The following is a 144,179-nucleotide window of genomic DNA, read 5'->3' on the forward strand; positions in this document are numbered from 1 at the left end:
TGAAAACTCTCCAGCTAATCCAGAATGCGGTGGCACCTGGGCTGACAGGGACTCAGAAACGAGATTACATTTCTCCTGTTTTAGCTTCTCTGCACTGGCTCCCTGTAAAATCCAGAATTGGATTTAAAATCCTTCTCCTAACTTACAAAGCTCTAAATGGTCAGGCTCCGTCATATCTTAGAGAGCTCATAGTGCCATATTATCCCACCAGAACACTGCGCTCTGAGAACGCAGGGTTACTTGTGGTCCCTAAAGTCTCCAAAAGTAGATCAGGAGCCAGAGCCTTCAGCTATCAGGCTCCTCTCCTGTGGAATCATCTTCCTGTTGCGGTCCAGGAGGCAGACACCGTTTCCACATTTAAGACTAGACTTAAGACTTTCCTCTTTGATAAAGCTTATAGTTAGGGCTTGCCTTGTACCAGCCCCTAGTTAGGCTGACTTAGGCCTAGTCTGCCGGGGGACCTCCTGTAATACACCGAACACCTTCTCTCCTTCTCTCTCTCTCCTTTGCTAACATTCATGTCCTGTTACTGCATCTTGCTAACTCGGCTGTCCTGCATGTCACTAACTTGGCTTCTTCTCCGGAGCCTTTGTGCTCCACTGTCTCGCAGGTTAACTCATATCGCAGCGGTGCCTGGATAGTGTGACGTGTGTGTGGTTGTGCTGCTGCCGTGGTCCTGCCAGATGCCTCCTGCTGCTGCTGTTATCATTAGTCATACTTCTACTGTTATTATACACATATGATTATTGTCACATACATATACTATCATATATTAATATATACCTACAACATATTGTACCACAATAGCCATAATTATTATAATATTATTACTTGAATTAATGTGGTTGTAAGCTACTGTCATTACCGTCTGTCCTGCATTTCTCTCTGTCTCTGTCTCTCTCTGTCTCATTTTGTCATATGGATTACCATAAATTTATTATGTTGATCTGTTCTGTACGATATCTATTGCACGTCTGTCCGTCCTGGAAGAGGGATCCCTCCTCAGTTGCTCTTCCTGAGGTTTCTACCGTTTTTTTTCCCCGTTAAAGGGGTTTTTTTGGGGAGTTTTTCCTCATCCACAGTGAGGGTCCAAAGGACAGAGTGATGTTGTATGCTGTAAAGCCCTGTGAGGCAAATTGTGATTTGTGATATTGGGCTTTATAAATAAAATTGAATTGAATTGATAATGTCCTTGGCTTCTCAGTCAGATCCACCCCTCACTCCTCCACACCAACAGACTCTCATCTACATATGGACACTTCTGGCTCTGAAAAGCCAAGATTGTGACGGCCGAAATGCCGAACTCAAGCCTTCAAGACAGTCCATAAACCAATGGGCGATGTCACAGTACGGCCATTCTTTTTACAGTCCATGGCTGAGCCATAGTGAGTGGTGCCCCCACAGTATCAGGAGGCATTATTGTCACTTTAAATTTTGGACACACCTCTCAGCTTAAGCTAAACACAACACATTATGTCCTTGGGCTATTCAGGATTCCCCACTGTGCAGTACAGAGCTGTCTCTGTGAAGTAAATGTCAGGCTGACATGAATTAATTCTCTGGTCCACCAAAGCTCAAGGAATAATTTCCATCCAGTCTCATGACCACCAGTATTAATTTATCTTGTCCATCACAGTGAATGAATCAGTTAGCGGCTAAAAAAACCCCACATATTACTTATGTGTCAAATGCTGTTAAATGCATGTAAGTATGTAAGCTGTCCCATTTCTCATGTCATTATCAATTGACAAATTGGTCAACGTACATAATAATTACAGCACTCTCTTTTAAGTAAAAGCATTATGAAAGCAATTGAAGCCGTCATTTATAGCATGTGTTAAATTGCCTTTCTAGAGGCGCGGCTTCACCTACATGTAATATATGAAATTATAGAGTGTGACCTCTTTCACTGTCGTAGTTTTTTGAAGCTTCTACGGAGGAAATTACTTCTGGATCTGAGTAAATTATCATGAGTAGTCCATCTGTCTTTTTTTATTATTATTCTAATCTCCTTGGGACACAATAAGCAAAAAAGCGTTTATATTAAATTGACATGACGGCTTGAATAAAGTTTTTAGATCAGGGCTACTTTGTAGGTGATTGATTCTAATTGTGGTGCTGCCATTACAGCGGTGACAAGTCACAGTGTCTGCTGCTGCTGGTGACAGTGAAAGCAGCAAAGGCTGTTGGTTTTCTAAATTATCTCAGTTTATTAGTGTCAAACTTTGGCATAAACTGTAGACATTATTGTGTGATTGTCTGGTTATTGTTGTGACTTTTAGACGAATACGTGCATGGTTTCTTTCTTTCTAGTAACTAAAGTAAGTAAAACTTAAGGCTGCTACAAGGACAGCTACATGTTCTGTTCGCGTTTTCAACACCTGCCTCTGTTACAAGCAAACATGACGCATTCTGCTGAGTCACCAGTGAGTTAGTACTTTACTCATTAAACAGATCAGACAACATTGTGCATGTTATGTTTGTGGTCCCGGCCAAATGTGTTTATTTTGTGGTCGTTGGAGCAACTAATGTATTTCTGAATTAGTTCATTTATCATGTGGGACCACTGCAGCCCCCAGACCAGCAATCCAGGTGTGCCGTGGGACTTTGTGATAACCACACTTTATTATTGCAAATTCAACTGGGTCTATAAAAGTTATGAATGCATTTTTAATTGACTGTATGTTGTGCACACCCAAATTCTAACAAAGTGACAAACTCTAGCTAAAAAATTTTTTTTAATTTAATTTAATTTAATTCCATTTAAAAAAAACTGTCAGGGTTTGAAGTTCTGTTTCCTGTTTTATTCTGACAGTCTGTTGCTTGCCTCCCCATGTCCTGTCAAGTTTCCCGCCACCGTGATAGTCTGATTGCTGTCACCTGTGTCTCATTATCTCCCCTGTCAGGGTGTATAAGTCTGTGTCTTCCCTTTGTTCTCTGCTAGATTGTCTTGCCCGTCTTCTTGTGAGCTTTACGGTGTTCTTCCTAGTGTGTATTCCTCGTGACATTGACCTTTTTTCGTATTCAGACCAGTGAGTTTTTGCCTGTTGATTTGGTTACCTCTTCCTGTGCTGACTGCCTTTTGTGCATGTCTGCATTTGTCAATCAACCATTGTGTCTGGTTGATTCACAAATGCAAATGCAAAACCTTCACCTGGCTTTGTCCAAAGGTATAAAAACCTGCTCAGAAGCACCTCTAAGGCTCACAAGTAAAAACACTGTTTCTCATTTATTTAATCTATAAAAAAATCTTTAAGGAACATTTGAACTGCTGTTTCTACTGTGGGATATCAGCAATGGCCTTTTATTCCCTTGGCTATTTTGAGCCACACTGCTGAGCACAGAACGATAACGTGCACTGAGAGCTCCTCTTTTAATCTTCCTCTGAGAGAGGCTTTTGGTTATCAAACTCCCACCCGGGCCTGTGAATTTACCCGCAGCCACGTCAGTCACTCTGCCTCAGTGCTTCCGCTCCAACCACCACACTGTCTGAGATATTGGATTTATTCAACTTATTCTGTGTTTGATGGCGATAATCTGATTGCACATTTAGTTGATTTAATTTGCCTGAGACCAGGCCATGCAGGGCTGTTGACAGACTATTAGGCCATGGCGAGGGGGATCTCTCAGATGAGGCTGTGTGTGTGTGTGGTGAGCGTGTGTGCGTAAACTGAGAGGGTCTTCTTCATATTACATGGGGATGTAGTAGCTTTGGTAGATTGGGTTGCTTTGACCCAGAGTGTGTGTACCCAGGGGACTCTGCTCTGCTTGAGAGGGACGATAACGCGGCCTCTCAAACACAGCTAATGAGCTCTAACAACCTGACTGATGACGCTTGTGCATTAACCAAACCAATGAATCTGGTGTCTCTCTGCTTGCCTCTTGCCTTTCCTCCTCTCCTCTGTCTTCTGTGAAACAGAGTACATTATGCTAATTAAGCCAGGGAAATGTTTTTGTGGAGCTTAGCTACGCTTTTGTATCAGTCGCTTTTATCAGGGGAGACAAAAATTATGGGACTAAATGTTTGCAATTTTGAATTTTGAAGGGGAGAATAGTTGAATTTATCTACATGTGCTTGCTGGGTTGCAGGGTTTCTGACTTTGAATTTGCAAATCGGCACAGTCTGGATCACAATACATTTAAAAAAGTCAGGTATTTTTAATTTCCATTGTCAAATCACAGCCTGTATAGAATTCTGGATGTAGCCACCGTGATGTCACCCATTGGTGCCCAGAAGTGACCATATTTGGACAGGAGGGTGGAGATACTGTAACCCTAATGGTAGCTGCTAACTTGGTTAGCACGGTGCATGTGCAGCTATGAATAACTATAATACTACCATTATTAGATGACATGGTGGTGCAGTGAGTTTTTCATGTTCTCTCCATGTCAGTGTGGGTTTACTCTGGGTACTCCGGTTTCCTCCCACAGTCCATAGACATGCAGGTTAATTGGTGACTCTAAATTGCCCGTAGGTGTGAATGGTTGTCTGTGTCTATGTGTCAGCCCTGTGATAGTCTGGCAACCTTTCCTGGGTATACCCTGACCCTCGGCCAACCCTTAACAGGATAAGCTGTTATGGAAAATGAGTGAATACTAATGCCGACATGATCCTGGGTTTTGGTTTCATATTCTGTTATCTTGTGGACTTTGTCTTGAGTTTTCTGTTTGTGTTCCTTGTTTCATATTTAATCTGCTTCTTGTTTTATTTTGTAGGTTCTCTCTGGTTTTACTTCCTGTCTTTGTGTGTTTTCCCACCTGTTTTCTGTCACACCTGTCTTGTTAGTCCTTCCCTGTTCCCTGAGTCTTCCCTTCACACCTGTTTTGTATTAGTCTTGTATGCTCCACCCTTGTTGTCAGCCATTTTCCCTCCTTTTGCCCATGTCTTCCTTCTCCAGCTGTGCCTCGTCCTTGTGATTAGTCTTCTGTGTATATATACCTGTGGGTTTCCCTTTGTCCTTCGTCAGTCTGTCTGTGTACCTTCTATGATTGTCATCCTGCTTTCATCGTTCACCCATCCCTGGGCATCATGTCTTTTGTAGCGACTTGTCAAAGGTCAGCACCCACCTGTTACTCAAAACAGCCACAGCCTTAATTATAAATTTAAGCCTTAATAAAATGAGTTATGTGAAAATTCACCCCTCGTGCAGTTGTCTTAAAGGGGGAAATTAGCTGTAAAGGCCAAAACCGTTTTTATCACCATGCTGTAAACATGTTTATTTCTGCTGTTAAGTTGGGCAGTTTAATATGGGGGTCTATGGGGACTGACTCGCCCTTGCAGCCATCCTCAAGAAGCCATTCAGGGAACTGCAGTTTTTGGCACTTCTGTGTTGACTTCATTGTCAGCCCCAGAGGTTGCCACTTGCTTCAAGTAGTCAAACATCTATTCCTTTTGAGATTAATTAACCTGCAGATTGCGTGTACTGGCTTAATTGAAGTGTTTGTGCGTTGGTCTTGGGGTCATTTCTAACAAGCTTAACGAGCCAAAGGGATAAATTAAGGGCACATATTTTATTTCAGGGAAACTACACACATTACTGCTCTTAGCATACCCAAGGACATGTTAACTCTAAGAACAGCAAAATATACAAGTGGTTCTTAACTTTGGATCTTTGGTTATAATATTTGATGTTCCTATTTTTTCCCACGAGAACTTAAATGGGTCAAAAGATAAGGTATATGTCGTGATGTATCCACTGGCTAACCTTACAAAGGATGAAGTGGTTAATGCAGAAAAGTCAGTCCAGTTTTTTGCCTTATTTTGTTTGCATGAGCTGCTCCTGAGTGTGGGTGGAGTGGCGTGATGTATCGAAGCTGCTAAAGGCTGCCTGGTAAGGTGGATTTATATGCCAGTGAGAGAGGCTGGTAATTGATGACTCTGTGAAGTTTTACAGTGATCAATAGCTCAACCAAGTTAGCAATGAGCAGTTTAGATAAGCACCCACAGTATTTAATAGTTTTCCGTGAACTGTTACCAAACAGCAGAAAGAAACATTTACTTTAAGAAACTTTTTTTGTCATTCTTCACTTTATCTTCTCTTGGAAACACAGATCACACTGAGAAGTACTTTTTACCCATTTAGATACCAAGGAGAATGTGACAACACTGACATCACAGCCATGAATCAGCCCAGCCACCAGAAGAAAATGCTGGCAATGTACATTTCTGCAAACTATGAAATGCATTCGTACATATGCATATCAATGTTTCTAAAGTGATGTAGTATAAGCTGACTTTGTCACCCAGAGGTGTAGTGGATGGTATAACACCTAGATGTGACGCTGACCACTGTCTGAGACAAACAAAACCAGTTGTTTGTATGGGATCTTTCGCTGTTTGTCCCACGGCTTCTTAGTCCCCAAACATGGGTGTTTTTTTTAAGCAACCCGTTGCTGCTTTTCCAGCTGGGATTGGATATTTTAAACCAAAACATGATCTTTTCCTGACCACAATCAAGAAGCTCTGCGCCGAAATCTAACCACATGTTGACAGCATTGATGAAACATAACGTTTTATTGTATCCAGTACAAAATAACTTCCTAATGTAACACATCTGTGGTTTAGAGAATGCCAACATTTTTTCTAGCAATTGAGTTACATGCATATAGCTGATGATATACTGTATGTCACTTAGTTCAAACTAAAACGCTGATGTAATCCCTTCTGATGTAATATGGCCCAAAGCATGTCACAGATCACTCACACTGTTATATAGGCTTTTAAAGGCTTGCTGACATGGTGAGATATGTGGATGTTATATATTAATTTGCAAACATAAGCACTGTGCCCCTCCAGCTGTGCCACGCTAAAGATCCTGGGAACTGATGACAGCACTGAAGCCACCGTGCAGCTGCCCTGAAAGCCTGTCAGGGAGAGCCGAGGGTGGGGGATAACACACAGGCTTTACAGCCCAATTGCAGGACACAAGACCAGTTCACAGGCCTCAGGGAGAAAACATGAACACAACATCCACTGACCTTTGCTCCATATATTTACTCCATGTGCAGTATGGAGTGCAGAAAAGATGCTGTTTCAAACCACTTCCCATCTTCTCATACTCCAGGGCATGTGGTAATTGTTCCATGCTGAACTAAGCCCCTGTGGTCTTTCTTATAGGAAGGCAACCCAACAACACAAGATTCTGAACATAATTAGTTTTTAAGGCACAACATGTTGTAAGTGGGTTGCCACTTCCAGAGCTGAAAAATGTAGGCAAAAGTGCTAAAAACTGCAGTTTCTTGAACGTCAATTTGACGCAGGTTTCACCCCTCACTCCTCCACAGCTCCACCCTCTCCTCCAAATATGGTCACTTATGTCTTTTCAGAAATTCAATATAATGATGACCAAAATGCCAAACTCAAGGCTTTGAAATCCAACACATTCTCTCTCTGACCTCATCACATATTGTCATTTGGTCATGGATCTTCCAAGTCCAGATACAACGTGAAAGGTACCCTGGGTGCGTTGGTGGTTGACGTTCTGGGATGCCCTGTCAAGTTCTGCCTGTTACATCTATTGTCTTCTTTCAAAATTCACAGGAATTATACTGGTCACATACAGTCTCTTTCAAAATAAACAACTAACGCACGTAGTTGGCTTTGGGCGACAAAAACACATGGTTAGGTTTAGGAAAAAAGAACAGGATTTGACTTTAGAATCTTACAGGACACAAACACCACTCTCCTGGGTGAAAGTTGGTGTTTGTTGGATCATCCACCAATCCTTATGCCCACCCCACTCGGACTTTTGCTGCCATAACTTTTGTTCCTGTCCTGCCGCATTTCCCCCTGATACTGCCAAGTGCCATTAATTTATAACGCCAACTGGGTGTGTATCATGGTGACGCTAAAGGACAGCTTTTTTTAGTCAGTGTCTGACACTGCAGTCACTGCCCAAGTGCCGGGTTTCGATGACCTCAGAGTGAGACCGGGTCCGAATAGCTATGTCCATTTTTTCATTTAATCTAGAAGCTGGTTTAAAAATTTTGCAGCTAACAACTATTTTCTATGTAAAGATATGATGGAGCATTGGTGTCCTGAGTAGAGAATGAAGTCACCCTATCTCTGTGTGTGTTGTAATCCAGCGCATCCCGCTGGCTAGTTCATTGCGGCCGCTTTGCACTGCTCTCATACTGTGGTTACCGCTGATATCAGGACAGTGTTATTCATAAACATCATCGGCTCTGTCGGCACAAGTGCATTGTTAAGCGCTGCTACTGGAGTTAGCACTGTTATAGTTCCATGTTGAGAACTGTGTCCAGACAACTCACAGGCTTTGAACTTCACATGGAACCTCTTTAAATATTGATGCACAAATGAGCAACAACTGAAAACTTTATTACAGAGTTACAGAAATGGTCAGACACAGCCCTCTAAATTCTGACATAACTCTTTCTGAAGTTTTTCAACCATCTGGTAAGCAGCTCTTAGGGATACTGTTAAGTTGAAATTGGGTGGTTTCAATATGTCAGTGTGAGTTGACCAAACCAGTGACTCTTGGCCAAAAGTGAAACCACATGTGCTGTGAAACAACAGACCTCAGAGTTGAATCAATACTCACCCCTCTTGTAAACCAGCCTGCAGGACCAGCTAACCATCACAACTTGGATCACCAAAAAGCCACGAAAGTTGATCTCTACATTATGAATATTCACCAGTACAGAAGACACAGCAACTTAAAATCCTCTTTCACTTACATTGTAATTTATTCTTTCACCATTTCAACAATGTTTGATAAGCGGACACAATATATGATGAACTGTATACACCTGAACACAGCCAGTTATAACTGAACTGTTCCTCACAGCAAATATACTGTACATAACCATTTGTAATAAAAAGGAACATACTGATTTGGGCCCTTTATAGAATACATTCAGACAGAACCACTCTGGTCCAGAAAGGGGAGTGACCCAAGCTGCTGGCTTCAAAGACATACATAGTTATGGTCACAGCTTAAAATACATATATTAGCTTGAAATAAATTTAGAAATATATTTTGACCATACTTATATACTCTACTGAATACGATTTTACTCAAGGTGCACAACATACCTGTGTTACTGTTTCAGTATCCAAACATTTCTCCTGCTCTGGAAAACATGAAAAACACTGCAAACGCACCTCAGGGCACCAGCAGCGCCAGCATGTGTGTCATGCTCCCAGCTCAATTCTCAGTATTTGGTATCTGCCTGCACTATTACAATCCTCAGCAGACGCTGATGAAAAATAGCCTCAGCCTGCAATTTTTTATTTATTTTTTTTAAGCAACTCAACACCAGCACCTGGCTGAAGCGTAAATGCACAGAGCTATTATCTGAATGACAAACATGCTGCTGTTGTGCTCTAATTTAGCTCTGAAAATGACAGAGGAAACACTGAGAGTCGCTTCTATAATAAAACACAGAGCCGTGGCTTCCTGATGCCGCATATAGGTACAGCTTCATGTGTCATGCGTCACTGTCAGAGTTGGGTATAACGCGTTACTTTTTGCAGTAACGAGTAACCTAACGTGTTAGTTTGCTGTTTGAGTAATCAAATACTTAAGTACATTTTCAAACAAGACATCAGTTACTTCCGTTACTTTTAGAACGCTGGTCCTTCAGCTCCGTTAAACCTATCAGACTCAGGACTTGCATTATACCTGGTACACGCTACATGCTGGTATTCACCAATTATCCCCGGTCGTCTTTCACGGCGTGTGTGATGTCATCGGGTTATTCTTGTCCTATTTTTATTACTTTCACGATTATTTGAGTCACTGTGTCTGTTCACGTGCCAGCCGACATGTTGTTGTAGTCACCTAAAAGCATCGCCAGCCGACATGTTGTTGTAGTCACCTAAAAGCATCAGCAGATGGAAAGAGCTACATTACAGCTACAGGAAGTTCTGAAAAATGTTTCAGAATAAAAGCCTATTTAGAAAATGGAGGGATTCTCTCAGCCGAGGTTATAAGGGGCTGAGTGTGTTGAGTTTGAAATGACGGTGCGATATGTTAACTTTACAAAGACAACGGAGTGGATAAAAAGTAAATATATAAACACACAGAGGGATTAATAAATAATGGACCGTCTATAATGTAGTTTGTTTCAAATGAAGCTGGGAGCCTCTGCAGTTGTGGTGAGTAAAAGCCCCGCCGCTATTTGTTAATGTTATTACTTTATGTCCGACCGTGAGGATGTACCATTGTTTGCTAGCTTGATGCTAATGACAGTAACGTTAACTCAGCGGGTTGACAAAGTGCCTCTGCTGTTTCACACCATCATTTCCCCCTTTTACTCTGTGTGGTAACATCCCTAGAGGAAATATTAAAAACGCTGGGGTGTTGTTGTCATACAGTTGTCTACGGCAGCAGATCGTTCTGTGTTTCTACTGGTCAAAGTGACGGCTGTGATGGGAGAATTGGATCTCAGTGAAGGGCAAGTGGTCCATAACTTTAATTTTGGAGACAAAAAAATGTAGGCTTAGCGCCCTGTGGTCCATTGCCCAATAGGAAATGTAGAATACTCAAAAGTACTTTAAAAGTGCTTGAGTTACTTTTCTCAGGGAGTAACGTTGGAAGTACTTTTAAAGTAATTTAGTTACTTTACTCAGGGAGTAACGCAGTAAAGTAGCTGGTTACGTTTTTAAAAAAAAGTAATGCTGTAACGTACTTTGATTACTTTTAAAAGTAACCCTTACCCAACACTGGTCACTGTGTATTCTAGAGTGGGACTGACAGTGACCTCTGACCTCTGTGTGCAGGCAGTTGTGGTTTATATCAACTCATTGCTTATTTGGCTGCACCCTGCGATTCATCCAACTGTAACACCTCCACAAATCTGGAATACTGAAACTACACACAATCATACTCACCTGAGAGTACACACACACACACACACACACACACACACACACACACACACACAGACATGCTAAGACATATATTGACAGCAATCAAATAAATCACCTGTATAAACACATATGTACACACAACATTTATCAATTATAAATTAACATTGTGCAAATAGTCATACATACAAAGTCATGATGAGTTAGCTCCTGCAAAAGATTTAGCAACTCAATGTTTAATCAATGCTCTGCGGGAGGCTTGCCTTCTTTAAAGGTCCAGTGTGTAGGATTTGGTGGCATCTAGTGGTGAGGTTGCAGAACTGAAACTTCTCCCATGTGCCAAGCGTGTAGGAGAACTAGCCAGTGTTTGATTTGTCCGTTCTGGGCTACTGTAGAACACCATATAAAGCTCCATGAAAGAGAACCTACTCCATGGGTGTTTCTCAAAGTCAAGGATCTTTTCTTGGGAGGACCCGTCCCCGCACTCTGTAATGTTGTTGTACAATTTTAAACAAATGTATCAGTATTGTCAGAATCACGTGACTTTTAGAGAGAATATATTTCTGGATGGTATTTAAGAGTAAGTGGAGAGTAAGTTCTAAATTGTAATTAACAGTATATACTCAGACTCACAGACACACAGAATCACTCTGTCATTTCAAAGTGATCCATATTTTCTGTGTGTATCACCACGCACACTCCGCCACACTAATACGAATAGCAGATCTGATCTGATGAGCCGTGCTGCTCTGAAATAGCTGACCCACTGCCTGCACATGATACCGCCAGGTAATCCTCTGAAATAAGTTCACCTCAAAACAAATGAGTGATGCTTTATCCTGCAGGATATTCTAATGTGTCTACTCTGGCCGTCCTCACCGCGATTCCCCCCCAAAAATATACCTATTGAAACTGACAGAATGAGAGTGGTTATCATGTGAATAGTCGGGGGAGGAGGGGAGGGGGACACTTAGCGCTCCATCTCTGCTGTGAATTATTCATTTAAAAACTTTTATGTTTTATCTAAATCACATTATTTCAAACAATCTCATTTGGCAGTGAACGCATTGGAAAGTGTAAATTATGAGGTTTCTGTCAATATATTTTTCACACTTGTATGATGAAAACTCCTGGAGACATTAATCCAAATAAATGACATCTATCAGTCCATCGTGAAACTCGGAAGGATCCTTGACATTGGAGCAGTCCCTCAGCGGGGGTCTATGACATAGCGTCCTTCAAATTCAGCCGTTTGAGGATCCCTCCTTGACTTTGAGAAACAGCTCATTTAAAGATAACGAAAACACAATGATTCTTACTTTAAGGTGATTAGAAACTAATGAAAACATAGTTAAGAGTATTATATACCATTATTGTCAGTAAATGCCCCTAAATCCTACACTCCTTTAAACCTTTAAAAAGCAAATGCAGTGTATTCAGAGGCAAATGTACCACTGCTAATTTGGCTTTCTTTGTCACTAGAATGCTGTTTGTTCTACTTTTAGGGTGCAGAGTTTTGTTCTAAGTGTCCACAGCGCCTGCAGACCCAGGATAAGGCTGAATATTTAAACACTGTGTATACAGAGTAACTGGGCCGGGCAATCATTAGCAAAGGCTTTCAGAGAGAGGAGATACTGATGTGATGTCACTGTGCGGCACCCATCCTCTGCGAATGACTCACACAGCTTCAAACTTGAACTCACTAAATATGCAAAAACTTGCAGAAACAGCCGTGTGCCAGAGATGTCATGTTACTCTTGAGTCACGGTGTTGAATTCATACTTAATGCATGGGCGGCTTTACAGGTCATGTCTATATGCTGTGTATTTTTATCCTTGATATGAGTGCACGGTTTCCCCTGTCAGCTTTCGTCTTGAGGGCTGAGTGGGCTCCTGTGTGGAAGTTTATATAGTTTCATGCCAAGGCGTTTGAGTCAGAAAACATCTTGATGGCACGGGGAAGAGAAATCATATTTAATGGCACAGAATTGCAACTATCCCCCCTTGGAAAAACAGCTGGCACATTTACACAGTTAACTGTAGCACTCTGCAGTATCCAAGATTGACACCTATGTAAAAAAAAAAAGACTTATTTTTATTGTAAAACACCTAGTCAAGCGATGATCGTTATTTATAATTCACTAACTCTTGACCTCTTGTAATGTTTGTATAAGCCAGGAATGACCTGGCGAGAGCAGCTGCCAATTTCCAATGTCCCCTGGATGAGGCTGTTTGAACAGCACTGTGGTCACCTTACTGTATGAAGTACAGCCAGCACAATCTTTTCTGTACATGTTCATAAAAGTCAGTATGGACAAGAAAACCATTTACAGATATCAGAGCAATGAAAAAAAAAAGGAAAACGTCTCTGTTCCCTACCATCTTGTTTTGAGTCACTTGTTTGGTCTTTTTTGTGTATGCAGTTCAATGTCCAGCTTGTCTTTAACCTCCAGTACCACAAAACACACATTTGATACACAACACGATTTAAAGCAGAGGCTCAAGCAAGGACCCTGTTTCTTTTTTTGTTTCTGTAGTTGCTATTTGAGGTTTCAGGTTTTTTTCTTATTATTTTACATGGCTTATCTGCCTTGAGATGCTGTCGTTGCACCGTTCAACATGCAGTAGTTTCTTTCGCTGTATGGCAAACGTCTACAAAAATCCATTCGCAAAGCTCACAGAACATTAGACACCTCAGTGTGAGAGTCTGCGGTAATATTCTCCCTTCTCTGGCTGCGTGCCCGCTTGTGCTCCCAGCGACACCAATCTCTGGGCAAAGACTGCTCTGACAGATGAGTCTATCAGCCCAGCTCTTCGCAGCCACGCAGGGAGGTATGTCAGAGCCAGATGAGAGCTCACGGCCGTCCAACTTTCTTCGTCGAGTTCTCGCTCCCAGTGCCTTTCACAGGTGGCTCTCCATGTTCTCTCTCTGACCCTCGCAACACTGCACCTTGTCCGTAGGGCTGATGTCCTCCAGTAGGGTGCAGTTGCTGATGGTTCCCTTGTGAACCGGGGAGGAGCCCTGGTCTGCCTCCTTACTGTGGGCCATACCGTTTTGGCATCCACCCACGAGCATGTGCGTCTCCTCGGGGCTGCAGACAGGGGAAGAGCTTTTGGCGATGTCTGGGAGATGAGGCAGTCGAGAGACGTGATTCATTAGGCTGGCTGTCTTGGTGTTGGGGGTATTGCTGTAGGTGTGGCGGTACTCCTCCTCGATGTTCCTCCCTAGCTTCCAACGCTTCCACTTCTTCAGGATCTCTGACTGCACCTGAGGAGAGACAAAAGCAGACGTTATTAATGTGATAACGGGCGAAAAGTTGGGGGTCGACAAAGGTGTTTGTGTTGTGCAAATGCAGACACTCACTTCTTTGTTGACAAAGCAGTACAAGATGGCCACCAAGAGACCCTGTGGAGACAACCAGTACTGAGTCAGTCTGATAGAAATAGAATGAGAGTAGAACAGACAAATCAACATTGCAAGATACTCAGAGCAACGGGCATTTACCGTTGCCATTGCAATTGTATAGTGGGCTAACTTCAGTGAGTATCTTCTGTCTTAAGTGTAAAGCCTCATGTCTGCACTTGTCGTCTCTGACTTCTTACTGTCCTCTCTCTGTCGCCCTCTTCATCAAGGCGATTCCCCTGGTGGTTGGCTATAACCTCGACTCACGTCATCCGTGTCCTCATAGCAAAGAGGTCACTGTCATTATGTCACAGTGTGACACAGCCAGTTAGCAGCACAGATAGCACATTATACTAATGTAATCCCTCCTGACACTTGAGTAAATACAGGTCCCGGGGGAAGGGAAACTCAGACATGCAGCGACTGGACGGATCGCTGAACAAGCTCATCTTGAACGGCACTTAGACACGATGAAAGAGTAACTTTTTACTGTTAGTTTAGTAAAGCGTGAATGCCAAGATTAGAATTTGATTCGAAGATTGATGTAATTCTTCCACTGAATCTTGTTAGATTCTTGTTAGATTGACTCAAATTTGAGAACAAAGGCAGTGATTTAAACTTGTTTTTTATCCTGTTAGGCATGTCTTACCCATTTATCTCCCTCATCGTTCATTTCACACATCTTCCTCACATGCATTATATGCTGTCTTTTTCAATTTTGTCTCAGTACGCTAACTACAGGGGAGAATTATGAACCATAAGATGTCCCACCAATTTCTCAACTCTCATCTACACCCCTGATCTAAGCTGAGTGATGCTGAGCTATTCCATAAATGATGCAGTCTTTGTTTTTGTCTGAATTACCGCCTCATGGTTATATGCCCCTGCGAACAGTACAAGTTGCAATTACAGTTACATTCATGCCTGTGCAGGCTCAAATGCTACATATTCTAAAATGTGAATGCTTCACACACATCTTCAACCCGGCTGCACAAAAGATCTGTACAAACACCAAAGTTTCAAGGTGGTCATCCAAGGTTAGTGTCACCAATACAGTAAACGACCAAATGTCTTCCCTTCTGCTCCTGAGTCTTGGCGTTCAACAATGGACAGAAAAGTGTTTTTGCAGAACACTATGATGTCACAATGCCATTTTATCCTGTTTGACATAAAATTTTGTCATAATTGTCACAATTAGTGTTTGAATTCTTTAGTTATAGCCAAGAACATGTTTATGAGGTCACAGTGACTTTTGACCACCAAAATCTAATCACTTCATCTTTGTGTCCAAGTTAACATTTGTGCCAAAATTTAGAAAATTCCCTCAAGGCCTTATTGAGAAATCACGTTCACGAGGATGAGATGGATGCAAGGTCACAGTGACCTTGACCTCTGACCACCAAAGTCTGGTCAGTTCTTTATCAAGTCCAAGTTTATGATTGTACCATATCTGAAAAAAAATTCCTAAAGGTATTCTTGAACTATCTGCTTCACAAAAATATGATGGACGCAAGGCCATAGTGACCTTGACCTTTGATCACTTAAATCTAGTTAGTTTATCCTTGAATCCAAGTGGACGTTAGTGCCTAATTTGAAGAAATTCCCATGGGGTGTTTTAAAAAAAATTAATGAGACGGAGAGACAAACAGATGTATAACCCGAAAACCAACCTGGAAGGAGGAGAAGAAGAGGTCGCTGAAGAGCTTGGTGAGACGAAGCCCGATGGTGGCTTTCGTGGACTCGTCCATCACAAAGATGAAGACCATCTGATGGATGCCCAGCAGAGGGATCAGGGTTAGAGTCGACTTAGCCAACCTGAGACGGAGGGGGATGAGAGACGAAGAGAGGGAAAGCACAGAATAAGACGAGAGAATGGTGCGATGTAAATAGCAAAACTGTTGCAACACTTGAACTCACCTGAATTTGTAATCTGTGTATCTCATTTGGTGTGCTCGAAGTTTTGACACAAGAATTTTGATGATATGGATGAAGATTAGGAAGTTGATCTGTGAAAGAAAGAGACAGCGGTGTTAATGATAATAACAGACAAACAGATCTTGAAGGTCATGCAGGTAGTTTTGGTTTTATGTGCAGGGGTTTAGAGACGATGCCAAGCTGAAACTTTGCTCAAACAAAACATACAATAAAAGGTACTTCCAATAACTTATGCAGGTAAAACCAAAACTACCAGTGCGGGCTGATTCCCATAGTGGGAAGTGCAAAACATTTTTGAATCTAATTTGAGTGAACTGGCCCTTTAACATTATTATTTACAGTAGAGGCACATCAGGGAAGCCTCTGACACGAGCTGACATTTAAAGGATCAGCAGGTGATTCACTAATGAAAATCACTTATGACGTGACATTTATATTATAATTAAGTCTTTGCTGGTCATTTGGCTTCAACAAAGGAAGAGAAAGGACTTAATTTGTACATACGGTCATGTGTGCAGGCATTTTGTGTTTATTAGAAACACAGTGCTACTCCACGTACTGTGTATGTACCCCCTCAATGTGTATCGGCATGAACACTGTATGCATGTTATTTCATGTTTGCCTAGACTTTGATCTTTGACCAGTCAGTAACAAAATCACATGCTCTTGCAGCGACACACGCACATACAAGTGTTTACTACTGAGCTTTCTGCTCTGATGTGCACCCTGTTGGGACCAGGACACAGAGGGAAACACTGAAATGGGAAGCAGCCCTCACGTCTCTGCGACAACTCAAACACAGGAATTCCTGTGAGATACAGGCCACTTAGCAAAAAGATTAATGCATGGAAAATGCCAGGATGTCTGTGTAACTGGTCTGGCATAAGAGCCATGACAAATGGGACTTATGTAAAAGCTCAGAACTGACCTTTGCAGAGCACATCTACGATAAAGGGCCTGGTCATGGCGTGAATAGAGTTTAACTGTGTTAGCAAAAATCATATTTCTTTAATCCAAACACTTTTGACTCTGAAGATGTTTCACAGATGTTCCCCCTACAGCACAGACAGCCTTTTACACTTCGTGAATAAATGAGGTGTATTTAATATTGTATACTATATGAATGGGGAAAAGCAGAAATGTAAGAGTGGTGGGTGAATATGAGAGGTTTTAGTGTGAATGCACTTTTTTGTTGATGTGAAAGGAACTTGTGTATTGGTAAATAAGCAGGAGACAGCAACAGAATAAGAGCGAGGAAGGTGAAATTACCACAACTGCCAGCAGTATCGGAGAACGGATGATCCACCAGTAATTCATGTTTATATTTTGGCCCCAGCACCTGGGAGAAAAAAAAAGTGTTGGAGGGAACATCAGTGAGACGACTAGAAACACCTTTCAAACAGGTTCACTCTGACACACAGGCTTTCCTCTCTCTGGCAGATGAAATGCCAGCGACGAACGACACCAGACATCATTGGGTTTTTAAGCTTTACATAACAACACATTGTGTCTGCGGTTTTAGAAAGCGCAGCTTTAAAATCCCTTTCACCCCCACTACGCTAGACCTTTAGAGATTGCATAATAAAGGTTGGCAACATGAAATATTAAAAACGTGCCAACACAACTCCTACTCTGACTTAGTTTTTTATTACTGGCATCCTGCAGAGGATAAAACGCGCCTGTGTGAAAAGTTTAATTACAGCAAACTCTTTGTGTACTAGTGATGGACGGAGTTTATAAGTTTATATTAATAAAGATGAAATTTTAATACATCGATGCAGCATCCTACTTTTACGTACGTAGGCTGTGTGCGCTCATTACATTGTTACAGAAATATCACTGTCCAACAATTTGTCATTTGAGGGGGGAGTAGCAAACTTCCAAGTAACCTTTACAGCCTTGTGCTGCATTTATGTGATGTCAGAATATTTCCTTTGTCTTCATAATCAATGTGTTGTTAAACGCTCTGAGCCATCAAATAAAACACATCTTCTTTCTAAAGCCTATGTTGTTTCCACATTACAATATCAGCTCATGAACAAACCAAAGTCAGAAAAACCACCATTGTAGGAGCACAGGAATACACTGCTGGCATTGTCTGACAAGGGCTCAAGTCTGATTTTATCGGTCCCAGGTTGTTCATTCAGCGCTGTTCCTGCACTACACTATGACACCTTACAGATTCATGAGCACAATATGCACAATAAGCAAAATATTTGTGTGTTCAATTTTTGCCCATCCCTGTTGCGCAGTAATTACTTGTTGAATTGCACATGAGCTGCTGAGTATCAACGGGACTCCCTGAGAAACTTTTCACCCAGATCACCCTCACTTTGTCAAGCTCTGTGACCTTTGTGCAGAACAGAGATCCTGAATTAATGAGAAGTTGGACTGTGTGGTAAAGTACGAGCTAGTTTTATTTCTACAGCTTGAAAAATTAGGCAAACTGAACAGAATAATATGCACACAGTATGAGCTCAATTTTATTTGTATATATGGTCTGAAACCTGTTTACATGGATCTGATAGTCTGCCTTGTAAGCCTGTTTGGGCTGGGCATTTTGATGAGAGGTACTACACTGATAACAGAATACAGAGACCCCTCCATCTCAGTGTTTTTTTGCCCTTGGATGTAATTTATTTAATCTAAATGTCCGTTTATTTTCACACTATTTAATTGTACATATTTTCCAGTGTAACATGATGGTCAATTTGAGAATTTATTAGCTGTCGGGTAAAAGTCAGTTAAAATTCTGCAGGGAAGTCTAACGTAAGCCACGTTTGTATCTTTATAAATCGATGAAAAAACATAACAAGATATCATCTCTGTTTGAAGTTCCTGTTAAGCGTGAGGTCTCTGGTAGGTTTAATATGGAGTTAGGGCAAAAACGAGGTTATTAAACAACATTTTAGGACATAAGGCACCGCCCCTGGGTGGAATTACAAGTTTTTAGGGAGTCCATCTGCAAGCTATTTTTCTGATAAGAGGTGTTGTTATGAGTGTGGAATTACCACAAATTAGCTTAAATGTAAAATGTTTCGCAGGGTCTGATAGCAGCTATGGATGGAAGGAGTGAGTAAATAAAAGAAGAGAGGGAGACAGAGGACTGTGGACACTTACTCTTGATTTTCGTATAAGTATTTAGCGATCACCCAGGGCACGAGGAATATTAACGGGGTACCTGTAAAGAAATGAGAGCTGTCTAAATGCAAAACAGTCATTTCGTACACCAGCGTTATAGCTGTTTACGTTTTTCTGATCTCACTGAATTTCCTTTCATGCACAAAGTGTCATACAGCACATAATTACCTTGCATCCTCTGACTTAATATTCCTTAATATACTCAGACACACCTAAATACACACTCGCAGACACTTAGCAGCAGCTCACCCCAGCCAATGCACAGGTAGATTTTGAAGTAGTTCCTCTCTGTAAACACAGTGATGACCAGGAGGTTGTGGAGGTAGATGCCTTCCACCAGCAGCCAGTAGCTGTTGGCCATGATACTGTACTGCATCATCACCATGGCGATGCGGCAGCTCACCGCCATCTGCAAGATGGCAAAGAGGTTTATTACACACATGCTGAAATATCGAGCTGTCTGATGCTGAGCGTCATTTAGTGATGTGGATGGTGAGAGCAGCGCCGCAGCAGATGGGAGCTCCTTCTGCCGCCAGGATTCAGGCTATGTGCCAGCAGCCACGAGATTTTCCAACAGCAGCAACTTTAACCTCAGCCACATCCAGCTGTGACCTCCCAAACAAACACAAGTACTCTACATATCAAATCACATGGCTGACCCTGGCCCCTTTTATGAATAATTAGCGGCTACAATTATCTCTGTGGTTACCATTACCCCTCACAATAGAGTTTCATTGTACTGTTATACAAATCATAATGGTAGCATCACATACCCTGCTACTATTCTTTGTACAATCTTTATTAGCTCTTATGCAGTTTGATGTTTTTATGTTCTATTATTATGTGCATTATTCATAAGGTATACCATAGACTGTATGGGGTGCACAAGCATAATGGCTACATCAAATAAGCAGCATTATAATGAGTACTTTGATGCAGAGCAGTTCAGCTGCAGATAATTAAATTATTAAAGACACAAAAGCAGCTTTAAGTGCTTTTTAGTTCTATTCTGTTTGGCGCTGTCCCAAATTTTTCACTTTATAACAATTGCTGCAGTGAGGAGGGAGGTTAAATGTTATATTTTGCTTTTTAAAATTTCAAAACTCTCTCTCTTTCTTCCCAAAAAAGACACATAACTCTTCCTGTAGCAAAAAGAGAAAAACAAATGACTCCCTTTGTTGTTCAGCTACAGATCACCACTGACCTCGTTGTTGACCAGCAGCTCCACTGGAGGAATGGACGCCTGGGGAAATCCCTGCTCCTGGTCTCTGCCAAGGTCCCGCAACGGTATGTTGGCCTCCAACAGAGCGTCTTTAATGAGGATGGACAGTGCTCGCAGGATGAAGGAGGCAAACAGGTTCATGTGGATGTTGTTCCTCATGCAGTGCAGTTTTCTTATGAATGAGAGGCAACAATGGTCAGTCCCTTTTCCACCGCAATAATAAACTACAATATAGCTTTCTGATTAAAGGAGTACTTTGACATTTGGGGAAATATGGTTAGTCACGTTCTTTCCATGAGGCAGATGGGGAGATTGATGCTACTCTCATCCTCAAAATTTAACACCACTGTTTTGATTTTTGAGATACAATAGCCAGATGTAAAAAGCTAACAAACAAAACTACAACATAGTCACATGATTTCAATGTCACCACCACAAGGAGGCTCTAAAGCTGCATTAGGCGTGATGACGTTCTGTAATCTAATTTCCACAGCCCTAAATTGAGGCATCTAATCAAAAAGCAATTCAAAAAACACATTGACTTCGAGATGAGGGCACCAGAAGTGAAAAAATGCTAACACATTTCTGCGTTTTAGTACAAATTCCTGCTGCAATTTATCAATTTAAATGTAAGTTTTACCTTTCCAGCTATGTCAGAATCTACTGGAATTGTTATCTTATACTTCTTAGAAAAGATTTCAACAAAAAATCATCATTACCCAAAGAATATGAGGATGCCAAGCGCCAACACCAAAGCCACCAGTGATAAGGAATAGCCCACTGTGTACATGATCCGAATGTGGCCATAGTACTGCTGCATATTAAAACACAGACAGACACGTTTAGATGTATTTCCTATATTAGATTTAACAGGAACATCTCATATGTGCTCTTTAAATGCTTCTTCGTTTCTGTGAAGAATAACAAGAGCTATTTCTTACCTGACTTGGATTATTAAAGTCACACTCGCTGGTATTCTTCGTAGTTGCCCACTGGCCGTTTGCATCACAGTCCTGATACACCATGCCATGTTTAACTTAACACACACACAGACACACACACACACACACACACGTGGTCTCTGTGATTTACAGGAGGCTTCAGTCATCACACACAGCTGTCAGCAAAATAACGGCCATACAGTGTGTATCTGCTGACCCAAGTGTCTCTTACCTTTATGGTACCATGGCAGATACCACGGACATGGCACACTGACAGTGGTGTTGGGGAGTCCATCAGGCCAACAGGCATAAATGTCAAATTCCCTCTGGCACACGAGGCCTGGAGATGAAAGAAAAAAAATTAATATGGGTTGTTTTTTCATACAACAACAGCCCTCACACACTATGTTTTTGTCTGTATCTATAGCCTGGAGTGGTCTGAGGCATTGAATACAGTAGCATGTCTTTGAAGTGATGGCTGCTGGTAGCCATTATGGCGTCTGTACGCCTCATGGTCTTTCATCTTGACTTCAGAGTCCATCGATGACTTCTTTCTGCTTACACCACACCTTTCATCTTCTCAACAGAGAGTGTAAACAGCGCTGGCTGTTAGTGTATGGACAGGATGTTCAGGTGTTAAAAGTCCCATCTCCTCTACGCCTGCTCTACACTCATGGGGGTGACAGGACAGGTGTATGAGTGCCACAGAGTGGTGTGATTTTGTGCGCATTGTGAGAAGCAGCCTTTTTTTTTTTTCAGAGTTGGAGCGTCTGTGTTCCTCACCTCTAGTCCACAAGCTAACAGACTATAATGTACCTGAAGGGCAGCATTCTCCGTGCAGTTAAACGCTGCTGATGGAGCGAACTGAATCCAGAGAGCAGAGAGTGTGGTGCAGCAAATAGAAAACTGTGAGCGGCTGCAAGCAGAGTGATTATACAATGGTTTGAGCAGGGAGCGGAAATTGCTGCCGCTCCACAGTCTGGTGACAGCGCGACCTAATCATTACCAGCTCTACTGCATTAGGTAGTTGCCACTGCACCACAAGGTGAGGGTGAATGCTGAATTTCTCTCTCATGTGAATTCAAATTATATATATGAAAAATATCTCTTGTATATCTAACGTCTAAGGAATGTTGTCAGGGCAGCGGAGATGATTTAGGATTCATAGCGTATCATAATGCTGCCCTTCAATGTTTCTCTAGATAAAAACTTTAATGCCTACAATCTTTATTAATTGCAGAGGGTACAGTCAATAACAGGTGGGATTTGAGATGGGATTTCAAGGATGTTATGCTGTCAGACTGTCGAATGTGTGGAGGTAGGGAGTTCCAGAGCCTGGGGGCAGTGCAGCTGAAAGCCCTGGCACCCATGGTGCTGAGGCGTGAAGTGGGGATGGTCAGGAGAGCAGCAGAGGAAGAGCACAAGGAGCGGGAGGGGGTGTACTCCTGGAGGAGGCCGGAGAGATAGGTGGGAGCTAGGTGGTGGAGGGCTTTGAAGGTGAGCAGAAGGTTTTTGTACTGAACAGGGAGCCAGTGTAGTTGGACGAGAATGGGCGTGATGTGGTCAGAAGATTTGGTGCAGGTGACGATCCGGGCAGCAGAGTTTTGAATGATTTGAAGCCTGTTAATGAGTTTGGTGGGAAGGCCAGAGAATACCGCGTAACAGTAATCAATACATGATGTGACAAATGTATGGACCAAGCCTTCAGCGCTGGACTGGGACAGTGATGGGCGGAGTCTGGAAATGTTGCAGAGAAAGAAAGCAGTCCAGGTAATATTGTACTCTTGGTTAAAATAACTACTTCTGTTACGTACAGGATGTAAGGATGTCACGTAACATGATGTAACTATGTAAAGACCAGTAGGAAGTCAATGGCGGACATGAACAGCGGTCTACAGAATGAAAGTGCAGTGTTTGTTGACCCATCCTAAACCCTAACCTTGGCCTCTGACTTGATAAGTGCCCTTTTTCTTTTAATTATTTTACAATTTAGTTTTTAAATTTGGCCCATGCCATCAATTCTCACTTTGAATCATGTTGTATGCACGTGCTGGACACCCATGTGAGTGTAGCCCCTTGACCTCCCTTTTCAACTTCCCTTGTTGTCACAGCTACCACAGTTCCTTCCTTTATGGACAACCTGGTAATGATAATGTTTGCAAGCGTCTGCATTGTTCTTACTAGTATGAAATTAAAACACTTTTAAAACATCTCAATACAGCCAGCCTAACATAGGCAACAACACACCATTTTGCTTAACAACAAGTAAGATAGCTTGCTGTAAAATCACACTGTCTCGCTCCAACTCTCTCGCAGATTCGAGGTCACCAACTGCCTGAAACGGGCAAAGACAGATGCCTAATTTGCTTTCCCACTTCCATATGTCTCTATAAACCAAAACTCAACTCAAAATAATGTTAACATCTCCCACACTGCAGCTCTGGTAATTCATTTAAACTAATTTGATGTGCTTGACGAACATTGCGTGCACAAAGATGCAAAGGAACAGATGAGGAGAGGAGAGCTGCAGCCGCTGCATGTGTCTGTTCTCTGCAATTCTTTTAGAATATTCAAAGCTTATTTAGAAGGTAATTTTAAGAATTAGTACGTGACTGATTACAGAAGGAGAAGAAAATGGGGAGAGGAGGAGAATGTATTGAGAAGAGGAGAGCAAAGAGAAAGGAGTGGAGAATAGAGTGATGACGAGGAGGAGAACACAATTGGCCTGATTGTTGCAGCTGAACATAGGCATTTGGAGTGTAGATTGGCTGGTTTGTTGCATTATTACTTTTTAATTTTGTTGAGACTTGTTGAGTGGTTATTGTATAGACCACTAAAGCGTTCACAGTGTGGCATTGTTCTCTGTTGTTGCCTGTTATTGATGAATGTAGAGAGGGAATGTGTAGGTGTAGCAGCTGCAAGGTACATCTAGTACAGACCTTGAGAGAGCTCATATGTAAGCCAGACAGACTCATTACTGTGCACAAATGTTCTGTCTGTACATAGTCCTCAAGAGCCTTTCAGGTGCTTATAGAAACTTCTAACACATAAAACTTTAAGCACACAGTTTTTCTTGCTCGCAAAGGTGTGCCCTTTTTATCAGCTTGAGCACCTGCCCAAAATGTCCCTGCATGTCCCCACCTAACTTCTCTCTTGAATACCTATGGGGTCATAACACTAGAAGTATGCTATACAGGATTGTCAATAACTGTTGGCTAACAAGCTCGCCAGCTAAAGTGAAAGAGAGTCGCTCTTTGTTTGGCATTTTCTGTGTCTCTTGGATGCTTGCTCTTAATGGTCTGGCACCTTTTATAAAGCCCTGTCCTCACCTAAGTGCTGTAGGGGTACAGATCTAAACACAGAAAATAAGAAAATAGAGAAAGAGGCCAGAGTCTCTGCAGAAAAATACACTGCCAAACACTGGGTCATAAGTGGTGAATGAGAGGGATTACTGCACATTGTTTTATAGGAAAATCCTGCATTAACCACCGCCCATTGCGTGACAATGTTGAACCAGGGAATTCATGTCTCCACCAGGACAAAGAATCCTAATTGACTTTCAACTGGCACTGTTTCTGTGGTGCTGACATGTTGTTTCAACACAATACATTCCACCACCGTGTCATGCTAATGGTGTTAAGATCATCGAAATTTTTAAGTATCTCTGTGAGACCAGGTCGCAAAGAACACAAATGACGAAGACTTTCTTTATGCTTTATCCATTCACAATTCTCTCTCTATCCCACTCCCACCACTTCCACCAATCAGCTGACTATGGGTGCTCCCTCCTCCGGTTAGCCAATTAAACTTTGCTACAGTCTCCTTCAGCCATTCGTGCTGCTGCCAAACTTTAAATCTGATCTCCTCTCTGCTCCTGTCAGCTGTCATTTCAGGTGGAATCGCCTCCAGTCACCTTTTCCAGGGCTCAGGACAAAAGCCCACTCCTCTTCATATCTCATCTAATCACCACCATTACCACCACCAGCATCTAAACTCCATAGGGGGAGATCCCTAATCTACCACGTCCTTACCACCCTCCTGGAATAGATGACATCACAATGGGGTCAAATCACTGAAGACTTTTCTCATTTCTCTTACTTATGTGCTCTTTTAAATAATTATTCTTTTCTCTCAGAACAAGTCTGTCCTGATTGACAGTATCAAATGTCAATATCAAATGGAGAAGATGATTAGTTACTGCACTTTTGTCCATTGAAAATGAGTTACATGTTAAGCTGCTAAGCTCACCGGTGCTTGGTGGGTCTCGGCTGATGTTGCGCTCACACTCCTCCATGTACAATTTCCAACTCTCCTTCAGCTTATCCAGAGAAGCAGCAGGAGACATCTGAGGAAACAGCGGGGCACATGCAACAAAAAACTCCAGTTACATGAGGAGGGTCTGTTATTCGTGTACTTATCGATGTAGTGTAAGCAGGTGGGCAAGAAAAATGTGTGCTTTACACAAACAATGAAGACAGAATGTGTGCAATAACTGAACTGTCATTCATTTGTTACACTTCAGTAGCTGTAAACAACTCATCCTCAGGATGGGGATATAATCCATCAGGGTGATGCTGTGTCCTGATGTGTCGTCTGTATGGGGGACTTGTACTAATGTATGGACAGGCTGATTTATTGTACACTGTAACACTCATATCATTAAAAAACAGGGACAGACAGTTTGTTTAGGCTCCCACACCACGACTCTCTGGCTTGTTTCATAAGGCAGCAGCGCTAAAAAAACAACATCCACCTCCACATTGTAAAGGTCAGTGACTAATGGAAGTTCACAGACTTACATGGAGGCTGTTTACCTATGGGAAAAAGTGTGACTATGACATGTATATGTGCCTCTTTGTGAGAGTGCAAGCTCTCTGGACTTACCTCGATGCTGCAGGAGACAATCAGCATCGCCGAAAGGAGGAACAGCCGTGACATCCCTTATTCCTGCTGGTGGTGCTGGGAGGGGATACTGCAGGACGGGGAAGGGTTTTCACCTCATAAGGGGGCTTATCTACGCTCGCCACACTGCCTGCATGACACAGAGACACACAATCCATCAAAGCTCATTGCAAACACACCACTTATTGCCTCGACTGCACTTGGCCGCACAAATCAAGAAGACCAAAACAGGAAAAGGTTGGGGCATAATAACAACACAATTTGAGTTTGCAAGGTGTACAAGCAGCAGGATGGACTACCCAGAACATCACACACGTAGCCAAAAACCTCCAGGAAATGCTGTTCGTCCCATCAATAAGACAGCTGTGGCTCAGCAGAGCTGTACCCACTCAGGGGACTCACAGTTGGCTGCTGTCCACCTTCATCTTAAAGCCTGTCAGTGTTTGATCGAGCGTGTGTCAGCGTGTGCCAGAGGTCACTCACCTGTGTATCGATCAAAGGCCGCAAACTCCCCCGAGAGATTTGGTTCGAAGCGGGAGAACGGAACGAAATCTGAAACGTTTCTGCAAAAAACACCTTGACCATGGAAACATTTTTGGCTAAAACGTTTCAAATTCCATTCTGTTCTAGTCTCGTGGCAGGGAGGAGGATGGGCTCGTGTTGACATGTTTGGATTTTCTTTTGTTTACTGAGGCTACGGTGTTTGGGCAGGAGATAAGAGCACAATGCACCATGACAGATGTGCAGTACTGTATGTAATGTATGTGCTCATGTGAGTTTTTTAGCTCACATTTTGACTGAACATGTCAGCAAGCTTCTAAAGTCTAGCCGCCACAAGGTTCCAGTCACAATGTAAACGTCCACCCTTATATTTCACAAAGCTTTACTGGAAGTCAGACTTCAGATAATATCTTAATCAAAGAGCCATACTTTCTAAATGGCCTGTTCAGTGTAATGACCACAGGATGCAGTTAGCGTTAGCTGCAGTACAGACTGACTGATTGCCCCGGGTGCCTCAGGGATCAGGTGACCTCTTGTCTGGTCTGACATCGGGTCAAGGCTGCTCCAGCTGAGATCATACCACTGACTCTTTCGCCCTTAACACCATCAGACATGTTGGAGTCACAGCTCAGTTACCACTCATATTACACGTTCTGACTTTCACAGCAACAGAAGTGGCTTGAAACACAGAAGCATCTCTGGTATGAGATGTTGGCTTTGATTCAAACACTCAAGGATCAGTTATGGCTCATTAAAAGCACACCGTTCATGCTTTACATGAATGTCACGAAACAAAAACAACAGCCAAATTGTGTCAATCACACTGCTAAATCAAACATCTGTTCTGTAAGTGCAAGTTCTTACCAGAGAAAGTTCTCAGGCATCATTCTGTGAGTGCATGATGTTTAAGCATGAATCTGGGTGCAGATGAGAGGCTGACATGCATGTGGGTGAGCACGTGCTCCTGCTTACGGCATGAGTGTTACGCCAGTGTGGGGCAGTTTTCCATGGGTTTCCCCCTTCTCTTTCTCGCTCCCGTCACACAAACACATATAGAGACTCATTTCCCAACACACCAACCGGCCTGCACCACTTTCTGCAACTTAGCAGCAAGTAGGAGCAATGATTAACCAGACCCAGCGCTCGGTGCTGCAGGAGGGTGATGAAAGAGACCCTGAGAACGCAAGACAGAAAAAGAAAGAGTTTCTCAACCCTTTCTGACCCCGTTATTACATCCCCACACACACAGAGGCCATTACATATCTGTGAAGTGTCAACAAAAATGAATAGCCCACATTAGTTTTGTTTTTTGTTTTTTTCATGTGAAAACAATATCTCTTAAAGTGAAGCATGTCCTACAGTCAGGTGACTGACCACTAACACCACACTGAAGCCCCTGCTCTGTTTACAGGAATACGTCCCCCACATAATGACCATTTGTTTCTCACACCATGTTAAGTTTAATTTGTAAAGAAAACTTTGTTTTTCTCGCAGGCCTCCACGTTGAATAGAGAATTTAAAAAAAGCGAACACTTCTCATTAATAGCCTGGGCTATTATTTGCTTAAATGACTTAACAGGTGTCTATATGGGACAGGCCTTTAATTCCTTTTACACATAACTGTTGCTCAGCAAATATGGTAAATGCAGTCAAATTGTTTATATAAACCAGTATGAATTTCTCTTGTATAAAAAATAGGCTTCAAATCATATATTCATTATGAATCATTCCTTTGATCTAGCTCTGGCAGACTGTTTCACAGCACCCGCTGGTTATGGCACCTGGCATACTGACACAACACCACTTGTTGTTTTTGTTAAAACAAAATTCACTTGGATTGATTTTAACGAAAAACAACTTTGATTCTTTTGATCGGTGAACCCTTATGGACTAAAGGAAAATAAGGTGACTACCAGGTAATTGAGGAATGGACACATATTCTGACTTGTTTACCATGGTGGTAAATCTGGATGGATTATTGTCTTCTTTGGTGGTGACGGTTATATTTGTATGCACAATCGAAGCAGCAAACTAATGTTAGTTCAAGTGGGTAGCCAACAACCCAGTTTCATACATTAACGCCTTTCACAACTATTTAACCCTTTGAACTCTGAACTAATTGGTGCAAGAAATGAACTGAAAATTAAAAATAAATAGATAAATAAATATACATATAATTATTTTTTTTTAAATATGGAAAATAAGAAAAAAGCTAGGAAAAAAATTATACTAATAATTATTATTTGCATTATATTTAAAAATTCAAGAGTTATCATAATTTTTAAGAACTTTTTCCATTTCCTTCTTTGTTTGTTTTTAATTTTATTTATTTATTTATTTTTTACTTATTTTCTTGCATTTAATTTTCTCTTTTTACTAATTTCTTGCTGATTTTTCTGGGTCGTCTTTTCCTTGCTCATTGCCTTTTTCCCACGTTTTTAAAGAAATTAAGTCAGTTCGCTCAGGTTTCAAAGGGTTAAAGAACTTGCTTGGCAATCAGATCAGGCATCTAACTGAGACGGGCGTTTAATTGTTAAAATGCGTTGTCACACCGGGCTAGTAAAAGGGCCCCGGGCCTCTAATTGGGACTGGGCTTTTAATTGAAGTTTTACGATATTGAGTCAAATGCTCAGTATCTCCCAAACACTTGCATTTTCACTAACACCCTTCTATTCAAAACTCTTGCACATTCATGTAGCATGCTTTGGCAAGTGCGTGCATCTGTACTCTGCTCAGGCTTTCAACTGGGTCGCCCAGGCACACTACTCATCCATGTGTGAGACTGTTTATGCAGAAGTGTTTGTTGATGTAGATTTGTAAATGGATGTTCTGATATAGTTTTGCTGTTGTTAACCACGGTCCCCCTTTAACTTTAATTCATCAAGAATTTTCTCTGTTTTTGTATTCCTCATTTAACGTTGAGACATGCTTTCATGAATTCAAGGTAATGCAGTGAGGGTGATATACATATGTTCCTTTAATCTTACTCCCTGACCATCACACCACCACCAGGTCCTTTCCTTACACTCCAGATTTTCACATCTCATGTCACGGATGTGTTTTCTGCTTTGTTTCATATTGCATCTGTATATTTTTAGATGTAGCATCACTAAATGCCCCAAAGCTAAACTCAAAATGAGGCTTTTCCTGGGAAAAGCACTCACTGCTTGTAATGCTCAAACAAGAAAAGCCAGAACATGAGAGGATTTTTAAAGTCACATCCTGAGGATATATGACCGTAAGTCTCTCGTGCTTTATTTGTGCAGATTTGTCACGTACGAGTGGATGCTTGGTTGCCTTTGATGCACGATGATGGGAATCACTTCGGCCATTTGGTGGGGGCTGGAGTGGAACTAATGGGCTTGAAGGTGTGAGGCTAATTAGGCTTGTATATTCTGCTGTTGTGATATCCTGCTGGACTCCCACTAAGCTGTGAATCGGTCAGTCTGCTGAGGATCCAGACCAATCGAGGTCCTCAGGAACATGTGTTGTTTTGCCCCGCTAGCTCTCTGTCTGTTCCAGGAAATAACCTGGAGCTCTGACTGCTATTGCTGAACATCTGATTTAAGAGATGAAACGACTGCGGAGAGTCAGGCAGAGCCAGAGGGATTGCTCGGATAGTTTGGGCCTGTTTCCTTTGGTGTTTTTCATCCTGAAACAAGTTACCAAAGCAAAATATTTCACCTTGGCCTGGGGGTGTGTTCAACGTGTGAAAAATGATGTAATGCTTTTTTTTCTCCCCAGACAACTAAAGGGTCGTTGCTCCCATTTATTGCAAGGACAGACAGCTATGTGTATGAATAATGCCTGGTCGTTTTATTTATGTTTGTGCGAAAAATACACCGACAATCAAATGAATGACGCAAATTCCCTGAATGTCCCAAACAACATAAAAACTGCTCTTTGTTCAAGTGCATGTTGGATGGCTCAATACAATGCCCACTAACAATTACTGTTGTTTGCTCAAGAGTACTTACCTTTCATTTGATTACACTGTCTAACAAATAAAATTAGAAAGGGGGAGTACGCATGCATGAATGCGGGCTGAGGGGAGAGCAGCAAGGATTAAAAACAAACCTCTTGGAAAACACAATAACTGTCCACTTCACGAAATGCCCCCGAGCAACAATCCATCATCCACATTTCCAGATGCAGAGGTGCAGCAGTGAGTTGAGGCCAACTATACAACTATACCTTGCAATGATGCGGCCTTTGTGCATTTATCAATACTGAAGCACTATTCACTAACCTAGCTTTCTAAAATATGTAACAGAGACATCAACCAAACAGATGCAGCACAACTCTACAGCCACTGCTTTGTATATTCTGTCCGCTCTCTGTGCTTTGACTAAATAAGCCACGGCAAAGCGCATCACGCTCATACCTTAGGGCTGCAGATGTTACTCTGAGCATGACAGTGCTGGATGAGAGCCTCACTATCTGATAATAGGGTGAGGCAGAGTTCAGAGGAGACAGAACATCGTGCTGCGACACATTCTGCAACTTGGCTGCCACAAGGAAGACGAACTATCGCTAAAATCTAGGCATTGCACGCTGCAAAACAAACCTGATCTCTGATTAGCAAGTACTCTTATCTGTCTTATTTGTTATTGTACAGTAAGTTCCATCAACTTACTTGACTTCTTGACTCTGAAACTGCTGGAGCGTGGGTTTTCTGTGCAGCAGCTGTGTGGCAGATAATGATCCGTGCAGCAAACCTCGGTTCTCATTCAGTCTCGGTCGCTCTTTCATTCAGTGAGATGTTCTGTAACCATTAACACGGCATCTTGATGGATTAACTTGTGTTCGGTGCATTTCAGCTGTTGTTCTTTTATCTGATCACCAACTACCTGTCTGCTTTAACTCCAGTGAGTGATTTTCCCAGAAACCCTCTTGAAACATGCCAAAATTTGGAAACCCATTCTGAACTAGTTATGCACGGTACATTACCAACAGCTATTCCAAGAAAGTGTCAGCGTGTTTGAGGGGGATGTTTCTTCAAAACAAACAATATTTTAATCACAAATACGAACAAGGTAAAGTTACAGCTCATATCACTGTGACTCAACAGGAAATTCATCCTGACTAAAGCTTCCTGTTGTCGCCCTACTTTACCGACAGACATATCAGCAAATTATAAATAAAAGTGTATCAGTGGTTTCATTTGCAGTTTCAGCAGCACACCGAAAATGTTACCAAAAAAAAAACAAAAGCTCCTGAGTTCTTCCAGAGAGCCTTTTGTAGCTGAAAGTCCTTCAGCTGTAAAGATTACAATTACACAAATCAAAAGGGAAGCTCTCCCTCAGCTGCTCACTGAACTCAGACTAACAACAAAAGCCTTTTTTTTTTTTTTCTGGAGTGTGCATGTGTCAGTGTCAATGTGTGTCTTGTGCATGAGCACTGAGAGCAGCCGCCCTCTGTGTCATCCAAACACGTATTGAATATTTTCTTTCTGCAATAAGTCTCTGTCTGTGTGGCTGGGATTCAATGTGAATATAGGAAAAAAAAAATTGCTGCTGCGCTTTGATTCTGAGAAACTGATTGCTAAGACACATTTTGTGGTTCAACTGTGTCAGAACTGTGCTGTAGTAATGTGAAATGCATCATCACACAAGAAAACAAAATCTTTATCTATAGAGGACAGAGCTTACAAACTTTTGGAGGAGATTTTACTGTAACTGTCAGGGCACGTCTACATGTAAACAGATGATGGATATTTTCCTCTACATTTTGGCCTCTTATCCATGTTCAATCAGAGTTTGCCAAAGTAGATCACTAAGACATATGTTTTTGAAAAGCGCCTTCTATGGTGCACAAATTTCTAGTTCTGGGGTGCCAAACTCATTTTAGTTCATGGGCCACATACAGCTCGATTTAGCCCCATTCCCATTTCTACCCCTTAAATCTTCCACTTGGTATTGAGCGCCCTTGTTTGCGAGATAACACTTGATGAGGGAAGTGAGAAATATTAGGGTAGAGATCTTTCCCTAAGAAATGGGACACCATTTCATGCAAATCAGCGTGACTGACGTGCAGGCATACGTCACGCGTAGTAGCGACGCAAGGTACCGGTAGTCATTCAGGTTTGAAAATGCCGGCTCCAGCGCTTGTGTTTGGCGTGTGCTATGTTATTCTTCTCCGTCTTCTAGTTCTGATCTATTTTGTTCGGGTAAGTGGATTTGTTTAAATATTTTGACACTGTGTTCAACCGAGTCGCTGATGACTTTACGCTAGTTCAACCATCTGTTGTTTGTATAGCCTTCATTCCGATCGTACAGTAAAAATGTTTTCCAAAACTTGCCGAAGTTGCTGACTTCGCAAGGTGTTTTGGGAAATATCATCTTCCACTTCATTGAAAGCATGGGTCGGGGCTCCCTTGGAATCTAGGGCGGATTTTAAGTGTTGGAAACCACTTCCACTACCTCAATTCTGTTTTGGGACACCACTTTGATCTCAGATTGGCCAGACGAATAAAACCATCGCACAATAACCTTTAAGTACCATCAGCTCCAATATTTTCCCTTTTTTAGTGTAAAGAATTACAAGTACATTCTGTAGACATTTATCCTTTTACAAACAAATGATCAGCGTAAGATGTCTTAAGAAAAATAAGTGCAATTTTAACAGTATGCATCAGTTTTTCTACATTCAGTCAGTCTACTTCTCACTATCATTGCATGTGCATTTATCCAGACATTTCCTGATACAGATTCTTTTGAACTCAAGCTGCTGGCTGACAATATTTTGCACAATGTTCAATATTTTTAAACCTCATCACAGTAAGTCTTGATTGTTATGTCAGAGAACTGTATTCTTGTCAGGGTGAAAAGGCCTCTAAAGCAGAATTTTACATGGTGTAGGCAACACATTGTTTAACTTGCTCCTGAAACCTGGCACCTCTTAATCTAGTCATCTTGAGGGTTGGATTGGACCCTTTGGCAGGCTGGTTCTGGCCCACAGGCTATATGTTTGACACCTATGCTCCAGTTACTGTTTATCTCTGTGGACCAAGCAACAACCTCCATGGCTGAAAATTCACCAATGGCCACTGTTGCTTAATAATAACCAAGAAACAATAACAACAATGGCAGATGACCGGTTTGTTCTGTCAGCACTGCTTGGTCTAATGACTACTTTACACTTAAACTATTTCTGGACCACTTCACGGACCAACGGAGGCATCTTCTGTGCCCAGTTTTATTTGGTCCACCTCAGCGTCTGTGGTTTTGGATCAAGCTCACTTGAAGCAGCAGATGGTAGGATAACTGTAAGAGTGGGATTGTTGTCTGTGAGGAGTGGAAGGAAAACTTTTGCATGTCCAGAGCATCAATCATATCTCTGAGTGTGCTCCTCCGGTAATATCAAAGGGAAGTCAACAGTGATGAGAGGGTGAGAATAACATAAAGTGGTGGTGCTCTGTACGCTAATAATGTTCCATACATATGACCTTTTCTCTCTCCCAACCAACACAAACATGCTTGTCTGGCTCTACAGAGTGCTGACAGATGTGCGCTAAAGGGTGCAAAGTGTACGCCGTTAGTCTATGATCTGTATACTTTACTGCCTTTTCAACAAGGAGAGTCTGCAGAAGACAGCTAATTCTTCTCGTGTGGACAGAGGTGTTTTGTAAAATGAAGGTCACGTTGATAATGGAGGGGTGAAACAGCCATCTTCATAAATATCTGTATGTAGACAGGGTCTGCAAGATCGGCACCCCTACTCTCAATCTTTACTTCTTTACACCTGCTACATAAAAGTCAGTGCATGAAGAGGAGAATCCACTCATTCCAGTGATGAGTTTGACCATATATAGTTCAAGACTTCTAACAGATGTAGCTATGTCACCTTCACCACGTCTACATAATCCAGGACGTGCCTGTGAGGGATAGCACCTCCTGTTACAACATGTATATACACAGCATATACATAAAGCTAACAACCACGTTACCATGCTCATCACGGTCGTAGCCTAATTTGGTCAGTCTGTCTTTCTGCAGGATTCAGTTGTCAGGTCTGTTAGTGGATACGTCATGGACTGCTCGGCTAATCGTTCGCTGCATGCTGGCTTTTCTCTGCGAAATGGCGTTCGGAAAATGTGTCACGTCAAAGGTTTTGCTCGCCCCTCCGCCCTTTAACACAGGCTTCTACATTTTACCTTTTCCATGCCTCGGTAAAATATGACAATTTGCTAGTGTCCTTTTTTCCTGGCCTGCTAAAATATTCCACAACTGGGCTTCAGCCGCTCTCACATGCCTGCATTTTGAGAAACGTGCTCAGAAAAGTCAACGGGACATTGTACTTCACTGAATATGCAGGTCAAATGTGTCGGCTGGAGGACTGTACGACATTTTGTTGAAGGACCGACACTTCTCACTGGAATATGCAAATGGTCACTAAAATGTGCTTTGTAGTAGTCACAGAAAAAATATCACATTTTTTCCAGGTATTTCACTCTTCTTCTACGACATCTATGAAACAATAAATGTGTACAAATACAGCGAATCTCTAAGTTTTTGATTATTCATCACCTGTCTCCTCTCCACAGCCTCCAGAGGAGTTTTTACTGGGAGGAAAACACACAGTATTTACAGCCTCCAATCAGTATGTACAAGGTTGTTTTATTGTCCAACACCCATGTCACACACTTTGTATTGTGTATTATTAAAATGAACTGGATGTTATTGTGTCATTCTCACACTACATATGACAGGAATGATAATGTGTTTGTGAGATGCATGGATGGATTATAAATTGAGATAATGTTAAGCCAAAAACAAAACCAACAAAAAAGTGGTTCAGTTTTCAGCAGCTGTGTTATATGGCTAACCTCTGAACTGCTCAAAACGTTTGTCACTGACCCGGTTACAATGCCACAGAGCAGACCGCGACTCATCTGCGTCCCATATGGGTCACGGCTCCAGCTGACCCTGCGGCTGCATGCTCCAAGCCTCCTCATTATTCACAACATTCACATTTCCTATTCAGGGGGTTACGTCTGATGAATGTGGGCGGGGAACAATGACAAACACTTGTATAACATTGGAGATGTACCTGTATTGTGTGAGGGTGAGTGTATGGGGGCTTTTCTGTGTTGTACATGGGCATGTGTGTGGGAAGTACATACACTCTTTGATGAGGTGTGTTAGACCTGTGATCTGTGCCTGCTGTGAGGCAACAACAACCCTACAGGGAGCCTTTGATTATCAGTTACCATGTTCACCAGCCTACACTGTTGCTACTGTTTCATACACTGAGCTGCCCAGTGTAAAGATTTATATGTAGCAATCATCACTACAGGGGATGAGCCCAGATTTGACTTTTTTAGATTAAAGAATATTATAAATTAATAATAATAACTGATACATATTCAATGAGAATTGTCAGAGGGAGCCTGACATCCAAGATTTGTCATTGCCAGCAACTGCTTCTTTATAATAATTATGCATGTGACATTAAAAGAACTGCATTCAGAGCATTAATATAGCAGCAAACCACTATTTTCCATGTAAAGATATGGTGGAGTAATGGTGTCCTGAGCAGAGAATGAAGTCACGCTACCTCTGCTTGTGTTGTAATCAGAGCTTCTCTGTGGTTTGTTGTGGTAAGCCGGTCTGGCTGTGTGTGCATGTGTGTATCTCACTGGCTAACTCATCACCGCCACATTGCACTTTGCTCACAAGATGGTTACTGCGGAGTCATCACAGATGTGAAGCACCCACCCTCTGCTTCACTCTGGTTAACGTTGTTAATCATTGTTGCTGTTGTTTAGTGCTGTATATGGAGTTAGCATTGCTAACTAGTAGCTGCCGGCTCAGCCACCTCCATGTGCAGAACCGGGTCAAGACAACTCCCAGACTCTCAATTTCACATGAAGCACCTTTAAAGAACTTGAAACTTGAAAACTTGACAGATATATTCCATTTTCATACACACATGCTAAACCACAGCGGACGTCTGTATCTTCATACGACAAGGCTACCCACTTGAAGGCATGCCCTTAACTGATGAATGTTGACAACGTTTTTCAATTTTTGCTCAGCACTGCACAAACGTACATCAGATGCCCATCAATGTCTCAGAAGACCTTCTCATATCTTGTTGCGCCACCTGTGTTGCATCACCCTGCAAGATATTCTTGCTCCAAACAGCAAGCAGGGCTTGTGCTTCATCCACAGACCAAGTGTTAGCCATTCTTTTTTTTCTCTTTGCTGTTTTTGAGAGACAGTTGAGGCTATTTAAACATGTCACTGAATTGTCAATTAATGTTGACACTAAATAATGATGAGAAAGCCCATCTGATGTCACCACAACCCACTTGGAGGCGATCAGGCACTCTTTGGCCCAACTCCAGTTATGGGTCATCTGGTAGGTGACTCGGCACAACTTGGCAAAGGACATGTAAATCAACATGGCATCATTACGATACGATACGATACAATACGATACAATACGATACAATACGATACAATACGATACGATGCGATGTGATGCAATGTGATGCAATACCATACAATGTGATATGATACAATATACTTTATTGTCCCTGTAGGAAAATTTGTCTTGTACTCAGGAGCTGCACAAGCATTGCTGCCTTACAATAACAGTCCAGAAAAAATTAAAAGCACACATCATAAAAAAAGACATAAAAACACATACTACACATAGCAGCAGTGCACATCAGCCACTAATGTATTGCACATAACCAAGCACACAAAAGAGCACCATACGCAAAACAGAACACAACCCCTTAACATCAAGCGACATTATTTAAAATCTGAAAATGAAAAAATTATTTGACTTGATGCGGCCAAAACTGGCAACGGAAAAGCCTTAAAGGAGGGTTCATATATCACCCAGGTCCATATACTGGCTGATATTTGCTTATATATTGTTTTCAGTGTTATGCTGGCTCATAAGTAACCAAAAAATTGCAGTACATAAATGTCAAATTAGGTCTGAGGTAATTCAGCTGGGGTGAGGTGACTGCATGACAATGAGAACACTGAAAACTCAGTGTTTCGACAGTGAAGTGTCCTGCTTAGTATGTATTTTGGTCATAAATCTGTACTGGGATCTGCATCAAGTCTGTCTGTTTTTCATATGTGTTTGCATTCTAAACAAACATCAATATCAGTCTCAGAAATCCACCATGGGTCGTATTATGGTCAGTGGCGATCCTAAACCCTGGTGAAGTTCCAGGCAAACAAGCTTATCGAGGCCCCCCAGCACCTCCTGGTGTCATTTATCCCCCTCTTCTAGTAAGGTTTGGTCATGTCATTGTGCTAATATAACGTGGCTGTTTATGTTTTCTTTAAACCAATACATAATTAAAATGTGAATAGTAAAGTCCCAAAAACATCTAATACAAACAATGACTTCATCCTCTCGCTCTTCAGTCACTGATCATGACAGAAAGCAGGGTTATGTGCTGGAAAACTGGCATTTCTGTTGGCTGTACAGTTTTTTTCCTCTTTGCGGATAACCACTATGTATTTTGGCAACTGTAATAATAAAGCACATTGCAGTGCAATTTCGGTGTCAAATATTACAGTTTTTTTTTTTTTTCATGTATCAAATCTACATGATGCCGTCATTTCTTCCATGCTGTTTTTGTGACTTCAACATACAATTTGATCTTATTGCTTATTGCTATAAGCTTTTCAACCCCTTAAATGGATGCCAAGCTGGACACGTTGATACACAACAATTCCCCAAATCAATCCATCCATGAATGAGAGGGGAATGTGTTCCTTCCCCCAAATCCAACATCATCTGCCCTCAGCTGCTTATTTCAGTTAATATATTCACGGGGTGATTCTTCGGCCCCTGCGCTAAAGCAGCACTTTCCTCCTGGGAGGACCTGTTTGTGCTCTTCATCACGAAACTGTTAAGATTTCCATTACAAGAGGTGCACTGCTTTTAAAGAAAGGATTATATTGATCATGAACCGAGCCCAGCCAGTCACGCCTCCTGATAACACAAGCCAGCGGTTTCCAACTATGCCTTAACCTCTAAACCACGAAATGAACAAAGATAACTTCTCTGAGACTAAAACCTGATTTTGAGACAACAGTGTAATTACAGTTTGAACAAAGAGCAGGACCACCATCCAGCAGATCCTGTCTGCGGTCTGAGCTTGGCAGGAATAAACCCGTTCAAGCTACAAACAAGAACACTTGGCTTATTTGTCTCTGCCTGTGTACTTGCTGATATTCACTGATTTCGCTGGCACAGAAATGCAGGGAAAAGGACATGAAGACATATCATCATTTGTATTACTTGCACTCACTGTTTCTGTGGTAACCCCACTTCAATTTACATCTCAACAGCCGTGAAGCTGGCCCACACAAGGTCCTCAGCCACTGGCATCACTTGTTACGCATGTGTCAATAGATGTGTGTCGTCTATACAATATATATAGTATGCCAAGAATCATTATCTGAGAACTTGCATTGAAAGGTACTTGAAATACTCTAATGGAGGTGGACAAAAAAAAACGCATGGATTGGATGGTTAAATTGCACCTAATTAACTGGTTACTCAGATTTGTAAGTGAGGCTGTACTGAATGTCTCTTTTTAAATTTGAAGCTTCTTTTGAGGGGTTCAAATGAAGCTTTGAATGTCTCATGATATTTTATGATGTCATCACCCTAAAAAAAAAAAAAAAAAAATCCCAAAACAAGTGATTCATACGTTAAATGAGTAAGCCTTGTTTTTTTTTTTATCAAATCAACCTTCTTTAATCAATTTAACTTATTTGTTTCGTCCACATAAACACAAGTATGCAGCGGGCTAACCCAGTGACTGTATATGAAAACGGACAACATGTCTCCACATCCTCACACTGTGCAAAACTCAAGCTAAAACATTCCAGATATACGGCCACTGCCATCTTGTGCTGGTAGCATCCTTTGGAGCCAGAGTCTGCACAGTGCGAGCTCCATGTTATCAAATTCCCTTTCTTTTCATAGCATCAAATAACTAATTAAAACCAAACTTATCAGAAAAATTAAGACTTGAACATGTATCAGCATGATAAGAGCTACCTGAAAAGACAGAAACCATTGTTGGAAAACTTATTTGATGTGTACTTCTTAGTTTTTTGTGTGGCTCATGTCCTGTCTGGGAACATGAAGGGAGCAGGATTAATGACCTTGTACTGACGCCAACCACCAGCAGGCTATCCAGATGTTTTGGATTCACGTTTGGGGAGCTGTCATGTCGTCCATGTTTATATGCAGTATTATGGGCTAATCCAGTAATGGCATCATTAAATAGTTCTTATGCCTTGTAACATTACGCTACAACAAACATTGCAATAAAACAAATAAGAACTTTTCAAATCAAAGTATTAGCGTTTTTTTTTTTTCTTAATCTGAATAGTCCAGTGCAGATGTCTGGTGTGACCAACCCTCACTCAGGGGCTGTAACCTGGGTAACAGTGTTGAAATGTTCAGATCCGGTCCAAAACAACGATATTGTAACTCTAGTTCTGTTTGCACAGGTAGAGCCCTCTACTGGACTCTATAGGAAATACTCTCCTCCAATCATGAGCACGCAATCGCCCACTGAAATTTGCATAAAGATAGCCAACAAATCAGGGCGTGCCAATCCAAATGCATGCTGACTAAACAGTTTATAAGGGAGTGCCACAACGCCATCAGACATCCTACACCTTCTTCAACGAGCATTGTATGAGTAACTGGGCCCCCAGGTAGAGGAATCCCCTTGTGCTAATAGAACTAGGTTTACAATATTGTAACTGTCATTGTTTCCACATAGGCTGCGCCCCCCACTGGACTCTATGGGTACAGTGGCTGGATTCTGATGTATAAAGGCCTTGTTGCGACATAACTTCAACCCAAACAGTGGGCAAATCACTGTTGCTGAGGAGAAAAAGGACGACGGACAACATCATGGTACTCCTTTATATTCCTTGTGGTCTACGCGTATTCTGGTAGGCATGTCCTGATTGGCCAGCTACGTTTATGCAGATGTCAGTGGAAAAATGCATGCTCATGATTAGTGGAGAGCACTAACCATAAAGTACAATAGAGGGCGGAGCATGTGTGAGATAGAACAATCCTATGCAGCCACTGGCATAAAATTTTACAATACTAATACAAGTAATATGAGTGTAGCCTGATCATTATCAGCAAATTAGCTCAAACAGAATGAATAGACATGCGAGAAAAAGACAAAGCTTGGCAGAAATTTGAATGTTGATCTAGAATTTGAATGTCAACGTGACGAATGAAGCTTGGAAGCTTTAAACTATGTGGTACAGTCCTAATAGTCGGAGTCAAAGGTCTCTGTTCATGGCAGTTTTGAGTGTTTTTGCAACTTCTGCCACACAAGACCAGGAGGGACAACATCGCATCTGCAGAGAACCTCAGTGCATGTATCCATGTATCCACCCAGGCAGTGGGTATATCATCAAGTACTGTGCCTGAGTGCAAATTTGAGGTACTGTACTGCCCGAACAACTCATAAATCCAGTTGAAAGCTGCCAAATAAATGAATCAGGGTGATATATGCAAATAAAGCGGCAATGTGCAGGGCTGAAAAATGCAGCCAACACGAAAGTGGCTAAAACTGTAGTTCCTTTAGTGGCCACTTGAGGCTGGCTCCAGAAGCCAATCAATCCCCACAGACACCCATATTAAAATGCCAGACTTTACAGCAGAAATAAACATGTTTACAGCCTGGAACAAACAATGGTTTTGGTCTATATAGCTAATTTCCCCCTTCATGACAACTGTACAGGGGTAAATTTTTATATAACTCACCTGTTTACATTTTATTAATGCTTAAATTGATATTTAAGGGCAGGATTGCTTAAGAGACAGGCTGTCTGCAAGGCATCACCACAGTCTGTGAGTCCCCCTTTTACTCATTCACACCTTCACCCTCTCATCCAAATATGGTCACTTCTGGCTCCAAAAATCCAATATAGAGACCGCCAAAATGCTAAACTCGAGGCTTCAAAATGATAGTCCACAAACCAGTGGTTGGTGCCACCTTAACTACGTCAATTATTTTATACAGTCTGTGATCCAAACCAGTGAGTTGTGACTGTATATTTCCACCAAAAGCATTATATAAAGCACACAGCTCGCTAGTAAACATTTCAGAGTTGTCTCTTGAGTATAAAAATGACTGCTCTGTCACAGCAATAAATCTCCCTGTAACGTTCAAAACGATTGCCTGAGTTTTCGTGTAAACAAGCGAGCAAGGAGCGAGGAAAACACAGCAGTTTCAAAACATTTCACCTGTCAGCACTTGCAGGTTCGCATGACAAGTCAAACACACTCAGCTGTCTAGGAATAGAAAACAGTCCTTACTGTGACATTTACTAAAAGCATTATCTTTGTCAAAAGAGTATCGTAAGGCTATAGTGTCAACAGCCTTTTATGTGTGAAAGGATGAGGTTCATTTATTCAGTGATGTTGCTTTAAGTGAATTACAATAAAAGTCAGGATTAGTAACAAGGGGGCTTTCTTACGATGCTTTGGTACTGCACAACTTGGCTTAATGAGGGTTCAAGTTCAGGGACAGGGGCCACTGTTTGACAAACAAACACTGTTATCAGAGCCACATGATAAACCTGCCTAATTAAGTCTGATGGGGTTTGGATATGTTAAGGGAATTAAATAACTAAATACAGAGTTTCATGAAAGACAGAAGAAAAAGCAATCCTTTCACTATCTCTGGACCAAGTTTCTCTCCAAGGGAAATTCTAAAAAAAAGTTTCTATAGAAGCGAAATCCCATCAGGAAGAGTAAAAGTGGACTTGGCAGGGTGACAAAGCAGATCAGGAAACTTCAAAGAGCCACAATCAGCATTTTCAGGAGATATGAGGACACTAATGAGACTCCTCTTGTTAGTTTATTTATGTCCCGTACGAAGGATTGATGGGATTCTGAGAAATACAACAGAAATGAGGCTCCACAACAAACACAGAGGCGACGTACTAGAGATGGGGAAAGACACAAAGACATATGCAAACTTGCTTGACTTGCTGTAACTCACCAAATTCAGAGATATTCCCAACATGCACTATTCTCACAGTCATTAAATGTTTGATATGTTCAGCGGAGGAACTCCCACAAGCCCTCCAACAGTGCCCTCTGTAATGTTTAATGTTTATGAGTTAACTCCAAATAGACGTCCTGAATTATGAAAAGGCCTGGGTGATCCCCACACCGTGTGTCCTCTATGTGTATCCATGCGGCACTATTGTGTGTCGAGCCCTTATGGATGCTGGCAGTCAGTGTTTATGTGCAGTAATCCCCTGAGCTGCGCCATGCTGTTCTGTCACTCCGCAATAAAGCCTGGAATTTATCAAACACTTGGAGGAAAGTGAGGTTTGTCATACACAGTGGCAAAGCTGCAAGGCACACTGGACCCCATACATAGATACACTGGCTCTCTTAAACCATATTTAGCAAAGCAGTACAGCCCCAAAGAAAAAAAAAAATAAAAATTACGAGAGAAGAGAGAAGCTGCAGAGGGAGAAGTCATACTGTGTACTCAGGGGCTGCTTAATAGCAAGGCAGACGATGAATGGAACATTTAAAAAGAGGTAATTAACCCTGGGTGTTTTTGACATTGGTGCACTTGCGATACTGCTCCGTACTCATGGCTTCACTTACAAAGATCAAGTAAACAATCAAGACAATGGGTGTTGACGACGACTTTATGCTTTCTTCTGCAGTTTCATTTTTGCATCAAGCCAGTGGTGATTTTTGCTCTCGTAAACACACTACACATCTCCTGTGCAGCAGGGAAGAACCTCCACAGAAGCTTTAAACAGTTCATGTACAAAGCATTTATAAAGTGGATGTTGGTTGAGTTGCTCCTGTTAGAGAGGATAGCCAACAATGAATTTATCCCATTAAAGGGAAATTTCGGTTTATTTCAACCTGTCTCCTATCGTCCTAAATTTGTTTCAAGTGACTAGTGACATAAAAATAATAGTTAGCATGTTAGCCGTTAGCCTAGATACAGCCGGGGCGCATAGTAGCGTCAGACCTGTTAAAACATAACTGAACGGGCAACCTTCAAGTGCAAAGTTAGTCCACTAAACAAGCTTTTTCTCCACAAAGACCGCCTCATATTGTTAGGATAAATGTCAGAGAACATATAGAAAACGACATGTAAACGTGTTGTCTTACCTTACCGGTGTGCTGCCATGTTTGTTTACCATTTACCTCTGCTTTCCAAAGCGAAGAACTTTATTGTCATGAACTTTGTTGCACTGGACAATTGCTTTGATATAACAAACATAACTGTTAAGTAATTTTTCGATCTCATGTGCTGAGAGGAATAAACAACACTTCTCACTCTGATCTCATCACATCATTGGCTACGGTTACATCATGGCTTCTCATTCAGAATGACATAAATCTGAATGAAATCATTCGGAAATAAAGTTTTTCCAGGTAGTTTACATGGGAAATATTCATTCCGAATGAGGGTTTACACGGGAGATCAGTTTAATTGCCTGTATTCGGGTCTGCGCAAGGTTTGGGGCAGGGAAGGTTTCTGATTGGATAGGGGGCGGGGCGGATGTTACGTGTTTACGTTTACCGGTAGAAAACACTGTAGTCCTCGCTCTGGATAACAAGATGCTTGATGAAGCCGTTCTTAGTGCCTTTTTCGGGCGTGTTTTGCTTATATTCTTGAAGCAGCAGTACGACATCAACCTTGTTCGGCTAATGCTTCGTCTGTTGAGAGGAGGTAGAAGGTCAAAGAAGGGAGACAGAAGACCGTGCTTTGGCAAATGGAAACCAGTGAGTGCAACGAGTCCAATTGCTCTATCTCAGCCTGTTGCTATGCGCGCTATACATCATCGCGTTTCCGCGCCAGGCAAGGAAACAAGCATGCACAGAAAGACCGGAATGAACTTAAAGAGGAATGAGTGTATACAAGTGCGAGAAATTCTTTCATTCGGGATTAGAAATGGAATATTCCAGCCCGTTAGATCGGATTGAATTTTCAATCGCACTGGCCATTTTCATTCCGAATTAGGTGTTTACAAGATCACTTTTAATAGGAATGAACTTTCATTCTGAATGAAAAGGGAATTAAACTGTCCATGTAAACGCACTCATTGACGTTTGGTCATGGACTTTCCATGTCCACATATGACGTGCAAGGTATCCTGGGTGCGTTGGTTGTTGATGTTCTAAGAGACTGTGTAAAGTTCTCTTCTTTCAAGATTCAAAATAAATGTACTATGTCAGTACAACACTGCAAATTAACATTTTTTTCCCTTCAACAATAAACACACATGGTTGGGTTTAGGCAACAAAACCACGTGGTTAGGTTCAGGAAAAAAGACCAGGGTTCGGCTTTAGAATCTTACGAAACGCGAACACCGTTCTCTCGGTCAAAGTCAGTGTTTGTTGAACCCATTCGCCCCCACTCGCACTTTCGCCGCCTAAACTTTTGTCCTTGTCCCACCGCGTTTCCCCCTGACACCATCCGGCACCATATTAGTATAACGGCAACTAGCTGCATATCATGCCGACGTTAAAAGGCGCTTTTTTTGTTGGTTTCTGACGCTGCAAGTCACTGCCCAAGCTCTGGATTTCGGCGACTTTGGAGTGAGACTGTGCTAGAAAACAACACTATATTCATTATGATGACAGACATGCTGTATATTGATGAAAAGTTATTTAATAAATAAGTACTGTAATTAAAGATCCCCCCCATCCCATATGTTTTAAAGCTTGGGAAGAGTATTTTGTGTCTGATATGTTCTTTACTTAACAAGTTTAATTACAGTTGTACCTTCTTAAGCTTGATGTCAGATTCTTAAATTAGACCCTCCCTCATCGAGAAATCTTGAATCTATAAATGGGAATATTTTTAAGTTTATTTATAAGTTTAATGACTGGACACAGATGTCTATAAACCCAGTAGTACATGAGGTAATTAAAATTAGCTGCACCTTGAAATACCGCTGGAATAATAAGGCCATATCACACATGAGGGAGAGCTGTCGTAATCCCAGCTGAGCTCATATTCACTACAACAGCCTGACCTCAAGTGCCATTTAGTAGTTACCAGTAATAAGTGGCAACAGATTATGATTTGTGGACTGGGACTGGACTGCTGCCAAGCAACACGTAAACTCTCCTGCAAACTAGCTTGCTATTTTGTGTAAGACAGGTCTACACATTACTGCAGGCCAGCTGCTTTGTATCATCCTACATTTATCTGTATGCTTCCACTTATTGTGCAACCAGAGACACAAGAGTCGCTCCGGTGGCATATGTGTGACTCAGATGAGTTAACAGGTTGAGACAGTACGCTCGGACTTTGACTGATGTCATACGAACACATCTGAAGGCTTGCAGTGAAGCACCAAGGCTTCTTTACTCCCCCTCTCCCTCTTAACGTCAACCATTCATAATTTAAAACAAATGTTATTTGTGGAAGTATGTTCAAGTGGAATGGATAAATGCATAATTTAAAGTGCAGCACTAATGGAGTGCCTCGTCGAATCACATTACTCAGCCAGAACTAACAACTGTATGATAAATCATGATCCAATCACTTGTTTATAATCATGTGACTACTGTGATGCAATGAAATTCATATGGAGGGCAGTGTGATGGTCACAGCCACACTCTTTAAACCCATTAGTTTGTTATCTACACAGGTTACTTTTATATATGGTCAACCATACCTAAACAATTCACATCACACAGTTGCACACAGTTTGCTTTTAACATTTCATTGTTGTTTATTTAAGTGGACACATTGTAGGGTTACACAGGCAGATTGAAACTCACTGGACAAAACCACGTGCTGTCATGTCATGTCTTGTCATGTTTAGTGAGTTTTGCTTTGTGTTTAGTTGTAGTTGGCGTCCATTTTGGTTACCCCTTGTGTATTATTTGGTTTGGCCAAGCCACTATATATACTTCCACGTGTGTCATTTGGACAGGTCAGTTTGTTCAGTGAACACCTTGTTTAGTTATTACATTATAGTGAGTAGAGCTATGTTATGTTATGTTGACCACTTTTATAGGCCTAGTTATTCATTCCTTTGTTTTTAATTGTGGGAGGCAGGTATTAATTAAAATTAAAAGTCATGTTGGAAATGAAAAATATATTTTTTCCCACAACTTGACTGATTTGCCCAGTGTGGACACATTTTTAAAAATGACTTGTCCTCCAGACCTCCTAATGTTACTAACATTACACAGCACGCCAATGAAAGCATACAACAGCCCAGTGCAGTGATTTTCAAACACTGTGTGTCCAAGGCACACCAAAGGGTGTGCCAAAATCTCAAGGCACACCTGTATTTATATCTGTGCACAATAGCTTCTACAGTGTCTAAGGTGTGTTATCACTCATATCATGGCATAAATGTTTGGTTTTATTTACTAATATCAAATAGTAATTGACAACTGTTACCCATGAAATATTACAAAATGATTCAAGAATTCATTTTGAGTTTGCCTCTTAATTAGGAAATGAGTGTGCATAATGTACTGATACAGTCAATAAAGAATGTATACATAACTAGGCCCAGTTTAATATTACAATAATAATGTGTGGTTATCAAAAGAATCCCACACACCTGGATTTACATCACATCACGCTGTTTGAGAACACATTTTGTATTTCAACTCTGTAATGTATCGCTGTCAGGCTAACCTTACAAGCTAATGTTAGCTAACTTTAGCTATTATTTTCCACCTATAAAGTCAACCGTTCCCAGAGGTCTGGTGAAACGCTGTTAAAAATCTGGACTGTGACTAAACATGAAGATGTCATAGGACATTGTAATTGCATCCAAGTCAGGGCATGATTAACACGCTTTAATGTTTATGTTTGAAATTAGTTAACTCCACTCCTCCAGACTGAAGACGGAGGTTTTTAATTAACATCTGCCGCTGTTTCTCAGTGCGTGGCCTTTGTTTTTTCCCCAATTTTGTTCAACCAGAACAGCCGTAAACAACGCAAATCATTGGCATTTATGCGGTGTCTGTAGTCTTTGCCTCCAGCTGCCCTCCATCTGGACAGCACACTGATGGATGAAATCATATGCAAAGAAGCTATAACAGAATAATAATGTAACCCTGATAGGGACCTTTCTGCATAATGAGTCGGACTATAATGCCATTTTGTTGCTAATGCTGCTATGCTTTTACATATGTGAAAAAATAAATGCTTGTAATGCCACTTGTACTGAGGTAAATGCTTTTACCACTGCATGTCATCCAGATGCAATGGCTATTCCATGTGTTTTTAGAATACTGGAGGTGTACCACAAAGAGGCATATCATAACCTTCAGTATTTCAGACTTTAGCGTAACACACAAAGCTTGTTAACAACTTGAATCCATTGTTGATTTTGGTCCTTTTGTGGGATTTTGTTGATAGAACCAAAAAGATAATATCACTGCAGCCTTATCTTCTCTGGGAAAAGGTTGTGATTTATTACTTTGCACACCAAGATTGTTCCCAGCTGGTTACTTTCTAACCTTCAGGCCACTAAAGTGGGAGATATTAATATGATATGTGTGTGTGTGTGCAGCTGCTCCCTAAAATAACTGGTGAGACTGAGGTTCCTTAGAGCTGTAAGCAGCGTCGTCCCAAGTGGCAAAAGAGTGAATCCTATTAAGAAACCAATCACTACAGTTTATTAATGTTTTCCAAAATATGGAGCACACTCTGGCTCAGTTGACGGTAATAGTGAATAATTACCTCCTGAACTACAACCTGGCCACAAGCAGACATCCAAGAGGTTTAAACTTGTATATCTTAATGCGTAATCTGTTGGTATAACGTGGGGATTTTCCCTCTATGAAACACAAAGTAAATCGAGGTGATTTGTCTTGATTTCACTCGACTCCCACAGGTCCCACCCCTCCTTTTCTTTATCGCTTTTATTCCTCATCTGTGTTATCTCACTCCATTTCCCCCTCTTAGCATCTGTACCATCCTTAATCTAAATGAACTCAATTCCTCACTACCACTTGGCAGAGGAAAGCAGAGCGACTTATCCGCCGCACCATCTTCTCAGTTGTACACACATTGTGCTCTGCCACTTGCTCCCGCTCACCTCTCAAGCGTACCCACACAAACACACACTTACAGTAGATGCTTAGAGCCATGATTATGTAAACTTTGCCTCAAGTGCGCTGCAATGCTCCCAAAATAATTTGGGTTTGCCGGAGGTGTCTCATTTGTGTTTTGTCATGCATAGATAAGCTGTTGTTTTGTTGTGGCTTCCAGCTGCTTGTTTGCAAAAAAACAAAGGCACCTCAGTGTATTTAATCTTGAAGAGCCATCTCTATGAAGCATGTAAGGCAGCTATACTTGTTTTTGTTTCAGGCTACAGAGATGCCTAAATAGGACTCAAGGGCCCGTTATTCTCCCATGAGGAGCTACAGGTTCAGTTGTTGCAGCTGACCCCACTTATGAATGAATTAGGCATGCCGGAGTTGCAGGAGCAGACAAGGAAACATCAGCCTGAGATATGTTGAGACAGTGAAAAGCCAAAGAGAGATCTGATCCATGAACGTGGGCTGCATGTCGCTGAGCACTTCTGTGCTGGTTTGTTTTCAGACATTTAATTAGGCAGCCAAGACCTCCAGAATGATCATTTCCCATGTCTGTACATCGGAAAATAACATATAACACGTCCTGGCTCTCATCACTGTAGAAGGAGCGACATGCGCTGCGCAGTATCAACATCCTCAGTCTTTCATGAGAAAGTGTGGTGAGAGGCAAACAAGATATTAACATGTCACGGAACAGTGAGCAGCAGAGTTCACGAGGGGGGGAAAGCAGCCCCGGTAGCTGTAGATGTGATGTAGGTCAGGAACGTTAAGAATAAATCCAGAGCTCCTGCAGTCTGTACATTTTATCTGAAAGTTTGTGTGCTGCTATCATACTGTCATGTCACCAAAATATGTGATTACAGCATATGTAGTTAGGGCAAGGACAGCAACAAACAATTCTTTTTATAATCAATTAATGTTTTAGTCTTTAAAATGTCAGGAAATAGAAAAAGATTATCCAAGGTAATGTCTTCAAATGTCTTGTTTTATCCAACGAACATATATGTATAGTTGCATTTCTTTTCAGTGAAGCAAAAACCTCAGAGTGGAAAAAACAACAGAACAAATCAAACATAAATGTGGGTACTTGATTGTTTTCTTTTTTACTAGGGACGTCACGAATACCAATACCTCCATACCAAGATGATGCTAAAATTCTGATAATGTGATGTAACTTGTTTTTCTCCAGCACTGTAGGTACCAGGGATGCAAATCTTCCGGACCTAATGGGGCAACATATATGTCTACAACTAAGCGTTCTAGTCTGCTGTGAAATGTGTGAGGAAGAAGAACACGTGGAAGATGCAAGCCCACGGGAACACTGCCTGGCTTTGAAGCCAATTTTACATAGTGGTCAAGCATGGAATTACAACATCTGTGTCACTGGGTCCAAAATAGACCTTTTTCCACGACTCGTTTCACGTTTTTATCTGATTTAATCCACTTGGTCCGATAACATTTCTAAAGTCTAGACGAGCCACATGATTTTGGTGGGTTTTTTTTGTCCCCATTCAAGTGAACACTAAATCAGAAGTTACCCACTTGGCCGCCGAAAATCTCCAGTTCGTTTGGCCCCATGATATTGAAGATCTGGGTAATTTCATCCTGCGGAACCAAGGCTTTGTTGGCTCTTTTATAGGAATGAACGGCACTGTGCCTCCAATGCTGTATCCAGCTCTTTAGACAGCCATGGGATGATGGCAACTAATGCAACTACAGCGTTCTTTGTTAATTATTTGCAATCGTCAGCTTGATGAGGTGCTGAGCGTCTATTCTGCACTTTCAGCTTTTTTTCCCCTGGTTGCCGAGAGCTGAAAAATGTTCAACTGTACTTAAAACACTGTACTCGTTACTGTCAGTTTTTACCCAGCAGTCCAGTTACAGTGGAGGAGGGGTGGGACAGATGGCCTACTACAAAGACCAACTGTCAGATCTTATATGTGCTAGTGAACAAAAACAATGGGGGAGAAATACGTTAATATACTGTAGGCTGCATGTTAACATATATAAATGATGAATCCACATAGACTTGTACTTTGCATTCGAGGCAAGTCATGCGGGAGCAAAAGTAACATTTGGATTCAATTTAACTGAAATGTTTGAAATTATGAAGGAGTATGTGTGTAAGTACATCAACTTTTTTCACCGTGGTATTTCTCTTATTGTGACATGCCTACTTTCTATTGGCATATTTTGACACCATTATCTGTGAGGAACGTAAAGAAAAACGTTCTCCTTTTAGAAATATCATGTTTTTGTTTTTTTTTACATTAAAGCTGGTTAAAAATTGAATTGATGAGCCATGGATGTTGTTGTGTCACAGCTGCAGCAGTTACTTCATCCTGCAAGATCATGCCTGTTGGAAACATTTAGGTGGCTCTGTAATGCAGGTAATGCAATCAGCAAACAGAGACTAACTAGGCAGTAAAACAGATGAGCACATAAATATACACAAGCGCACACACATGTTCTTGTACGTCTAGCCTCATGAGGACCCTTAAGTGACTTCACTCTCTCCAGATCCACTAACCCTTCACCATCAGCGCATCACATGTACACAGTTCTTATTTTACAGCTAAACTAACCCTAAAAAAGAATCACCCAGAAACACTGTCGCCATGATAACCTAACAGACTAGAGGAGGGCATACAAAGAGAAGTGGGGGATTGAATTTTAATGCATCTATCTTCCACTTGATTATATGTTTGCAGAGAAGATCTGCTGTTCCTGAGAAAAGAGCGGCTGGATGGATGTTGTGTGCGGCTGTCTTGAGCTCTTGAAAGACCTTCAGCAGTTGAACACAGGTCTGTGGAGAGCACGAATAATACTCCACAGAAGAAGTGTGTCGGTGTGCAATGAATATTTAATGTTTAGTTTACGTCAACACAGCATAGCTAATGGCAGCTCTTTGAGGGAGGGGAGGAGATGAGGGTTGACAGAAGGGAGCTGTAGAGGCAACAGGCATAAATCATCGCGCAGAGAGAGAGAAGAAGCCAGCGAGTCAGTCTGCTGCAGACAGGTGAGGAGGGCCAGGGAGGAAAATAGAAATGCCCCGCTCAGTTCTGCAAGTGTTTACACACACGCTCGGCACATGATGCCAGCACATGGTACAACCAAGAGGAAATTATCTGTGACATCTAAATCTTCACCAGAAGTGTTCCGACGCAGCAGAGACCAAATTTTAGAGGACGCCCATGACATTTAACAGGAAAGCAGCTGATTTATCATGCCTGGTTATTAAACACTGCTTCATTTATCGTAATAATATGAGGGTTTAATGACTGATAATTCATCTGATAATCTACTATGATACAAGGTGAACTTCTCCACTGCTTGTTTGTGTCACGTGTTTGCTCCCCACGCTGCTCCCATGCAGCATGTGACACACAGTACAGTTACAGAGTGTATTTTCTGTACATCTATTTTAAATGCATCTTGGCCCAACTTGACCCAAACTTCACAAACTTGCTTCTCAGACTTTTTTTTCCTGCCTGCTACGACGCTGAGGATGACAATGTCAGTCTGCAGCAAGCACTGGACAGATTACCATAAACTGCCAAGATTGATTTATGATAATCCTCAGACTTTCCCTCTACCATGAGGTTTGTATTTGTGGTTATGAGTAAAATGTCTCAATAGCTGTTGGATAGTTTGCCATGAAATTTGATACAAACATACATGTCAAGATTTCAGTTGTCCAGTACTTGGGGTTTCTGTCAGACCATTTCCATACTAAGCAAGCCAGCATTTACACACACTTCTTGACATGCCTGATATCAGACTCCATTTCCTTTTTCCATCTGAGGAACTGATTTCCATGGGAGAGGGGGATTTGATTTTCTCGAACCAATCACTAGAGACCAACGTGCCTGAATCTAAGGGGGCCTTCACACCTGCCTTTTGTGGTTCGGTTCAATTGGACTCAAGTTTGTTTGCCCCCTAAGTGCGGTTCGTTTGGGCAGATGTGAACACAGCAATTGCAATGGGGTGTGCACCAAAACAACCAGACCGAGACTTTCTTGAAGAGATGGTCTGGTTACCATTATGCATTGTTTGGGTCAAACAAGCATGAGCATGTTACAGTCCTGGAGGATTATTAATGTGCACCTCCTCCTGTACTGCCTTAATATGCACATTCGGCGCATCCAAAGCATCAAAACATTGTTTTCTAGTTGGAGCCGCACCTCGTTTTCAAACTGTATGGTTTGACTAAAATGAACAATGACAGCAATATAGTCCACGATGACCAGCGCTAAAATCAACCTGCGTAGTTGTCCCTCCATTGTGACATTAGAAAGTGTCACATTTATCTTGTAAGTGTACTCTTCTTCAACGTTTGGTTTACTTCCTGGATTTTTCCCACATGGAAATTCAGACCAATCAAGAGCAGCTTTCTCACGCAAGACATTTGATCTGGTCCACTTGTAAATGCTGCCGTGAGAACATTAACCATCTTGAGGCAATTATCCAACTTTGTAGCTGAATGAGTCCCTGATTCAGACCAAAGCAAGCGAACTCTAGGTCTGAAAGCACCCTAAAGTCATTCTTAGTCCACACTGCTGCATAGCCATGCCAACATATGGATTTTAAGAGGGGAACAGCAATGTCTGCCGATATTGAGGAGACATGTCGATTTATAACAGCGTCAATAGCAGCATATATCTTGTCCATTGCAGTCGCCGTTGTTTTTATCACGTCTCATTGGTTCCATCCTCAAGCTCGACAACCACATGAATATGGCATTAGTCCTATGGTCTGTTTGGCTATTCATTTGTCCCCCTGCTGCACTCATTGGTCGTTTTGTAGTTCAACCGCCAAACCACTGTTTCATGTCATGATGCCAGATGAATCACTCAACTTGGTGGAGTGGGCGGATTACAACGCAACGTCTCCACGTCTCTTTACACTACAATCTCTGCTGGCAGCTCTAAGTCTGCCTGTTCACACCTGACATTAGAATGTGTCTCCATATGCATCTCAAATGACAACTTAGACCCGATCTCACCTCCCCACTCTATATACTTCATGCTCTCACCTCTGCAGAGGACGCCAGCTGCGTAGACGGTCCCTCAGTGTGGCCCAGGACACTTTAGTGTACACAATGCTGAAAGAATGTGGCCATATGCAGCCAAGACCATCTGCAAAGGTGGTCTAGGTGACTGAATCTCAAGATGCATTGAGGACACATTGGGCGTTTTTCACACTTGTACTTAGAGCTGTCTACACATCACTTATCTGATCACACAGGAAGCATGTTCATGTCACAGAGTGACTAGGAGAGAATTGTTGTGTGTGGGATTTCATTGTATTTTCAGTTTGCAGTGTGTGTTTTCTCTTTTTGACTCAATTGAAATCCACCAGAGCAAATCATGCCTCCTGGGCCTAGAGGACCTCCCCCTACAATTTAGTGCACCTGCAGATAATCACTGATCAGGAGAGGCTGTTTAAAATCACCTGCACCAAGACTGCACGAGAGCCCGGCAGAGCAGAGGAACGGCTGGAGGAAGTGGACGCTACACGGTGTGTTCGGCGGAGGCAAGGCTGTTGGCTGGGTGGAGGATCCAGCATAAACAGGAGAGGCGAGTAAAATATCACAAACTATTGAATGCTTTGTGCTGTGGAACTTGTGGCACTTCACCTTTTCCTCTCCCTGAGGTGGACACCAAGCTGACTTGCCAGCTGAGCAGACTGAATCGGCATGCTGTGTACCGCCGGCCGCAGTGGAGGAGCCGGACAGCGCACAAGGCCAGGGCCGTAACCACGCCATCCATACTTCTTAGCCACCCCAGCCAACCGCCGCCCCAGCCTTCTTACCCTCCTGGACTTCACCCCTGGACCCAAGACTGCTAAGCAGGTTTCTTTATTGAGTTGGCCAACAACAAAAAGAAAAGGAACTTTATTGTGGTCCCCCCCCTCCCATCTCCATCTGAACTGTTTTAAAGAACATATGTTGCTGTAGTAATTAAACTATTTTTTTTTTAAACTGAACTTGGACTCACTCGTGTCTGTTTGTTGCCAGAGACAAAAAGAAACCTGTGACATTCACACCAGCTATAAATAGGGCCATAGATAACTTAGTAATATACGAATGAGTGGCAGGGTGACACGCCAGCAGAACATGCATAAATTATTTTGTTGTGTAAAAATTATTCTTGGCAAACGTGTTTTTTAGCAAGCCTAAAACAATATTCAAAGAGACATGTTTGTACGAATGTTTGATTAAGTCACTAAAACCAACATTAAACCTTGAGGGTGTTTCCTGTGGTTTTGTCACAGCCCTCAGTACTGAGTGTGTTTGTGTGTCGTGTGATGGAGGTCAATGTTTCCCGTTGTGTACACAGCACATGAAGGCCTAAGTCTCGTTCCTCAGGTCAAAAACACACTGACATCAGCAGTCTTTTCTGTGACGCAGGAGGGCATGGTGTTTTTTTGTTTTTTTTAACTTTCACTAACAATCACCTGCACTGAAAACTTAAGAGAAGGGTTTCATTCATCAAAGGTAACGCAGACAAAACACTCCCCTGGAAGACATTAGCCCAACAGTGTCTGCAATTCACATCCTTTAACTTGTGTCCAGCCCTCATTCCAAACTGCTGATGTCGTCTTACAGCGCTAACTACAAGCAGCAGTGTTGACTCCTGCAGTCATGTGAGGATATCTGCTTCTGTGGACGATAGCATAGGCCTTGTGTTGCACTCTTAAAAGTTCTTCCAATACACACTCACTTACAAATGCAAAAGAGGAAAAGTTAAAAAAAAAAAAATGCTATAAAAATCACAGAACAAAGACTATTTAAGGCTGAAACTTTCACGTTTTAAAGTGACAGAATTATGTACAAAATTAGCATGCTAACCAGCTAGCTCCAGCCTGTGCTGTCTTGTATCACCACTTTTCCCTTAAGTAAGTCACTGTAGCATCCAGTCTGCCCTCAGTCCAACATGAGAGGATGAAGAACAGCTGCCTCGAACCCCCGATTAGTGGCACAGTGAACTACACCACACTAACATGCTTTCATTTTAAAACACATAACTTTTAAAACGAAAAAGATACTGCCGTTCTTGGCAAGCAACCTTTATCACCAGCCCAACCACCACCTCCCAGCAAGAAACCACCTTCGCCGGCAAAGAAAACAAGTATTATACCAAAAAAGCTAAACATAAACACTGGCGTGGCTTTTCACTGCTGGAGACTCTTGGAGCTCTTGGCGAGTGAAGAGATGCGGTTTGATGCTGCGCTCAGTGTTTCTTTTAGAAACACCAATCCAGCCACGGTGTCTAGATTTCACCTTACTCATTAATTCAAGGTTCATACAGTTTAATATATTCAGCCTCATACTTGTGTTTGCTGTCTATGTTAAGTAATTATCCATTAGTCACTTATTCTACAACAGGAAATGGCACTTCAAAATAAAAGCCTTGTGCCGGCAATTGAGTGTACTAACAAACAGTGTTTTTTTTACCAACTTCACATGTTGGAGTCCATTCAGAATGGACCTGCGACCCAGACTGCAAACTGCTGTTTTAGACTGATAAGTAACATCTAAATTGGCTGTTAAACAAAATGTATCTTTAGTGAAACTAATGACGACACAAACAATACCAGAAAACAATGTTGTCATATGGTTTTGATGTGACTGTTGGCCGACACGAATGTTATTTTGACCGGCTCTCAGAGTTTAAGTCAAACAGTTGGGTCAAATTTTGCACAATCTTGCCCTGCTGTTAGTTAGTATTTGGCTTTTTTTTAATATCACTGATGACTGTAAATTAAGGCTCTATAGCCCCAGTAGTAGACCAATAAAATGCTGCCTCCATTTCTTTGCAGCATGTGGCCATGCATTATACACTGCACTTCTGATGATGTAACACATTGTGCTCTTTTCTTTTCTGTATCAATAAAACAAAAGTTTTTTCCCTCCAAATGCACTTCTATGTCATAAAAATTCTTATTCCACGTCTGTGGAGCATTATTCTGAAGTTATTTCACGGTGCTGTGAACATGAGTCTTAGAATAGTAAATATGCTTTAGTAGTGGGAATAATCTCTACTGTGCTGCAGTGGCTCACCATACATCAACATACACGCTCTATCTTGTATCAAAATTCCCATCCAGTGCACCCCTGAGACCATGCACAGCGTCTGCGTATTTTAAACACCTCTTTTCTCCAAAGCTGGAGTAAAAGTCAGCCAAGACTCCCTTGGTGGTTTCATCAGTTTTAAGGGAATACTGCCACATTTTCTGGTCGAGGTCTGTTAGCCAAATGACGACCTGAAGCTGTGCTGGAAGCAAAACCTATAATAAGTCATCTAAAGTCACGATCCATTTCATGAGCAATGGTTCAGTTGAACGGTTATTTGGCTTTACAGATTTTTTTAATGTGTTGAAAACTGAACAAGAAATACATTGTGTGTGTAATAATTCACTCGGTTTCACTTCAGCAGTTGCTTAGTCTGAGATCATGGTAGTGATCAGACCTTTGTAGTGAAAGGCCCCGAGATTATGCAGCTACACAGCTATTTTCAGACCTTTTTTTTTTTTTTTTTCAAATGTTTTCACTTTCTTCTCAAATACAATTATCACCGAAAACACTGTAATTTGAAAAGTGCTTTGCGCCTGTCTTAAAGGGCAATCACCAGCTCATTAGTGTTTGTGTTTTCCCCCCTTTTCTCTTTTATTTCTTTAACAGAATCATTTTCTGAGCTGTGTTTGTTGCATGAGGACCTAATTGTCTTGGCTTTTCTCTGTAGTGATCTTATTTTGTGTTTTATATTGATTGTTTTGGAGCTTTACATTTTTATTCTGTGTTTTTGTTCTATGGTGTCTGTCTGTAATTTATGGCCAGGACACTCTTGAAAATTGGATTTTTAACCTCAGGTTTTTCTGGTTAAATTAAGGTTAAATAAATAATAAATCAAATTTGACAGTAAACTGCAGTAATTTCATTATTTCCACTCTTTCAGATGAAAAAACACAACAAGAGAAAGATGCCCAGGGCCTTTATTTTTTATTTATGAAAATCAGTTTAACTCAATCTGCTCCTTGGGTATATTTTTTTTTTATTGAAAATGATTATAATCGTAAAGCAATGGGGCTCATTCACCAATAGTTTTGGGGGGAATTTTCTTCTTGAAACCCACTTAAGTAGGCTTCACAAAGATTTATGACATTCCCCAATGTTTCTTTATTTAGGCTTGCACACATATTTTTGCTGACGTTTGTGCAGAATAGTGTTTTACTCACTTCTACAGTTGTATTATAGGATTTAAGTTACAATAATATTTTTGCAATTAATTATTTTCTAATAATTATTTCCATTATTTTACCAAAAGCATTATTGTCTCTTGAAATTAAATCACTACACTAACTCCTCAGTTCACATCAGTTACGTTAACGGGACCCACATTATCTAATAATTAGTGATTGATGAGGCTAGAAAATATTACAGGCGGTGCGGATGGGTGGTGCAAAAAGTGACAAAGCGTTTTGAGTTATTAACAGTTTACAGAAACATTGCATGAAGTAGTCCAATTTGTCTCCTCCTCTCTTAGTTTCTCTGTAAACACACAAAAACAGGGGTGTAGCTCCAAATTTTGGGCCCTATGCATAAAGCACTCTTTGTGGGACCTTGCCCTTCCTCTCTTAAATCACGTCTCTCTCCTGCACCTTTTGAAAACATTTTTACAAAGTCAGTTGGCTTTATTTCCCTTTCTTTTCTTTCTTTCTTTTCTTCTTTAGAACCCTGGTTTCCCATTTTTGGGGAAACACATTCCAGTGTTTGTCAATGCCCCAGCACCATAACGAGCATCACTCGGCTCTGGCTGCGTTTGGAGGTTAATCCTATTTCAGGGTTGGACTAAATCATTTTGCAACTTAAGGGGTGAGAGGGGCCTCAGAGAGCTTCCACTATTTTTATATAAAGTTGAGTCCTCTTTAAACAGTTTATTCAGACAATTTAAAGTTAGATATGACACTACTTACTTAGAAATAAAAAAACACCCCTGCACTCGCACAGTTTGGATAGTGCCATGGCAATTATCCTTATCCCTGACAATTGTGCTACTATAATGTATACAATTTGCAGGTTTGGGTGGATGATTAATGCACATTTTTAACACCCTATGCATCGTTTTTTGTGTCGTTTTATATCCACTCCTGAACCCTGATGCTATGAAATATGACAGCTCGTTTGGTGTTTACTTTCTGCTGAAGTACCTCCACCTCAGAACCACTGAATGTCATTGTCTGTGCCTTTCCTTTGTTCCTCATGTGTCAGCTGTTTCCCCCCTCCCCTTTGTTTCTTGTGGTTCCTTGTCAGTCCTGCTGCCAATCTGCCTGCTCACCTGAAAGCCATCCACCAATCAACTCCAGCAGTACCCCGGCTCTGCAGTCCAGTCTCTGCCAGGTCGTTCAGTCTGCCTTGTGGTACTAACCGCGGCCTACTTGTTGCTGATTGCTTTTTTTCCCCTCGTGGATTTTTGCTTAAAACTTGTCTTTTTCTGCCTCAGATCGACACTTACTGGTTACCTGTGTGCCTGCCACTTCAGCCTGCCACCTGCTTCAGATCCACATTCGCTGCTTACCCATTTGCCTGCCGTGTTTCTCCTGAGAGCCCAGCCTCAACCCCCTCACTTTTGGGTCCAGTTCTCTCCATTTCATACAACACTGAAGGTTTTTTTTTTTATGCTTGACGTCCAGAGCTTTTGACTTTTGTTTGAGTAGTCTTTACTTAATTCTCTCAGTTTTTTTTCCCTCTTCTTCTTCATCCATTTCCATGTGTGCGCACAGCCCCTGCAGACTTGTGCCCTTTCATAATGATTTGTGGGGTGTTTGCCTATGCTACTTGGGACCAACCGGCACATGCTTTCAATTTAAAAGGACAATGGGATTCATCAGTATGAAAACGCAGATGCAAACAGTTCTGCAGTTTAAGAGCAGGTCATTAATCTGACATTGACTTTTCGAAGGACCTTTCTTAAGAACAGATAAAAGAAATTGAGTGCTTTATCTGCCATTTTAGATGTATCCATCATCATTACTTTTTTTTTTGCTTTTGCCCTTGTATATATGTTTTTAATCCCGTGAAGGCTTTGCAACTTTAGAAAAGAATGTTATTTTATATACTTGATGAAGGACTAGAGACATCGAATGCACCCGATGATCGCATCAAATTTTGAAAATGCTCTGTCTTTATACTTGTGCAATCATTTCACTCAAAAAAAAGCAAAAAATAGCAAGAGTTGAAACTGTAATTTAAAAAGAAGCATCACCTGAAAGTTCAGAATGAGCAGCGGAACAGAAATTTCAGATAATTTGTTTGTGGCTGGATTAAAGTTGTCATGCGATCCAAAGCCCATGGCAAAGGCATGGTTGCGACAGTTTCCAGTTGAGCAGTTGATGAGATAAAGCAACTGTTGTTTGTGCTCTGTACTGTGATAATAGGTCGTGTTGGGGAGCAAAAGGAGCTGCACTTGACCCTCGACCCACACATGTTGCAAAGGAGGAGGGGTTATTTTTAGTGCCTCACAGTGTGGATGTGAACAAACAGAAAATGGCTCAATAACGTTCCCTCCTCCAGGGTTTACAAAGCAGTTCAGAGAAAAGCAGAACCTTTTTGTGTTCTTTTATCTTCCTCTGCTGGTATTGATTCTCCTGCGTGAGTTTTTTTTTTTTTTGTTGCTCCAATCTCCACCGTGCATGGAATTGTTTCTGTGTGCATTGAAAAGGAATTTACTTCCCGCGGGACAGGCAGGTTAAGTGAGATGTGAGCCAGACATGAACACAACCTTTCAAACTCTCAAATCTGATCCACAACTTGACCAATGGTGACCCGTGGACAGCCACGTGCACGTGGGCTCTGTTCAGTCCACACTGGAGCGTGTAGGTTGGTCATTAGTGAGTAATCATATAAGCCACATTGAGCCTGATTGTGTGATTCATCTTAGAGCAAAGACAGCAACAGTGATGTGTTTCCATCATCACAGCCCACTGGCTGCTCTCAGGCCAACATGACTTATCTGAGTCCTTTGAGATAATTCCAGTCATGACCTCCTGAGTACGAAGTTACATATCTTATATAAGCTCTGATTGAGTTTAATGGGCAGGCTGATTGTCTGTAGAGTGCTATTTACCAGATACCCAAAGAAGTTCGTCTAAGTATTAACATATGGGAAGGAGCACTAAATTATTACTGCTCCACATCTTTTGAGCTCAAATATCAAAGACGGTTGGCTCTTCACTCTCACTCCCGTACCTTGTTCATTTTTTTTAATCACGGGTTTTGACAGTTTAATTTATGAGACTTCAAAATGCTATTAATACATCACAGAAGTTGATGTTTTTATCATGCAATCGCACCTGGCTGGTTTGTCACCAAGAAAACCAACGTCTTGTTCCATCCTAACTGACGTTTTATGCAAAAATGAGGCAACACAGACTTTGGAGTATGACATCCAGTATTGCCTGAAATAATGTTCATCAGCTCGTTGTGTTCTACACACCTGAAAACTGAGCTGTTTATTGAGTGTTAAAGTCAAACTGAAATGAAAAGTAAATTTCCGCAAATAGATCAGTATGTGGGCGTGAGTTTTTCTTTCTGACAGTGTAATTTGATAGGTTTAATGTCTGTGTAGGCAGGCACTAAAAATAGTATATAAAATTACCACAGTTCAAGCAGCCACACAGACCTGGGGTCACTACCTGCTGCTTTTTGCTGTTAGTACCATCTGTGATTAAAGTACTATGGACGTCACTCCATGTGAAAGCTTCCACCTTCTGAGTGAAATACAGTGTTAGTAGCACAAAGCAGCACGTTCTCACTCCCAACTCCTTAACACAACTCCTTAACTCCCTACACAAAGTATGCAACAAATTCTCACACATTTTGCATGCTATCTTACAAAAATGCATATATATAACAGTTTGTAGGATATCTAATGACAATGCATGACGATGACTAATGAATTCACACAGTAGCAAACCCTTTGGGGAAAGTCCTGTTTGTTTTACCCATCCACCACCACAACCTGCCTCCTTACATGGACTTTTGGTCTTTATACTACTTCCTTCTTTACTTCTAACAATGCATTGGTCACGTGATTGTAGCCTTCCTGTTTACATGGGTTATACAAATTTCGTAGTTATACATTCAAACAGTGCATGAGAACAGGCTGTAGTATGATGTGCTCTTTCGCATCAGTTTTGGATGCTCAGGGACAGCATGTCAGTTTCCGCTCATTACATGCATACTGACTTTTTCAGAATCACAAGTGTTCACAGGAAACGTAGGTTTTGTCACCAAAACTATTTTAGGTTTAGGCAACACACCTAATTGGCTAGATTTAGAAAAAGATCATTTGGGTTAAAACATGTCATTGATAATGATTTCTATTATTACTGATAATTATGTAATTAAAATCTAGTTTTAAAAAACCCACTGTTTCACATGAGACACAAACACCAGTCTCCTGGGTAAAAAGTCCTGTGTATTTTTGAACCATTCACCACTGCTCTCTCCAGAGTTCTCATCACAATATGATATTTTGGTTCTTTGGAAAATAAAACAATATTTGCTGATATCAAAACGTCTGCCACACTATAATTTCAATTTGATTCAGTTCAAGAGCCTGGGATCAATATGAGATGATATCAGTAAATATCCTCATTGTCTTTTTCTTGGCTGCTTACCATCATCTGAATGGCACTAGGCCGCCAGCACTGTCTGAATGTTTTGGACAGAGGTTACTTTAAACTATGTCATTACCACGGATGGGTTTATATTGGAGCTGGTTGAAAGTCCAGTATGTCTCATACGGACACGACACTGTACCTTGCGCATAAGGATCATTGGCTAATGGACACTGACAAAGCTGTTGTATTTGTTGCCCTAGGAATGAGAACAGACTGCACTGTGGGTCCTCCAAATGTTTGACGTTGTAGAGCAAAAGATGCCGTACATTACTTATAGTACATAACCAATGAAATGTGAGCTTGTTAAAAAAGGAGGGAAAAGTATCTTCTATCAACATTCGTGGACTATACAAGGCCATGACGTGCTCCAGTCAGTAGCGTAACATGGAAACCGATATCTCCTAACCACACCCTCAAATCTCGGTATAACACTACCATAGAATCACCTGCCCAGAGTCTTGAATCTTAGGTGCTATATCACAAATGTGTCCATAATATAGTTTTATCCTCTTTCCAAAAACTAAAATAGCTACAGTGTCATTTTTGCTCATGTTTACAAAAATTCAGGGAGTACAAATTTGAGTTCGACTTAAAAAAAATGAGCTATCTATAGGCTACAGTGTCTAAACCATCAGTGTGTTCATGTAATAATGATACTTATTCATAACTTTTTCGATTTCATAATATGAATAATCCTTTCCTCTGCAGAAACTCATTCTCTGTAACAGCTCTTCTGTAATGAATTAACAGGATTTCCTTTAAAAGGATGAGTGATTTTAAAAAGCCATTATTAATGACACCAACATTAACACTGAGCGGGTATTGATTTAAAATAATGGATAAATTAATCTCTCTGCTTCCCTGCACAGCGCCAGCTCCAAGAGTCGCCTTTGAACCGCATGCACACTGGGACGCTGTAATCCTCAAATTATTCCTTGTGGGACTTTGTTAAAATGATTCAGTAAAGATGGGATTTAGATGTTTCAATGTCTGGCTGATACCCAGAGGCAATGTGGTGAATCTGCGTGCTGTGAGGCTTAAATAGCAAACCTCTTACCGAACCAAGAATGAAATGATGCAGATTCCCCAGAGCATCGCATCACTGCTTCTGCTTTATTTACAATATTGGAATAGGTTTCTTATGATCAGTGTGTGGAGGAATGATGCGGTGTTTCCTAGCTGCGGCAAGAAAAACACTAAGACAAATACCTAGAAAACAATTTAAAAATCACATTTAGCTCCTTTTCGTTGACATCAGCTCAAGTGCTGATTCCTCTTGACTGGCGTTGCAGAAACAATTCAGCCTGTCCACCATGCTGGGACGTACGGCTCTGTCAGTTTGATTAATCTTGTTGTTTCCCAACTGCAGAGCAGGCAACACCAAAACATTGTCTGGATTTGTTCACAGGGGCAGGAGGGTGAGCTGTTGGCAGCCACCCAGACCAAAGTAAGTGATGGAATGTGTTGCACTTCATATCTGATATCTGAGAACATGGAGGAAAAGCAACAGACGCGACCCACTACTCAAAGCACAATACGCTCTGAGCTGTGGCCTTAATGACATGTTTCGCCTGATGTATCAATATTGAAGCATCCTTTAAAATCCCCAGCAATGGAGTAAGGTAGCCACTGCGCGCATCCTCCGCTTCCACCAGTGGTTTTCCGTTGCTATAGCAAATGCATGTGTTTATTGCTCCATAAAAAACAAATAAGTAATTTGATTTTCCCCTGGAGGTAAAGAGCTGGTTTCGAAGCGGTTTCATTAAAGGATCTGACAGTTGCTCTGCTACTGGCACACTGTTGGGTGCACTTGGGAAGATTTAATAAACTCTTAACTTATCCGTTTAACCCAGCATGTGCCTGAAAGTTGGGCGACAAAATCACCGATCAAGTCGTGGCTCGAAGCAATATGGGAGTCGATGTCTATTCAATAAGGAGTAGATGTTTCCTGCCACTAACAGGAAGGGATTGGTTCTGATATTTCCCGTTGAATTGTGTATACAGTAAACACTGTGTATCTGCACATACAAGTGCTGTGTCAGTTCAGAACAGGCTGACTACTCGGCCTGTGATATCGCTGCTTGCAGCTTTCTGGAAAACTGCTCATACTACACACTTTACACTGTGCTTATTTGGGTACTTAGTAATACACCTGGGTCCAAAACAGCTATAGATTTATTATGATGTTTTGAATGTGAAAAATATTGAATTTTGTTGTTTTTGTAGCCTGAAATAGCGTACAGAAAGGCCCCCAGTGCATTTAAAAAATATGCAACTTCTACTTCAGTAACATTAACACCCCATTTCCACCAAAATTAGCCTGTGTACGTGGGTTTTTAAAACACGAGTAAACCCGCTAAAAATAGGCTATAGACTCCTTTCCCATTGTCAGTAGACCAGAGCTTTGTCTACTGACAGACAAGTATGCCTTCCTGTGTGTGTGTGTGTGTGTGTGTGTGTGTGTGTTTTGTTTTTTGGTGTGTCATGTCAACGTCACAGACAGGCTGGAGAACAGGTTAACAGTAGACAGCACTATGAGACAGTCTCTCTTTCAAGATCAGTGCAGACTATTTTGGATCGATGTTTGAGCACTGCTTGGGTGAAGATGGACGGTGTTCTGTGATGCCGCATCATTACATCTCGCCAGTTAAGGGGCTAAAAGTAGCATGTTCCCATCAATGCCGATCGGAGCGGAAGGCGATAAATAGCTGTGACTGCTGCAGAGTGATTTGACCCAAGTGTGTAACCATTCCCACTGCATTAAAAAGCCACATGTTTTTGTTTGTGTTTTGTTTTTGTTTTTTTGCAGTGGCAAAAGGGTTTCCCACACATTCATGTATTTGTGGTGGTCTGCCATGATGTCAACATCTAGTGCCACATATTGATTTTCTATTTTTTGAGCTTGACCGTTCCTTAGGTGCACTGTTTGTGTTGTGTGATATTCATTGCATCACACATTCAGAGAGCAGAGTGTACTCTGGACACAGATGGAGCAGAACATTGACCTCATTCTAAAAGTTTTCTGTCACTCGCCTCTGCAGCAGCTGCTCCTCTCGTCATCAATCTGATAAGCTATAATCGGATCGACTGACAATTATCAACCCTGTGACTCAAACTCCACAACGTACTGCTGAGAAAAGATAAACTCATGAAGAGATCAAATTTGTGCTGTGTTCACAGACCTGCAAAAACCTCAGAATTTAGAGAAGGGGACAGAGAATGATGCGAAGGTACACACACAAAAACAACTGAGTGTTGCAGCTTCACATTAAAAGCATTTAACTGTCGGATCGCAAGTTGACTTTTATTGTGAAGGGGGTCACAGCAAATCCAATGTGTGTTTTCAGTGAGCTTAGAATTTGCCGCTATTGTTCATCAAAAATGTGTCTTCAAAACACTGCATTTTCTGCCAACACATCAGTTTGAAATACTGCAGGGAGCAATGGAAAAAGAAGGAGCAGCCACAGTAAGCTGTTAGATGACGAGCTGCAGGCGACAGGTTGCAAACCTCCAACTTAGCAAGGTAAACACAGACTGTATAATAAAGACAGACAACATGACAGTTCCCCAAATTGAAATCAAAACATCTCGATCATCCCCTAGTGGCTGGCTGCAGTATAGATCATAAACCCCATGTTAGCTGATAGGACATAGCCCAAACTAGGAGATTAAACACACGTCATATAATTCTCAAAGATGGTTTCTGTCATTTTAGATAGTTATTATCATGCCGATGTGTGTTCAAAGGTGTTTTTCTTTAATCAGTTACTTGATTCTATGAAAAGAGGGTTTGACATCATGACAGACAGCTGTGTGTGCTAATCGCTATCAATGGCACTGCTCAAGATTGGTCATACAGGGCAAAGTCGATACCGCTGTGCAGACTTTAAATGACCTCACCAGTATCTGCTGGCCGTATCTGCGATATTTTGGCTTAATTTTTCTACAGTGGAAAGAAGTGGAGACTGGTTATCCATCTTACAGTCACTGGAGGCAACCAACTCCTTTCACAGTGCCCAACTGTCTGCAAACTCATGCCATGTGTAGTGTAAAATCAGACCACGGTTGCTCACAGAATGATGGAGAAAGAAACTCTGTGACTACGGCTGTTGTCTGATCAACCGGGACTGAAATCTTTGGGATTACCACAGCAGAATTTTGTCTCATAGTTGCTGTTTCTGAGGTGTCTGCATCATTAAATTATTCACCTTGCCATTTTTTGTATTTGCTCATGTACCTATTAGTGTGTGCACACGTGTGTGTTCGCAGACAAGGTGTTAGGAGCTGTATGGCAAAGTGGAGCCCTGCGGTGGTATCCAGTCAGACCCTTATCGCCGTTCTGTTACAATCCGGAGTGACAGCTCTTTGTAGTGGAAGCTATTCTTAGCCCTCCTGGGTCCATTACAGGGGTCCGCTTGAACCGGAGCCTGTGGAGCAGCACAGGGCGTCCATAGCAACTTGACAGCTGCTGACACCTACAGACCTCCTCACACCTGTCCTCCGCGCCACCAAAGGCCATCAGCTGAGGATCTCCTGATCATCTCTCTCTTTTGTTCTGTTTCTTTTGTTGCTGTCTCAATCTGTCTCTTTGTCTGTCTGCGATCTGTATCTGTCTTTATGTTTCTTTCTTTCTCAGCTCTCTTTCTTTCTCGACGCTACAGCCAGAAGAAAAGAAGACACAGAGCAAGAAATAAGCAAAGCTACTGCATCTCTCTCATCTCATTCATCCATCTCTCTCTTTCGCTCTCATGTTGATAGCTGGCTCATACTCAGGAAACCACAAAGGGCAAAGAGACGTGCAGAGATATGCAGGGCTGTCCACTCTCTTACCTTGTCAAACGTTAAGTCTATCATTGTTGACCTCTCTTTCATCTCAATCTTGCAGCGTGCCAATCATGCACTACAATACGCCACCATGGACCAACCAATGCATGTCAGTGTTACATACTTAATAGTCTCACAGTGTCCATCAGCTGTGAAGATGCACAGTACGCTTGAGTTCAGAGAATCAATTGCTCCCTCTCATGCATCCTCCCCATCTCTGATTTATCGCACACTGACTGTCTTCACAGTTTATCTCCAGCAGTCACAGTTCCCACAGACACAAAGCTGAATGTTTACAGACAGGATAACTCTTGTCTCGGCAGCGTGAGTGCTTGACTCAACAAGTTAAAGATCAAAGACGTGCAGGACAAGCGCATGTTTGTGAATGAGGAAAGTCCTAAAGTGCTTTGCAGACAGCACTGTGATGTATGTCTGTTTGACCTGGATCAAAAGGTGCACTTTGGTTTGAACTAAAGTGTTCGGGGAGAGCGGGGATAGTTGGGATACTTTTCTACCATTGCAAAATAACCTTCCATTACTCATTACTACTTATGCCTGGTTCACACTACACGACATTTCTGTCCGTTCTGAAAGTCACTATGTCACACTACGCAATTGTGGAGTCATAAAATTGTGTCGTGACTTGGCCGACAGATATGACACACTACACAGTGTTCCACACCGATCATCCCCTGTCGTCTTTCACAACGTGTGTGATGTCATCGGGTTATTCTTGTCCTATTTTTATTACTTTTACTATTATTTCAGTCACTGTGTCTGTTCATGTGCCAGCCGAAATGTTGTTGTAGTAACATAAAAAGCACCACCAGATGGCAGGAGCTCCATTTGAAGTACCATACGCAAACATGCGAGTCACTGAATCCTCCACAACAAGTTCCTGCAAATGTTTCACAGTAAAAGCCTCTTTATAAAATGGAGGGATTCTCTCAGCCGAGGTTATAAGGGGCTTTTAACCTGAAACAGTACAGGAAGTGTTAAGTTTGAAATGATGGCGCAATGCATTAACTTTATAAAGACAACGGGAGCGAATAAAAAGTAAAAAAATATAAAAATACAGAGGGATTAATAAATAACAGAGCGTTTATAATGTAGTCTGTTTCAAAATTAAGCTGATAGCCTCTTCAGTAAAAGCCCCGCCACGATTTTTTAATTTTCTTACTTTATGTCCGTCTCCATTATAAAGAAGTAACATTCTTTGCTAGCTTGATGCTAATGGCAGTACTCACCAGGTTGCTAAAGTGTCTCTGCTGTTTCATACCGTCATTTTTCCTTTTTTACTCTGTGTAAATTAACTATTTTGTTAAATGCACAAGGAGTACATTTTCCCCAGGACAATTGGAACAGTGGGTGAGTCTGCTGGGACACCTTGTTCTAAATATGCTATGTAAATTTGAACACCTCATATTTATAAAGTTACCTATTCACACATTTACTTGAGAAAAAGAAAATGTGTAAAATCATTATCTCTTCATAAATGACTGAGATATGGATTTGGGCTTTCTTCCAACTTTTTAGCACCTCTCAGCTCAATGTGGTTACCATATGCTACATGTAGCCCAAAGGTTTATGCAGGCTATTGCAACACAAAAAAGTCAATAGCAACAAGAGGTTGAACTCTGAACATTCAACACACTCTAAATCTCTTCATGGACTAAACATTCACTCAGTAACATTATATAGTGGGTATTATTCAATTTGGAAACGCCTTTGTCTTTGATTTGTAACAAGGTATGAACCATAAACAAAACTGTTCCAACATGAGCAGACAAACTTTGGACTCCTGTGCTTGCTACAAACAAAAATTCAGACAGCTAACACCAGCACAAACTGATGCATCAGAAAATCAGCCTTCCAGCAATATTTGTTTTGTATGTGGCATAACTGAAACCAGTATGGTAGAAGAACAACAACAAAAAAGCCAAAATTTACACACTGTCGAATTCAAAACTGTAAATAAACTGTGAGGAATAGACAGAAGGCTTCCACTTTGAGGTTGAAACTGAAGAGGTTGTGGTTGAGTATGAGCAGGGTGAAAGGCATAGTCATATAGCTGCTTTCTCACTAAAAAGACACTGTCCTTACCTGTCCCAACTGACCCCGCTCTCCCCCATGATTTAACAAGTTGCACCAATTTAACCCTGTTTTATTATTTTCAGAAGTTGTTTAGCAATTTTTTCCCTTAGTCAAGAGAGGAGTCATAGAAAAAATAATATGCCTGGTTGGGGATTTGCTTTTTTTTACAACTGCAATAATTTTCATACAGTCCCTTATTCAATTAAAAAGTTTGTCTTCTTAAAACAGGTTAAAATATACCTGCTGGGTACGACTATGTCCCGTGACTCCAACACATCCAATTTTTGTTTCACAATGTTTATATAAATGCCTTTTTTAAAATTATTTTACTGTGATTTTTTTTTAAAGATTTTACCACGTATTTCTAGACAAAATCTTTAAAAAATTAAAAAAAAATCGTCATGAAGGCCGAATGTAAGACTCAAGACAGTTAAAGTTGAATAAATAGTTCCTTGCCCCGTAATCAGGTACAACTTGGGTGATCAGATCAAATGTTGGCCAAGTTTTTTATGTCTGTTAAACTTAAAAATAAACACGTCTAGGATGCCTTACATGTGCTCTCACTTCACGTCACATTTCCTCCAGTGTGGAATTGAAAAGTACCTGATTAGAAAAATAGTTTCCAAGTTTTTGTTATGTGGCAGTTTCCATTATAGTCCACCTTAATCTGCACAGCTTCTGATTTTGTGGTTATCTGCAGTTTATCCACTTTGGGCACAACATGTATACGACTGTGACAGGTTCATCTGCACTTGTCATCTGATGACAGCCTTACCTGCTTTCTAAACATCATTTGGATAAAAGCAAGATTTTAGAAAAGCTTCTGCCCTGCAGTGTTTTGACTTTTGAAAACTAGAGCTAATCAAAATGCATGTAAATAAACTGTAACCACCTGTTTCAACTTATCTCTGTGGCTTTCTGCTGAGATAACCGTAGAGCTTGCTATAGGAACACAATGCCTCACTCTATCAAAGCACACATCCACAACACAGCATTCATTTTAAACAACTTGAAATGACATCAGAGGTGACAAGTGAAAAAAAGCTTTTGGTATATTTTTGCAGCCAGAAATGTCCATATAGGTTTCCTACCACACAAGCACACTCACGCCTCAATGACAATTACAGCTGAGATGACACTACATGGTACTGATGCTGCTTTGCTCAAGGCACAAAATTCCACAGACAAAGAGAGGAGGGAGAGTGCAGTCATTTGAATACATCGCTTCCCATATGAAATTATTGAAAAAGACCTCAGGAGGATGGAGCTGAACACTATAGCACTGACGTACAGCACTCTAAAGGGTGCAAAAATATCAGCAAGCACTCGCTGCTTTCAGTTTCAGCCCCTTGACGCCTGATCACAGTCGCAGTCTTACAGTCATTTTAGCTGGTGAGCTTTGCAAATGCACAGTGTGTTGCATGCATATGAGATTAAAATGTTTATGTAACCTCTGAACAAATGCAACCCCTCACACCAAACTGATCATTCAGCATTTTCACACACACACATAATGGCACTCGCAGCTGGGAAAAGTTCGCCCTGCTGATTGTAGTAGCACTCAGAGAGCAGAAGATTACTTAATGCATCACAAAACTGCACTGGTGTTTATCTTATATGCACTGACGCACCTGTACCACCCGTTAATGTTTGCAAATTACCTCTACAGACAACATACAGCGAGGCAGCACTCATTCATGGAGTGCACCTGTACGCACCGAACTGATTCCTCAGCAAGAAGCACGCATCTCTCTTATTACTCCAGCAGATGTGTCGGGGGATATGAATGAATGTGTTTGTTTAGTTATGTGTAAGAGGTGTTTACCTAACAGTGCATGCAGAAGGCACTGAGACATGTTGTTCTGTCACTCGCGTGATGCTGCCCAAGTGGGTCTCATTAGGATCAAAATCACTCCTGGACAATTAGCTCGCCGAACAATTAAATGTGTATGTATTCAGTGTTAAAGTGTAAACAGAGACACACTAATGTGTTTATCCTGCCTGGTACATAATGAAACACATTTTTCGAATGTACAGCACAGGATGCCCACACTTCATTTGCCTCAGAGTCAGAGAGTCTATTGTAGAATAAATGTATAAATAAAATAATATATGAGAGAAACACACACAAATATTGACTATTTTCATTCACATAAATAAAAAATAAATACATTATGTGTAGCCCTGAGCTTGTGCACATCCTGGCCTCAATATATTTTACAATTCTGCAATTATTTGCACAAAGAGGGCAAGATAACTTATTTAGTTTTGTAAAAAAACAAAAAAAACAAAAAAAAAACTTTGTTTGGTCATGTCTCACAGTCCTAAACTTAGGGTGCCCCATTATTTTTGGTCCTCCGTGCAAATTCACGCTGACCTTAGACTTGGTTTCAGTTTGACAGATCTGGTGTTGTCTCTTAACTACAGCCCTCATTATAAACTGGTTGCATCACACAGTACACAGGATGGACACAATAACAGAAACACATTACCACAGAGCACACTGCAGCAACACCACAACTTACAACAGCACATGCCTTTAAAGTAAAATCTCACCCTTAAAAACTTGCATTGTATTTAATCACATTGCATGTGCTGTTTTATTCATCCCTATGCAGCCTGACTCCTTTACAGCTATTAATTAAGCAGTTTCATTAGGCTACTATGTAGGTTTCATGTGCATCTATGTGCTTGGACTTGTACTTAATATAAAAATGTCTGTTTTGCAGCAATGTTATAATTAAAATAATTTAGAAGTGCAGTTGTGTTTAACTGGTGTTTGAAGCCCATTCAGAGCCAGAAAACTCCTTATTTTTATGGATAACTGCATGACTGTGCTCGTAAATAGGGTCACATTACCTTGACATCCACTAAGTAAAACATAGCCTACTTGTGGGTTTGACTGTCCAAGTGCAGATCCCAGATAGTGGATGGTCCAGATAACAAGGCATTTGAACAGGAGCGATAAGTGACACCACCAGCAGTCACTTAACATTAAATTCCAGGAAATTAAACCATGACCACGAAGTTTGTAAGTCGTATAAATACCCATTTACAATCTCCCTATAAAGTCGCAGTTTTCTTCTTATAAAAGCCCGTGATTTGTTTTAAAGTAAGTGATATTTCAGTTCACTTGCAGCGCACGTGGAAATATCATCAAACTGGAGGAAATAAATAGATAAGTAATTACCGTTGACAGCACGGGATTCCGCTGATTTCCCAAATCTGTACTTCGCTGCTGCTCATCTTCTGAGCAGCATCTGGCAGACAATATTTCCTCTCAGTTCTTCAAGAGACTCCGCTGTAATCCAACTTTCAAAATAAATGACCGCCTGCGTTCAGCTTCAGAGGGAAGTCCTCAGTCCTGTCAGCGGCTGCAGAGAAGTTAACTATTTCTGGGATAACGTTTCAATAAGAGGTTTATAAAGTGAGCTCTGTGGTCACAGTTGGCAAGTGGCTGAGTGAGCGCGAGCCGCACCGCTGCAACTTGCGCTCCTTGTACCCTGTGACGTAACCGGAAGGGGGGTAGCTACTAAACCCAGGGATGTAGTGTGTGTTCCTGTATGTGTGTGTGTGTGTGTGTGTTTTAGTTCACAGATTGTCTTACCATCATGGTTTATTGAAAAAGGAACAATATTTACTGGACTTCTGTTTGTGATATTTATTGTAGCTGTTTGTTTTTGTCAATATGCACAATGTGCATGAAGGGAACTCAGTCAATGTGACGCACAGCACTCATTAAAGTAACATTTTAGGCACATCCGGCCATCAAACTCAGCACAATTCTCCTAAGCTGCATCCAAACTTAGGAACTCACTTCCCTCCTACATGTGCACACCTGGTGGTGTAATGGTGGGTCTACACGGGTATACGGGGTATAACCACATTTCTTTCTACCCCTGAAAGCCTTCGGGATATATCCTCCCAAGACCCTGTGTCCTCATATGAAGACATCACAACAAGCTAAGACACTCAGTACGTTTACATGCACGCAGTAGTCGAGTTTAGCTCATAGCTCGGCTAATCAGTCAAGTCAGACTTCTCGTCTTGTTTTGAGTATACAGAAGAGAAAATTGAATTTCTGACCAAGTACATCTGACTCCGCCTCGATAGGCGGCGCTGTGTCCTTTTTAATATAGTGCTTATTGAACTAGTTCCGGTTCTTGTTCAGAAACTTCTTAAAATGAATCCGCGTTTTGCGTTTTCCTACCATCCATAAACTTCAAAATGTTTAGCTCCTTTAGCTTCCAGAGCATGAATGTAGTTTCCTGGTCCGTCCATAATTGCGTCTTCTGCTTCTCAGCTACCATGATGTTTGTTTGTTTGTTTTTCTGGGAGTTGCTGCACTGCTTCCAGGTGAAAGCCCACGAAAGAAAAAGTGGTGCATGCACAGAACATAGTAATAGTTTGATTTTCAATCGAACTATTGAAAGTCCAGTTTCGGTCAGACGAAGCCAATAATTCAATTTTCTCAAGCTGCGTGTTAAAGTACTGACTAGAAAGTACTCATCTGAAGACATTATGGGCCCTATTTAGATGATCTAAAGCGGATGTCGGAGGGCGCATAATCCATGTCGCAAGTGTCATTGCTATTTAGATGCAGGCGCAGTTGTCATTTTCATGCCCTGCGCCCTCGTCGTCTAACTAGCAAATGAACTTGCGCTTCTCTGGGTGTGTTGGTCTAAAAATGAGGAGTGGTCAGGCACAGTCATGGCGCGTTGCTAGTTAGATGACGTAAAAAGCAAATGCGCCAGTGAACAACAAAAACCTGGTCTAAAGTCAACGGCGCAGTATTTCGCTGTTAAACAAGTTAGTAATATGCATCTCTAGGCTAGCATCTGTCATCTTTTCTAAGATGACAGATGCTGAATATATACTCCCTATCTGATGCTGTGGCTGTTTGTGGTTGGCTGAGAGGGATGTGAACTTATTACTTTGTAGCTGTGTTAATCAAATCAGGTTGGGTTTCCATTACGCGTGCCAAATGTGCCAAACGGTGCCAATCCCCTTTGATCTGACATCAGATGTGACGGGACAGTCGATACAGAGATACATTTTAGACTCTCCGCCATGGTGCACAGTCTGAAAACGCGCTGTCAAACTAGCAAGTGACTGGGACATGCCCATGCACCGCACGCCTGGCGCTTTGCGTTTTAGACCATCTAAATAGGGCCCAATGACTTTATTATCATCTTGTTTGACAACATTGGGACTTCATTATCATTGACAGTGTTTAGTTTTTTAAACTTATCAGATCCAAATGATACCAAATAGCCAAGAGAAATTAAAAATGCATACCAAACAAAAGTTCTGTCTTCAGGAGGATATGGGAGAGTATAGCCACTACCTTCTCTGTAACCTACTTATCTTTGTAGTAGTACACCCACCTCATCAAGTACCACAACACCTTCTCATCCCAGGTCGTCACATATCACCATTTTTCAGTGGACTTTCACATCTACATTTTACATGTTAGGTATCCTCCTGCATCTGCTGCTGATGTTCTAGGATGCAGCAGCCAAGGCAGGAATGTCAGCAAAAGTACATGGTTAGGCAACAAAAGGACACCTGGTTGGGTTTAGAAAAAAAAACTCATGGTTTGGCTCCACATTGGAAGCAAACACTGGGCTCCCGGGTGAAAGTCCAGGGTTGGTTGGACCCATACACCGGCCCTTATATTACGTCGCTACTGGCAGAATTTCAAACTGACGCCACCTGGCAGAAAGGCAGCTTTTGGTGTCTGTGTCTGACGCCAAACTTACTGACAAAGTGGCAGTATTTGACAACCTTGAAATGAGAACAGGTTTAGTACCACTACACCACTGTGCATACTGAACAAGGAAACTTAAAAAGAATAAAAGGTCATGGCATCAGTGACGACATTCAAATTTTGCATTGGTGCCACCTCCATTGATGTTAATGGGGCGGGCACGGCAAACAACACTATAACCCATCATATCTTTGTTATTTTATCACTGACTGAAAAATATTTTCACAAAATAAAAAAACAAACATTATGTGATGTTGACTGATGTTTTTTAATTCAACATGCACATTTGTTTTCTTTGTAATTGGCCTCCAAACAGATCATATCTCTGACCAGACAGCATTTATATCCAAATCAGTTTATTTATGGCTCTGATCATTATTCTAACTCATGTGGTAAATACCCACCAAACTAGGACTTGACTTTATGCTTATGCTTTGTCTGTTTTACATTTGTACTTACGTAAGTTATCCTATGTTAGGCTCTATCATTGTCAAGCACAACCATTAAGCTACAGAGTCTGCAACCTTTGCGACCACTCACCAACATTGCAGACCTTGAGACAGAGCCATGATCTGTTTGGAGACCAATAACAAGAAAAATGATCACACTCATTAAGATAAGAAACATCAGTCAGCATCAGGTAATGTGTGTTTTTAATTTCGTGAAAGGATTTTTCAGTCAGAGGTGAAACAACAAAGATATGATGGGTTATATTGTGTCTTGCCGTGCTCACTCCATTAACTTGAATAGAACTGGCACCAAAGTCTGGCTCCAAATTCGAACACTGTCACTGACGTCATGTCCTTTCCTTGTACTGAACTCCATTATGGAATTGCTGCTGAACTGCTACTGAGAAAACAGCATCTTTTTAAACTAGCTTACTCATTTTAACAGCATCAATTGTAGCTTATTTATACTGATTTTAAATCATTGCTGAGCTATGCTATGTTGTTCTTTGTGTGTTTATTGTCATTAATGTTTTAATACTGGTGCTTTGTTACTTATTGTATGTTTTAAGAGCACCTTAAGTGCTATTAAAGGTAACAGTAAAAAAATTAAATGTACTTTTATTGTTATTTATTCTTGCTGAGCATTAAATTAAAAATTAAAGACAACAATTTCAACTGAAAATGACACGACAGCGGCATTTTGGGTACCTGAAAACACAACGTTTTGAAAACGGGGTCCAGAGTGCAATTTTTTGGAAACGGCACCGTCTCCGTTGTCATGTAAACTTGCTATATGCAGTCCCTCTGAAAACGGAGACTTTTCGCATTGCGGTTCCAGTCACTAGGCATGCGCGAGAAAGTCGACCATGACAACAACAATGGCAGACTCCCGAGCTCTGTTTGTGCTGCTCACCCTATTGAATGTATCAACGCTTCTCCAGCAAAGTGTAGATTTACTGTAGCAACTCCACCTCGCCGTCAGTCCAGACAAATGTTTGTGCGGTTGCCATTTTCTGTTTTCAGTGGATCGTTTTTGTGTAAATATGGCTTAAGTCAAGCTCAAACGGCCAGTTCACACCCTTGCAACTTTTCTCTGCAACGTTCTAAAACGGTTTCGTCTCGCCGCGAATCTTTGGTCCCAACTGGGTTTTAGAGGTGCTGGTGGCTTATAGGTGGAGCTATCTCTCCATGTTTCACTTTGTGCTAAGCTAAGTTAGCCGGCTGTAGCTTCATATTTACAGTAGCCTACGTGCATAGAGAACAGTAGTTATCAATCCTCTCATCTAACTCTCAGCACAAAAGCAAATAATTGTATTTCCCGAAATGTCAAACTACTTCTTGAATAATGAAACATTTATTGACTGAACAGAATTGGTTTTTTGTTTGTGCATCCTCTAACTGCAACGTTTATGTAATGTTCCTAAAGGGACTGATAATGTTTGCATTCAGTGACTCCATTAAACTGTTCTATCTAAAAAGAAATTTCTTCTTGTTCCAGAGAGACCAAACTTCCCTCCATTTTCATAAATAGGTTATTGGCTGAGTGAACTTTGTCCTGCTCTCTCAAATGTCTGGTGTGCCCTCAGTTGTCATTTCGCAAAACTTTTGTGCATTTTTACCCTTGGCAAAGCCATTTCATTTTTTATACCGAGCAGAACTAATGCCTTTATCAAGGGGCTTTGCAGCAAGAGTAGTTCTTTATTGCAAATGAGGTTTGAATTTGGTGCGATCACCACTGAAATGTCAAGTTGAACTAATCAGTGCCTTCCTTTATACCTGTCTGAATCTGAGTTTATGTTTTAAGCAGAGAATCCATTACGTGAGAATGCGGTCTGTGTTGTACCATAAGGTCAGATGGATATGCTCAGAAAGGATTAGGCTACTGAAAATGCATGGAATACTGTCAGCGTTTCCAGAATTGATGGGAAAATCTTACTTTTCCCACTACAGAGCCTTACAGTATATTAACACTCACAGTCTGGGGAATTTCTTGGACCCTTAACCAACTAATCAATCACCTCGCCCTGCAGTGAATTCGGCGGAGGGTGAGTAAATCCATCCTTGGCCTACAACTGCGCCTAAATCCAAGGGAGGCATATATGGCTATATGCTGCTGCAGTAAATCCCTGAAGAAAACATTGTGTTTCTTCTTGGAAAACACACTCACACACACCCCTACAGTTTTAACATGAACTTTACCCATAAACAGGGTTCAAGGACCGACTGCATGTGTCAGTAAACTCTACAGAGCTGAAGCAAAGAGCTTCACAGAATTCTCCCTCAAATATAGTATTGATAACCACAGTATTCCTTCATTTATAATACATTTTATTTCTTATGTGATATCATTAGCAGTTCATCATGCGTATTGCATCTAGAGTGTTGCTTTCGACCTTTTAACGCTTTTGTTCTTTAATTTTCTGTCTGATTAGAAAAGCGATGGGCCGATTATAGGACATTGGGCCCCTGGGCACAGGTATGCAAAGGAACCCACCACCTCTCTGACACAGGAGCAAGACACACAGACTTTGTAGTAGTTTTGTGTCTCTTTGTAGCTGTTTGTAGTTGTTAATTTTGTATCTCATCGAGGTGATTTTGTGTCTCTTTGGGGTAATTTTGTCTTTGTTGGTTGGTTTGTGTTGCTTTGTAGTCATTTTGTGTCTCCTTGTGGTTGTTTTGAGTCTCTTTGTAGTCATTTTGTGTCACTTTGTGGTTGTTTTGAGTCTATTTGTAGTCATTTTTTGTCACTTTGTGGTTGTTTTGAGTCTCTTTGTAATCATTTTGTGTCACTTTGNGTCTCTTTGCGGTCATTTTATGTCTCCTTGTGGTTGTTTTGAGTCTCTTTGTCATCATTCTGTGTCTCTTTATGGTTGTTTCACCTGTTTTGTAATCATTTTGTGTGTGTTTGCATTTCCTTGCATCTCTTTGTTGTCTTTTTGTGTCTCTTTGTGGTCATTTTGAGTCTCTTCCTGGTTGGTACATGTTAATATGAGTGTTATTTGCAAGTGAAGGCCCTCCTAACACGTTAGCCCCTTGGACCTGTGCCCACCTGACCTGTAATCCATCCATGAGAAAAGCCACAAATTCCCAGCAGGAGTCAACACTGCCAGCAGATCAAATTTCTCCAATTACACATTTGTTTTTATCAGTCATGTGCTGTGACAGCTGTTGTTGAGGATGTCCAGCTTTGAACAGGCCAAGAGATGGCGAGCAGTCTCTGTGACTTTTGGCCTCTTGATTGGGATAGATGAGATATGCAGGAATAAGACTTGACTGAGCGGTGATGCTCGAACAGTCTCGAGCCCTCTGAGGCTACAGAGTCCCACAAAAAATGCTCAAAACACGGCAGGCATCACTGCCTTTATATTGAGATGCTTTAAATCAGTTGGAAATAATGAAAAGTTCAGCTAAGGGCCAGATGTACATCGACCCCTTCTGTCCCCTGAGACATTATAAATAACAGCATCTGAGTTAGCCTAGTGGCACTTCTATATTTGACTCTAAATAACAATAGCCTTTTGCTTTACAAGTATGTGATCACAGCACCATCTGTATCCTTTTTTTTTTCTAGAGGCAATCCATATGCTATAGAGAGAGAAATGTCTAATCATTAAATCCCAACGACTGAGACATATTCCTCGTTCTTTAAAGCAGACCTCAGGGCACAAAATGGAAAACACATTAAGACTACTCACTTATGCAAAAGTGTAATGTCTCAGACTAGCAAAAGCCATGTAGTATTAACTAGATGACAGTGAGCGTGTGTGTGTGTTGTGTGTGGGTGTGTAGGTTGATATGTATGGAGCATCAGGAGAGCAGTCCCCAGACCATCCAACAGAGGGAGCCAATACAGAGACACACAGCTGTGTTAGATTAATAATGAGACACATACCATTATGAAATATTAAAATACAGCTTCTGATGCATTGAAAGACGCACATGCACACAGACAACTCTCTCCCTCTCTCTTTCTCCAGGGTCTCTGCAGGCTGCTATCACATCACAACACACACATCTGTTGGCAAATGTATGCCAGGTTAATATTTAAAGAGAGATTAGCTGGACTGTAAAAGGTAAACACTGGATGTATAGTTAAGATGATTATGTTTTCTGCCCAGAGCAGCTTCAATGTGGCTGCAACAACAGTTTAAAAAAAATGTTTGTTTACATCAGAATAACTGGCTTATGCAAATGTCACCAGTGGGACACACTGCTGCAGAGATATGTTCAGCTAAGTTGTTCAGCACTAACTAAAAAAAAAAATCCCTGCTACTCCTGATTTACTAAGCTGTTGGGAAAAATGTTGGGAACTGTCAGCAATGAGATGAAAAAGGTCTAAAAAGGCAAGCTGGCAGTGGGAACAGACAGGTGAGAGTGCAGTAGTATGGAGCAGCATGTCGTGTGTTTGGGTCAGCTGTGGCCTGGCCTCGGAGACTAGCTTGTCTTCAGAGGCTGGTCACGCTCTTTGAGTCTGGCCATTCAACCGGCATTTGGCAGGATTGTGTTTTCCATGCCAGACAATGAGATCAGTGAGATGCAGCACAGAAATATTCTTTCATAGTTTTGAATCTGATTAGAAGCTTTTTGTTATTACGGCTTGGTTTTGTTATGATATAAAGTGATCGGCCAGAAAATGGGTTTAAATTACAGTTTATTTAAGGCAATTACCTGATGTGCAGTAGGCTACAAGTAAAGCAATAGAGGGAATAAGACAGATGCTGTGTAGAATATAGTTTTGAAGACAATATATATGTGTCTTTCAACCTAGTCACTACAAAAATGTTTTTTTACATACATTACATTTGCAATGAATTTCAATCTAAAAGTTCACTTAAGGCCATTAAAGGGGCATTTTGCCAATTTTCAACCAGCTTCGTGTCAAAACAGTGTGGGCAGTATGTGTAAATTGTTTCATATTCAAATGTTTTCAGGAACATTTTTTAGCTTACTTTTGTAGGGGCCCTACACATGCTGCGTTTTGTGCTCCCTCAAATCCATTGTTTTCAATGAAGACGTGCTGCAGGCACACTCAAACGCCAGAGCGACGCCGTCACAAAGAGCCTATAGAGCCTACAAGTTCAAATTTTAGAATGCAGCAGCGCGCACTGCATGTCATGTGACACGGCTCAACCTGTCACAGCCAACAGATATCTTCCCTTCTTCCGTAAATATCAGTCTGGAAAAGTCGATCATTTTGGTGCAGGGCTACCCAGAGCTTTACATCTCTTCCATGGATGACAGGCCTACAAAAACAGCGCCTGGAAGAAGATCAGCTCTGCACTCAGGATTTTGGGTAAATAGGCTATGATACAGTGCTTGTTAAGGTTGCTTAGCAACCTCGGACATAACCTACCACTGCACTCTTGAAAGCTGGCTCAAAAAATTGTAGATCATTTCTTGCCAGCCAGCCGCCATCGCTTCAAAAGGATACGCTTGCATTGCATCACCGACCAGTGGGAGCGTTTATTAGTCTGGTGCGACGCAGTGCATTCTGGTAGTTGTAGGTTTTCCCCCTCTTGAGCAAAAGCGGCGTCTTCTCTGTTTTCTCTGGTTGTGTAGTACCAATTTTAAAGGCTGCATAGACATCCTAGTTTTATTAAAAGGCCATCTTTCCAGCAGTGAAATACGTCTTTCATTTTTCAGCTCTTACAGCTCAAGCTCTGACTTCTTCTTGTTTCATATATATTAACCTCTTTCACTTTTTAACAGTCTTGCTGGGTCAGAGGATAAACTGAATAGGAGAAAATAACAAATTAATTAACTGTGATCATGTCTAACGTTAAAAACAAAGAGAGTCCATAGTGAGAATACTTGAGCAACTATGATGGCACGGGCTAATTGACAGCTGGAGCAACATGTACTAGAACAACACGCATTCCAAAACTAGGTAACATGCAAACAACCAGCCTGTGCATGTTTCCATTCAAGCCTTAACATGTGATGCTCTGAGTGTTCTTATGCCAGATCTCCATCAGCAGTAATGGCAGGGTGCTCAGAGTGGAGCTGATGGATGTACAATCATGCTGAAAGTATATCAGCTCCGTTCTCACCCTGCTACCTCTGACAGCCAGCTGGCCAGAGCATAATCCCCCCTCGCGGGAGACCAGGGTGGGCGGCACTTCTTATCGGACGTCAGCTCTCCTTCCATAGGGGCAAAATTAAACTAGTGAACCCTCTCTGAATGTCCATGGCACCCACGAGAGCTTTTATAAATGATAGAGAAACTTAGATGGGTTATTATTATTTGATATCATCCCTTAGATTTGCACTCACTCATTATGTAGATGTGCATATGTGCATTACTATGCTTGTATACTTTAGTTTAACCCCATATTTGTCATTTATTTGCAACATATAATTTGTTTATAAGGCATTACAATGTAGTTGTAAGCAGACATGAGGACATTTAGTAATTTTATCAGTTATAACTTTTCCTATAAAGGAAGGAAAGAAGGAAGGAATGTTGTCACATTAATATGCCCTTAAAATGACCTACAGTCATCTTACTACTGCTTCTAATGTGTAAGCCAGAGGTGGGAGTACGTTACACAAGTACAAGTCACAAGCAAGTCTTAGGTTTCAACCTTTCAAGCAAGTCCCAAGTTACAGTGGTGAGAATCAAGCCAGTAAAATTGAGTCCCTGCCATAAGTCGAACAAGATCGGACATTGCTCACATCAAACGAGTCACAAGTCAAGTCATATGTAATTCTAATGATCTTGTCAAATGTTAGTATTCATGTACCTTTCTCTGTGGGTTTTGTAGTGATTGATGAAGTTGGGTGTTGTGGTGATCATGTCTCTTCTCATTAACATCACTGTCATCCTTGAATCCAGATTTTGTTATTTTTGGACGAGCCCCCAAGCATGATAGCTGCCTTGTGGTAGCAATGGTCTCTGCTGCTCTGCCATGTCTGGAGCAGGTTGCCAAGTTTGTACACATCACACTAGAAATTACCCAATCGTGGTGCGAAAATAAAACATCTTAATATCTTGGAAAAAGCAAATATTTTATTAAAAAAGTCCCTTTGGGTCATCTGCCTCAAGTCTAAGTCCGTCTCTGGTCATGAATACCAAGTCAAAGCCAAGTCTTTTATCAGTGTTGGTTAAGCAAGTCTCAAGTCCTCAAATTTGCGACTTGTGTCTGACTCAAGTCAACTTAGTGGCTGGAGTCCCCCACCTTTGGTGTAAGCTAGTTATGATCAAACGGCAACCTCTGGAGCCCAAAAAATAAAGCCAATGCTGAAGTGCTAAAAACTGCAGTTCTTCTAATGGCCACTTGGCTGCCTCTAGAACCAGCTAATGCCAAGAGACATGCTAACATGTCCAAGTTTACAGCAGAAATGAACATCTTTCCAGCCTGGTACAAAAATGGTTTTGGTCTCTAAAGCTAATTTTCATGTTTTTTGACCACTGTAATATAATTCACCACTTACATTTTTCTAAGGCCTAAAGTTATGCATAATTAAGGGACTCTTGTCCAAATTTGGTCAATTCTGGCTGCAAAAAAAGAAGATGGCGGTAGCTATTATTTTATACTGTCTTTGGTTATTAGATGTTTATATACTGGTAAGAAATGCTAGACAGTGGTGTTAATAAGCAGTGCCACGTCCTTTAAGGAATGTTCATGTAGGGTCACATCACTGTCATCGTGGCCTTAAAGGTTTGATTTAACCCACATATCAGTGAATGTGAAAAGTTTTCACCTTTCAGTTTCCTTTTTAGGTAGTTGCTGCATTGCAGGACATCTTTCTGGGAATAACCTACACTTATACCTGATCCATGAACGCTTAAGAAGTTTAGTTTCTTGTCTGGATGGAGAGCTCTCTCCTTTTTGACAGGGCAGCTCAAACACTGTGTATAATTACTCTGAGAACAGCGGCAGGTGTTTATTCCTGTGGACTACGGAGGTACAATAGGGCCCAGCAGCTCCTGTCACAGAGTTGGACCATGTCCCTGAGTGTAAAAATAGCCTTTTGGTGGATGGTTATCTCGCTTTTCCTATCTTTCAGCCCCCTTCTTCCTCCTTTGCCTTGTAAAATTAAAGCCATGCCAGCTCTCTCTCACATCTGACATTGTTACTATTACAGAAGAAGTGAAATCTTGACTTGATTAGTGGCTAAGTGGTTTATAAGTCGCCAGTAAATAATACAAACACAGACAAAAGAGCAGCCCCTTAAATTATTCCCAAAAGCTCTTTCTGGCAGCAACATTCTTCTTTTAATACAGTGAATGAATCATAATCTCCCATTACTAAATTACTTCCAGAGCATCTCACAGTCCATTGCAGACAAGCTGCAAAGCAAGTATCTATCCTGTCAAAATATTTAGCAAAGCACTGGTCAGGATACTTTTTGAAATATTCAACAATAACAGCCACTTACAATTTGTGCAATCAGTGCTTTAATATGTGTCAAACCCTGTTAGAAATGACGGTTCCTGCTGTATTAATGGATGGTTTGTATTAGAATGTTTGTTATTGATGCTCATTCTGTTCAGACACTCTCTCAAGTTCAATTCGGTCCTTTTGTTTAGTGGTTGTGTCAGAGATATTGCCTAGTCAGCAGAGATGTGTATAAACCAAATTCTTGTAGAACTTTTCTCATTGTGCAATATTTGTTTTTATCTCACACTTGCTTTGGCTAAATAAACATATGTTTCTCATGCCAATATAGCCCTTTTGAGGTGAACTGTACGTAACCCTGCACCATCGTTCCATTTAAATAAACATTCTGCCAACTGGTTTCACACGAGACACAAACTGCAGTCTCCAGGGTGAAAGTCCAGTTTTGTTTGACCCATCAGCCTCCCCTCCCCAGCACTTTGTCAGTGGACGTTTATACGGTAGCTCCTGCGTCTGCTGTTGATGTTCCGGGACGGCGTGTCAATTTATGTGTCACAGTCTGCTTCTCTCCCTCACCTGTTCCTGGTAAATTTCCATTCACCTGCTCCCTGCAAGCCAGCCACGCCCCCCTAATCAAGACAACTCCTTTCACCTGCCTCCACAGCTGCAGCTCATCAGTCAATCAGCCTGGTATAAAAGACTTACAAAGTTGGTAAAACACTTCGTATTTACGTTTATTTCCATGTTGCAACAAAAGCATGTGGTTCGGTATGTGGTTAAGAGTTAGAGTTTGTTGGACCCATCCACCTCCCCTCCAGCCTGCCCTTTAGGGACTTCCACCTCCTTAAATTGTGTTGTTACCAGAAGTATTTCAAACTGACACAGTCTGGTAGTGTTTCAAAGTGGTGCCATCCGACAGTGTTATAACGCTACTCAGCAGTGTATCGTACTGTCACAAAAGGTGCCTTTCCATATATTACATTGTTACCAGAAGCATTTCAAACTGACACCATCCAGCGGCCTTACAAGCTGATGCAAAAAGTGCCTCATTGCGTCAGTGTCTGACGCCAAAATCACTGACAAAGCGGCAGTATTTGTTGAGTTTGGAATAAGAACAGGCTGTCCCTCCCTACACGTCCACCGTACGCTGACTTTCTCTCTCTTTATGCAACTTGAGCTGTTTTCAGCTTCAACGGAAGTGTTTACACTGGACTCGGGTCCCCTAAAGATGCTAAAGGGTGCCTTTGGCATTAGTATCACATGCTGAGAGGTATTACAGAGTGTCTGTATTTGATAACCTGGGAATGACAACAGGATATTTCCAGCAGTGAAATGGAAGCCTTATGTTCTCCACACTGCTCCAGCTGAATGCATCTCAAAGATGCGTCTAAAACATCATAAAAGCACATCAAGAGTTGATGTCCTGTGACTCTATTATGCCACTGGTGTATATTCAACATATAGAATGATAGAGTTGGACTGAGTAAACATAGACAAACAGCATCTTATTCAAAAACAGAACGGATCTAATGTCAGCATTTCCAAATGTTTCTGACTCATTCAAATTTTCTGCCTGTCTGCACAAATGGATTCATAATAGTACAGACTAATTAAAGTCTCAGGTGGATAAGCACATGTGTGTCCATGAAAGGTAACCACTCCCACTATGTTGTGCTGCTTCAACACTAAAACAATTCTGCAAACAGCTGCAAACAGCCATTGTATATCCTGTCATCACAGCAAAATGAAAACAATCAAACGCTCCATTAGCAGAGGTAATTCTTTGTCACCATGATTTGATTTTTCCCAACAGCATTCAAAATTAATTCATAACTGCTGTATTGACTCAAATCATCAACATCTACTCTGATGTTTTAAACGGCAATTGACCTTAAATTCCTCACTCACCCAAATGCAGCACTTTAATTGGGCCAGTAGTTAACCTAACAGGCCTGTGTAAATGGGATTACTGAGAATGTAATTATGTGTGGAAAAGTGGAAAGAGCAGATAAAGCCTCAAACAAATTGAAATTTAGGACACTTGATAATTAATTGCATAATGAACTGATTAACAGTGTCCTTCAACAAAAAAGTCGTGTCATATAGACATATGGAGTGAAATTAACTGTTTTTAGGATTTAGTGACATCTAGCAGTGAGGATGCATGAAAAAAGTGAAAGGCCTTTTCTTGAGCCAGTGTTTGGTTTGTCCATTCTGGGCTTCATGAGTGATGAGAAGGACTTTGAATAGGATGCGTTGTGGGACAGGAAGCCAGTGGAGGTTCTGAAGGACAGGGGTGATCCGAATGCAGGAGCGGGAATGGGTGAGCAGAAGGGCAGCAGAGTTCTGGATGTATTGGGGTTTATTAAGGACTTTGGATGGTGCGCCATAAAGAATGTTGTTAGAGTTGTCAATTCTGGATGTGACAAAGGCATGGATGAGAGTTTCAGCAGCAATGGAGGAGAGTGATGGGTGGATAGGTGGAAGAAGGCAGTACTGGTGATTTGAATGACATGTTTTTCGAAAGAAAGGTTACTGGCGGAAATAACTCAGGGGTTGCAGATGTGTGGGGGAGGAATGCAGGAGTGGAGTTGTCAATGGTGAGGCAGAAGTTGTGAGTGGTTTTGGTGACAGATGATGATGATCATGTCAGATTTTTTTACAGTTCAGTTGAAGAAGCTGACTTGCATCCAGGACTTGATTCCATTGAGGCAGATGAAAAGAGTGGAGTGAGTTTCAGTGGTGTTTAAGTGGAGATGTAGAACTGGACATCATCAGCGTAACAATGGAAGTTGAGACCACAGCTGTTGTGAATGATGTAACCAGTGGGAAGCATGTAGAGAATTAATAGGAGAGGGCCAAGCACTGAACCCTGGGGGACACCTTGGGACAGAGGAGCAAGGGAGGAAGTGCAGTTATTAATGCTAATGAACAGTTGTCGGTTTGGGAGGTATGACCTTAGCCTTAGAGGGCACTACTGGGGATTTTGAGGGAGGGAGGAGAATTGTGTGGTTGATTGTGTCAAAGGCTGCTGTAAGGTCGAGAAGAATAAGAATGGTGAGGCAACCAGAGCCTGAGGTGAGGATGAGGTTTTTAGTGACTTTAAGGAGGGTGTTTCTGTGCTGTGCTGTGCTTTGAGCAGAAGCTAGATTGAAATGGTTCAGACAGGTTGTTGGAAGACATGTGGGCTTTGAGTTGAGAGGCAACAGCACGTTCCAGTATTTTTGACAGAAAGATGACAGAGATTTGATATTTAATGATATTATATTCCATTTCTGCCAAAATTCCCCCTAAATCCTACAGCAGGGATACTCAACTTGCTTTGCCCCAGGGTCACTTTTGCAAAATGACAGACAGCCAGGGGCCAGTTCAAAATAAATTACTGATAATAATGTAGAAATAATTAGCCTGGACCTCTGTCCGATGGTCCAGGGTATTGTCCCCTTGATAAAAAAAAAGCTCTATGTTGATTCTTTTCTATGCACTCTGGCACTGTCTTACACACTGCTGCCTTCAATAAAATCGCATTTACAAAACATCTCTGACTCAAGCTGCAACTTCCAGGCTGAAAAATGAAGCCAAAGTAGAAGTGCCAAAAACTGCAGTTCCTCAAATGGCCACTCGAGGTTGGCTCCACAATGGAGTCAATCCCTTTAGACCCCACTAATTAATCAATCAATAACTAATTCCCCTGTTTATGACAACTGCATGGGATGATGAATTTTTATATTTTATATATTATATATATTTTATATATTCATCTGTTTAAATTTTATTAAGGCTTAAATTTATGCATAAGTAAGGACGTGGCCACTTTGAGTGACAGGCTGTCTACAATGCATCACCACAGCCTATGACGCAGGGCCAGCCTGTTGTTTTGTTTTTATTTTAAATTTTAATGTGTCTGAATAATTCTGCTCTCCAATAGCAATTTTAGTTTCATGTAAAACAATTGTTGTGGTCTCTTGATTCTTACTGAGTGCTACTAGCAGCACAAAGCTGCTTCAAAAAGGCCCGTCTTTCTAAAGTGCCTGTTCTTGTTTGAAATAATTTTTTTAAGAAAAAATGTGCTTGTCTGTGCTTGTATTCTTCTGAGTGGAACTGACAAACTGGATTAAGTTTTAATAATAACCCACTGCTATGAGTCAAATTTAGAGGCGTATCTGGTGTTCATGCTCTTAATGCATTTTACAAACTAAAAACATGCTTAATCACATCCTGTTGCTTGATGCCATAATCAGTTCCATGCTAAATAAAACTCTGGGTTGTTTGTTTGTTGGTTAGCCACCCCAAGACTAAAAGGGCCGTAATTATGGTGATTACTGCATATTTAGGGTGGCATAATTGTATTAATGAGTGGGAAGCTGGTGGGATGCCCTCTTTCTATTTTGGCTGCAGGCCATTCAGTCAGTTTCACTATATTTGTTCACTTCAGAATCCCATCTAAAGGAGTCGGCTCAGTAGCTGCTCTCCCACACAAATGTCTATTCATCCTCTGGAGCTCAGCAGTAATGCTGACATTCATATTAGTGTAGAAATTAGACTGCTGCACTGATACTGAGAAAATCTGTTGTAAACACATGATGATGAAACATAAACTAAAACTTTAAAGCTCTAATTGCTGCTTTGCCTTATTAGCTTCTGTAAATTAACATACATCTGCTGTCATGCATCTGGGGGCAAGGTTTTTGACTGATGACAGTTTCTCCAGGGTGTGTGCTTTTAAAAAAAGAAAAAAACCTTTCAGTCCTGTTTCTAATTCAAGCTCTCTTTCTCCCAGCTGCCATGAGTCATGTAGGTTTCTGTTATGGCCAATTTCATTTTTCACAACCATAAGGGAACCTCAGAGGAGCAACTAAAAAAAAATTCACAAGGGCTGTGTGACCTTGTTTTGCGTTTATATCTGACCATACGAGATCGGTTATCTTCACCTCTCTGTCTCTGGATTCCTTTTCATTTCCTGACATATGATTTCAATAAACACTGTACAACAGCTTCAAGGATTAGCCACCCACTGTGCAACAGCATTCTTTTGACTTTTCAGGCTGTATTTTCTGCAACACTATTGCAGAGAAAAACTATAAAAAATGAAAAGTCATAAAAACCTAGCCTACACCCTGTAGACCAAATCTGGCTTGTGATCAAGCGCCAGGTGGCCCGCCGTCCATTTTTTAATACATAATGAAAATAAATTGATTCACAGTGAGATTGTTTTGTTTTGTTTGTGTGTACTATGAATGCAAATAAGTTGCCAATGTGTATAAAAATCATCAAAATAAAGCTTGATTACCAAAAAATTGCCAGGGAAGAATCCTCTGGCTCCCATAACAAAGGTCCAGGCTAAAATCCTGGAACCCCCCCCTGCTTACATCTGATCTGTGTGGGGCTGCTACAACTGGATTTTCCTCTTGGCCAAAATTAGACTGCAAAGGCTGAAACATTGACAACAGGCAATGTATTCAAATATTATTAATGTTTGCTCATTAACTGACTCTAGGCCTCCAATCTGTTTGCAAAAGTGCCCCCCAGGCAAAGCAAGTTGAGTGTTCCTCTGCTAGCGGCTCTATGAAGCAAAATGCTCACATCATGCTAACAAGCTCATACATAATGTCAACCATGTTCTGCGGTGGTGCGTCTGTGTCACTCTGCAGTTACACCTCTAAAACAGTGGGGTTTCTGTGAAGTGCTATAAAGTTTAGTTGATTCAAAACACACCCAAACACACATTAAACACATATTAAACATGGCTTAACAGCGACAGTTTGAAACACAAGTAGGCTATACAAACCGACTTCACTGTAACTCGCAGCATTCACGGACAAAACACTTGTCTTTTGCTGGACACATTTTCCCCACCAATACAACATGCTAACCTCATTAGCACAAGCCTATGGTGTTTTACATTGTATAAATTAGCCTAGTGGCTAGCGGAATTCTCTCTACTCATATGAAACCAGGGACAACAGCAACATCTAACAAAGGTAACGTTACAAAATTTGGCTCCATAACAAGTCACAAGGTTCACCAACAGAACAACTGTCTTATCCTAAACACGTTCTCCAAACGAATATAACATGCTAACCCTATTAGCACAAGCCTATGGCATTTCACATTGTATAAATTAGCCTAGCTACTAGCAGAGATATCCTCTACTCATATTAAGCATTCTGGCATGTTAGCATGCTAAAAGAAGCTCAGTAGCACCAAACAAAGAGTGCAACCATTGTTGGGAATAATAATAATAATAATGTGCACTCAAGGACACCTTACAATAAAACTTGACTGAAATCATAATTATAAATATAAGATATAAAATCATCATAAATCAGTGAATGTAATTTTGCAGGTATTTGGTCTTGAACCAAAGTAAAAATAAAAGTAAACCTGATGGTGATGCTGGATAAAAAGTAAAATGATCACAGAGAGATAGCTTATCCTGAGGGGGACATGAATGTGTGTACCAAAACTCACGGAAATACATCCAATAGTTGTCAATAAATTTTATTCAGAACCACAAATGTCACCCTCATGTTGGTGCTAGAGGACCAGTTAGGAGATCACCCAAAACAGTATGACTCATCCTCTGGGTACCATGAACTTTTATACAAAATTCCATGCCAATCCATCCAATAGTTTTTGAGATTTTTCAGTCTGGATCAAAGTGGTGGAATGACAGGCCAGCAGTCCAACAGGCTGACATCACTTTAAAGCCATGCTACTAGCATGGCCAAAAATCTGTTTCCACTCCACTTTTATTATGTACAACAAGCACTGCAACACTTTGTACTCTTCCTTTGGGTGTTTATGTGTTTACCTGTCTGTTCGGGAGTAGGCGGTGTATTGCAGAGTGTTGCAGATTTACCTGCACCTCTTTAATGCTGGTGAGGCATAAGTCTTATGAACCTGTGCTGTGGAAAATGTGCTTAATATCTTCACACAGCAGATATTATTCACAGAGGACTTAATATGACCTAATATGCACAATCAGTTATTGAAGCACTGATACAATAACCAGAGTTTGAAACACTGACCAGAGCAGCTCGTGAGGCACATTCCAGGCATGGTTATCATTGTTGTTGTGAAATTTTAATGGCATTACAATAGACGATGTTATCATTTCATGATGTTCTGAACCAAAGATTTCACAATGTGATCCAGTGAGTGCGATCAGTTTCTGCACGTTCAGTAATGACAAATATCATTTTAGTTTGGGCATCTTGACCACCTGCAGGGAAATATATGCCTCCTGCAGCAATGCTCATTTGCTAACATTAATACATTTGAGACAGGAAATAAGAGAAAGAGGGAAAGGTTTCCTACCAGCGTAATTTTACAATGTGTTTATGTAAGATGTGACTCAACTCTTAAAATTAAATGAACCACTAGAGCAGACCAGAATACATCCTGTGTTCCAGCGCCTTTTTTTATATAAATAGATTGCTCTTGATTGAATCCTAAAAACTATCAAATTGAAGTAGATTTATCCGAGATTAGATTTCATGCGTTCTGAGTCTTTTGTCTTGTTTATTTGATTTTCTGTAAACACATTCTCCACTTGATATGCAATCATTTTACTTGTGTGTTGTATGTTTTTTCTTGCCCTGGCAACATTGACTCTGTAGCAGATGCCAGATGAATTTGTGGAGCTGAGGCAGAGATTGATACAAACACATTAAACAGAGGGAATGTGGGAAAATTCTTGGGAAAATGCACGAACTACAGAACAGAGCCTGAAATCAGAGGTAAGAAATTATGCTGTTACGCTGCTGCAGCTCATACTAAGAGTCCCACTGTACCTGTACTTCTAGGAATTAGACAAAAGATTACTTACTGGAAGGAAAGTAGACTTGACAGATGTCAAAGTGTCCTGGGGAATTTCATATAATGTTAACATCATGTCATCATGATTGTAAGACTGTGAATCCTGGACACAGGCATGTAGAAGGCCCCACCTCTTCTCCTAAATAGGCGCAAGAAACACAGACTTTGCAGGTTTTTAGCCTCTTTTTGTTGTTGTTATTATTCTCTCTGCAGCTTTCTGTCACTGTGTAGTCATTTTGCATCTTTTTGTAGTTGCACAGTGTCTCTTTGTAGTTACTTTTCATCTCTATGTAGCTGTATTGCCCCTTTTCATAGTCTGTGTGAGTCTCTTTGTGTCTCTTTGCAACTGTTTTGCATCTCTTTGTGGTCCTTTAGTGTCTCTTTGTGGTAATTTTGAGCCTCACCAAGTGACACCAAGGGGCCCTGACCTGTGGGCCACTGGGCCTGTGCCCGGTAGGTCCGTTCAGTAATCCATCCATGCATGTCATGTTTGCAAAAGCTTTAAGTTCTGTTGGTGAAACCCTGCTGTCTGCATCAAGTACCTAGTATGAAGTGAAGACCACTACTGCCCCCCTAGACCTCAATTAGGTATAGCAACAAAATGACACTATCCTCTTATTTGAGTCTCCCTCTCTCTCTCTCTCTCCCTCTCTCTCTCTCTCTCTCTCTCTCTCTCTCTCTCTCTGTCTGTCTCTCCCTGTGTCTGTCTTTCTCTCTCGGGTAATTCAAACGTCAATTAGACAATGGATCGATGTGGGCTTTGTCTTTGTGTTCACAAGGGAACAGAACATTGGGTTCTACCCACCTAGGCAGAGGCTAAAATGCAATTAACCACCCTGTAAAACCATCAATCCCAATAAAACTGTGACACATACTCACACACAGGCCTTACACGCCGTGTAAAACAGTGTCTTTGTCCACCTCCAGTTGTTAAGTGATGAACACCTCAGTGGGAGTCTTGGCTGCACTCAGACAGAGCAAGGAGGCTTTTATTTTGCGTCATGGTGATGACAACAAAACCAGCTTAGACATCATTGACATTTGCCCCGAGGCTGTTGGTTCTTGTGCACCTGCGCTCAGTGTTTCCAGTAATGGCAAGAGAGGATGAAGGACTAAGCGAGGTTATTGCTCCAGGAAACCTACAGCATCATCAGATCGGCATTATGACACTCACTGAATTCATACATCAAGCCCAGTCTGACAACACAGGAAACCAGGGAATGAATGAAAGAGTGGCAAATATATCAGTAACCGTTGGCCCAATTCGACAGTGATTGGAGGAGTACTTAGAGGCCTTAACAAACACTCCTCTACAAGTCAAAGTCCTATATTAAGAATAATATGCTTCAAAGTACTCTGGAGTATAGCTGGAGAAAGACAGTTTCTCATTCCCAACATGTCAAATGCTAATGTTTTGCATTGGGCATAGCGTGATTTAGCCAAGTAGGACATCCCAAATTGCATTCCTGGGTGCAAATTTGCAAATTCAAGGGTAGCAAGGCTATGACCTGCCTTACTCTCCTTATGATTGGCACAAACTCGTTGCCTTCCTTGGTTGGATTGGTTAGGTTTAGGTAAGAGGAGTTGGATTGGTTAGGTTTAAAGTAAAAATGTCAGGGTAGGCCAATCAGAGGCAGAGTAACACGGAGTAAGTTAGGCCATTCCTTTGCTATCCTATGATTTGTAAAATTCATTCCTGGACCAACACTGCCATCAACCAATCACAACTCTCTGACAACATCACTGTACTGCTTTTGTGCTTCTTTCAAAACTCCTCTGCCCTTCTTCAGAGCTAAGTATTCCATCTTAAGTTTGTATAACTGAAGAAAATCCTTCTGAACTACCGCAGGGTCAGTGAATTAGCTTGCTAACTAGGTCGGCTATGCTAACGAGCAAGCTTGCCAACAAGCTAGAATACTGTTTACTAACATTTAAGAGGGAAAATGATACCATTTTAAAAAAAAACTAATAATTCAGATAATTTGTTTATGTTGATCCAAGACAAATCGTATTAATCCTGAATAATTTGCTTAAGTTGATCCAGGAGTATCATTGACATGTTGATTTTTGGATTATTTGCTTATGCTGATCCAAGACCATCCGTATTTACCCTGCTTAATTTGTATATGCTGATCCAAGAGCATCATCGACATGCTGATCCTGGAAAATTTGTCTGTGTGACAACAACATAGCATTAATGGTCTTAAGTTAGCAATAGCAATTTTAGCCAGAATCAACATGTCCATGATTATACAGGGTTCAGACGGATGTGGTGGTCCTGGATCACTGCAATCATGCAAACAAAAAGTGTGTATATGTGGAGTATACATGTTTGAAAGTGTGTCTAACACAGGTCTTTGCATGATATCATCCTTTGCAAAATGGATAATATTTGCAAAATAATAATATACCCCCACTCCACTGGGTTGTATATCACTGTATATGACATATTATGTAGTTTGTAGTGATGCATGGGTGTATAAGCAGCAATTTATTGTAGCTGTATAGCCACTCCATGTACAGTTAGGCAGTTTAGTCCAGTGGCTGCAAAAACCAAAGACACGAAAAAAACCCACTGTGCTACTGAAATTTGTATTAACTTCACTTATTTTTCTCCTTGGAGCAATTAAAAACACATCAAAAATGTTCAATAATATGCCTCTGAAATGTAGCAGAGTACAAGTATAAAGTAGAAGGAAATGGAAATACTCAAGTAAAGCACATATAGTATATCTCTAAATTTGATTACCAGACCTTCAGGATCAGGTCCTCAGACATGCCCCTTTTTTGTTTTCAACACCTGGAGGCACCTGGTTTTGACTGGGAGAGCCACTGTTCCCTCATGAAATCAGAAGCTCCAGGAGATCCTCCTCTCCTGGTCAGCGTCAAAGCCATGACACATCAGAGAAGTTATAAATGAACCCCTGGATCACACACTGATGTTTGACACACACAGACACACACTGCATCACACGACACAGCAAAGAAGAATATCCTATACTGGTGAGTAAAACAATTTGAACTTTTAATGAGCTTCATGGGTCAGTTACATTTTGTATGTTGTTTTGTACCTGCTCAAAGCATCTCAGTCAATTAAGAGAGGCAGGCTAGACTGTCTGTCTAACTACTTTAAGTTACATCACCTCTATATTAATTATCAAGATTGATGCAATAAATGTATCTTATTAGGATCAATGTCAACCTAGAGAAATCTTACAAATTACTGTGGATAAAACAATGTGGTTGCATTGAGTTTAAGTGGATTTCCTGACAACTTTATGCAGGGAATAAAATACTTCGTAGTAAATTAGAACATTTAATCTGTCTTCAGTTGTTAAAAGGTTTTCCAATTTAAACCTTTGATAAGAAAATTTCTGTATTTTCATTAGAAATCTGCAAAGATAGTTAAACTTAATTTATACTTGTAGTTATTACTCAAATAGTTAAATGCAAATGCAAGAAAGAAAAACTGGAGAAAAAGCCTGTTATTAGTGTTACTAATCAGTGTACTAGTAACAGGCAATAAGTGATAAGATAAGATAAGATAAAATAACTCACTCGTAACAGCAGCTCAAGATACAAAAGCAAAGGCAAAAAGTGACGAAGTGTGTGAATGATAAAAAACACAACAAAAATTACAAATAAGATAAAAAATTGAAAATAATAATAATAGAAAAGCTATATACACTTATATTTACAGTTATATTTGTTTTTGTCTTTAATCAGTCTTAATAATAACAAAAGGTAACAGTAAAATAGGTAAATAGCTTCCAACCTTTAATGACCCATGCTTTTGATTTTGTAACAAAACAAGTCTCCTTTTCCAAGTATAACCTTACTCTTGAAAATTTCAATGAATACATGTTAAACAGGTCTTTATAGTGTAGAGTATTTAGCACCCAATTAAAGGCTCCAAAATAGCCTTCTATTTAAAATTCTGTTTTGTTAATTTTGTACGCACTAGACATGCCTGAAGAAAAAAACAATTGATTAAGTCTGCCATCTCCAGGGACGATCATCTTGGCAAAGAGCTTCACTCCTTCGTCTGTGTGATTAGCCCCATAGGAGCGTGCGTGGCCTGAAGTAGCACCGGCAGCAGTGGGAGGTGAGAAACACCATTCACTCAGGGAGGAGGGGCAAGAAAGGTCCACATTTAATCCGAATAGGCCCCTTGATGGCTGTACAAGGAACGATCACAGCCTCTGGCTCCAATGGTCCCTTCAGTGAAGGGAGCTCAGGTGTACTGCGTGTAAAGACTCATGCAAATCAGCTTGACTCTGAGTCAATATTTGTAATATAATCCCAGAGCACAGAACAAACAATCACAACATGCAAAAAAGCTTCCATTTGTGGTTCATTTGTGCTTAATAGGGCCCAAAGACAGAGACACAGAGCTCAAGGCCCAGTTCACCCGTGATGCTTTACTTCATGTCTGACTCCAGTTATGATTCCATCAATCCAGCCATTATTGCATTTATTTTCCAGGTTATTGTCCTTTTCTGGTCAGAAATTAGCTTTAGGAATAGTTTAATGTCAAAAACAGGCTTTTAAGAGCTCCAGGACAATACTAAATTTCAAATGAACCGATTAACAATAGTCTCAAGCAATCGCCTGCGTGCAGAATATGAAGCTTGCCATTTTTATTTGGGAATAGCTGCCCTTTTTATTCTGCTGTGAGAGGGTGGTGCTTTTGGTCTGAGTCCCATAAGTGAATTAGATGTCCCTGCATGCGCGGAGTCACGCCTCCCAGAGGAAGATACGTGCAGAAACAATAACACAATAACAGCCCGAGGAGAAGCCCTGACAGTGTTTGTAACGTGTTTTTATTGCTCTCTGGGGACTGTGTCGCTTTACTCTGCGGCTAGTTTAACTCTACTGAGAATAAACTTTTCAACAGATTAGAAACAAGGATTCTAATGATCAACAGTCATGACAGGCTGTATCATTTAGAAGATCACAGACTAGACTAGAAAACAATATGAAGAACGTGTCTCCTCGATAAACACCTGGCTTTAATGGGAAATCGTTTTGAGTGAGTGAATGTAGTGAGTGAGTGCTGTGCAGAAAGTGGTTAAACATGTTAAACCCGCACAGCTCAGTTGCCAGAACAAATTGTTGATATTGTATATTTCTGCAAACCACAAATAAATTACATTTTTTACATTTCACATCTATCACATTAACGTTTCTAAAGCAACATAATGTATGAGCTGACTGTCACTGGGAGGTGGAGGGGATGGTGGATAGTGTATCACCAGTGCAAGATGGCTGCCAAGACTAGCAAACAACAAAAGTGGTTGGGTTTTAGCGAGTCATTGCTGTGTTTCCATCAGCTTTAGGCTCCTAATGTGGATGTTTTGTAGCACCCTGTCAGTGTCTTTCCATTTGCATTTTAGGCTCCAAACATGGGTATTTTGTAGCAACCTGTCGCTGTATTTTCATCTGCTTATTATGCTCCAAATGTGAGTGTTTCGTAGCAACCTGTCAGTGTGCTTCAATCGCCTTTTTAGGCGACCAGTGACCAGTTGGTGCGTCAACTTTTTAGGCTAAAAACATGGGTGATTTGAAGTTACCTGTCAGTGTGTTTCCATCTGATTTATAAGTTTCAAATGCACATGTTTAGTAGCAACCTGTTGCTGTTTTCATTAATGTGCTTTTATGCTCCAAATGTAGGTGTTTCATAGCAACCTGGCGGTGTGTTTCAATCAGCTTTTTAGGCTCTAAACGTAGACTTGTTGTAGTAACCAGTTGGTGGTGTTTTCGTCAGCTTTTTGGGCTATAAACATGGGTGTTTTCTAGTTACCTGTCAGTGTCTTTCCATCTGCATTTTAGGCTCCAAACATGGGTATTTTGTAGCAACCTGTCACTGTGTTTTCATCTGCTTTTTACGCTCCAAATGTGGATTTTTTTGTAGTGACCAGTCAGTGTGTTTTTTGTCAGCTTTTTAGACTCCAAACAGAAGTGTTTTGCAGCAACTTGTCAGTGTGTTTCGTTCGGCTTTATAGGCTACAAACAGGGGCATTTTGTAGCCGCCAGTCTTCGTGTTTCCATTGGCTTTTTAGGCTCCAAATGTAGGTGTTCTGTAGTGGCCATTTAGCAGGGAAAGTGGCACGAAAAGCGATTGTTTTTCACCAAGACATCACTGCGTCTCCTGCCAGAATTGTGCCCCTAAAACATGATCTTTCACCAACTGTTTTTTGTGCCAAAACCGAACCACAGTGTTTTTGAAATTTTAAAGTTAAACGGATCCACGACACAATAACGTGCATATGTAATGTATCGATGGTTTGCAGAAACGTACAATGTCAAAATTTTGTAGTGATTGGGTTGACTCTCACAACTATTCTCATTCTTCTTCCATCAGAGTACTGGTTTTTGTGTTTGTTTTGTTTTTTGCAGTTGCAGAATAATGGAAAGAAATATATCATCAATTCTCAACTCAACCGCTCTCCCACTCAATACCACTGCCAACGCCACAGAGAAACCCTTCAGTGTGTTTGATGGATGTGAACATATGGTAGAGGGCATCCTCTTCGACCTGACCCTGCAGTGCATCAATGTAGCCGTGGGAATCCCTGCTAACTTACTTGTCATCGCCATCCTCATTCGCAATCGCAAAGAACCCACCACTTCAGACATATTCTTGGGCTGCCTGGCCTCCATGGATGCCTACTTTAGCGCCATGACCCCTGTCAGCTTCCTTAACCTTTACCACTGGCACAGCAAAGAAGTTTGGTCGGCCCTGAAGTTCTCCTATGGTGTGAAAGACATAAGCGGGCCGTTGTTTCTCTCCTGTATCTGCCTGGATCGATTTATTGCCGTGCTCTTTCCAGTTATGTTTGGGCAGCTTAAACACATCAAGTACAGGATAAGCCTCTCACTGCTGGTGTTCTGCCTCACTTTTGCCTACTCTGCAGCCAAGGTTGTGGGGGGTCTTCCCAACTTTGAGAAGGTGTTCACCGGTGAGATCTTGGCAGCATTTACTTGGATGGTCGTGTGCAATGTGTCTATCCTGTGGGCCCTGAAGAAGTCCCGCGGCACAGGTAAAGATGAGATGCACCCCATGAAGAAGAAGGCCTTCAAGATGGTGCTGTCTATCCTTTGTATCATTGTGTTTAACTACCTGCCACCTGTTGCAATGTTTCCTTTTGAAGACCACTACGCCCCTAATGTATTTCGCTGCTATGTGCAGCCTGTGGGCTTTGCTTTCCTCAACATCAGCAGCACCATCCAGCCGCTCATCTATCTGTCTCGTCTGGAGAGGATGCCTTTCCTCCCAGACAGCTGCGTCAAGAAGTACTGCACCTGTGTCTCGGCAGAGAACAATAAAACCCCACCTGCTCAAAAGCCACCTGCTTAGGTTTAGGAAGATCTTATATTCACATTGTAACTCATGGATGCTCAGTTTAACATTTTTCTCTAAAGAAGACTTGTAAGAGAAAGGAAATACTATGAATACCATATATCTGTGAATTTGTGAGTGTGACTCCTGTTTAATTTTCTAGATGTGTGTTTTCATTAAGTAGATTCTTATGTAAACTGTGAAACTGTAAAAATCTGGGGGTAAAATGTCTACAAACAGCTCGAGGTTTCTGTGTTAAAGTAGTCTCAACTGTAATGAAATCCTTCAACATATTTATTTGACTTTGGCGCCATCATGTGTACAAAAGACAGCAATAAACAGTACTGTACAGTCTAAACCCCTCATCATGAATGTGACACAGACTTGTGTTTGTGCATGTGTGTGATATTTATTCTTTAAAGTGCATAGTGCTGAATAAGTTAGAAACCTCTCCCTCATCTGAGTGCAACATAATATGGTAATCATCAATAGAAGAATCATAGAACACCCGCACAGCAGTGTCATTCATTTTGATGTAAGTCAAAGGCAATTTAAAAGAGTGAGAAAGACAGGGCTTGCCACACACCAAAACCTAGTTGTTAAACTTCTGATTTTTACCTATAACATTTTTTTTATGTAAATGTGCTTTCCCATCTTCCACCACAGACAGCAATGTATATTTATCCTCTTACATTAGCAATTTAGGAACCATTTCTGGATTTTATGGCAATTTAACACGACAGCTTGTCTTCAAAGTTAAATCATTTTATAATCCAGACACTCTCTGAGCATTGCCCTTCAAAGCAATAGTGCTACAATATGGGAAATACCCTTTTTGGTTTCTTGCCAAGAGTTAAATGTCAAGAATTCTATACAGCCCAAAACCACACATTTGCTTCAAGGGGCTTCACAGTCTGCACAGCATACAGCACACTCTGTTCTCAAAGGGGCTGCATGTAAAATTCAGAGCACAAAGTGGAAGTGGCTGAGCTGGTGGCTAGCAGCTAACCGTGCTAACTCTATAAACAGCACTACAACATTGACGGAGCTAACAGTGTTAACTAGGGGGACCCCAGAGGGTGGGCGCTTTGCTCCCAAGATGATGCCATCCCGGTATCAGTGATAACATGCTGTACAAGGGTGGTGCAAAGCGGTGGCGATGAGCTAGCCAGCAGGATACATGCACGTGCAACCAGACCGGCTTACCACAAGAAACCACAGAGAAGCTTGGATTACAGCACACAAAGTTTAAGTGACTTCATTCTCTACGAAAGAAGGCAATTCTCCTGTGTATCTGTACATAGCAAATAACAGTTTGCTGCTGTATTAATGCTCTGAATGTCACACACAGAACCTTTAAACCCTTTATGATTGATTCGAATGTCCAGTAAAGATTTAACTGGAGCTAGCTGCCAGTTATCTTAGGGGGAAACCATTTGTCACCAATCCCACTCATCCATCAAATCACGACTGGAACCATATTTTCTTGCATAAAACCTTCATCCTCTTATTGTCGCAACATGGTGACAAGTACCCTCTCTGGCATTATTCTCAGTGGATGACTGCTCTGTGTATAAAAATATGGAAGTAAAGTTTCTGTGAATGTGTCTGTGAATGCATAAATGAGTGTGTCATCAGCAGGGTTGAAGAAAGACACCGTCCCTTTGTTGTAATCCAGTTGCACTTTGACATGTTTTGGCGCTCTTTTAACTGTCAGCGGCGTGGGTGGCGAGGTCATTGCCCTGAACTCTCCGTCCCGAAAGCACAAAGTCCAGAATCCATTCTCAGGCCGAGCGGAGACCTCAGAGTCCCTAGGTACAGACAAAGAGGCCACGCCCAGGAGCCAGTCTTGATTACTTCCTGCTTCCACGACCCAGTGGTGGCTTCCTGAGCCCAGTGCGGTCATGCCTACCACTTCTGCGCTGATGTGGAAGCGCTCTGGGTTGTCAGGGCAACTGTTGTGCTGCTTTGAGTAATGGACGGAAGTGAGGTCGTCAGACAGGATGAGGCAGGGGTGTGCTGTGTTTGGGTCCAAAGTCACAGGAGCTGAAAGGCAGGATATTAGCAAAAAGATAGATATGTTAAAGCAGCACAGTCACCACGAGAAAATGTCGGCATTGTATGTTTCTGCACACCACGAATACATTACATTGGTATGTTTCGTATACATGTATAATAAAGTTGGAGGGGAGGGGATGGTGGATGGTATGTCACCTGGTCAAAATGCCTGCCAAGCTGCAGACTACTGTTTGAGACCAACAAACAACAAAGCCAGTTGTTTTTTGATGAGTCATAGCTGCATTTCTAGCAGCTTTTTAGCCACCAGACTGGGGTGTGTTTCCTGCCAGAATAGTGCTATAAAAAATGGTCTTTTTAACTGAGACATTGCCGTTTTTTCTGCTGACATAGTACCATGAAAGGTGGACATTTTTTCCCAAGACATTGCTGAAGTTTCGGCTGGGATTGAGCCACAAAAAACAGTAGTTTTTTACAGAGATGACAACAGCTTCTCCAGCAAAATGTGATCTTTCTCTAACCATAACCAAGTGGTTTTTGTGCCTAAACTTTACTACTGGTTATCCACAGCGTTGTTGAAATAGAAAGAAAAGTAAAGCTCCAACGTATCCACTACATAATAGCATACAAATGTAACATAGCCGTGATTTGCAGAAATGTAAAATGCCAACAATATTCTGGTGATTGGGTTTGTTGAACAGGATTTGGGTTGCACAGTTTTACTCTTTTGGCCTCTTAACATGAAGAAAATTGACACCTATATGTACTTACTGTAGTCAATATGGTCCAGCATTTTCTCCCAAACTTTATACTTGAGGTTGCAGAGATGCACTGTCACATCAATCAGAAACCCGGCCATGTTGTCTGAACCAAACGCTATGCTTTTCTCTCTGTGATAAAAACAAATATCTTACACTGAGAATATATCACAAAGTAGAAGGAGTGTAAATCTATAACTTTGCTGACCTACCTGTCCTGGGTATCTTTGAAATTCTGGAAAAAAGAAAAATACACAATCAATGTGAGAAGTTTTTGGGAACAGTGGTTAAAAAGTTAATGCACACCTGACTGTACCGACCTTCAACAATACCATATCCTCTTCTTTCAGCTGCTCCTGTATGACTGAGATGGTCTCTGCGATCAACAGCACTTCTGCTGAAAGCTCTTTGATCTTATCCTTCATTCCTGCCATTTTTTCTTCTTCTTCTTTCTTCACAGCTGCTATTCTGGCCGACTCTTCTTGGTGGAGGATTTCGTGAAGCTGCTCGAACTGGCTCTTGATTGATTTTTGCGTTTTCAGTGACTGAGTCTGCAAGAGATTGTTGACATTTTTATGTGACCAAATTTCTTTTTAGTTCAAAACCATTTATCTGTCAGTTCATCTCAGGTTACCTTAATGTACTTGAACATGTCCGCAGAGGTCATGTGAATTCTTTTGAGGCTGTCCACTTTCTCTTGCAGGTTCTTTAGGGATAAGGCAAGTTCATCCTAAAAATCAAACAGGCCTCGGTCAGTAGAGATCAGAGAGTTTAATAATGTGTCAGTAGTTTGAGTGCTTTGGATACTTTAGGCCTGGGTTCATCAGTGAAAGATTACAGCCTGGCTAACAATCAGGACAGACTTGTGGGACAGCATTCTACCGTTAGGTGTTACCATGAATACTTAATGTTGACTGAAACAGCTGAGCACATTTAGCAGGTTGTTTTCACAGGTGGGAAACCCATAAATTTATTTCCCTTACCTTGCAGTCGAGCACTGCCTCTTCTATAGGTGAGCAGTCGTGAGTCTTGTGCAGTTTAGAGGACTGACACACCACACAGATGGGCTGTTTGTCAACTAGACAGAAGAGCTTTAACTTCTCCCCGTGCAGACTACAGTTCATCTTCTCTTCCAGTGCTACTGAACTCCTCTTGGCCTCCACCAGAGCTTCACAGACATTTCTCAGAGCCAAATTGGTGGGAGGACTGGCCTTGGAGGCTTTCTTCCTGCATACTGCACACTCACGTATCCCTGTTTCCCAAAAGCGCTTCAAACAACTCCTGCAGAAGCTGTGGCTACATGACAGCAACACTGGGTCCGTAAAGATGTCACAGCATATTGGGCATGTGAGATCCTCCTCTGGGAGTGACATGATAAGTTGCTTCTCATGTACAATGTAGAGAATCCGAAGTTAAAAACAGCATGTGTCCCCAGGTTTCAGTCCTTAATAATTCCTCTGTCAACTATGATTTAGCGTGCCTGGTTAAACTTGTCTCCTGAAAGCCTCAGAGCACACTAACAGCCCCTGCATTGTTCTTGACACGAAGTAGCAAGTGCTCTCGGCTTTCCTGTGCATGACTTTTGTGGGAGTAACTCAAATCATGCAGCACAGTGAAACAACACTGTATGTAGCCGTGCTGGGAAACAGGAAATGAAGCCCTATTGGCTGGTCGTTGGGTCGCTTTAAGCTGGTTGGTAACTGCATGTTTGGAATGTCATCATTCAGGATAATGTGAATGTGAATGTTCCAGCGTTGACTTCCATGCTAACAACCAAAGGCAGCATGAGCAATCATTTTAACCTACTTATTAATTCACTCTGCAGTTAGCAATTGACCATTTAAACAAGTGAAGGTCATGTAAAACAATACATTGCAACTAATTTCATACATCAGTGAATTCAGTGACTGTGGCATTGTTGCCCTGCTGTGTTCAGAGGGTGGTTTCTGACTTCTAGGCATTGAGTTTTAACCCAGACTGGCTAAACCAGTTCAGAGAATTCAGCAAGACTAACCAATAAGTTGCTTATTAAAACCTCAATAAGGCAAAAAAAATACTTCAAAGTGAAGTATCAAGGATGAATCAGATGGCATATGCCAGTTTAAAAAGATGTGTTTTAAGATGGGATTTGAAGGTGGAGAGAGAGTCAGTAATGCAGATATCTTGTGGGAGAGAGTTCCAAAGTCGGGGGGCGGAGCACCTGAAGGCTCTAGCTCCCATTGTGGACAAGCGAGCAGATGGTGTGGCGAGTTGGATAGCGGAAGAGGATCTTAGAGTACGGGAAGGAGAGTGAATATGAAGGAGTTCAGAAAGATACAATAGGGCTAGGGTATCAAGGGCCTTAAAGGTGAGCAGCACAATCTTGAAGTCGATATGGTGTTTGACAGGGAGCCAGTGAAGTTGTTGAAGAAAAGGGGTGATGTGCTCAATTGAGGGAGTTCGAGTGATGATACAATTGCGATGTACAAGTGATAATAGGAGCAGTATATGATAGTATACATGTTATATGTAAATATTAATATATAATAGTATATGTATTTAACAATAATAATCATATATGTATCATGATAGTAGAAATATTAACACCCCTGTCTGATGGCTAAAAATATTAATATTAATATTTATTTTATTTATTTAATTTTTATTTAATTGGTTTTATTTATTTATTTTTTTCAGTTTTTATTTATTTATTCATTTATTTATTTATTTATTTAGTAGACAAAGGCATAAGGGAAGGAATGGCAGTAGAAAAGGGAATAAAGTAGATAGATAGATCCTTTATTGACATTGAAACTTTGGTGGAGCAATCCAGTTAGCAGCATATAATGTTTACACATGCACCATCATACACTCACATATTCACCAACACACCCTCGCTCATCACATCATTCTCACGATCATGTACAGTGAAGTAGACAGTAGTCGAAGTACTGATAGTAGTGGAGTAGTAGCCAGATCTTTGGTCCTGAGCTGAAGCCTTCTGATCCTCCTCCTATATGCCCTTGTAGGATATTTGAAAAGCTAAGTATAGAAAAAAAACCTATATAGTTAAGCGTAAAGATGGCAGGAGGCGTCTACAAGTTTTTGTCTACCAGTATTGTATATTTCTTTGCTCTTTATGTCTTAAATACTGTGCAAATAAGTTGCTGTGACAGAATAATTTCCTGAGGGAATGATAAAGTACTCTGTCTGTCTTGAGGCCAGCTGAAATTGTTTTGCCTTGAGGACATTTCACGTCACAACTTCACATCCTTAACTAAACACATAGTAGATTTAAGTATGCAATGGAAACATCCTTCATTGCAACAGACAGTTTTGTACACACAACTATACTTGTGTATGAAAAATGAACAGTGAAGGCCATTGTTACGCTGTTCGATTCAGGTCCGGTCTAGTTCCTCTGTTTTTCAACCCTTCAATCACGTCTGACCACTTTGAATTCCCAGGTGAATGCATCCATACCTTGCAGAAAATCTGGCAGAGTCTGTTTTTCTTCTTGAGCTGGGTCTCATTTGCATCAGTATCAGATGTAGCCGTAACACCTTCGTTCATACCAACATCGCTTCTCTCATCTTGAGGGTTACCGGACTGCTGTGGTCCGATGGAGTGTGAAGGAGCTTGTCCTCTTCTACATGATCAACTAACTGCAGAAAGGTGGATTTCATCTTACTGGAGCAGGCCTTGGATGTGGCTGGAGGAGAAGAGGAAAGTTTGTGTCCAGATGATAGTTTATTTGATGACAACCTGACAGACTCGACCATTTGTTCGTCTTAGAACGGGTGGACCTTTTTCTTCTGCCAGTACCTCCACCATGTTGACTTCTTGTGGACTTTGATGGTATGTGCATCCATCAATCTCATGATCGTTATTTTTTTTGTCCATCTTGACTGTCTAAATTTGCAAATTAACTTGCAGCAAGTGGCAGAATGGACATTGAAGGATCCTCCACTTAGTGAGGCTTGTAGGGAACGAGACAGAACAGAGTTGACCTCATTGGTGATCGCTGTCACAATGGGCTCCATACATTTGGGTGTTATGCCAACAGATTTGTCCGCACCAGCCACTTTACTGAAAATCTCTCCAAAGGAGCTTTTAAAACTTAGGTGAAGTTTGTCCTCAGTACTGACAGACTTTTCCCTGAGAGGCTCTAAAAGTCAATTTTGGCCAAAAGAACAACATGCCTGGGAGGAGGTGGTACTTCTCCTGGTCAAGGTACCAATTTCGGAGCAAACTGATTCATGGCTTGTGGTAGAATATCACTGATTGTCTCTATGAAGAGTGTCAGCACCACCACACACACGTTAGCCAGCTTGTCCTTCACTTCAGGAGTATAAATACATTTGCTTATTTCTCTCTGCTGCCAAAAAGGAAAAATACACAGAGAAACAAAGGTAAAGCACAAAAACAAAAATGCACACAACAAATGCCAAGTGCATTCAAGTGTAAGCAGTGAGTAAACTACTTACTCTTCAGTAAGGCTGTCAAAAAATGCATTGATTATGGTGTATAGGATGTTTTTCAGGCCAGTGAGCCAGCGAATGAATCTGTGAATGAAGACCTCTCTCCGTGATGTTCTACTAGTGGTGGATGGTTTTGGCGCAACAGTTTTCTCTATTGATGTGATGTCGTCATCCTTCACATCCATCAGTTCCAGAGGGACAGAGGTCAGGTCTGCCTGCAGAGCAGCCTTGATGTCCTCACTGGAGGCGGTTGAGGCAGTGGGAGGAGACGCACGGTCAGATGACTCGATGTTTGATCCAAGGTCTCGTGGAACATTTCCAGTCTCCGGGGTGACGTCCTCATGCTCCACATAATCAACCATCTCCAGAGGGACAGAGGTCAGGTCTGCTTCCTCAGCAGTCTTGATGTCCTAACTGGAACTGGTTGACACAGTGGGAGACATCTCTTCAGGACAAGGAGTGCCATATTTTGAGTCACTGCTTTCTGACTTGACAACCTCATCCAAATCCTGTTCTGTTGCCTGCTGGACCTTATTCCTTGATTTTAATCTGATGCAGCGTTTCCATACCGACTTCGACCTCTTAAAGATGTTGCTTTCACGTGTGCTTGTAGATTTCACGTCTGTCCTGTCAGAATCACATGACCTCTGTGTACTGACAGTCAAAAAGGATTCATATACATCTGTGTCATCCTCCTGGAAGGTTGCATCCAAGAAATTAGGATTTTTTGGTTAAAATGTTCTGTAATGACAAAAAATATGCAAATATGCCTCAACTTGTGCAGTTTTTTACCATCAAAATCTGAAAGTCTTGACAAGAAAGACACATTTATCTTATTTCATAAAGGTATATCAGCAGTGCTGCTGATGAGAATTTCATCTCATCAGCTTTATATCATTGAAATATGCATGCGTGTGACATAATTAGTCTTTTTCTTAACACACCACATTTATACCGAAGGTCATTTTTTGCTCATATATAAGGGACCAGAAAATATCTTTTCTGAAAGAAGAATCCAAGAAAGACAAAATGTGAAATACGTGGCAGCTAAAAATAGATTAAATGACACAGTGAACTTCTGTAGAGAAGTGGCATTGCATTTCCAGATGTGTGTGCAGGTTGTAATGGAAAGTGACATGTTTTTAGCATAATTAAATTTTTAGAGGTGTCCTTGATTCTGAATATAAAACTCAACATTATGCAGTATAGTGTCTGCCTTTTAAGCCCACAGGTAACGAATATTCAGGGTTCACATGCAGTGTTTTCTTTCCTGTCCTTAAACGCAGATTGTCATATTAGCATAAAAATAATAGTAATAAACTGCATTTGTAGAGCACTTTTCATACAAGAGATGTAGCTCAAATTGCTTTGCAATAAAAAATACAAATGCAACACATTAAAACAAGGCCAAACAGGCAATAAAATTAGACAATAAAAAGACCTGTAAGAATACTAACAAGGAGGGAATTATTTCAAAATAAAATAATGAAAGCCAAAGTAAATAAATAGGTTTTCCACTATCTTTTAATGATGTTCAAATCAAAACTAATGGGCTTTAAAGGAGAGGTTCACAACTGTAAAAATGTGCTTTTCCCTCAACAGTGTTTCCCTGTTGAGCTGCAGTGGAGGGCTAGTAGCAAAAACAAGGAATTTGGTACTAAATAGCCAGTAACTTTGGACAATATCCTTTTAATGTGTCTAATTCAGACAGCTGATGCCTCATATTAGTTTCAGATAAACTTTGGAATACATTTTTGCACAAAATGAGGTCTGTGGACTTTGTCCTTCATCATGTATGCCATTTTGATTGTAAAACAAAAGGGTGATATAGGTATATTTTGATGCTAGGAATTTTGTACTTTTACTTAAAGGTGCAGTGTGTAAGATTGAGGGGGATTCAGTGGATTTTGTGTTTTTTGTACACTCACCAGCCACTTTATTAGGTACACTTGTTCAACTGCCTGTTAATGCAAATACCTAATCCGCCAGTCACAAAAATCACTATCAAATATCCAGTGAGCAGCAGTTCTCTGGGGGAAAATGCCTTGTTGATGCCAGAGGTCAGAGGAGAATGGCCAGACTGGTTCAAGATGATAGAAAGGCAACAGTAACTCAAATAACCACTCGTTACAACCAAGGTCTGCAGAAGACCATCTCTGAACCAACAACATGTTGAACCTTGAAGCAGATGGGCTACAGCAGCTGAAGACCATGCCAGGTGCCACTACAGTTCACACGGGCTCACCAAAACTGGACAATAGAAGATTGGAAAAACGTTGCCTGGTCTGATGAGTCTGGATTTCTGCTGCAACATTCAGATGGTAGGGTCAGAATTTGGTGTAAACAACATGAAAGCATGGATCCATCCTGCCTTGTATCAACGGTTCAGGCTGGTGGTGGTGGTGTAATGTCGTGGGGGATATTTTCTTGGCACACTTTGGGCCCCTTAGTACCAACTGAGCAAGGTTTAAACACCACAGCCTACCTGAGTATTGTTGCTGACCATGTCCATCCCTTTATGACCACAGTGTACCCATCTTCTGATGGCTACTTCCAGCAGGATAATGCACCTTTGGGATGCAGTGAGTTTTGCATCATGGATGCGCAGCCGACAAATCTGCAACAGCTGCACGATGCTACCTTGTCAATATAGACAAAAATCTCTGAGGAATGTTTCCAGCACTTTGTTGAATCTATCTAAGGCAAATGGGTGTTGACTCCCTCTATAGAAGATTTGCCCTTGGCTGCACATCCTTTGTTTTACTCATTTTGTCCTGTGTTAACATGCAGACCTCATGGCACCAAAACACCAAAACATAATACTGTAGGATAACATGAAGTTGTAAGTCAAGAAGTCCCCTAACTCCAGTTGACACAATTTATATGTTACTGTCCATGTCCTTTCAAATCATGGCTGACGGATGTTGTGTGTTAAAGTCAAAATAATAAACTCCTACTTTACAATAGACTTCACTGTTAAAACTGCGCATCAATAACCTCGATGACCTCTCATAGTAAACGCCTCAGTCATGTGTTTCTGTGTGTGTGTGTGTGTGTGTGTGTGTGTGTGTGTGTGTGTGTGTGTGTGAGTGCACTCGGTTCATGAGAATAATGAGAATCCCTACTGATGACTGATGCAGCTCCTCACACCCTATCCGCCATTTCCACGGGTCTTGGTCCCTCCCTTTCTCCTCCGGTCTTTGGTTGCCATGGCGATGACGTCAAGTTGCACCACCGATTCAGCCCAGTAGACGGTCTCAGAGGCGGTGCAACAAAATCCCGGACGACCGATTACAAGAGTCATCATCCTGTGTGAATCTCTGCCGCTCAGTCTCACATCTCCTACTCGACCATCCTCCTCTCCATCTGTCCAAAATGCGCGAAATTGTGCATTTGCAAGCCGGTCAGTGCGGAAACCAGATCGGAGCCAAGGTAATTCTTCTCATTTCCATTTTCTGCGTGGTTTGACATTGTGGCGACACTTTAGCCCGCAGCTAATCCATCCTCCAAGAATCCTCTAGAATAAACCCAAGGCGGTGTCGTCTCTTGATCCAAGCGTCGTGCAATGAATGAAAATTTAAATCATAGACGTTTTGCTCATTCATATTCTCTGCACGGTTTACACTGGGCTTAAGGCTCGTGCACGGGTGCGTTCGTGTTAAATTATGCAACATATAAAATACATTTGCTTTGCAAAATTAAGACCTGAGCATTAAACACTTTTTGTCGAGTGCTGCAATCAATTATTTAAAGAATTGACGGTAGTAGTACTGAAACCACTGTCTGTGTGGTGTGGTGTAGTAGTAGCCACCCCTCCCCCTCCACCTATATGACCTATTTTGGGCTCTAATTCTTTTCAAGCAAATTCCAGTTGGAAAAATGTCTGATTCACACAAATCCATGATGTTATTTTGTTACTTTAACACATACGATTGCATATTTTGGTAGTTTAAAGCTTGCTGAGGTTTATTGTACAGTGTGTTCTCACAGCATCAAAGACACTTGCTTATCAGATTATTGCCATCTGCTTGATTACTCCTGAGACAGCCTGCATTTCAGACTAATAGACTGCTCTTTTGACCTGCACTCAATTAGAGAATTAAACAGCCATTGCAGATTTGCTGGTGTAAAAATAGCTTCCTGTAAAGTTGCAGTGTGCTATATCGAGAAACACGGCTTATTTATTTATTTTTACCGTGACTTAACATCTATCTCCTTCCTTCCACGCCTGTTTTTCTCAGTTCTGGGAGGTGATCAGCGATGAGCACGGCATTGATCCCACTGGTACCTACCATGGCGACAGCGATCTGCAGCTAGACAGAATCAGCGTCTACTACAATGAGGCCACAGGTGAGCTCCAGATACAGAGCAAACCGAGCAATCTCTTTTCGTCCCTCACCTGCCCAGCTCACCTACCGTGCAAAATAATTTGCATACATGTGTATGTTTTACATTTATTACATAATGCATCAAGCTTGACAAGCATCCGACTTGGTTTCAGGTGGGAAGTACGTGCCCCGAGCCATCCTGGTGGATCTGGAGCCTGGTACGATGGATTCAGTCAGGTCCGGTCCCTTCGGGCAGATCTTCAGACCCGACAACTTTGTCTTCGGTAAGCTGTGAATTTAGTGAACTAACCTGCAATCACGTCTGAATTTAGTGATGGTTTTTCCTCCATTAATGAACTGTGACACTTTTTGACGACAGGTCAGAGTGGAGCTGGAAACAACTGGGCCAAGGGCCACTACACCGAGGGAGCCGAGCTGGTGGACTCCGTCCTGGATGTGGTGAGGAAAGAGGCTGAGAGCTGCGATTGCCTCCAGGGCTTCCAGCTTACACACTCCCTTGGTGGCGGTACTGGCTCTGGCATGGGCACCCTGCTCATCAGCAAGATCCGTGAGGAGTACCCTGACCGCATCATGAACACCTTCAGCGTGGTGCCTTCTCCCAAGGTGTCAGACACTGTGGTGGAGCCCTACAACGCCACTCTCTCTGTCCACCAGCTGGTGGAGAACACAGACGAGACCTACTGCATTGACAATGAAGCTCTCTATGATATCTGCTTCCGCACACTTAAACTCACCACCCCCACCTACGGAGACCTCAACCATTTGGTGTCCGCCACCATGAGCGGCGTGACCACATGTCTGCGTTTCCCCGGCCAGCTCAACGCTGACCTCCGTAAGCTAGCTGTCAACATGGTGCCCTTCCCCCGTCTGCACTTCTTCATGCCAGGCTTCGCCCCCCTCACCAGCAGGGGCAGCCAGCAGTATCGCGCCCTGTCCGTGCCTGAGCTCACCCAGCAGATGTTCGACGCCAAGAACATGATGGCCGCCTGTGACCCACGTCACGGCCGCTACCTCACTGTGGCTGCCGTGTTCAGGGGCCGCATGTCCATGAAGGAGGTGGATGAGCAGATGTTGAATGTGCAGAACAAGAACAGCAGCTACTTCGTCGAATGGATCCCGAACAATGTGAAGACCGCCGTCTGTGACATCCCACCCCGTGGCCTCAAAATGGCTGCCACCTTTATCGGCAACAGCACAGCCATCCAGGAGCTGTTCAAGCGCATCTCCGAGCAGTTCACCGCCATGTTCCGCCGTAAGGCCTTCCTCCACTGGTACACAGGAGAGGGCATGGATGAGATGGAGTTCACCGAGGCCGAGAGCAACATGAACGACCTGGTGTCCGAGTACCAGCAGTACCAGGATGCCACCGCTGAGGAGGGCGAGTTTGAGGAGGAGGGAGAGGAGGAAGTCGCCTAAAACCTCAACCTAACCAGCTGCCAAACCTCATTTTAACACACACCCCTTCCCCATCATCCCCCTCCATCATGAATCGAATGACCCGACACACTGAGAAACTGTCACTGTCTAGATCACTGTTGCTCTAGTGTTAGACATCGATGTGTACTGATGCTAGTTACGTTTTTGGTTTAACTGTTTTTGTATGTTGTGAATGCACTGACTTACCCTTACATCTGTCCTCTCATTGCCTTGCGGAATTGAAAAGCAAGTGATTTTAACTGTGAAGCCTTGGAATTGTAGGGTGAATAAAATCCAATGAAAGGCCACATTTGCTGCCTCTGAGTTTTTATTGATTCACTTAATGTGTGATCTGACATGACTGCACTTCAGTGTCTGTACTGCCAAGTAACTCTCAACCCAAAGGTTAGGAAGGTCACAACCAGTGGTGAGGTAGAAGTTGATTAGCAGGGTTTACTCCTAGGTAGATGGGTTGGTTACCAAGGAGGAAGTGGGCATACTCTCCTATATATTCCAATGGTTTTTGGCTAATAGGTGGGCATACTGTAAAGGGCCATTGAAAGACTGGTATACCTCATATACCCTCCACTACACCACTGATCTCAAAATAATTCATGTGGTCTATAAAAACATGTTTTTTGATTTGGGGAAAAAACTGAACCCTGAATACTGCCTGTAAATTAAGCCGTGATGCAAATATTGTAAAGCTGAAAACAATTATTGACATTTGTAGTCAGTGAGAAGCAGTGGTGTAAGGTAGTTACGATGGGCCCTAGTGCACGCTATCATGCTTGTCCCATGATCAGAGACTTGATATTGGAGAACATCAACATAGATATTACCCAACAGTCATCACTGCATATCTGTAAATAAAAAAGAAATTAATTTAACAATTTAAATAGTTGATTAATAGTTTTAGAATAAGCATATTGTTTTATTATAGATGCCATTGACTATTTTACAAAAAAGGACAAAATAAATATGACGAAGATGAGTTTGCGTTTTTCAAGGGCATATATAGCAAATGGCACTGTTTTTAATTTACTGAGGGTTCTTCTTTGAACACAGGCATATTTTCAACGTAGCAATTTAAGAGCCCATTGTCCACCCAACACATTGTTGAAGGACCCAATCTCTCTACTCTCTCTCCTTCATTAGTCCAAATCTAGACTACAGTGTTATTTTCTGTAGTAAAAGTCGATGTTAAATTATTTTGGCCTGCTTTCCTCTAGTTTCCAAATATTTCTGTTTATACAAATACCTGTACAAAAAAAGATTATACTCTCTCCGCAATTTTTCATTACACCATGGTGACCTTTCCGTCCAAGGAGACTAACAAAGGCCTCAGTGTTTCACAGGTAACATCTCACAGGTTGTTGTAGGAGATGAACTTTTCACTATGACTACCAGTCCTGCTTATTTGCTAAGGTGTTTCATCATCCAGTGACTCATCGTGCAAAGTTATTAACTTGTTTACATTTTCCCATTTTTGTGAAGATCTTTTTTTAGATATGGAACATTTATATTTTCCTACCAAAGTGTTATTTTGACTGGGATTGCAGGGGAAATATAATCATAGCTTCAGTAACTAAATGCATTGTATAAACTGTCCTCGGAGATGCTTTAAAATGTTTGAATGTTTTGTGAACACAGACATTTTTTATTTGACAAAAGCTTAAATAAACATGCAACATTGTAAAAACATATCTGCATTTTTGATCTCATGAAATGAAAGACAAGACTTTAAACTAGTTTGAAGTGTAAACAATCGTTGCTTTTGCTCAATATAATTTTTATAACTTCATTTTTAATTTTTAAATACAAGAGTTTTTGCATTATTATAAGATATTTAATCACATTCATTCAGCTAAAACACATCTGTCTCGATTTAAAATGCAGTGGACTCATCAGGACTCTCAGTAGTAAAAGAAATGAGCTTGAGGTAAAGATTGGTGTTGATTTTGCCAGTGACAGTATTTCAAAATCACGTTGTGGAGTAAATGACATATTAAGGCAAGTGAAATGAGAAAACATCTCTAAACTATAGTTATTAGTTGTGATAAAATACTGAAGCTCTTGTTTCATTCGTGCAGAGGAAATCTTCAAAACCTCCTTGAAATGTTCAACTGTTCTTAAGATCAGCTAGATCCATACGTCCAGGTGCATTTCTTCATAGTGCCATACAGGACCCAGTCAGTGCAGGTTGAAATGAAAGCTGTAAGTAAATGCATCATGTTGTGGTGCCTCAGTCTTGGCGGTCTGTCCTCTCTTACACCTGGGAAAACGCTGTTTCTGTCTCTGATCGGCTCAGGGGAGAGAGCCTCGTCACAGTGTCCTCACAGGATTTTGTCCAAAAACAAAAGCAGAAGCTCTCAGATGAGTCTTTCCTCCTTTGGTAACTTTAGTGCATCAGGTGCCGTCACGCCGCGTGCACCGGACTGTTCCTCTGCACTGGGTCTATACGTCCCTTCAGTCTGTCTCCTCTTTTTCACCACGCAGAGGAGCCAGGCAACAACAGCCAAGACTATCGCCAGAACACCCAGGGTGACTGTCGGGGCCACGATAGCTGCAATGTTGGGTCCCTGCAAATGGAAATAAACTGGGGTTTGATCAATGTGGTGACACTGGATGCTTTCTGATGTCATTTAGTGGTCATGATGAAGATTTAGTACTCACAGCGGTGTTATTAGAACGGCTGTCACTTGCAAGCGTAGTGAAATTCCCTGTGAAAAGAGCAGACAGGTCAGAAACACTGGTAACAATGCAAACTCTTTTCAGGCTAATTCTACCTGCTTCATGTGTTTACTTCATACATTTGGGCCATCACTACTGGTAACCTATTGGGGCTGTCCATTAACTAAAAGAATTCTTAGTTAAGGTCCACATATTGTAATATATTCAGTGTCCTTTGGTCATGTCGAGCTATTTTGCTGTCTTTGTTAAGTAGCTATCCGTTATTCACTCATGCTACAGCAGGAAACTGCACTACAAAATAAAAGCTCTGTGCTGGAAATTCACTGTACTTCAAAATAAAAACTCGATACATTCCCGCAACCCACTTTTGGACCACAACCCACCAGTTGGGAACCACTGATTTAAAGTATTAGTTCAATATTTTGGGAAGTAAACTGAATGGACTAGTTTACAGGAACCAGCAGAGCAGTATTACAGTATTTTTGAGATGGCTCTTGGTGTCGAGACCAGCTTTGGAAGGTCTCGGTCTCGTTACAGAATCGTCTGCATTTTCATTCGATCTTGTCTCAGTCTCAGGCAAAGAGGACTCGGGATTTTACTTCAAGAGTAATCAGCAGAGACTCCAGGAGGTTACTAGTACTGGCCAAGAAGTAGTCCAATACCTATGTGCCGAACTCTAGGCTTCAAAATGGCCGTCCACAAATGAATGGGTGACATCACGGTGGCTACGTTCATTATTTTTTTAGTCAATGTCCAGTACATAGCCCCCCTTAAACAGTGAATTGCTGTTTTTACATTTCAGTTTATATGTATTTAAACAAACAAGATATAATGTCTCAGTAAGCAATTTTTAGAGGTGCCACTCGTGTTGAAATTTCTATATTTGATCTGATTGACCATGAGGGGATAAAATTAAAAATGTTGTTGAAAAGAAAAATATAACTAGGCTATTACATGATAACGATTACTTTTCTTTTCTTGGTTAGTGGCAGAGAACAGCAGAATGACTGCAGTGAAAATTAACAAGAGGAGAAAGCAAGAAATCTCTTTGCGCTTGTTTCCAGTCGTGTTGCTAACATTAGCTAACCAGCTGCTGAATTTCCTTTAAGTACATGTAAACACACTCACTAAACAATCCATACATTGATGAATGAAAGCATACGTCTTTAAAATCCAGCTGAATAATAAAGTGCACACTGTGTGATTGTAACTTATTACTAATGTCCAAAAGATCACGCCAATGAGACAAAAACACAAATAAATGTTTAACTTTTATAGTTGACCAACTAAAAGGAGGCACTTATTCACATTAGAGCTGCAACAATAAATTGATTTATCTGTTAGTTGTCAACTATTAAATGAATCACCAAGTAATTTAATAATTGACTAATCGGTTAGAGTAATTTAAAAGAAAAAAGGCAAAATTCTCCAATGCCAGCTGCTTAAATGTGAATATTTCCTTGTTTCTGTATTCATCTGTGACAGTAAATGGAATATCTTTGGGTTGTGGATAAAACAACACATTTAAAGATGTCATCTTTGGCTTTGAGAAACACTGATCAACATTTTTAACCATTTTCTGACCAAACAATTAACTGATTAATCAAGAGAATATATTCAGATTGACAGTGAAAATAATTATTATTTGGAACCCTAATCCACATCCTTATTTATGTAATGGAAACACTATTCTACACAGGTAGAGTAAAAGAGGAACCAACAGTGCAGCCACCAATTATCTGGCCTGTGTGTTGCTGTTCCCAGCCATTTTATCCATGACCAGCCATGTGATTACTCAGTGACATCACGAAACTACATAGTTACTACTTGACCAGAGTGTATGAGGTGGAGGAGACGCTCAGGAATGCAGAGTGCACTGAAGCTACGGCAGTCAGCTGAGTAAAACGACACGAAATATATGGGAAAACAACTTCAATCTATTGTTGTCCTGTTTGTTTGTGTCGAGCAATGCAAAAGTATTGAAAGTCACTTTAGTAAGAAGGTTTTGTTTTGGAGACTTCAACCGTCCCTCACTATTTTCTGAGTCAATCATTCACCAGGGCAAATAGTAAACTCTGCAAGGACAGAAGTGCAACTTGATAACAAGAAGCCGGGGGTCACAGGAGGGGGCAGACACGCTCTAAAAGGAGAGCCGACTCTATTGTGAAACTCTTTTGTATGCATAAGTATTGATAAGATAAAACCGGAACTAAATGCACCTCTTTCTCACAGTGTGTGTGTTTCTTACTTCAATCTTTAGTCAAATGTTCCTACAACATGCTGACAAGCCCGTGCATGTCTCAGATTGGCTCTGGAATGTTCTCTATCTCTTTTATTTTATCTATCACTGCAGGATGTAATGCTGCGTCTGCAGGTGTGGTCATCTGGATGTCTTATTTGTGTGGGGAGGATGTAGGGATGGTCACTGACTCACCGCACGCAGGATTACTGCTCAGCACTAGCAGTAAAACACTCCCAACCACAACTCCAGGCACATCCAGACACGCTGCCATCTCTACCCGTGACCAGCAGGGGCCAAGTGAGGGCAGAATGGGAGTTTGGCTCATCAGCTCGGGTCCATTTCGTTGGGTCCAGCGTTCACTGCGTGGATTTATCGCCCATCTTTAACAGCTAAAGACACATTAATGTCATTTTTTTGTCACTCTTATAGACTCCTTTAATCTGAGGTTGAGTCAGGAACACCATGCAACCACTGAGTCACACATTCTGCCTGATGTTGAATCACCATTAAACCTGCTCACACCACAGGAAAATAATAAGCTATTAATAGGACATGTATTTAAAACTGAGCACAGCTGTCTTAAATGTCTTATTTGCAACAATATTACTACTAATAAATAAGTCAATAAGTTGTAAAGTTCATTTCCCACATCCTGTTTTAGACACATACCAGTGATCCTGCTGTTTTCAGGTGATCCAGGAACATCGAGCAGCAGGTTGATTCCTCGCTTCCGCCTCACCTTGTCCAAAATGAAACCGCAACAAATACTTCAGTCCATTGAAAACTAACAGGTAACACCTCAGGGCACAAACCGTGCTTACTTGAATGGCTCCAGTGCCGGACTACATCCTCCTCTGCACTACCAGTTTATGTAAAGCAGTTTGCCTACTCTTCAAATCGCCATTGGTCACATGGGTGAGTTTCGTGTTACATTACCTGAGCGCAGTTATCCACCTGCAGCACAGCGGACAGATACTCCTTTGTATTAAAGCCGAGGAAAAGCGCAGGTTGCTGAAGCAGATCAGACCCGATCACTCCTGTTGCGATAAAAACAACTCCCTCAAAATACTCTACATTATCTAAAAGATAACTTCAGTCACATTAAAGCCTATTTAGCTCCTGAAACTTTATTTAAACTGAACTTTTATTCCTGATTACCAGGTTGCTCTTACTCAACCTGCAGCACAATGCCTAACTGTACTCCCCTCCCCAGCTCTTACCTAGCAACCTGCCTGATGATGGTGTTGGCATGAAACAGCGCCTCCATCAGGTTTCATGTTACCAGACATGAGAAAGGATATCAGCATTCCTGAGATATTTTAAGGATGAATTCGGCGGCCAGCTGGTCCAGTGGGCTCTAATCCTCACCTAATCTCCCCCTCACAGACTCACAGGGGCAAAGAAAATGTAGGCAGCGTCAGGCCTAATCTGTGGTGCTCAGATAGTTTTCATTTGAACAGTGTGTGAGGGCAGTGAGGCGTTTTTCAAGAGCAGAGAAAACTGCTGTGGAAAATTACTCCTGTAATGAGCAATGAGACAGTCTGAGGAGGTGGCAGGGTAGCTTGTTTTATTGTATTTTTTACTGTTTGATACTGTGTTTTAGTGATGTAGTATTTCATGTGACTGCTCATGAGAGACAGGTTATGAATCAGGGTTATTTTTATCACTTAAGTTACTGTGTTATTTATTAATGGGTACATTATTCATATTCAAGTAGTAATAGATTCAGCATTATTGAGTTACTGGTAAATTCGTATTTCATTGTCATTTATAGTACTTTGTGTATTGTTTAATTGGTATTTTCATTTGCTGTATTAAGTGACTTTAATTGTCTCCTACCTGCCCTTGTGTTGTGGGGACAGGTACTGGTGAGACACAAGAGACAGTGAGTGCCTCCTGCTTAACAGAGAAGAAGTTTCTGTACGAAGAGGAAGAAACAAATGTTGTAGCCTGCTTATTACCCACAGCCCAGAAGAACTATAGAGAACACCTACAATCAAGAAAAGAGGGTTACAGTAATATAGAGAGCTGAAAATTTGGAATAAGTTGAGCAGAGGACTTTCATTTCGACTAAATTAAAGACATGTGCAACATCAGCTGGTGCAGAAAAGGCATGCCGTGCATGGAAATTCACCAGAAATCAGGATAGCCTATAAAATGTTTGATGCTCACAATTTTCTGTCAGAGGAACCCCAAACCCGCCGTTTCATATGCACCCCCAGTGTTCAAACGCCCTTGCAAATAAGGCATGACAACCCATGAGCAATTTTTAACATCTTGTATGTGAAGATGCCATGAACAAGTTGTAGGCCTTTGTCGTGTTGTATGTATTTGTATGGACAAGTGTCCATATAAAAACCTTACATTATTAGTGATGTGTTTGTCACACAGTTGTCCTTTCAGTTGCCTCAGGCAGTATGGTCATTTTATTAGAGAACGCCCATACCAGTCAGTTGTCTCATATACTATGACAGCAGGCAGGTGGTTTACACAGGGTGTGGAAACACCACATGCACAATGGCATGTGCCTGACAATATAATTCATAATAGCCTTGCAATAATTATCTTTGTGAAGCTTATATGCATCCTTTTTTGTTCAGAAATCATCAATGATGATTTTCAGTGTTGTTTGTTGTATTTGATTGCAGTAGGCTATACTGTGAAAACGCCTTCCTAGGGTGGGACACTACAAAGTTAATTCACTGCACCTCCCAGCCCAAAGTAATTATGTTTAACTGTTGGTAACCAACACAGTAGCAAAATACCTGCAATGTACGGACTGATGTGAGAGTTGATAGATCAGTGATAAAGCTTCCAAACTGATTTAGCACTTTGGAGTGAGGATTTTTTTTTATCTGGTTAAAATAATTACAATTAATAATGTGGGCAGGTGCAACTATTTCTTGTAAACCCGTGCCACTAGGGGGCAGTTGAGGTACTTCGCCTTTCTTTTGATTTATGCGGCTCTTCTTTCGCGCACATACCGCTTGCCGTAGGCGCGGTGGAACCCGGGTAGTGAGTTTTATTCTCCCTAGGACCGCAAGCTATAATGACCCGCCCTAGTCTGCCTTACTCTGCCTCTGAATGGCTTACCGTGACATTCTTATCCGAGGCAACGAGAACTAGCCAATCAGAAGGAGAGTGGGGCGGGTCATGTTTTCACCGTTGTAGTAGGACGGTGAAAGCGGCGGGAGAGTGGCATATTTATCCTCAAATTTAATATCAGCTAGTTATATTGAACATTAATTAAGTGACAAGTGTGCGTTTAGACTCTCAGATAAGGATTACGTTTGGTAAAACTGAAGGCGTTTGGCAGATAACACTGCTGACTCTGTTAACGGCTTGTGTCGTTGCACGTTAGTGCTGCTTTTAAAGCATTCCCCGGGAATCTGGTTTGAACGTTTGTTTTTAGTCAACGTTAGCTCGTTTTTAGCGCTTCGGCAACAATGGCGAAGGTACAGGTGCTGAATGTGGCTGTCCTAGATAACCCGAGTCCCTTTGGAAACCCTTTTCAGTTTGAAATAACGTTTGAGTGTATGGAGGACCTTCCCGAAGGCAAGTACCGTCAAAGAAAAGCTGTCATTATTGTGTGTCTGAGGCCAAAGCTTGAGCCTGTTGGTAGTTCTGTCCGTGTACTAGAGATTGCTAACTGAAACGGCTAAAGCTAGGTTAGCCACATTTGCTAACTTGTGCCCACACAGCTTGGTGTGTGTGTAACGTCATTGTACGTGGTGGACGCATCACTAGGTCAGATCAGTGTAACTAATAGATAAATATGTTAATACATACATGTCAAATGTATGTAACAGTTGATAACGCAGCTAAAAGTGCATACATCTCTTATTGTGAAAGTGTTTTTCAAAGGTTGCACTGCAACTTCAATCATCACTCATTTTACGTTATCAACATTAGTGAGTTGAATATGGGCACAGTAGAGTTCAGTGTGTCAACTTTAATCTAGGTTTACAGCACATAGTGCAAAAAATGGATTTAGTGTTGCAATGTACTATACTTATATTGTTATAGCCATGCAATCAACCGTGCTGTGTCCTCTATTGTTCCTAGTAGCATGTGAAATAGTATTCACACACTACATGTATTGGCTATTGTTTGTACACAACACTGTTGCACAGGCAATAGATTAACTTGAACATTTTTAACCAGTAAATGTGACTATATTTGGACACATGTTGTAGGTCAAGCTCTTGCTGAGTGACAAATGTGATCAATCAGTTATCATTTTTTCTGTTCATCACCTAATTGGTTAATGGACTTCATGTCTCAGCACTACATTCACTCCACACCACCATAACTTTGCATTTGAAAGTGAAACATAACTTCATTTTCTTTGTTTTGTTTGTCATCTTTCATAGACCTGGAATGGAAGATCATCTATGTTGGCTCAGCGGAGAGTGAAGAGTACGACCAAATCCTCGACTCTGTCCTAGTCGGCCCGGTACCTGCTGGGAGACATATGTTTGTGTTTCAGGTGTGTTTGGTTGGGGCAAACAAACTTAAACATCACCTCGTGTTGCTTAAGCCATATAGCATACCCAGGGATGGTAATTTCATAACGACTTGTTATATTGTGTTACATCTTTCTCTTTCCTTTAAAATTTTTGAGAATTTTTCTCTACTGCATAACTTTCTAATTGTTTACACAGTGGGTAGTTGTTTTTACTGCCACAAAACTGGATGAGATGCTGTACAATTAGGCTGATGTATCGGTCTATAGTAGCTCACTGTGGATACATTGACATACATTCTATAGTTTGTCCACCATGGCATAGTGATAGGTTTATTTCTCAAGTGTATAATGGCCTACCCAGTACATGTTGGTCTCATAAAAGCCTATTTCAGTTTAGCAAAACCACTTACAATTTTATCTGCTCATAGCATACTAACACAGGCCGGCTCCAGCAGCCTCTTGTTGTACTTTGTCAGCAGGATCATGTCAAGTCTGTCTTAAGTCTCAATTCTTAGAAACCTTTGTGGTGCAGGATCAGTCAGAAAGCCCATTTGGGCATTTAAATTATCCATGTTATAATCCACTTAGACAAGTGGTCAGAATAGATTGTGACTGATTATTTACAAGCCCGTCTTTCACACTGACAGATTTTGATTATCGTATCACAACCCTGGTGCCATAATCCCCATCTCACAAGTACACAGTTTAAATTCTGAAATAAATGTATGGGAAAAGTTATTTTATAGTTTTGCATTTTTTATTGTTGTGTTTCTTTTTATCAGGCTGATGCTCCAAACACTGGATTGATTCCTGAAAGTGATGCTGTTGGTGTGACTGTGGTGCTGATCACCTGCACATACCGTGGCCAGGAGTTCATTCGCATTGGTTACTATGTGAACAACGAATACACGGAACCGGAGCTTCGTGAAAATCCACCGATTAAGCCAGACTACACACAGGTTGGTTGATCTCTGGATAATCTGTTGCCACTGTGACTGCCGCATGCTTATTTCACTGGTTTAAAATAATCATTTGGATAATAATATTTCATGAGATTGAATGTACAGTGTTGTGTCAGGTTAAAAAACAGTTTTGAAGGAATTTTACAATGAAAAGTCAACCCCAAAGTGCACTATACAAAGGCGAAAGACCCGATACACAACACAACCCTAGAAGCCCAAGAGCATTTTTTCTATTAATCATACAAAATTAGCAAGATTGAGGGTAATCAAGCAGCATGGTACACTAATACCTTGCAGAATTGAAGCTTTTCTTTCTGTTGAGCCTGCACTTTGGAACAGATTGTTTGGTCCTCTAAAAATTACCAGTAATCCTATCAAATTCCCTCAGTTATATAACTAGTTAAGCAGAAATGTTACCTCTCTATAAGCAATGTTCTTAATTCAGATAGTGACTTCTTTCGTAAGCCACTGTGACATAGGACACAGCAAGAGGGTTCCTGGTTCGATCCTGGGTGGGGAAGCCCTTCTGTGCGGAATTTGCATGTTATCCCCGTGTCAGTGCGGGTACTCCGGCTTCCTCCCACAGTCCAAAGACATGCAGGTTAACTGGTGACTCTAAATTGTCCGTAGGTGTGTGTGTGAATGGTTGTCTCTATGTGTCAGCCCTGCGATAGTCTAGCGACCTGTCCAGGGTGTACCCCGCCTCTCGCCCAATGTCAGCTGGGGTAGGCTCCAGCCCCCCCGCAACCCTCAAGAGGATAAGCGGTTAGAAAATGGATGGATGGATGGATGTTATTGTTGGATGAATACCTTTTGGCACCTTTGTACCATTCTTATCTGTAGGGTTCAGATGTTCCTGCTAGGGTTGGGCGATAATACAGTAGTAAGGTATCCCGCAGTATCTAAAAATAGCAACGGTATCAGTTTCATTACCGTCATTAAAAAAAATCTGCCGCCCATATAGGCCTACAGGAGCCAGATAAAATATTAAATATAATTTATTTAATGCCTAAATAATGAGGGCTTGTCCAGCACCCATGTATGTGTGGTTGAGTTTTCAATTTAATACTATTACAATTTAAAACTAATAGTAGGCTATAATGTTTCTCTTATAACTGCCCTTAACTGCTGTTGGGACAATTGATAAAGTTTTTGGATGTGACGTCGTCACGTGACAGCTCGGACGTGAGAAAGAGAAGTAAAGATGGCAAGCCACACATCAAGCAAGTTGGTTGCAAAAAACAACTTCACAACTTCTGCAAGCAGCAGCAGCAGGTCCAGTGGCCATCAGAGTGGAGGAGGGAGAAGTGCAACACGAACCACCGAAAAACAGATGACTATGTACCGTCTCCTTCAAAGAAGAGCCGATGCGGTGGCAGGTCCGGTCGACACCATACAGGAGCGAGCAGAAGCAGACATAATTGCCTGTTGTCGCGAGCCTGTTATTCAGGGAGACGGAGACCTCCTTCTCAGGTGGAAATGTGATTGAGCCAGGCGTTTACCTCTGATGTCGAGGGCTGCCCGAAAGTACCTGTGCGTTTGTGCCACGAGCTCTCCCTCAGAGCGCATATTCAGCACCGCGGCCAAAGTTGTCAATCCACTACATGCCCTGCTCCAGCTGGAAAAAGTTAACATGCTGGTTTTTCTGGCGAAAAACCTTGAATAGTTTTGAAGCATATGATGCTGCTATAGTTATCATTATACTTTGTTTTTATTTCATTTTCAATGAGGAGTAGCCTGTTCTGACGGTCAAAACAGTTCGGACTTGGAGAGGGTGAACTTTTCAAACTAAAGGTAGGCTCTAAAAATAAACCAACGAACAGCATTTCCCGTTGCTTCTCAGGATAGGATTATATATGCCCATTTTCAGTCATGCCTTGTTATTTATTGTTCTGTTTTTCTTATTTGATGAGCCCTAGTACTGGATGCCGTAGAGCTGTGCTTTAAATTTATTTATGTTGATAGGTTCTAAAAATAAACCAGCGGACTTACCCGTTGCGGTCTGAGGATACGCTGTATAACACATATTATCGTTACTGCCGTTGTTATTTATTGTTACTTTATTGGAAGTGGACTGTAGCCCACAGACAATTTGTTGTTATTTCATTCTGTTTGGTTGACTGCTGCATTTGAACTTTTTTAAATATTTATTAATAAAAGTTGTTAATGTTGTACATGTTTTGTTGTTATTTTTTAGTATTCTTAGGCCTATGTAATGTTTGCTTTTCTGTTTCTGAACAGTATAGGCGCAAGCCGACATTTTGGCGACTCCCTCTGAGCCCTTCAAAGTGATTTTAATTAGTCACGGTAATGCCGTATACCCCAGGAAAATGTGGCGAAGGTTTAATGGTAACAAAATTTGGATACCGCCCAACTCTAGTTCCTGCCCCGAGTCAAGATGCCAAAGAAAATGAGATGCTTTGCTAACTAGATAGTAGCACAATGCACATTAGAAAAAATTATCTGCAACTAAAGGAATATTAATCACTCTTCCGTGGAAATGTGGTCAGGGTGTCTCCATTTAGGTTGTAAAATGTGAATGCAGACTTGTAAATTCTGTACTGTTGCTGGTGACCAAGTTCAGATATGGTTAAATTGTCTAAAATCTCTTATTAATTACACTTAAATCCTTTTTTCAACAAAATTAGGGTGTGAAGGCAGGTTTTCTAAATGTGGGAAAACCTGTTAAAATAGGCGATAGAGGGCTTTTCCATTGCCAGCAGACCAGAACTGTGTTCGTGGCTTTTTAAATTTGTTCGAGCACTGCTTGGGCGGAGATGGACAGTATTTTCTGCCAGCCCGTCATTGCATCACACCGGGAAAGGAGCTAAAATTTGCGCTTTGACCCAGCTGTGGTATTTGACTCCTGCAGAGTCATTTGTTCTGGAAACAAATGCTGATTGTAACCCTTCCCATTAGAATAGTTTTTGTGGGTTTTTGTCTTTAAAAAAAACACATTAAAATTTAGAAGTAATAGAAATGTCTGTACTAAGTTTTCATGTATGTGTCCATTCTTCTTTTCAGCTCCAGAGAAATATTCTGGCATCAAACCCACGTGTTACCAGATTCCATATAAACTGGGAAGGCTGTGCAGAGCGAATGGAAGACTCTGAAAATGTGGACCCCACGTCAAACTCCATGCTCCCGCCATCCTGTCTCCCGGGCAAAGCCCCACCTTTAGGGATACTACCGGACAACTCTATGGACTGCTTATAGAGATGACCTCTCCCCCAGAGGTGACTACTCACAGCTTGAGACCTTATTTTTGAAGAATGCCTGTGGACATTCTAGCGTGGATGTACAGACATCTTTGCCTTACAGCTGCCCTTATTTACCTGAAGCTTGTCAAATACGAGCTCTCATCTCGGGCTTCAGACGAGTGTTTGTTCCAAGGAAGATTATGAACATCTTACTTGTATAATCATCACTTATAGACGGGGAGTTCCTTGCCATGAAGTTAAAAGCAATATCGAAGTAGTTTCACTCATGGAAGGGAAAAGGTAACTATGACATGATACAGCTGAACTGACACAGCACAGGAAGCTGATGTGTGACTCACCTCTCTTTTATTTCTTTGGTGCAGAACTAATTTGTACCCATTTAAGAGGATTTCAGCACTGAAGCAATAGGTTAATAAAATGTTACATGTTGCTGTACAGGAATTTGATAATCTACCATTATATTTGTGTTCAAATTTCTTTTGCACTTAAACCTTTTTCCCCACTTAGTTTGCAGAGTTTTGAATGGGCTACATAACTTCCTCTTGGTATTTTTTTCGTTTGTTTGTTTGTTTGCAACTTTGTGTTCCAAATAAAATAACATTGTATTTGTTATTTATCTGTGTATAGATGTCTGTGTGATAGTGAGTGCTGTGTTCCTCCTAATTACTTGTCTTATTTTGTTTTCACAAAGGCAGGAAAACAATATGAACCATTTTTTAAAAATGCATCTGCACTAATAATTGTTAAGAATGTGCAAAATAACTACTTTAATTTATTCGTGATAAGGTCAAACACAACAGTGCCGAAACTGTAACACAAATTTCAGTGTGAGTATCCCCTTATATTTTCACATTTTACTAAAAATAGCCCGTGTTAACGTCACGCCCAATCACAGAGCAGTCGGGTAAAAGGGGTGGCTAGGCTAGAGAACTGGCTTTGGAAAATACTGCTATGCAATTATGATTATGATTACAGATTGCATCGGCGTTTGATTTGTGTTCTGTACGAAACTCAGTTCAATAAATACAAACAGCTGATAATTTAAAGCCAAAAGGAAAAAAAACACACTCACAGTTATGGGCGTATTGGCTACTAGCAAGTCCGGGAGGCGGGACAAAGCCATTTGACAGACGAATCGCATCAATGCAATGATTGGATGTATTGATGCTTATCCAATCAGCGCCCGAGATGGAACCTCTGTCGCGCAAGTATCTGTGTGTGTAGCCAATCAGAGCCAGCTAGAGGCGGGACCCGGTGGATGGATGACTGGAGTTTCCCTTGCGGTCTGAAGATTAATGGAAGGGGTCTGTTGATCTTAGGAATCGACTATCAGATGGTCGGTCCCAGGAAACCGTTGCACTTTAAGCCTGGTTTAGAAACGAATGGAGTGAGATTAATTTGAAACCACCGACGACGGGAAAAACGAAGAACCTGGACACCACTTTTGTTATCCAGGTCTCAACTGAAACGGCCTGCCTACACAGAGATAGCACCTGGTTAGTTCAGGCCAGGATACGACTGCGAGAGACGCTAAAGGCTAACGCTAGCTTGCTCGCTAGATAGACGGAAAACAGCTTTCGACGATCTGTCAAATGGTCGGGACTGGATTGTGGATAGACCAAGCCGTCTCTGGAAATAAACGACAGTCGAGTGACATCTTGATTTGCCAGTGCTTGCTTGGAAATTGACGAGCTAACACTGCAAAGCTAACATCTACAGACCATCTCTGCTAGTTAGCGTGCTAGCCTACCTAACCCCAAAGCGTTAGTGTTAGCTGCAGACTTGGATATACTTGCTTGGTTGGACTTTGCCGAACTCACTCAAGAGAAGTATTGGGGTAATACATTTACACACGGTAGTCAATAATGATAGCTGTTAGCTAGTAGCTAGCTGTCAGCGTCATTGAGCCCAGCGACTGCGTTAGCGGTGTAGCATCCCTCAGCGACTTGTAAAGGAAACTCAGTCCGAGCCCAGGGACTCCACCACCAGCCTGCCATCATGGGCAACACGCCCACCGCAAAGAAGGGCAATGAGATGGAGAGCGGTGAGTACCTTTTACCCATAGCTGCAGCGGCTAGCTTATCATGCCGTCTGTCGTTGAATCAATCTGCTGTGTTGTCATGTTTCCCACAATGGCACTAAAAACTAACCACCTATGTAATGCATCAAGGCCCAGAGACCCTCCACAGTGACACCATGTTACATTGCTTTCGACAGCCTATTCTAATATGGAGAAGTGAATGAGCAGATTATGCAAAACTTTCCTGAGTTGTGAACTTTACATCAAACACCATGAAAGACACCCTTCGCCAATCACATCCTCACACAAGCTGTTAGTGTCACACCATGTTCATCTCAACAGAACAGCAGAGGATGTTATTCATTCTCTCCACTGATTCTGTGGGAAAGCTCGTGATTAAAAGCCCCAGGTTATAATCCGAGGAACCAGTGAGGGTGACAACAAGTAGCCTTATACAACAGTCATAGGTTTCTTTGTGGTTCACGTGCTTTCAGACAGTTTTATTCCCTCCTCATAAGGTTATGAAAGGCTCCACTAGCAAGCCTAAACTCTGGTGTGGAGTTTTCTTGTGCACTTTTTAATAACCTAATTAAATGTATTCAAAATATTCCTAGAAAAAGGAAATTGTAAGGAATGCAAACACTTGAAGCAGGAGTGTAGATAGACATATTTGTGTGTATATGTGATTGATGCAGTGTGGACCTGAGCATTAAGCCCCACAGACTGTGTTTGACAGTGAGTAGAGGGGAGTTGGTTGTTATCAGAGAGGGAAGAAGCCACCAGGACAGGGGTCATATGATGCATGAGGGTGATCCTCTCCAGGCAGAAACCTGGGAGTTGAGGAGTCTCTTGAACATCATGTGATGAGCAGCATTTAGAACAAGGGCACTTGTATGTGTCACTGAGGCACATGTTTGTGTGCAAAGCGGTAAGGAAGCGATGCTCCCCTCTTGCTCCCTACGACTTTTAATTTTGTTGATGAGCTTCTTGGACATCACAGTGACAGTTACCTACAGTCTGAACCTCAGTGGTTAACTAATATATGAGAGGAAAATGTCATCCTGTTTATTAAGAAAACACTTGTTGCCTCAGTACAAGTGTTTAGGCTTCATTTTCCATGTCAGGATCACTAGCCGTGCAGAAGGCTTGGGAGGACACTGTTTTATGTTTTTATCCATGACACTATAAATAACGCTCAAGTGTGCAAAGTCTGAACAGGTATCTGCAAAATGAGTATCAGCTCCTTGTTGCTGGTAGAGAGTATGTGTGAAGAATGGCCTCTAGTCCCTTTGTAACATTAACCCATCGACTCCTGCAACACAGCCCGTGACTTTCAGGTGTTATAGTTATAGTATGAGTAGTGTGGTTTAGTGTTATAGTTTGTTTTTAAAGCTCAAGAAGTAATGTAAATGAAACAGGGACAGAGAAGGCACTGCTAGCGAGAGGCTTGTTCATGTCATGCTTCACATCCTTATCAAACTAATTGCTGAGGGTCCACCCTGCTCCGGAGAGTTGGGTGAAAACCAGAGGTCTGGAGCCCACACCCAGGAGTGCAATTTTCCACAGAGCAGCTATAGATTAAGGGGAACATGGCAGCCTGTTTTGGTCTGTACAGAAAATGGAAAGAGGGTGTTGAGCGCTTGTTCCGGTGCACAGGGTCTCTTTCCCCTGAAGTTTCCAGGCTGGAGAAGACAAGCGCAGAGCCTCTGCACTGGTACACAAAGCTGATTCCTGGCCCACAGGAGGAAGCAGGGCGGATAGACACTGTGAACCGCAGCAGGAAGTGAAGGAGCAAGGAAGGTCCAGCCCAGGTTTTTTGCAGTTGGTCATTGCCTCTACTGCTCTTTAAACTAAACAGTTAGCCATGACGATAGCGTGAAGTTTTTGCCCTTAAGACGCTGTTGGTGTAACATATTCTGGATTTCCTGCTTGTGAAACCCTCCGGACATACTGCAGTTTTTGAGACTCTGCACTGAATATCAGCTGGCTTCCCCCTGCCTTGTATGATGTCTGTTATTCACAGGCTGGCGGGAAGGCTGTTTCACCGAGCTGGGCCCTGCCTGGTGGACACGGGCAGTGGAGAAGGCAGACATTACCAACCACAGGAGGAGCTAGAGGCTCGCTGCTGGTGTGAGTTTTCATTCTGGAGCTGGACAGGAGCATGGGTTAGGGATGGAGCTGTCGTCCATGCTATGTCCCTAGCTTAGCCAGTCAGAGGCTGCGCTCATCCTGCGCGTTTAACACAGATAATCAAGCTGTTGTTTTCTGAATGATGATTGTTACTTGATTCATATCATGACCTGGTGAGTTGTGTGTCTGTCGGCATTGGCGGAGTGATCCTGTGTACAAATAGACACACAGAGCAGCCTGTTGTTTGTCTCCGCTCTGTTGCCTATTGTTTTCTAGTTACAGTTCAAAGGAAGGCATTTCTCAGTGACTGTGGAAGTGTCTGTCAGGCGCCAAGCTGCTCAGCATAACACTATCAGCCTTAAACTGTTGAGCTGTACATTAGGAAACTTTTCCAAAGCCATGTACTTTATTTGTTTTGTTAAAAAGCTCTCGTATCATTGTCTTTCACCGGTTGGGCTCCTGTGAGTCTGCCTGACTGAATGAGTGTTTGATAACTTGGAAATATTATCCCATACTTCACACACTTCTTGAAACATCCGAGCACCACACTTCCAGCCAGTTATGACATAAGGGATTGGAGTATTGAATCTTTTGTGTTTTGAATTGAACCTCATATAATGAGGTGGCACCCTGTCAAAGTGCAACTCCCTCTATCTATAAATAACTGTGTGGTTCATGTCCTGCCCCTGCTCCGCACGCAGCCGGTTTGTGTAACAGGGGAAGGTTTGTGTTTGGATCGCTCATCACTTCCTGTCTCCAGTTAAAGGGGCTTTGTTTATAAGCCCGCACTGATTACCAGTGGACCTTACTGTTGAAATGCCAATCAGCCACCTCAGATAAGCTTACAGCACTGAACTGGCAAGTTGGAAAGCTGACATGCTGCCAGGGAACGATTCCTGAGACGCAAAGTCCAGCAGCAGGCAAAGCAAAACTGTGGCTGGAGTTCAGTGTTCAGAAAGGGAACAGGATTCTCACAGTGGTAATCCTTCTGTCTGTTGGTCTTGTAAGGCTGCTGTCACATTTACAGGCTTTCATGGAGCTTTATCTGGAAAGACCTTGGTAGTTAGATATGATTGAAACTAAAATGCTGTAGTTGTCAACTAAAGCTGAGGAGATAACTGCGGAGGAAGTGAAACCTATGATCAGAATAGTCACTCTCATGACTCTTACTCACATTGGGTTCACCTCAACAGTGAATAAGGTAGTGAAATGAAATACTCCCAATTTTTCTGGGAACCCCCTCGAACTCCCTCAAGGACCCCTGGGGGAACATTCAGCCGCTACACAGCAGCAGTCAACTGGTTTAATAGTACCACATCCATCAGCCATTAGTGACAGAGAGGACAAAATATGAAAATGGCCTAAAATCACACATGAGGGCATTTTTAATCAATCGCTGGGTGCTAACTTTTAAGTGTTGTGTACTGCCATAGAAATCCTAGTTTCAAGAAGAAGTGTTATACACTGCTGTTACTGCCCCCTACAGCTAACTGCAGGTCACCTTTTAGCCTGTTGCTAAACATTAACAGCAAGTACCTCACCAGCATCAGCTAAGCCTGCTTTAACATTAGTTATAGCAACTGGCTATAGATCACCATCACCATTATCAGTGTTCAATGTTAACATTTTATGCCAGCAGTGAGAGTGATTACAAAAACACATGCTTTCGGAAAGTTATGCCAACCAGCAGCTCCAAAAACATCTGTGTAAATTTCCAAATAAGCGTCATTTTGTCAGTGATCACATGTTGGGAATCTAAATAGTTATTTTCTTGCCTAAAACACTATTTAAATTAAATAACATTTTCAAGCTTAGTAAGAGCTGTCTGTCAAGTAAAAGATGATAAAGCTGGCGACACTCAAAGACATATGGTGATACTAGGCAAGGTAATTGCACGTCCGCTCTAAAGCAGAATTGAAAGCACAAAATCCCGCAGTGTGGAAGTGCCTTAGTCCGGGCAAAAATATGGGGAATAAAACACAAAGCTAGACTCTCAGGACGCATTCACACGGGCGCTATTTGGTCCGCTTTAAACGAACCCTGGTCCACTTCCATGGATAGTTCAGTGCGGACCAAACGAGCGAAAACTGGGAGGCTTGTGGAATTCACTTAGAGTGGGAAATGCAAACAGACTATCCAGCAAACCAAAGAGAGGAAGTCACGTAGAGCGCAGTGCATTTTGGTGTTTGGTGTTTTTTTTGGTGATCAAGCTGGCTGAAGGGGATGGATTTCCATTTTCGGTCCTGGCCAATCAATGAGCCGAGTTTTCTTCTTCCTCGTGCTTTTTTTCTTCTTGGTCAGTGGTCGTTTTCGGGCAATAGCGCCCCCACACGAGCAGCTGTTGCAACTGCGTGATGGACCAGACGGTTTGGTCCGCTTTAAAAAGTGCAGTCTGGAAGTAAACCCAACCAAATGAATGTGTGAAATTTTTTGGCATTCCCCACCCAATCGAACCGAGCCCCCCATACTGTCCTGGTGTGAATGTGCCCTCAGTGTCTGATTTTTCTGCAAAGGGGTCATGGTGATATTGAGCATCTCTGGGGCTTAATACACGCAACCAATGGGACAGATGAATACATGCACATTACCTGTCCTCTATGTGAATTTGAATGGAGTCAACATGCAAGTGTGATGTGACAGTCAGTGCAGTTTGTCAGCTCCTCTGCTCCTGAATTGATCAGTAATTTAACAAGCCAGTTCAATTCGGACAGTAGGATGTAACCTAACGTCCCATTGGTGGTAGTGTGAGTAGCTGCTAGCTCACCAGTCGCAGTAAAATATCCACCGCCAGTATTGAACTGATGACTTCAATTGATTTCTCACCATTACACACTTCCTAGTTTACCCTCTGACTGATTTTTGATGTACTACAGGGGGGATGTATGTTATCTGAATAAGGCCTGGTGCAGCCTGGGACCAGATTTGGCGCACTCTGCGCTTAAATGTCGGTCAGCTCGCCCTAATATAACCCCTCTGTTCCTGCGTCAGAGTGGGCCAGTGAGGCCCAGGGGAGAGATGTCGGATTGATTTTTTGGAGGATCGATTCAGCACTGGCACTGAACAGACTCTCTGGTGCGTTTGGGCAGGGAGGAAAAGTTTCGCTGTGGTTTGTGCATTCCTGCTTTGCTACTGTCTCCTGAGAGAGACACTTTTATGTTTTTGAAAACATTCAGATCAACTCAGAGTTTTTTTTATTTTGCAGCAGATGTGACATCTGATTGGTTCTGCTAATTAAGGAAAGTTTCTAGACTAGATGTGTCTAGTTCATCTCAAGGGTCTTCACTTAGGCCTAGTTTTCCATAGGACTTCCTCTCTGGGTTGGATAAATATACCAGCTAGTGTTTTACGCCCCTCCCCCTCATGATTATGCCCCTGTTTAGATCAATATATAGCCTGTGTGTGTGTGTGTGTGTGTGTGTTTGTGTGTGTGTGTGTTTGACATGGGAGGGAACGGCAGAGAGTACTTTGTGTACAGAATAAATATTGATACAAACCAAAGCAAGGGTCCAATTGATCTGTGTGAGTGTAACGGGAGCAGTGCTGGTCTCTATGCTACGTGTGACCGCACACTGGATGTGGATGCTACTTTCTAAACTGGGTCCCCAGCAAAGTGACAGTCACAGGAAAGACTGAAGACACCCCGCTGGCAAGGACACTTTACCGGTTTTTGCGGATGAGTGGGGCGGCTGATCTGACCACAGTGCTCTCAGAGGGGGAGGATAGGTCATGAATCAGTGACTGTGAGGAAGAGGCCAAGGAAGAAGATCAGGGGAGACTTAGCAGGGCTAATGTGTGACAGGAAGAGCTCCAGAAGGCATGCAGGAAAGAGGGAGTCATCCTCGCGCTCAAGTGAATCAGGGTCGCGCTCGGCAGATGCTGCAGCACCAGAGGTACCAATAGTCATCCCAGATGGTAAGGAATTTGGGGTTACAGGACAGTTGAGGTGTTGAGCCTTAGTTGATCACCTGCAATTATTGTGGTAGTTATGGCAGCTAAGCCTCCTAAATGGAAAAAGGGACTCTATTACGATCAAGAGAATTCCTCAAGGACAGCTGTTGATTTGCCCATTTATCTCCCAGCTACACCCGCATCTTCTCCCTCTGCAGCTCCAAGTTATGACAGTAATAACCCTATCTGTGGCTCTTTGGAAGTGGGGGTTGAGCAACGTTCACGGGAAGTGTCTGCCTCCAGCGCTCTCTGTGGGAGCAGCAGTGCTCTCGACATGTTTATGCGAACTTTGGTCTCTGCCGTTCTTGCTGGCTTTCTCCCGTCCTATTGTTGGAGCTGCCGGTCTTTGGAGAATTTGCAGGAAATCACATTAGCTAGATGAGGATTAAGCCTTTGTGTGGTTTTCAAGTGTGTGTGAGAGATGCACATATGTTTTCGTGAGAAATCACTGCGTCGGTCATTGCTCTTTGTTTGTAACATCTGCATAATATTTATCTCTGTTTTCTACTCTGAACATATTTAAAAGCTTTAAAAGCCCAGTAGTTTAAATATTAATATCCAAAAGTTGGAGATAACATTACTACAGTATGCACTTTCACTTTTGACAGCTGGTGGTTTTTAAACTGTGCCACTGGCTTTTGTTTTGTATCGATTAGCAAGGCAGATGGGCAGTCCACATTATCCTGAAATGGTAATGTGTTATGTAACTGCTTTTTTCAGTAATTTATAAATTGATATAAACAGTATTTTTTTCAATATCAGTGCAACTATCTATTATTTATTTTTTAAAGAATTTTAAGCATGTTATTGCTTGATATTTATTATAGTAATTAAATACAGTAATATTAAAACTCTTGTCCTTTTTTGACAGTAGATATACACTTACAGCCTCAACCATCTCGTGCTCCAGTAGAAAAAGCTGTCCTCCCTCATCTGCCACGGCAGATAGTGCCCTCAAAACTTGTACACAGATAGTAAGGAGGAATGAGGAAGGACTGGTTATCTACATGTTCCCACAGAGCATTGTGATTAGCCCCATAAAGATAAGAGCAAGAAAAATGAATGACTGCATATGACAGTGTGTGTGCCAAGCTGTCAAACTCCGTCTGAAGGCCCAGGCCTGTTGGTCTACAGTGGAAAGGATGAGTGTGAATGCACAGGGTTGCATGTGTGTTGTTGTAGTGCCAAGTCATAAAACATGTTCACAGAGACCAGGTGTATGTTTCTTTTAAAAGCATTTCAGCCATTAAACTGCAAGCTACACGGATCAATCTATTATACAGATCTATTTATTATTCCACAATATTTATAAGTAGAGAACCCCTCACTTAAGACTAGGAGTTTCTTTGACCATATGTGTTAAAAAAGGACTCCAAATGGTGTTTTTCTACTTAAAGTCAACTTTGAACATCTCAGGAGGTCACTCAGTGTGCACTTTGACCGTAACGCGGCAGCATTGGTTTTGCGGTGTGGCTGCCACAAGCACATGCACGCCTAATGTCCTTTTTGCAGAAATGCTCTGCTTGTGTCAAGCTGTATGGGCAGGCCCGCCATCAGAGGCTGTCAAAGGCTACAGATGACCCTGGCTCAAGGCCAAGGGGAGGCCCATGAAAAGGTCAACGGTTGACCAGTTAATGAGATCAAGCACAACAACTTGCTCACTGACTCAAATTGCTGACAATACAAGCTGTATGTATTCACATGATAAATAAATATATGCTTACTGAGTTGCCATCTGATGCTCCCATCCCCTGCAGGTGTTGTGAAATGGTGCGGCCCACCTGACTGAGGGGTCAGGCGGGGGCGATGCACAGAGCACACAAGCGCTAATGTAAACATGTGAGGCAGACTGTAGCCTGACTAGCTAAGTCAGACTGCCTCACCAAAAATCAGGAAAAGTCAGGGTACAGAGAGAACAAGAAAGGGAAACAGAAGAGATGTCCTCCAAAAAATGTGAAGAAGCACCAGGTATGACAGGCAGAAGTGATCATTAAACTAGAGGACCTAAGGCATCCATTGATACCAACCATGGTGAGCTATGTTGTTGGAAAGAGGTGAAATTAGGTTCCAAAGTTATGCAAAATTGTTGGCGAGGGGAAAAAGGGACATTGCCATTTTTTAAGTGGTGTATTTAAATATTTCTGCATACTGTGGTCCCTGAACAGTCTTGGAATTGCAGAAATTGGATATGACTGGAAACTGAGAGTTGATAGCACTATACTCTTAACACTGTTTCAGTTCTGCACACAATTGGATCAGTAATTGATTAATGTAGGCCTCAAGACTGAATGAATAAATGATTTGTTCACTCGTGATTTGATCTTGTGATTTAATTTTCTGCCTTAATTTACTCAGTGAGTGTTTGATTTTACTTTTTTACCAATCATTCATTGGAGGGCATTTGGCCCAGGACACACATGTGACTGCCTCTACTTTTTAAAATAAGGTCCTAACACAGAGTTGATACAAAATACAAGTGGGAATATGATTACTGGATTATATTCCTTGAGTGATATTCACAGTGATTTTGCCCCCCTTCCTCCATATTTCCTAATGCCTGGCCTGTGTATGGGCACCATGACGGAACAGCAATATTTAAGTCCTGTCTCATGTTCTAGGACTGAAGTTTTGACTCTGGCTCAGCCACTCCAGGTTGTTTAGGTCGTTCGTTTGGCTTTATGTTTGAGGTTGACGTCATGCCGTAGAATAAGCTTCCATCTCCAGGAGGAGTTCTGTGTATTTGCTGCATTAATATTACCCCGTTTTTGGTCCTGCAGCATAGAAGCATCCCCACATCCCCTCTGTCTCCACTGTAAATCATATTGGGGATAATGAGGTGATGTCCAGTGTTTGACTTTGATTCTGACTCGCATGCCTTCTGGCAAACACTAGCTGAGATGTCACGCATGTGGCTTTCTGTTTGCCACTCTCCCATAAATCTGTGACTCGTGAAACACACGGTTAGCTGTTGTTGTGTGTATAATCTCAGCCGTGGAGCTCTGTGGCTTCTTCAGAGTTACAGGCCTCATGTTGGCCTCCATCACTGGGACCTGTCTTGCACAGACTCTGTTACAGGGTAGCCTGCACAAGAGATATTTACAGCAGTGTCATACTTAGTCCTTGTTTTAAATAATTGACCTTGCTGTACTGTGAGGCATGTTCTGTGCCTTGGAGTTTTTTCCTCTCCCATGATTTGTGCTTTCCAGTGAACTTACCATGAGTTTGTTTGGATGGTCTTCATTCATCGTAGCTCGTAGCTCGTAGCTCGTCAGCAGTTGGAACTTGGAGACGCAGGTGTGTTTCACCTGTAATTACTTGTCACACACCTCGATTTTATAAAGGTGGTCTCTAATCATCTTGGTTATGTGGCTTCTTAAAGCAGTTTTCTACACCTGTAATAATGGTGTGGTATAGTAACACCTAAATACTTAGGTAATCAATACTGTTTTGTATTTTATTTTTGTGCTTTCTTTAAATCAGTTTGTTCAACTCTCTGGTAGTGTTAGGTGTTATGACAATATATGTCGTACAATGGTAGAGATGTGTCCACAGGTAGAGGTTTGACAATACAATGGCTATCTAGTGAATCAGGCCTGGATTCTCGCATGATGTCATGATTCTGGCTTGATCTTGCAAATTATGCTCTCTTGCAAAGCAGAGGTAACATGATTCGGACGGACATGGAGGAACCTTAAAGCATGAAGTCTTTTGTTTAACTCAATTGTCATCTCACGTGAGGATGTTGGTATGGAATTTCCAAATAGAAAAAATAAAACAGTTAGATGTGATTTAGTTTAAGTACAGTATGGGTATTTTAAACAATTTACAGAGTGGACAGCTGAGACACAGAGCCATTCATATATGTGCCTATCATGTGCCTTACACTAAAAGGTCAAAGGGCCTTGCACTCACTAGCTGCTCGCTAATCACGTTAGCAGTTGTGTAAGTATGATCATTCAGCACATCTCCTTCCATGGGGCAAAATGATGCACGGTCACGTAACACTTCGTCCATTGAGTGTTAGCTCTCACCAAAACAACCATCACGTCCTTAATCTATGACTAGTCCTTGTTGGGGACGCATCAGGACGCATCTGTGGTTATTGTAAAACAACAGTATTGTGGTCTTCTCTGGGTCTTGGTGATTAGGTTAGGGAAATTACTGTGCAAAATCCTACAAATGAAAACAGATGAACTCTCTTTAATGAATATGCACTCTGTTCCCAATTACAGTGAAGGAGTTTCTTGCCAAAGCCAAAGAAGATTTCCTGAAGAAATGGGAGAATCCAGCACAGGTGAGAGAGTGAAAGAGAATTTATCTTTTTCTGTGTAATCATCGTTTTATGACTCCGCCATTCTTATCACTGTACAGTGTTACTGTACTTTGGATAATGTTGTTTCTATTTTTGGCTCTTGAGACACCTCAGTGTGATAAAGCATCCTATAATAAATCCTGAATCAACTTGACCTGTGGTTTCACATGGTTATTCACTCTCTCAGGCGGACTCATGGAAAAAGTCCCGCCCATGAACAAATTGAGTTCTGTGTATTTTAGAGGGGCAGTGCACCCTCTGCTGGGCTAATTTGAAATACATATAAATATATTTTTAGCTTGAGAGCACCTCTAATGTAGACTCAAATAAGATGCAGTATGTCCAGTTCACATTAAAACAGCAGGAATTATTTTATGAATAGGTGTTATTGTCATTATTGTACACTTTAGTGGATTTGTTATTTAGGAAAAACACTGCACTGAAGTATTGCTGTTCATGGTATGTTGCTGGCAAGTTGTTATGAAGCATTTCCTTTTACTGACACTCTCTTCTACCCCTCAGCAAACTGCGGCATTGGACCACTTTGAGCGTTTGAAGACCTTAGGCACTGGTTCATTTGGCCGAGTCATGCTGGTTAAACACAAAGAGACGGGCCAGCATTTTGCCATGAAAATACTTGACAAACAGAAGGTACGGTGCCTTTAGACATGGCTTTCAAGAATATGTGAATGCTTGACGTGGACGCTCCAGGTTGTGTTTCTGATGTGATGATAATGTCTCTTTTGTAGAAACTGTATGAGTACATAGACCAAGACTTGGACCAAGACTCTTAATGAGAGTTTATCGCGCTCCTTCCTTACTATACTTTAAACCAGAGAGTCCAGAACAACCCACATGTACTGACAAGTATACAGCCTGAAGTTGACCATTAAGCGGAGACTTTGTAGTCAGAAGTTTGAAGGAAAATTGCACATTGATTTAACCTTCTGATTCTCCTAATTGTTAGTCATAACACAGTGTAATTTCCCGGTTATCTCTAATCTGTGACGCCTCACTGGCATAAAGATCACTTTGTTGTTAAAGTTAAAATGTCTGGGGCGCCAAGTAGCTTAGTGGTTAGAGTAGGCGTCCCATCTATGTACAAAGGCAGCCAGCGCCCGGCCCTTGGCTGCATGTCATCCCTTCTCTCTACTCCTTTCATACTTAAGTCTGTCCTGTCCAATAAAAGCAAAAGCCAAAAAAAAAGTTAAAATGTCCTACAGCGTCATGAACCTAGTCCCCAGTTGACTGAAAGAATCCCTGGCTTTACAACATGTTAGGGCTTTTGGAATGAATTTCAGGAGTGGAGTATAAACCTGTACGGTAAGCAGAGTTTCTCTAGCTGAGCTGCGTGTGCAAAATCTGACTTTCTGGACAATATAGAAATTAACTCTGGGGTCGTGGGGACCGTATACAACGCAGCGTTACTAACATTAAATATCTCTGGAATGCTACATGTGAGAGGGACTGAGTTTGCTTTGCCCAGAAGCTGACTCTAGTTATCATGTCACTCTAATAAGGGCTCCTGTGCGATCGTATCCCTTTCAGAAACTTTATAATCCAGCCTAAAACTGCAGTGTCATTTTGAAGACTTTGTAAAATGAATCAATAATGATAAAGATGACATAAATACCATCTGTGATATTCAAATGTTAACATTTTTCCGTGTTAACAACCATTACTGCCATTGTTAGCTGTCCATGATGCCTTTGAGTCTGTCGATCAACCAGAGGCCGTGTTCCTGACTTGTCAACCAATAAGAGGCTATGTTAGGAGCAGTTTGGTTTCAGGGCTAGGTTAAGGTTAAGGACAAAGATCATGGTTTGGGTTAAAATGACTTCTCCCATGTGCCTGTGCGGCAGCTCTGATCTCGAAAGCACTGCGCAGTTGATCACCTTTTGGTAACTCCACATGTGTATTGTTAATGCCCTCTAGTGGACAGAATGTATCACAACCACATGCTGATAGTGGCATTGGCAATACATAAGCCTGGTTATACAATGTATGAGTACATTGTAAATATTAATATTGGGCTGAATTTGAATGATATATTGATGATGTTCGATGACATCCTGTTTCGCCTTGAATAAGCCCCCATCTTTTTCCCTCCCAGGTAGTGAAGCTGAAGCAGATAGAACACACACTGAATGAGAAACGCATCCTTCAAGCCGTCAGCTTTCCCTTCCTGGTGCGACTGGAGCACTCTTTTAAGGTAAGCGTTAAACAGTTGATCTGGTTATCTTTTAGGCATGCCCACCTCATTTTCGTACTGTAGTGTTTTGCTTGTCAAAGTAAGACTTTACTCATGTCTCCACAGGACTACAGTAATCTCTATATGATAATGGAGTATGTACCTGGCGGCGAAATGTTCTCACACTTAAGGAGAATCGGTAGATTCAGGTGAGTTGACTTTTAGGGAACTCCTAAATATATCCCTGCACCTCTGGTTGGCTGTAAATATTGTGCCCCATGTGTTTTGCAGTGAACCACACGCCCGCTTCTACGCAGCCCAGATTGTACTGACCTTTGAATACCTTCACTCGCTGGATCTCATCTACCGAGATCTTAAGCCGGAGAACCTGCTCATCGACCAGCAAGGTTACATACAGGTACGGACTGCATGATTGTTTTCTTAGTCACCAACAGTGATTATATTTGGTTGGCCTCTGTGGTCTTAAGTGTGGTCAGTGCTCAGAGTTGTGCACTATGTTCATCAGGTAACAGATTTTGGATTTGCGAAAAGGGTGAAGGGCCGAACCTGGACGCTGTGCGGGACCCCAGAGTACCTGGCACCAGAGATCATCCTCAGTAAGGCAAGTGCTTAGCTCAGCCAACTGCTCTTTATGTCACGAGGGCAGGGAAGCTCTCAACATGAGGATTCATTTAGGACACCATTTCAATGTCCTCAACTTAAGGACTGTGGTAGAATTTACTGCTCACTGTCTATTGTCAACACTGTAACGTGTGGGAGTTTTTGTTTGAGGACACATCTGAACGCCCTTTATTTCCTTTGTGATTTCCAGGGTTACAATAAAGCAGTGGACTGGTGGGCTCTGGGAGTGCTGATATATGAGATGGCCGCTGGTTACCCCCCCTTCTTTGCCGACCAGCCTATTCAGATTTATGAGAAGATTGTATCAGGGAAGGTGAGTTTAGAGAAGCTGTCTAAATTATCTCTTTAATGTTTTTGTGGTTGTTTGAGTGTCCCAGCACAACATGGTGAATTCTGCCCAGTTCTAAAAAAAGAGGTGGTGCTTTGCAAACTAAAATGTATTTTGAAATTCCATAATTCATAAGAGTACTTTTTTCCTCAAGTGTGAAATTGTTTCTAAGTGTTGGCATTGTTACAGTACATCACTCTTAATTACACAGAAAGGACTGTGATGGTTTTGTTAAACTTCTGCAGCAAGTGTAGAGACTAGAAGTTAAAGGGACAGTTCAACCCAAAATCAAAATGCATATTTTCTCTCTTACCGCTAGTGCCATTTATCAGTCTAAATTGTCTTGGTGTGAGTTGATGTTGGAGAGATCAGCCTTCTCTCAATATAAATGAAACAGGGGCCGTACACATGCAGCGTTTTTGTGCCCTCAAATTCATTGTTTTCAATGTAGACGCATGGAAGACGCGCTCAAACGCCAGAGTGACGCCAGCGCGACTATTTTTCAGGGTGCGACAGCCGCGCCCCGAAATAAACAGAGTTCAACTTTCGAACCCAGTGGCGCACATGGCATGTCATGTGACGAGGAACCACCAATCACAGCTGAAAGATATCTTTCCCGCCTCCTGTAAATATCAGTCTGTGGTAAATGTGGAAAAGTTGATCATGTTGGTGCTTAGCAACCTCAGACGCAAGGTGTCGCTATGCTCTTGATAGCTGGCTCAAAAAAGGTGCGAAAGTAGCGCCCAGAACCTGACCTTGCATTTTCCAGGTGGTTAAAGATGCGGCATCTGTACGGCCTTTTGGGCACTCGGCATGTGGTCCCCAAAGCACCCAAAAAATACACCTAAAACATTCCAGAAATCTGACCAGTTGCACAAAATAATCCACAGACCTTGATGTGAGCAGTTTCATGTATGAACTATTTCTTTCTACTGAACTACACCCGCCAACCGTATCACTGCACAGAAGGAAGTGTGCATCTACTCATGGACAAGAGGCATGTGCTAGCAACACCATGAGATGTAAACATTAATGCGTCCTCCTGTAATGTTCTCTAGGTCAGTGGTGCTAGGTGAGCTAGCAGTAGATGCACACTTCCTTCTGCGTGGTGATAGGGCGTAGTTCAGTAGCAGGAAAACAGTTCCCACATGAAACTGCTCATAACAAGGTCTGTGGATTATCTTGAGTAACCAGGTCATGATTTCTGGAAAGAGACATTGCTGTTGAGTTTCTCACATGGATTTTTTGGCACTTCGAGCACCACGAGTCAAGTGCCATCTAGTTTCATTATTTTCAAAATAAGGCAGACATCTCTATGGGCAATATCTCCAACACTGTGAATTTTTGATTTAGGGGTGAACTGTCCCTTTAAGAATAATGGTCTAACAATGGAACTTTTACTTCCTGTATTAGGTGGTTTCTCTTTAATAAACCAGATTTTTTTTAGGAAAATAACATTCTCAAAAGCCCTAAATTCTTGGCATCAGTGAGTGAAGTGCCTGATCTTAATTTGCCTCTTCCTCTTGGCACTCTTGGCACCATTGCATCATCAGTATAGGAGAAAAAAACAATTTACTGCTTTCAAGTCATCAGTTTCCCTCCCCCTGCATTGAAATACAGTCCCTGGTGAAATTTTGTGTACATTATATAATCTTTGATTTATGGGACATGACATTAGAATACCTCACTTTTTCTTTATACCTCTTGCACTTAACATTATTTATTTTCTCTGACTTTGATATAAAGATATTTTAATCTTAAATGTTGCTTTTAGCTTGTTTTAATGTACAGAGTACCTAAGTGTTTGTCTTGGGGGTACACTGGCATATAAATAATGTCAAACTTGTAGCATGTGTCCTGGTGATTTCCCAGCACATGTACATGAGCATATAGTCACAGATTTGTCAGTTTGTCAGTTTATTAGGTACACACACCAGTGTCATTGAGATTGTACCTTCCAGCAAGCAATTTGTCATGTGACTACAATGAAAAGTGTTTATCAAGCAGACAGCAGGTTGCGGTGATGTCTCACCAACCACAGCCAGCTCCTGACGACCCCCCTTTTCTACCACAAACAAGCTTGTGCTGCAAGACTCGACTCATATCTGTGCAGGAGATCAGAGAGAAAGATGTTTTTGAAAGTCTTTGTGTGGCCAGCTCTCGTAGCCTCTAACTGAATCTCTTAGTTTCTATCCTGTTTGTGCTGTCACATATCTGCTTTATTTTACCGTTTCATGTTCGCTCAGTTGTATAGGAGTCGTGTTCAGTTACTCCTGATGAAAACCCAACATTTCCTTATTTTGCTGCTTTACAGTGAAAACTTTAAAATGACAAATTAATGTTATTAGTGGCGATTCTTCTATGAAAATAAGTCTACTAAAACAGAAGGGAGGGAGAGTCCAAGCAGAAACAGCCAAAGTGAGATGTTGCAGACAACCGGCTCCACCCTGCAAACCGCTTTCCTCCAACCATACTGTGCGATGGAAAAACACTCACAACAAAATAACGGGTACCTTTAGCTGTGTGTTAAAGACACACCTTCAAGCGGGTAGCTCTGTTGTAAAGGAGATGCAAATCTGTGCCGAACTGGGTTGACGTGTCAAGTCAAACCCATATATTGTAAAAAATAATGGATGTATCTACCATGACATCACCCACTGGTTTGTGGACTCCCGTTTTGAAGCCTCAAGTTTGGCATCTTGGTTGCTTTGGAGCCAGACGTGGCCA

At 41.5% G+C, this 144,179-nt stretch overlaps 7 protein-coding genes across 11 annotated transcripts in view; 4 read left to right on the forward strand and 3 right to left on the reverse strand.

The window, feature by feature from the left end:
- Nucleotides 1-8,682: 8,682 nt before the first annotated feature.
- gcgra (glucagon receptor a) lies at nucleotides 8,683-73,058 on the reverse strand. 2 transcript variants are annotated; one of them, XM_050069102.1, is made up of 15 exons: nucleotides 72,762-73,058; nucleotides 26,357-26,504; nucleotides 25,721-25,817; nucleotides 21,705-21,812; nucleotides 21,473-21,567; nucleotides 21,251-21,345; nucleotides 20,514-20,703; nucleotides 19,559-19,718; nucleotides 19,289-19,349; nucleotides 17,438-17,507; nucleotides 16,151-16,239; nucleotides 15,904-16,048; nucleotides 14,195-14,236; nucleotides 9,841-14,098; nucleotides 8,683-9,803 (listed from the first exon to the last, which is right to left on the reverse strand). In XM_050069102.1, exons 2-14 carry the CDS (start codon nucleotides 26,408-26,410, stop codon nucleotides 13,733-13,735), a joined length of 1,572 nt encoding a protein of 523 aa, XP_049925059.1. In that variant the 5' UTR covers nucleotides 26,411-26,504; nucleotides 72,762-73,058; the 3' UTR covers nucleotides 8,683-9,803; nucleotides 9,841-13,732. The 2 variants fall into 2 exon arrangements, with proteins under 2 accessions (XP_049925059.1, XP_049925060.1); XM_050069103.1 differs by lacking the exon at nucleotides 72,762-73,058 and adding an exon at nucleotides 27,740-27,882.
- Nucleotides 73,059-97,928: 24,870 nt separating this feature from the next.
- LOC126405276 (G-protein coupled receptor 183-like) lies at nucleotides 97,929-99,385 on the forward strand. The gene has a single exon (XM_050068934.1). It carries the CDS (start codon nucleotides 98,363-98,365, stop codon nucleotides 99,311-99,313), a length of 951 nt encoding a protein of 316 aa, XP_049924891.1. The 5' UTR covers nucleotides 97,929-98,362; the 3' UTR covers nucleotides 99,314-99,385.
- Nucleotides 99,386-99,552: 167 nt separating this feature from the next.
- Nucleotides 99,553-103,655, reverse strand: LOC126405275 (zinc-binding protein A33). Its single transcript, XM_050068933.1, has 6 exons — nucleotides 103,053-103,655; nucleotides 102,704-102,799; nucleotides 102,390-102,620; nucleotides 102,282-102,304; nucleotides 102,083-102,201; nucleotides 99,553-101,341 (listed from the first exon to the last, which is right to left on the reverse strand). The coding sequence occupies exons 1-6, from the start codon at nucleotides 103,440-103,442 to the stop codon at nucleotides 100,803-100,805; spliced, it is 1,398 nt and encodes a 465-aa protein (XP_049924890.1). The 5' UTR covers nucleotides 103,443-103,655; the 3' UTR covers nucleotides 99,553-100,802.
- A 6,116-nt stretch (nucleotides 103,656-109,771) lies between these two features.
- Nucleotides 109,772-112,602, forward strand: tubb4bl (tubulin, beta 4B class IVb-like). Its single transcript, XM_050068883.1, has 4 exons — nucleotides 109,772-109,961; nucleotides 110,771-110,879; nucleotides 111,031-111,141; nucleotides 111,237-112,602. Exons 1-4 carry the CDS (start codon nucleotides 109,905-109,907, stop codon nucleotides 112,292-112,294), a joined length of 1,335 nt encoding a protein of 444 aa, XP_049924840.1. The 5' UTR covers nucleotides 109,772-109,904; the 3' UTR covers nucleotides 112,295-112,602.
- Nucleotides 112,603-113,916: 1,314 nt separating this feature from the next.
- On the reverse strand, nucleotides 113,917-118,460 carry crb3a (crumbs homolog 3a). 2 transcript variants are annotated; one of them, XM_050068896.1, is made up of 5 exons: nucleotides 118,167-118,460; nucleotides 117,900-117,969; nucleotides 117,423-117,619; nucleotides 114,971-115,017; nucleotides 113,917-114,876 (listed from the first exon to the last, which is right to left on the reverse strand). In XM_050068896.1, the coding sequence occupies exons 3-5, from the start codon at nucleotides 117,553-117,555 to the stop codon at nucleotides 114,667-114,669; spliced, it is 390 nt and encodes a 129-aa protein (XP_049924853.1). In that variant the 5' UTR covers nucleotides 117,556-117,619; nucleotides 117,900-117,969; nucleotides 118,167-118,460; the 3' UTR covers nucleotides 113,917-114,666. The 2 variants fall into 2 exon arrangements, with proteins under 2 accessions (XP_049924853.1, XP_049924854.1); XM_050068897.1 differs by lacking the exon at nucleotides 117,900-117,969.
- Nucleotides 118,461-120,375: 1,915 nt separating this feature from the next.
- On the forward strand, nucleotides 120,376-126,493 carry asf1ba (anti-silencing function 1Ba histone chaperone). The gene is made up of 4 exons (XM_050068895.1): nucleotides 120,376-120,785; nucleotides 121,604-121,719; nucleotides 122,481-122,657; nucleotides 125,685-126,493. The coding sequence occupies exons 1-4, from the start codon at nucleotides 120,677-120,679 to the stop codon at nucleotides 125,874-125,876; spliced, it is 594 nt and encodes a 197-aa protein (XP_049924852.1). The 5' UTR covers nucleotides 120,376-120,676; the 3' UTR covers nucleotides 125,877-126,493.
- Nucleotides 126,494-127,131: 638 nt separating this feature from the next.
- Nucleotides 127,132-144,179, forward strand: part of prkacaa (protein kinase, cAMP-dependent, catalytic, alpha, genome duplicate a) — a 21,027-nt gene continuing 3,979 nt past the window's right edge. The window contains exons 1-8 of one of the 3 annotated variants that reach the window (XM_050068872.1): nucleotides 127,132-127,925; nucleotides 138,212-138,273; nucleotides 138,814-138,942; nucleotides 140,405-140,503; nucleotides 140,609-140,691; nucleotides 140,774-140,900; nucleotides 141,009-141,104; nucleotides 141,315-141,437. In XM_050068872.1, coding sequence (XP_049924829.1) covers nucleotides 127,880-127,925; nucleotides 138,212-138,273; nucleotides 138,814-138,942; nucleotides 140,405-140,503; nucleotides 140,609-140,691; nucleotides 140,774-140,900; nucleotides 141,009-141,104; nucleotides 141,315-141,437 — 765 coding nt within the window. In that variant the 5' untranslated portion in view covers nucleotides 127,132-127,879. Of the gene's footprint in view, nucleotides 127,926-129,769; nucleotides 130,032-133,543; nucleotides 133,944-138,211; nucleotides 138,274-138,813; nucleotides 138,943-140,404; nucleotides 140,504-140,608; nucleotides 140,692-140,773; nucleotides 140,901-141,008; nucleotides 141,105-141,314; nucleotides 141,438-144,179 lie in introns of those variants that run through there. The other 2 variants (XM_050068870.1, XM_050068871.1) reach the window with 2 other exon arrangements.

Source organism: Epinephelus moara, chromosome 18 (genome assembly GCF_006386435.1).
Source record: "Epinephelus moara isolate mb chromosome 18, YSFRI_EMoa_1.0, whole genome shotgun sequence".
In the NCBI taxonomy this organism is placed as follows: domain Eukaryota; kingdom Metazoa; phylum Chordata; class Actinopteri; order Perciformes; family Serranidae; genus Epinephelus; species Epinephelus moara.

Coding starts and splice junctions, on each gene's coding strand:
- gcgra (XM_050069102.1), bottom strand. CDS start 26,410: ATGTCACGGCTGTTCCTCCTTTCGGCGATGCTGATTGTCTCCTGCAGC. Junction 25,818..26,356: donor TTGTCTCCTGCAGCATCGAG/GTAAGTCCAGAG, acceptor CTGTTTCCTCAG/ATGTCTCCTGCTGCTTCTCT. Junction 21,813..25,720: donor CCGAGACCCACCAAGCACCG/GTGAGCTTAGCA, acceptor TTTCATCTCCAG/GCCTCGTGTGCCAGAGGGAA.
- LOC126405276 (XM_050068934.1), top strand. CDS start 98,363: ATGGAAAGAAATATATCATCAATTCTCAACTCAACCGCTCTCCCACTC.
- LOC126405275 (XM_050068933.1), bottom strand. CDS start 103,442: ATGTCACTCCCAGAGGAGGATCTCACATGCCCAATATGCTGTGACATC. Junction 102,800..103,052: donor AGGCAGTGCTCGACTGCAAG/GTAAGGGAAATA, acceptor TTTGATTTTTAG/GATGAACTTGCCTTATCCCT. Junction 102,621..102,703: donor ACATGTTCAAGTACATTAAG/GTAACCTGAGAT, acceptor AATCTCTTGCAG/ACTCAGTCACTGAAAACGCA.
- tubb4bl (XM_050068883.1), top strand. CDS start 109,905: ATGCGCGAAATTGTGCATTTGCAAGCCGGTCAGTGCGGAAACCAGATC. Junction 109,962..110,770: donor GAAACCAGATCGGAGCCAAG/GTAATTCTTCTC, acceptor TGTTTTTCTCAG/TTCTGGGAGGTGATCAGCGA. Junction 111,142..111,236: donor ACCCGACAACTTTGTCTTCG/GTAAGCTGTGAA, acceptor TTTTGACGACAG/GTCAGAGTGGAGCTGGAAAC.
- crb3a (XM_050068897.1), bottom strand. CDS start 117,555: ATGAGCCAAACTCCCATTCTGCCCTCACTTGGCCCCTGCTGGTCACGG. Junction 115,018..117,422: donor GAGCAGTAATCCTGCGTGCG/GTGAGTCAGTGA, acceptor CTCTTTTCACAG/GGAATTTCACTACGCTTGCA. Junction 114,877..114,970: donor GCCGTTCTAATAACACCGCT/GTGAGTACTAAA, acceptor TTCCATTTGCAG/GGACCCAACATTGCAGCTAT.
- asf1ba (XM_050068895.1), top strand. CDS start 120,677: ATGGCGAAGGTACAGGTGCTGAATGTGGCTGTCCTAGATAACCCGAGT. Junction 120,786..121,603: donor TATGGAGGACCTTCCCGAAG/GCAAGTACCGTC, acceptor CATCTTTCATAG/ACCTGGAATGGAAGATCATC. Junction 122,658..125,684: donor TTAAGCCAGACTACACACAG/GTTGGTTGATCT, acceptor TCTTCTTTTCAG/CTCCAGAGAAATATTCTGGC.